Here is a 144,179-nt window from a genome sequence, read left to right as displayed (position 1 = left end):
CGTGAACTTGACATTTTTTGCATTTTCTGACAAAGTAGTAGGAATCCTTTTCCATAGATGGCCAATAGTATCCGTTGCGCAGGAGTTTCTTGGCTAGTGATGGACCACTTGAGTGAGTCCCGCAAATTCCTTCATGGACTTCTTCCAAAGCCTTTGTTATCTCACCTTGTTCCAGACATCGAAGGAGAGTACCATCAAGACTACGTCGATATAGGGTTTCGGCAATAATGGTATATCGAGCAGTTTGGTGAATGAAGGTTTTACGTTGGTTATTCGATTGGTTGGGAGGAAGGGTGTGATCGTGGAGATAGGTGTAGAATTCACCGTACCATGGGGATTCAGAACCGACAAGGCGACATATCATTTCAGACTCGGGGATATCATAAGCGGGAATCCAAAGCTGTTCTACCAAGAACTCGTAGCGTGTTGAATTTTGTGGAAGATCTAGGAGAGATGCGATGGTAGGCATAGCGTCAGCAGCTCGATTCTGATCTCTTGCTATCTGCTCAAAAGTGATAGTAGTAAATGATGTCTTTAGAGTGTCCACCATTTGCTTATATGGCATGAGTTTATCATCTTTGGTCTGATATTCATCTGTTGCTTGTCGAATGACTAGTTGGGAATCGCCATATACTTGCAGTTCTTGTAATTTCCATTGTACAGCTAACCTGAGTCCTGTGATCAAGGCCTCATAGTCTGCTATGTTGTTTGTGCATGGAAATGTGAGCCTGTAAGACTTCAGGATGCTATCACCTTGAGGTGTGATAAACAGAATGCCTGCCCTCGAGCCGTGCCTAGTGTATGAACCATCAAAATATAGTTTCCATGGTTGTGCTGTTGTGATCATGAATATCTCTTCATCTGGAAAATTGGAAATGAGAGGGTGATCGCCTATGAGTGGTGCATCAGCCAACTAATCTGCAATAACTTGACCTTTGATAGCTTTATGGTCCACGTACTCGATGTCAAATTCACTTAGAATCATCACCCATTTGGCCAAGCAACCTGTCAGAGCTGCTTTGCTGAGTAAGTACTTGAGTGGATCGATCTTTGCAATGAGTTGTATCTTGTGTGTTAACAGATAGTGCCTCAATTTAGTAGCTGCCAAGATTACTGCTAGGCAAGCTCGCTCAATAGGTGTGTAATTGAGTTCATAGCCCACCAGTGTACGAGAGATGTAGTAAACAGTACACTCTTTTCCTTCTGCATTATGTTGTGCCAGTAGTACACCCAATGCTGTACTTGTTGCTGAGATATAGAGTAACAACGGTCTACTTTGATCTGGTGGCATCAGCAATGGTGGATTCATGAGATAGTCTTTAAGCATTTGAAATGCTTGTTGGCATCGGGCATCCCACGAAAAGCAGATGTTCTTGTGTAGCAGGTGTGTGAATGGGTGACACTTATCAGCCAATTGTGCAATGAATCTTCGGATGGATTGAAGCCGCCCTTGTAATGTCCTTAGTTGACTGATATTCTTTGGAGGTGGCATGTCCATGATTGCTTTTACCTTTGCTGGGTCGACCTCAATACCTTTGCTTGAGACAATGTATCCTAGAAGCTTCCCGAAGGTCACTCCAAAGACACATTTCTTTGGGTTGAGTCGAACATGGTATTGTTCTAGTCTATCAAAAATTTTATCTAAGATGTGGAGATGCCCTTCTCTAGTGAGTGATTTTGCTAGTAAGTCATCAACATAATCTTCCATCATAGTATGCATCATGTCATGGAAGATGGTGGTCATTGCTCTTTGATAGGTCGCTCCTACATTCTTTAGACCGAAAGGCATTACATTCGAGCAATATGTGCCCCATGGACATGTGAAGGCTATCTTATGTTGATCTTCTGGTGCGATTTTTATCTGATTGTATCCTAAAAAGCCATCCATGAGTGAAAGCATGGCATGTCCTGCTGTCAAGTCTACTATGATGTCGATATTTGGTAGGGGGAAGTTATCCTTAGGACATGCCTTGTTTAGATCTCTGAAGTCAGTACAAATGCGGATGCCCCCTTTTGGTTTGCCGACAGGCACAATGTTGGAGATCCATTCTGCATAATCAATTGGCCTAATGAAACTAACATCTAGGAGTTTCTTGAGTTCTGTTTTCACTAGTATTGCAATCTGGGGATGCATCTTACGAATTTTCTGCTTGACAGGTTTGGCTCCTTCTGCTACGGTGAGGTGATGCATGACTAAATCAGGATCAAGCCCAGGCATGTCTGCATATGACCATGCAAAGTTGATCTGACGCTTTTGGAAGAACTCTATAAATTTAGGTTGTTCCTCTGGAGTGAGAAGAGATGTCAGATGTATGAGATGAGGATTGTTAGGAGTACCCACATTGTATTCTTTGGTTTCCTCGATGAGAATCATTGATCGTTCCTGTTGTGTACTAGCAGGGAGAATGTCAAACCCTTCATCCTCAGGTGCCTCAGAGAGGTTTTCACCATTGGATACGCTCTTTCTTTTTACTTTTGTCGGATCAAACAGTGCCACAGTGTGGTTTTCACTGGAAGATCCATGTTTTATTGTTATATTTTTGCAGCTGAAAGGTTTGGCATCTGCCCCGAAGTATGCTGCGCTATTAAGTTCAATGGCGAATCCAGCTTTTTGATCCCCGATTGGTAGGTTATCCCTTGTTTCCAAAAAGTCAATGATAGCCTCATCGTTTTGGAAGAAGTCAAGACATGGGAGATTTGGTTGGTTCCATTCGATGAGTTCAGGGTGAATAATGGGCATTACTTCATTGATTAGGTTAAGTGCGTTAGATGTATCAGTGAGGGTTAAGATGTTATGGTGAAGGTCGTTGATGGTACTCTCCCTGTCAGAATTAGGCATAGGATGAGACGTAGGGTCTGTGGAAGATGTTTCCAGTTCAGGAACCCAAGTGGTCTTTATCTGTGCTTCTCCGTAAACAGGGATGTCTTTGCGTGGTGGAGGTGGTGATGTGTCTTCCTCATCTGAAGTGTTAAGCTGTACAGAATCAAATTCCCACTCATGTGAGTCGGTCTCTGAGTCACTTTCCAGCATCTGATTGCTATACCATACTGGGATGTCTTTTGAGTTAAACACTGCAGGTGTGATTGGTTTATGTACCTTTGTAGTGATCGGTGCTACAGGAAGTTTGATGGGGATAAAAGAATCTGGTCCAGGAAGTATCGATAGTGTTAACTCAGTGGTTTCTGCTGGAACTGCTGGTGCCATAGATGCTGCTGCGGGTTCTGATACAATTGCTGCTATTCATGGTGTTGCTGATGGGATTATGGGTTCATTCGGTGGAATGAATGGCATTGGTGAGGGTTGCGTTGGGGTTGTGAGCCTCAATGGGGCAGTTGGGATGGTGCTTGAGGCTGCTTTAATGATAAAAGGTGTCCTCTTTGTCATAGGCTAACATAATGGTTTGCTGGGTTTTCCTTTGAATCTGAGTTTAGGAAAGATTTCTTTCTCAAAGCCTAGGCCTGTATTACCTTTGGGCTTTAATTATGGTAGCAGAGGTTCATGTTGTCTTTGTTTGCAACATCCCAAAGCACTTTGACCATCATACCCCATTCATTGCATAATGAGGAGACCTTTACCATACTGATCCGTAGGAAGTTTAACTGGCGGGATATCAGTGGTGATGGGATCTTTATAGATCCATTCCGCTAAGTCTTCATCTTGGGTTTCTTCTTCTTGACTCTTTCCAAGGATAAAAGGCATCAAAGCACATGCTGGTGTGATTAGTGGTGGCTAGAGTAACTACTGTGGCTTACCATGTGTTCTAGGAGAAGTGGGTATTTGTCCCACACAAAAGAGTTGATTCAAGTTGTATTCCCCAGGACCTTCCTCTGCTATTTTCATCTTAAGCTTTTCTTGCTTGGGTATAGTGGTGTTTGAACTGGCAAGAGAGGCTGGACTTATATATGATGTGGAGGAAATGGCTTCTCTATTATTAGGAACAGTAATCTCTGGTTGATGGTTAATATTATGGCAATATGCAAAAGGATTTGCATCGCCCAGGATTGTGATCTCTACACCATTATGTGGGAACTTGATACATTGATGGTAGGTAGATGGAACAACTTGCATGGCATGTATCCAAGGTCTTCCTAATAATAGATTGTATGGCAGAGGAAGGTCCAGAACCTAACAGATGATGTGCTTTACCACAGGGCCCACGCGGATTGGTAGTACCACAACTCCTTTGGATGAACGCTCTACATCGTCATAGGCTTTGATTGTGATCTTCTTACGAGGATCCACTAATTCTACTACATATCCCAATGTTGTGACCAACTGTAGTGTACAAATGTTCAAGCCTGCTCCATTATCTATCAAGACTCGCTTGATCCTGTGTTGGTTGATAAAGCCTTCAATGTGTAGTGAAGCGTTATGAGGTTGTTGGAAGGAAGAGTTGTCACTTTCAGAAAAGGTGAGACAAGGTGATGACTTTAGACTTCCAACCATGGCTTGAAATTGGTCTGTATTCAGATTTGCAGGGACTGACGCCTCTTGGAGTGCTTGATCCAAGATAGTTTTATGAGATGGCGATAGGCGCAAAAGCTCTAAAATGGATATAAGCATAGGGGTTTTGTCTAATTGTTCCACAAGATTGTACTGCTTTGGGATGGAGGTGGTGCCTTGTGGAGCTGCCTTTATGGTGACCTTTCCGCGACGCATAACAACATTGCAATTGGAGTTGGGATTTTTGAAGGTTATAGTTGCAACTTGTTCACTGGCATCATACAGATGATTTACAGTGTAATTATACGCAGCCTGTGTATAATCAGTGGTATCAGTGCCTTGCCTGGAAGTGGAAGGACCCCTTTGATCTTGTGATGGAAGTGGATTTTTGAACATCAAATGATCATTATTTGTTGTTTTTGGGTCATGTCCTTCAATTTCAATTTCTCCTCGATCAATAAGATCCTGAATAAGATCTTTCAATCGGTGACAATTACTTGTCTTGTGTCCTCTTCCTTGATGGAATTCACAGTGTTCAGTATCTCTCCACCATGCCAGTTTGACCTGAGGCTCATAGTTTGATAGTTTAGGTAGAGTGACCAAATTCTGAGAAATGAGTTGGCGCAATACTGTTTCAATGGGTTCCCCTAAGGGAGTGTATGTGCGTTTTTGTTTTTGCTGACGAGGTCTTGGTTCATCGTGAGATGTGATGCGACCTTGATTGGAAAGAACATTTGTTTTATTCTGTGGTGGAGGATTTTGTCCTGCAAATCGAACCACAGGTTGTGCATTTTGGATAGTCCGAGCATCCACAACCCCATCATTGACAATATTCTTGTTTTTGTTCCAGAAGCTTGGTTTATCACTATTGAAGCATGGGCGAGGACCATCTTTTGGTTCATTTAATATTTTGATGAGTCCTTTCTTGATGAGTGCCCGTTCACATTTTAAACCCTTGGTGATCATATCATTAAAGGAGTCTGTGTCTTTGACATCCAGGTGAAATTCCATTTCTTCGTTTAAGTTGGAAATGAATATTTCCACTAGTTCTCATTCAGGTAATTGAAGAGAACGTCTGCTAGACATTTGGCACCATTGTTGCAGGAATACTAAGAATAGTTCACCTGGTTTTTGTTTGGTGTTGCATAGATCAACCATGGTAATGTTGTGTTCAATGTTATGAGAGTAATGAGCGAGGAATTTCTGGATAAGTTGTTCAAATGTTCTAATGCCACCTGGTAAGCAGGAAAACCATGATGTGGTTGCTCCTCCCAAGCTCTGGGGAAAAAGGCGCATTAGGTAGGTGTCTTCATATGCCACTTCAAGACAAGCGGAATGAAATTCTCTGACATGATCGCGAGGATCCCCCTTTCCTCTATATTTTTCAAATTTGGGTGTTTCGAATCCTCGTGGAAAGGGTGGCATATAAAGATTCCTATCAAAAGGATAGGGACAGATGTCGTTGAGTGAGAATTGATTGGTCTTAACACCACTATGAAGCTATTGGGCAAGATTCTCGACTTGTTGCTGCAACATCTCCATTTCATTTGGAGGAGGAGGTGGTGGGTTACCTCGAGGAATGTTATATCTGATGGGATCTCTACCTCTTGCCTCTTCATGGCGACTTTGTCTTTTTGATGCTTGTCTTAATTGGGCAAGATCAAAGTCAGAGGGGAGTTTTGCTCCTTCTTGAGCAAGCTTTAAGAAGTGAGCATCCACATTGCTCCTAAGTATTTTGTCAAAAAGTCTATTAAAGAGAGGGTTATGCTAGGCCCTTTCTATTGTTGCAGGAGTAGGAGTACTTGGGTTTTCGTCATTCGCATTTCCTCCAAGTGCTTCTTGAAATTCATTGAGATTTTCCTCTTCTTCTTCTTCCATTTCTATTTCTCGTTGCCTCGACTGTGATCGGGTTTGAGCCATTTTATAAGTTTTTGTTGAAGTTGATTGAAGATGATGATGAGTTGTTGATGAAATGAAAGATTGATGGTTGGTGATTTGTGTTGCATGTAGATCTCTAACACTTTAAAGGTAGATGTAACCAGAATTCCTTCTTTGAATTGCTTGTTTGTTTTGATAAGGTTGGATGTGATAAGGTGTAGAGAAATCTGAGATGTGTTATAGATTTAACTACCTAGTAATGAGAGGATTCACTCATGAACTAGTTTTAACCTGCATAGATGTGTTTCTTAGGATGAGCTTATCCTAGATGTAGAAACAATCTAAAAAGTGATGTGTTGTGTTTGATTCAAGCAATATCTAAAAAGATAACCTTGGGACAAGAACCTCTTTAATGTTTTGAGAGTTGGAACGGATTGATGAGGATGAAGTGATGATGGATGAATAAGAGGATGGATGAAAAATGTTTTCGACTTCAATAAAAACTTTGTGTTACAAATGGGACAAACTCTATCTCTTCCCTTTCGGGTGTTGGTGGTATTTCTCAAGTTGTGTTGTATGTAATACAGACGTTTGGGAAGAAGTTGGGATTAATCTTACCTCCTTGGTTTTTGTGATAACTTAGAGCTCTATATTGCATAAAAGCTCTACAGTTCAAAGTCTCTGAATCAAATTCATTTGTTTTTCCTTGAAGGTAGAGACGCATGTGACGCAGAAAGACTCTATGTGAGACAAAGATTTGTCTATTTATATAGAAGAATTTCCTCCTTTTGATCAAAGCCTTTGAGCTCAATGGTCTTCTTTTCAAGTTGATATTCTGATAACGCTTCTTCTTTCGCAAGATGTGAAGAATGGTCATAAAATTTGACTCTATTGTTTGCACTTTGTTTTTGATGTGTTTGGTTGGATGAATACTTTGTTTTTGGAAAGTGATTTTCTGATTTTTCTTTGACAAGAAAACAAAGCAAGCACACAAACACAAGAATGTTGCCTCAAAGGCACAAATGAGTATGGGTCTAGATCAACCCAATCCTTGGACTTGTATATGACCCTTCCTTTAGATGTATTTTAAGGTGTATTTTAAAAGCCTGAAGTTGGCTCAATTTGTACTTGGTCTTTAAAATGAACACACTTCAAACACTTTTTATCCCTAAGGTCAGATGGCCAGTTGTGATAAATTTAGCCCACATCTTGATATTTCTTTGACTTTGGTACTATATACCTTATGAATCCCACCGCGGCAAGTAAGGATGTGATATACTAAGTCTTGCATGAGCATAACAAATAGATGATCCCTATGATGGGGGAGTCGCCACTTTTATCAAGCCACAAGTGACTTTTCAAAAAGCTATGTTTCTACTCAAGGAAATATGTATGGTGAGTATCTTGGGAGCAAAATCATCTATGCTCTTGCACTAAATTATATCGCAAATATCCTCAATCAATAGAACGGGTGGGCTCCTACTTAAAGGTGTTTAGTCATGTTCGATGTTTTTGGACATAAGTTCATTCTGCAGTGACTCACTTAAGAGCCTTGTAACTGGTGGCGGACCCATTTGTCCTTTCGGCCAATTACACTGTAGGAACAGCTATACCCAAGGCTATAGCTTTCGCTCTCACCTGATTTCTATAGCGGCTCGAAGGATTTACCGTGCGAGGTCGTTCCCAAGAGTATCGATCCCTTGGCAGACCTCTCTTAAAAAGATAAAATTTGAGTGTTACTAACACTTTTCTCTTGCACCTAGGACCATGAAAGCCAAGGGAGAGGATAGAGTGTGTTAGAGGTAGGACCACTCGACTGACTTTTTGCACAAGTGTGCCAAGTATGAAAGACACTTGTTCTTTTTAATCCATCATCGCAATGTGATCTAACTATTTGGAGATGTTGCTCCAACAACCATGGTGTTCTTTTTAACTTTCAAAGGCAATGTGTTTTGTAATCTAGAATTTGGAAATCCTGGTCAACTTAATGAAAAACACGTTTGCTTGAAGTAAAATTTGCTTGCAAAATCAAAACAAATGGATTGTGGATTTTATGTGCACCAAAATTTGAAGTGTGGATTGTAAATCTTTTAGTTTGATGCAAGGAAATCAAATTTGTTTGTTTATTTTAAGCACCAAAAAGATAAGTGATCCTAACTAGAAAGCATGAAATTTTGTTTGTTCAAGTTTTTAAAAGCACCAAAGGAAAATTTGTAATTTTTAATGGTGAGTTTTAACCTGCACAAACAAAAAAATCGTTAGTAAAATCTACATCCAAGGGGGGGCTTCCACAAGCCTAAAATTTCCACGTTTTTGGTTACAAGGCGATTTTTACGACATTCTGTTACAATAGCGCTAGTCTGTGTTTGAACAGAGGCGCTATTTAACACAAAAGCGCTGAAAGAATGGGAAAAACAGAGAGGCAAAAGCGCTGAAAGATTATCAATAGCACTAGAAGAACGACCAAAGTGCTAAAATAGTACCAAAAGCGCTGAAATTTGGACAATGGCGCTATTGTAAGAACAATAGCACTAAAAACATAAATGTCGGTAGCGCTAGAACGTGTTCAATAGCGCCAAAGTGCAACCTGTGTGACACTTTCAACAATCAAACATGTTAGTTTGCTAAAAAAAAAAAAAAAATTGGGTGTTTTGATTCACGTCGGATTCACCAAATGATGCCCTGCAAAATTGATAAGGTTAGTCAATGCTAAACAACACAAAAAAAGAAACTGTTAATGTTAGTCAATCAAAAACTAATCTAAAAAGGCATACCAAGAGAGACACTAAAAACATGTTAATATATCTAACTAAAGAAACAAAGATAATGAGACATCTCCAAATGCCTCTTAGCATGGTCTTAGCTCCTTCTCCCTTGTTCCTCTCCTCTCCAAGTTCCAAAATAGTGTAGCTCTCAGCAGCTTTTTGCACTATGGATGCTTATGGAGGATTGAGATTGTAGTATTGTGCTCCAAATGAAACATAAAAAGCTAAAATACTAGATGATATTAAAATGATTGATTTTAACCCAAATGACAAGATTTTAGTTATGCTATGCTAAATGCTCTCTTAAAATGCCTATAGGTTAAATGCATACAAGTTTTCAGGATCTGGATTATGAAGAAATGGGCTCTATTTATAGGAAAAATAGAGCAATGGATGGTTGAGATTGAATAATCTCAACAAGGGTCAGGATTGAATGATTTCAAATCCATGTGAGGGCTTTCAATCCAATCCCAGGATGACAAGTGTCAATGTGAGATAGGTTGAGAGGAGAGGGAATAAGCATTTAATGCTTGACATGACCTTGGGAGTTAAAGTCAAGGTTGGTTGAATGAATGAACTATTTATTTTAAGAATAAAACTTTTATCCAATGGATAAACTCTTGTGCAAATGTGAAATGGATGAATATGGTCAAAACAATAAATGTTTGGGGAGACAAGTTTGAAATAACCATAAATGGTTATGTAAGAGCCATAAATGGTCATGTAAGAGCCATTAGTGGTCTTGGAAGACTTTGGGGGTTAATTTGTTGAACACACAAAGCATTAAATGCTTTTCAAATACTTTGGAATCTTTGAGAAGTGACTCCATTTTGCTTAGGAATGTGACAATAATTAGGGGATGGATTAGGCTATTTAGGAAGGGGTTAGAAGAATCTAGAAGGGGATTAGATTTGCAAGTGGATTTGGTGGGTGAGGGAAAATAGGATTTTATTAAAATAAAAATTCATTTATTTCAATAAATGTGTGCAAGTTGCATTTGTAGGAAAATGCAAGTGGGGGGGGGATAATGATTTAAATAAATGCTTTGTTTTATTTAATTTATTTAAAAGAGGAATAGGGGGATTTAATTAAATAAATTGATTTTATTTATTTAATTGAATGGAATTTGATTTAATGAATTAATTAAAATAAATTGAATAATTTATTTAATTAATAGAAGAATGTTTGGAGATGAAGTAATTAAATATTAATTTAATTAACTGATGGCTAGTGGATTTTTAATCAAATAAATAGCGAATATTTATTTAATTAAGTTGAACAGATTTGTGTGACTACACCTCTCATTAGCATCACAACGGAGCCTATTTTCTTTTCTTCCTTTGGATCAGATAGTGGATGATGAATACTAAGAGGGGGGGTGAATTAGTATGCCAAAAATCTTTGCACTTAAACAAATTGCAGGACTAATAGTAAATCGGTAAAACAGTTTAGCAAACAAACCAGTTAGCGCACATGCAAACCAAATAACAAATAATGCATTCACCCACAGAAGAACAAACAGCATAACACAAGAGATTTTGACATGGAAACCCAAATGGGAAAAACCACAGTGAGATGGAACTCACAAGTAACTATTTGTAGAATAGGAACCAGACCAGTCAAGGTCAGACTAGTTAAGGTCATACAATGTTCTTTACTAGAATAGATCCTATTAGGAATCTCAATCTCTATAAGGAGATAAGTCTGATTAAAGACTACCTTGCTAGAGGATTTTAGATCCATAGATGTGAACCACCTTGTTAGAGGATTTACAAAAAAGCTTTTGGGCCTACCCGATTAAGGGCTACAGACTTGTCGAAGATGTGAGTAATCAACAAGTGAGTGATCTAGCAAATATCACAGATTGCTTGGTTAGATCCTTGATAGCTCGTTCCTAATGCATTTTGCATTACTTCAGTCTTCTATACATTCATACTCTCTCTGACTCCTCAACCACCTTAAACCCTAGCAACAACAACCTAAAACCCTAGACATGATGTCCTTATAAAGGAATCTGATTTCATGTCGGTCCAATAGGATTACAATATAATTTCCTAGGTTCAATGCATCTAGACGTATCTAGTAACATGACACAAAAAGCACCGTTAAAGAGTCGAGACCGTCAAACAATCGGTGGATGGTAACTCATCACAAAATGTCGGTTGGTAACTCATCACAGAGTATTACCGATTCATACAAAATACCGGTTCAAACAAAATGCCAGTTGCCGGTTTGACAAAATGAAGACTAGGAAATATGTATTCTTCCGCTTTGATCCTTCGTGCCGCTTGGGGTCAACATACCGCTTCAGATTGGTAATTACTTTCTACAAAACTTGAATAGTCTAAGGACTATAATGCATCATACCGGTTGGAACATGAACTAGTTGAGCTTTAATTAATACATACAAAAATGATCTCAATGCAGGTGTGTGTCCATCAATGACAATCACAACATAATCATAAAAAATGCCAACAATGTCCCCCTTTGGCATTGATGGCAACACTTAGAAAATTTTGACATCTAAGTGTTTTACAACAAAATATGCCAGAATCAAAATTACTCCCCCTAAGCATATACACTAGCCCTTTTGCAGAAAATACAATGTATACTACTTCTTAACAGAAATAACATGAAAGTATACATCAAAACATTCAAAATTTATACTTCTCCCCCTTTGCCAACAATGACAACAAAATATTACAGATTAACACCCGTGTCATTAGGATTAAAAGAATAAGAGTTTATGACAATAAGGAATAAAACTTGTCAAAAACAAATTTGAAGTCCTGCAAAAATTGTTTCATAGATAAGGACCAGGACTCAAGAAGGGAGGTTACCACTTCTTTCTCTGTCTGCATCTAGGAGACCTGTACTTCCATGGCATCTAGTGTGCTCATCTCCTGAGTCACTATTAAAGCATCCAGATTGAGATAACATTTCTGAAGTATTTGCAGATGTGGGAGTAGAACCAGTTGTAGTTCCTGCAAATCTCGAGTCCGGTTGCTTATTTCCAACTCTAATTTGGCAGACTGGATGTGAAACTGGTGAATGGTTTTCCCATAAGTTGTAAAAGAGTCATATGGCAGCTTGAAGGTGCTCATATATAACTGCAAATTAGATTGAAGCTTTTGCTTCTGTGCAAGCATATCGTCACAGAACAGATGAGGTTGGCAAATCTTGTTGAGTAGAAGATTCCCCTCATCTAGAGCATTCCTTATATCCTTCTGTGCTTTTTGCAACTCAGACCAGAGCTCATTAAACTTCTTCACCAGGGCAATGTTGAGAGCCTTTTGATGCTCTTTCTTGGCATTTGCCTATGCTACCTCCTCTAAGCTCTGCACTTGATCATCTACTATTTTGTATAGGAGCTTTAGTTGTGCCAATGATGAGTCGGTACTGGGGAGGTTTGTACTGGGTATCAAACCGGTAAGAGTGTCCACCGCAACTTGGATCACATCTTCCTCCTTCTTCCTCCTTAACACCTCAAGGCATTCTTGAGCAACCTTAATGCTCTGTAGCAGCTCCATTTCACTTGCAGACTGGAGGTCAATGGGACTGGTGAGGTTAGCCGGTTTGGCTTGACTGTTAGTTGCCTTAGGAGTCTCCATCTGTGTGCTCTTTGTCGCTTCAACTTCCTTGTTCTCCTCTGCCTTCTTCTTCTTCGCTTCTTTTCTCTTTTCCTCTTCATTATCCTTCTTCTCATCCTCTTCCTCTTTCTTCTTCCTTGCATCTACTTGTTTATTTTCTCTTCATCCTCTTCTTTTCTTTCCTCTCTTCTTCTTTTCTCTTTTCTTCCTGTTTCCGTTTCTCCTCATCTTCTTCCTTTTTCTTCTTCTCCTCTTCATCCTTCTTCTTCTCCGCTTGCTTCTTTGCTTCCTCCTTTTTGTCCTTAGTTTCCTTTTGCTTTACTTCATGTTCTGCCTGCTTCTCCTGTCCTGTAGCTTCCGATGGTGTACCCTAAGCAACATCCTCTCCATCCAGAACATCGACATCAATAGTGTCGATAGGTTCAACAACCGGATTTCCTTCATCATCAAACACTTCATCTGGTTTATTTAGTGTTGGTTCTTGTTCAGCCTTCCTATTGGCTTCATCCACTCGATGCATCTTCAAAGCTTCTAGAGAAAGGGTTTGTGTATTCTTGAGCACTTCTTGACCCTTCCCTTCCAATAACAAGAGTCTTCTTCTTCTCATGAAGAAGAGGCCTTTGTATTTATTCATTACTTCAAACAATTCTAAATTTGATACATCAAGAAAATGTTTAGCAAAAACTTTCTCTCTCATTTCCTATTCTTCTCTATGGCAATGCGCCATTTATTGTCTAGGGACTTATACAAAGAATCCGGTGTCTCAGATCTAACTTCTAAAGGCGACCGGTCATTAACACATAAATACTAAATGATTTCCTTTTCAACTACTTCCTTTTCATCATCATTAAAGTCATCAAAACAATCAATCAAATCATTCAACACTTTTCTCCTAATGTTTTTGATAGTTCTTTGACAATGTGTCAAAGGTTTGTAAGAGGAGATGTCAATATTTGCTGGTGCCGATGATGTCGGTTCATTCTTTGTCTTTTTCTTTGCTTGTCGTGTCTTCTTAGGTTTTTCCTCAGACACAGTTTCTTCTGAGTCTGGTGAGGCATTCTTTGTCTTCCTCTTTTTCTCGAAGACTTTAGCAGGTGCCGCTTTCGGTTTCTTTTTAGCTAGTGACCACTTGGTCACTTTAGGACTAGCTGTAGTAGCCAGTGCCGATGCTGACGACACTGCTTTTGCCTTCTTCACTGAAGGTTCTTTTCCTTTCTTTGATGAGGCTTCCTCAACCGATGTTATCCTTCCTAGGTAGGTGTCGGTTCTCCTTGCCTTTGGATCAAGCAATGAGGCAATAAGGGTAGCGGCATATCCTTCCAGCATATCATTCATTACCTCATAGCCCATAGGCTCCACTTCCTCTTGTTTGGGCTCAACAGCCTCCATTATGCATTGATCCACTTTAATGGTGAAGCAGATATCATCTTCATATTTCTTGACGATATCACCTAATATTCTCATCCTCTGACTCATTTTGCATCTAAACTCATCAAAGTACTTGTTCAAAACTTCAGGGTAACCGGTTCCAACTGCTTGAAGGCTTTCCTTGATTTGCTTGGTTACCGATTGGTCAGCAGACCACTGAACATCACCTACTCCTAGAAAGTAGCCTTGGAAGTAAAAGAACAACACAACCAATAGTTGTCCAAACTTGAACCTCAATGCATTATCCTGTTTGATCGATTTAAGATTCAACAGGAGTTGCCTTTGCATACCGGTGCACAGGTCAAATGATGCATCCTCCTTGATCATTTGGTAAGCGACATTTACCACTGCAGCAGATACAGAGTTAAGTCTGCTAGCAGAGAACGCCCGGTAGCCTATCACCATGCAAGAATACTTGACCAGATCGTCCTTGATTGAATTGATGGTCATACCTTGTGAGTCGCTCACTGAACCGGTGAGCTTGGACATTTCGGTCTTGCTTATTGTCCTTAGGGCTGGCACTTCCCCTGTATTGCAAAAACCGGTGATGGCATGAATTGCTTGCGGTGTAATATCATGCATTCTTTCCAAGTACATCTTGTCACCATGAACTCTGCTCAGAATGATCCTAATGTGATCATCTGTGAAATCCTCCAGGAAATAAACAACATTGTGGAGCTTCTTCTTCTCCAAAATACTATACTCCAGTTTGATCTTTTCATCTTGTCCACAAAATAAACCTAGCTGCAGGTGAATTGCTAGAGACCCCAGGTCTTCGATTTTACAATCTATGTAATATGAAATTCTCGCTTCTACTATCACACCAGCTGGAACTTGTGATAGGGCATTATATTTAGACTTGCGTTGAATAAAGCTTGTTGAATCGACAGATGCACTAGAGCTAGTATGGGATGCAAAAGCCATGATAGAAACTGAAAACTCAAAAAATACCTTTCAAAAATCATGAATTTAGGGCTTTCAAATTCTTCTCCACCTTACACTCCGACGGTTGCAGAATCACCGCTTTGCATTCTTCACTTGACCGTTTGCAATTTGAATTTGAATCTCCTTCAAGGTTCCTTAATTTCTCAGAAATGCGGCACAAATCACTTTTCTTCGCTCTGCACTTGAAAACCTTCTTTGCTCGAAAACTGATAGTGAGAAATGATTTGAAAATTCCTTTTAAACATATTCCTCACCTATCGTAATTAATGCTCCACCATTAGGGCGTAAACCCTAATTTGCCTTTTACCGTTTCCGGTCTTCTGCCAAATGATAGGTATCGCATACCGGTTAAGGTCTTTTATCGGTGTAAACTGGGGGTTTGAAACATTTCACCATTTGCTCCCCCTAAGCTTTTCTGAAGCTTAGTTTGTTGGTTCCGTGATTTACACACTAGGTGTAGAAACCGGTTCCTCTTGCAACACCACTGGTTTCTTCTTCCAGGTTTTGTTCATATCCGCTTGAACTGTGTCAACATCAATCTTTCCTTCTGGAGTGACTGGTATGTCATTCAATATGTTCTTTCTTGATCTATAGAATCTGGCAATGTGACCCAGTTTGTTGCAGTGATAGCAGACCAATCCAGGTGCTCTCTAGGGTCCATTGTTCATGTTTCCATTCTTCCTTCTACATGTTGCAGTAGTGTGACCATGACCATGACAAATCCAACAGTTTTCTCTCCATCCGGTTGCCACTTGATAGCCACCGCTTCTTGGCTGATGATTGAAGGCATTAAACCTGTTGTGATTCTGGTTCACAAAAGGTTCAAGACCAACTCCTTGGGTCCTCTAAGGATATCTTCCAGTGATATTCATAATAGACCTGCATTCAGATGCTCTATGCCCAAACTTGTTGCATGCATAACAGTTACCGTTAAATCTATAGGATCTAGGCTTATCATATAGGAAATAAGGAAAATTATTGTAAGCCTTACTCCTACACACATTGGCAGTATGTCCTTCTTTAAGACAGTTAAAGCAAACAGGTTTAAACTTTTGCTTACCTTTATCCTTTGATGCTAGTTGATTTGTTGATGTTCCAACATTTGTACCAGGGGTCTCACCTTCCTCATGACTGGAATAACCAAGTCCGTTAGTTTGGTAGATTCAAGCTTTTGCTATAGCTTGATAGTACTCTTGTTGAACTTAGCAAGTATTTCCTTTGACTCAGAGAGTTCTTTGGAAATAGCAGCATTTGTTTCCATCAGGTTTTCATTCTCAGAGATGGCAATGTTCAGTTCTCCTTGCATGTCTTCCTTTTCCACTTTTCTCGCATGGAGTTGAGCAGTTAGGGCACTGATCTCTTGCTTCAGCTTGGAGTTTTCATGATCTTTGTCTTTGACCAGATCTTCAGCTTTCCTCTGGTTCTCAGGCTCTTGGCACATTCGGATAGTCAGTCCTTCCAATTCTTTTCTCAGGTTGGAATTGGATTCATTCAACTTTTCTACTTCTTGAATCAGGGCTTCCATGTTCACTTCATCAAAGGAACTATTTTCAGATAGCTCCATCAACTTTTCTGCATGTTCTCTCCTTTTTGCTTGAGATGCCTTGTATTTGACCATAAGAACATCATAGACTTGCTTAGACTGAGTGAGCCGATGAGTAAGTTCCCTCAATGTGTATTCCCCCATATCTCTTTCCAAGTGGTTAAACTTATAGAAAGGTAGGCTCTGATACCAATTGATGAATACTAAGAGGGGGGGTGAATTAGTATGCCAAAAATCTTTGCACTTAAACACTTTGCAAGACTAACAGTAAACTGGTAAAGTAGTTTAGCAGACAAACCAGTTAGCACACATGTAAACCAAATAACAAATAATGCATTCACCCACAGAAGCACAAACACCATAACACAAGATATTTTGATGTGGAAACCCAAATGGGAAAAACCACGGTGAGATGGAACTCACAAGTAACTATCTACAGAATAAGAACCAAACCGGTTAAGGTCATACAATGTTTTTTACCAGAACAGGTCCTGTTAGGAATCTCAATCTCTGTTAGGAGATAAGTCCGATTAAAGACTACCTTGCTAGAGGATTTTAGATCCACAAATGTGAACCACCTTGTTAGAGGATTTACAAAAAGGTTTTTGGGCCTACTCGGTTAAGGGCTACAGACTTGTCGAAGATGTGAGTAATCAACAAGTGAGTGATCTAGCAAATAGAATAGATTGCTTGGTTAGATCCTTGATAGCTCGTTCCTAATGCATTTCAGCATTACTTCAGTCTTCTATACATTCATACTCTCTCTGACTCCTCAACCACCTTAAACCCTAGCAACAACATCAACCGCAACAACAACAACAACCTAAAACCCTAGACATGATGTCCTTATAAAGGAATCTGATTTCATGTCGGTCCAATAGGATTACAATACAATTTCCTAGGTTCAATGCATCTAGACGTATCTGGTAACACGACACAAAAAGCACCGTTAAAGTGTTAGCACCGTCAAACAATCGGTGGATGGTAACTCATCACAAAATGCCGGTTGGTAACTCATCACAGAGTATTACCGGTTCATACAAAATATCGGTTCAAGCAAAATGCCGGTTGCCGGTTTGACAAAATGAAGACTGGGAAATATGTGTTCTGCCGCTTTGATCCTTCGTGTCGCTTGGGGTCAACATACCACTTCAGATCGGTAATCTTTCTGCAAAACACCAATAGTCTAAGGACTATAATGCATCATACCGGTTGGAACATATACCGGTTGAGCTTTAATTAATACATACAAAAATGATCTCAATGCAAGTGTGTGTCCATCAATGACAATCACAACATAATCATCAAAAATGCCAACAGTGGATCCATTTGGTACTTCTTCCCATTCTTAGTGATAAGATAGTTGTTCTTTTCTCCATCATGAGTAGCTCTCACATCATATTGCCATGGATGGCTCAACAACAAATGACAAGCATCCATAGGCAATATGTCACATAGTAATATGTCCTTGAACTCACCAATTTTAAAATCCACCCATGCTTGTTCATCAACCAAGACTTGTTGACCCCGGTTGAGCCATGATACCTTGTAAGGAGTGAGATGAGGTAGTATTTTCAGTTTGAGTTTGTCCACCATTTCAACTGAGACAATATTCTCAATGGAACTTGAATCTACAATCACCTTACAAATCTTCCAATGTGACCTACAAGTGGTCCTAAACAAACTTTTCCTCTGTGGTGGCTCTTGAGCTTGGGGTATCTTGAGCATTGTTCTCCTCATCATAAAGTTTTCTCCATCTGTCACTGGCCTTGCCTTTCTGATTGAAAAAGTTACACTCTGAGTGTCCTCCAATTGCAACAATTGAGTTCTTCTTTCCCCCATGTATGAGCTTGTGGAGCTTGAGGCTTTCCACGGGCACTTACTCATGGTATGCCCAACTTGATTGCAATGATAACACCTATTGGTGAAGATTGTGTTTCCTCTTCCTAAGTTTCCAAACCTACCCCTAAAATTGCTCCTTCCTCTATAGGATCCTCTAAATTCTCCTCTCCGAGAGTCCCCACTGCCTTCTTGTCCTTGCTGCTCTTCATTTCTTGGTGATTGTTGTTCTCTACCAAAGCTTCCTCTTCCTCTTAAATTATTACCTCCCCTATGTTTTTGATTTTGTTCACTCCTCCTTTTGATCTTCTCTTATGCCCTTAGGGCCAACTGAAAACACTTATGGACAGTGTCTGGTGTGAGGATACTTATCTCATCTTGAATATTTTGTCTAAGGCCATTCATGTACCTGACCAACTTCTCAACTTCATTCTCATGCTTCCTAGCCCTCAAACTGAGTTTGTGGAATTCCTTAGTGTATGCATTGACATCTAACTCCCTTTGTTTCAGATTTTGCAGTCTCTTATGGATTTGAACTCCATAATCTCCTGGAAGGAATTGTGCCTTAAGTGTGATCTTCATACGCTCCCATGAAGTTATCTTCTTGTTGCCTTCTTGTATCCCTTCTTCTTGCATCATATTCCACCAAACCAATGTTGATCATCTCATTCTTGATTTGGTCACATTGACGCTTTTCTCTTCTTCTACCTCTTTGTGATCAAAGAGATTATTGAGAGTCTCTATCCAATCTAGCAACTCTTCTCCATTGAGGTTTCCTCCATAGGTGGGTAATCCATCCAAGTTGTCTTTAGAGATGGATTTGACTGCACCCAAGAATAGCTTTTGGTCTTGAGGCATGGCTACTGCTGCTAGTTCCTCTCCATCTTCCACTTATTCATCAGTCTCATCACCCCATTCTGTCTTAACCTTCCCCTTCTCCTTCTTAACCTCTCTGGTTCCTCTACTTCCTTCTACATCCTTCAACCCTTCTATCATCTCTGCCACCAACTATCGGATGGCTTCTGGAGTCATTACCTTTGGAGGCATTGAACTTGCTTCTGATTCTTCACAATCTGACATACACCAAATCTTTCAAAGAATGGCTCTGATACCACTCTGATGCAAAGAGTCTTGGAGCTTGGTTCAATACACCTTCTTGAGTGACTTGTCCTACTCAAGTCCTTCCAATGGCACTTAGTAAGGGTTATGCTAATGAGACCTCCAAGGTTTGAACCTCTTTGGCTTTCCTCCTAGGTATAGCCAATGGTTTTGGACAATCAACTCCACCACTTGAGGTTGCCACCTCAATTACACACACACTCCTCTCCTGGGCTCCAACCACTCCTACAAGGATCTTAACACACAACCACCCTCAATGGGTTCCCAATGCATCTATCAGGTCTCTTTGGATTATTTTGAGGCTTTAGGCTCACAAAACCCATCTCTTTATCTTCCTAACCTTTCTAAGTCTCTACTGGTTCCAAAATAGGCCTAATTGCATTAGCCCTCCCTTGGCGGTTTTAGGGTCTTAGTTTGTAAAAGTCCCAAACAAGGCTAGAAATAGATCATGGATTCGAGTACCATTTTGGAAGTTAAAGACAATTCTGGAAAAGTGCATCTGGGTTATCCGTACAAGTGGGGTTTCCAATATTACACTATTTTGAAGGGTTTAGGCCTCACCGGATGACTTGGCAAGATGAGACTAAAACTCTTCACCAGTCAAATCTCCTACTCCAAACAATGTGGGAATATTTAAGGCACTCAAAGGGCTTTCCATTCATATGGCACTTGGTCCTACACCAATCCCCATGTGCTCATAAATCACACTTTTCTTGCTGTCCTAACTCACCTACTCTAGCGGTGAGCCTAGGGCTTCATTGTTTCTCCTCCTCATGGACCTGCAAAACCACACACCCTATTCTAAAGCTATGTACAGACCCTAACCTATCATTCTTAGTGATTTCAACAGGTGCCATCAAAGAATGCCTAGGTTAGAGCCATTTTCTTGCTCTTAAACCCTACTTGCAAGGGTTTTGCTCCTAGTTGCAAAGAATGGGAGAAATCTCTACAACCTAGGACAATCAAACCTGCAAATCAACCTTAAAGAAGACAAATACAATGAACACTCATAATTGCAATGAATTTACATGATCTAGTTCGTACTGGACCGTACAAGCAATGAAAACAAGAGTAAAACTGTCAAAAACCGGTGGAAACAAGTTTGCTTCACAATCCAAAAACTTTCTCTTGCATTTCCAATCCTCCAACCCGTACAATGAAGAGAATTTTTTGGCTTTTATGCTCTTGTTCCAGTCGATTCAAACAACTTTTAACACCTATAACCAAAAATGCAACTTTTGCAAGAAATTGCAAAATGTTGCTCAGCAACTTTTTGCATCTTTTGGCTTCAAGATGCAACTTTGCATTCTAATGCATTTTTAGACTCCTGAAGGTCCTCAAACACCCTAGAAGACCTAAACACAACAGAATTGACCCTCAATGCATGAATACATTCATCTGGAGTACTTTACCTATGAACTACCTAAGCATTTCACTTCTCAAGCTATCAACATCCTGAACACAATTGACTCAAACCAAAACTTGGACAACTCAACCATGGCTCTATAGAGTCCTAAATGGTTGGTACATTATTACATCACTAAGATAACTCACAAACTTACAAGAAAACAAAAAATTCATATTTGGAGTGTTAGGTGCCCTGCACCACCTTGGCTGAAAATACTGTCAATCCACATGTATGCAAGCAACTACAATCATGTGGTGCTTGATTGAGATGATCACAAATACTGGTAAAGGTAATGCTAGGTTTAAGTTTAGGTTGGTGAGGTTGAGCATCAATCACATTAACCATGTTTTCAAGTTGCTAACATTGAAGTTCAAGATCAAAATGCGCTACATCTATGCAAATCTCTACAAGGTTAGCTGAATGGGATGGCAAGGGATCAATAAAGATATGCAATTTTTGGTTAGGAGGAGCTACAGATTTATTACCTTTATCATTGACACCAAACACTTCGATGACATTAGAATCAATGAGGTCTTGAATTTCATTTCTAAGATACAAAGATCACTCAGTGCAATGTTTAGGAGCATGATGATATGGCAAAAGGCTTTAGCATTTAAGGAAGGAGGTAAAAGATTTGATGTATTTATGGGATAGATAGGGGGGAGTTGGATTAGGTTACTATTAATTAGCTACACCATGACCAATTGGAGGGATTTAAAAAGTTGGAAAAAGTGTCGAGTCCTTGGTTTTAGAGGAGCAAGGGGCACACTAGAAGGTGTTACGACCGTAACCTAAGATTTGATATGATTTGAAAAATGATTAATCTTGATGAAATTCTTGTTTTGCTTCTTGAATGATTGAAAAACAACTTCAAATTTTCCAACTAGAGGCCTCATAATGGTTGACTAATAATTTGTAATCATGGAGAGTTGTGAATGTGTAAATGAAGAATATTTCATCAAGATAAACTTTTGATGAATGTGAAGCTACAAGTTCCCAATGAAAACTTGTTGTACACCAACATCCAAGAGGGGCTAAGAAATTTGAGAGAAAAAGGCTTGATAGTACCATATAAAATTAATCACTTTCTCCTTCACCCATTGTTTACAATGAACCAAATCATTCAAGGAGACTTGAGGTCCAATGTTGGCTTGAAAATGTTGGAGAAACTGATTAAAAAGTCGCAAGAAAGAATGAATTGAATTGCTAGGTCACAAGAAGAAACAATCTAAAACCAAGTCTATTAAGAACCCAGGAAAAAAATATGCTAGACGAGCATCCTCAAAGATAAAATCACCACAAAGCGCAGTAAAGGCACACACATGGCTATTGGGGTCTCCTTTTCCATTATACTTCTCAAAAAGGGGTGTCTCAATATGGGAGGGTATGGGAGTGTCTAGGACGGTATTTGAAAGCGGGCTATGAGTGCAATAAGAAGGGATATTAGGTTGAGATTCATTTTGGTTTAAATTGGCTAATTGTTGGAGGGATGCAACATTTTGCAAGACAATTTATGATAGAAACACTAGGTAAATTAGTGGAATGTGGTGCATTGGAACTAACTATAGGTTGATTTGTGTTATGGAATGTAAAAGGAGGTGATTGATTAACAAGGTGTTGTGAAACTAGTGGATGTGTGTTTTGAAAAGTAGATGGAATTGTAGATTTAAAATGGTACAATCTCTTTATTATTTCAATTGATTTATATTTAAAATGGTACAATCTCACATATTGACCAAATATAAGTTGATCCATTATCACCCACCCTATTATGAAGAACAATTAGCATTGTGATAAATGGTATGCATTTTAATAGGAATGGAAGTCCCATACACTATGTAGGAGAGCAAATAGGAATATAATTGCTCCTAGTTGTTTGCTTTATAGTTATTTTCCTTTTGTGGGGTTGATATAGGTATTTCAAAGGAACTCAAGAGAAAGCTCATATAGATCATGATATTTGTTTGGCATTATTAGTTATAATACTTATCTTTGTAAAAACATTTTTTTCTATTTATCTCTCTTATAGTGGTCTAGTTTTTGTATTGTAATAGGTGCACTGTAGGATGTTGATAGAGTTATTGTAGCTTTGAATGATTCTGCGTAAATATTTTGTTAAACAAAAGAATGACTCATGGATATCCTCAAAGCTTAAGGTACAAACTTAAAACATTTGATTCCTTTTCTAAACAAAAGCAAATTATTTTTTAAGCCATCAATGGTATAGATAGTAGGATGATTAGTAGTGAGGCATTTCAAACTAAATGTGCTACTTCGCATTTATATGGACAAAGCAACATGCAAGGGGTCTAAAGTATTATTTATAGCCTATATGGAAATTACACAAATAGTTATAGAAACATAATGTAACATAATACAATAAAAAGCTCAACATGCAAATAAAAGCTATGAATAGCTATATATTAATGATGTGATATGAAAATAATTGAATTTAAGAAAACAATTGTTAAAGGTTTCACCTTAATGATACTATTACGTACCTAGACTAAATATACAATCAACTCCTGAAAATCTTGGCACACTGTTACATGTTAATATTAATCTCCCATATAGCCACTAAGATGTCTACAACATTCTCATATGTATTAAAGCACCATTTTATTGTTAACATATCTATTCTTTTAGATACATTATATTTATGTTCAAAATGTAAACAAGGTAGTTTTTGTGTTCCTCTGTTTTACGACCATTTCTATTTTGTGTATGTTTGCAACAACATTGTAAAAGCATTATAAATATGAGGTTGCAGTTTTCTACTTTGAAAGGTAGTAAGTTTTAATATGCTCGAGATGAAGAATACATTATATTTATGTTCAAAATGTAAACAAGGTAGTTTTTGTGTTCCTATGTTTTACGACCATTTCTATTTTGTGTATGTTTGCAACAACATTGTAAAAGCATTATAAATATGAGGTTGCAGTTTTCTACTTTGAAAGGTAGTAAGTTTTAATATGCACTAGATGAAGAACAAAATTTAGTTGGCTTACATGCAAGAAGAACAATCAATTCAAGACAAAGGGAAACATGAAGACTCAAAATAACTATAAACACACATGGTCTCCAATACCCTGTCTCCAATACCCTGTCTGTATACCAAATTGTTCAAGAGTTATTACACCAATGATATAGAAATTGCCTAAAACACCATATAAGAGAATTCTTGTCACTAGCATGGGTCAAATTTTACATTCGGCAATAGAAATAAGAATACGAGTATTTCTTTAATGATTAAATGTGTTTAATAATAGAGGACAAGCTACAACTCAACATTCACTTGACTAACAATACATTGATGATAACTTTATACGTTTCTATTTGGACATTTTTTATGGGTTGAGAACATCAAATTACAATTTATACATTTGTGGTAGTTTTAGAGATTTCCCTTTGAACATTTTTTATGGATTAGTACAAAATATAAGCTACATAATATTGTTTCGTTGAAGAAGTTGAATGAAACGTAATGCCTGAATGCCTGTAAACATGGCTGAATATAGAAAGGAAAACTAACATTTTATCTTGGGCAGAAATAGTAACCAGATGGCTATAAATACAAAATCACGGCTGCTTACCTAAGTTAGTTATAGGAAATACTCTTTTTCAATGGAGTGAAGTGCCAGGTATGGCTGACTTACATCATAAAACTCTCTTTAAACAGATTATCTACATTTAATAAGACCCACTTCAGATATATCATATTAGGTGCCCTATTTTTCATCTCTATGTAGAAAATTCCTGCTTTTAGTTATGCTACTATCATTAAAAAACCAATTAAAACCTTGAGTTCAAGGTGAACTAAAAGACAATTTGGTTTGAATGTAAATAATTTTCAATGAAGATTGACTTGAAACTAAGTAGTTCGATCAGGTTGAATAATCATATATTTCAATCAAGATTTGATGATGAAAATGAGCCAAATGTGACAAGGTCAAGACAGGCTCTTGGGGGATAGCAACCATAATCGTATGACTAATTTTTTAAAGATAATCATACAATACCATTTGATCAAAATCATCACATAATTACATACAGTATCAATTTTACATTGTAGTAATACATCAAAGTCATCACATAAAAATATTAGTATTTTACCATTCTTAATATCAAACAGTTCCCTATCTGTGCACCACAATAATATACTACGTACTTGTAGTAGTTCAGAATGTTAAATGTTTACTCAGGATTTATTGCAGTTAAACTTAATTCATGTGGAGGATGACCTGAGCTCCATATTTGGGCTTAAGAGAGAATGAATGAACAGGTGCATGGATGTAATGAGGTGAAATCACAAAGGAAAAACGTTGCAGAATCATGGCCAATACTACTTTTGCCTCTAATAATGCAAAGTTTTGACCAATGCAAATCCGTGGACCTAAAGAAAATGGCATGAATGCCATTGGATGTTTTGCAGCTTTTGAAATTCCCTGGCTGAACCTTTCTGGATTGAACTCATGCACATCATTGCCCCACAACAATGGATCATGGTGCATAGCAAGGATTGGAATTTGAAGTTGAGTACCTGCAGGAATCGAGACTTTTCCAAGCTTCATTGGCTTTAATGGTTGGCGGTTCAATGCCACTATAGGTGGATACAGTCTCAATGATTCGTTGAATATCATTCCCATCTGCAATAACAAGGGTACAACATATTTTTATCTACAAACCAAAGTTTTGTATTAACTTCCAATGAATAGTTCAATATCTTGAAAACACGGACTATTTGCATAACTTCCTCTGCTATTTATCACCACTTTTCAACTAGTTTCTAACTTAACGTTATGGAAACAAAATGTCTTTTAGACAATTGTTGGAAAAATCGAAATCTGGGCAGGGTTAGTTGTATGTATTCTTACAATCTTTAGGCCATTTACAGCATCAGCATTGGGAAATTCATTTTTCCCACATACTTCTAACACCTCCCTGCGCGCTCGATCTTGCCAGTCTTGATGCATTCCCAACAAGACCATGGTCCATGTCAAGAGGATTGTTGTAGTTTCCTGTCCAGCTATATAGAAAGTTTGGCATTCAGCAATTACTTCATCTATAGTCATGTTCATATTATTCTGCAGCTTTCCTCCACCCTGCTTCTTGTTCGAATTCATCATTAGTCCAAGTAAATCTGTACCATAGTCACTTGAATTTTCAATGACAGCATTCTTCTCCCTGCCTTCAATCACCTGTCTTATACATCTTTTGATTTCTTTATCCAACCACCATCCAAGTCTATTCTCTTTTGTAGGAAGAAACCTGTTATCAGAAGTTATTCTTAGAATTCAATCTTCACTGCGATTATACAGGACAATCAAAAGTAGACAAATAATCTCCTTGAAAGTTTAAATTTACAAAGTTCCCTGGGATATCAACAGTCATAAAAACTTCTCCATGGTTATCAACGAATATCTCTGGCTTCCTTGCATCTTACATCATTAGAAAAGAGGGATTTGATTAGAGTTAATGATAAAAAATGGATAACATCAAATCATTTTGTGCCACGATTCTTAAATTTCTTTTAGGAAAAGAACTCCATCCATTTATGAAAATTGAAAAGAAAAGGAAGGGCAAGAACCACCTGGCACTGATTGCAATTATATATGTACCACCATCTCCTAAGGGCGCAACAAAAGCTCGTCTAAATTTGATATTCGCATATGCATGTTTGTATCTAAAGGGCATAACAGCCCTTTATAAAGACATTTCTTAGCTACCTATAAATTTATGGCTTTAATGAGTACATATTTATGCCAACAATCTTTTGTAAATATTAATATTGTTCAGAACCAAAACCCTTCACCCATGTATTCAAATTTAAACATTCTTCTCATACAGGGTGTTCAGACTCAAATGCCACTTTGCACCAAGTAAACTCCAATATGTTAAAGTCTATGCTCTAGGACTATGTCACTTACCCTTTCCAAAAATCTAATGAAAGATTGGAGTGGACTCAGGGAAATATCAAAGATCAAGGATCGTAGATATTGTTTGTCATAGGTCAAGGAGATGTAAGGGATCGAGGATCTGAAATACTGCTTGACACATGCCTAGTAAATTTTGAGGATCAGAGATTAGAGCTACTGCTGACATATGCTAGGGAAATGTTGGGCATTGGGGATTGGAGGTATCATGTAACTTGTGCCAAGCCAAAAGACTGGAGCAGACTCAAAGAATGTCGGGGATTGGTGATCAGGGATACTGCATGACCAGTGCCAAAATGGTAGAACCAAACGGGAAACTCTGAAAACAAGACCCAGTGAAGGATTTCGTCAGGGTTTCAGGATTAGGACCAGTGAGGGAAGAGGACTCAACTTGGTATTGAGGAAGCAGAAACCCTGAAACTCCAAATTTTGTAAGGTCTTTAGGGCCGACCTGATATGTAACGTGTAAAATTTAAATCTGGGCCTTCATACCAATGTAGGGTTAGGCCAACTTGTAAAATTCAAATTTAGGCCTCGGTGCCAACATAGGTTAAAATTAATTTGTTTTATCTTTTTGGTGGTGCAGCATACAAAACTTGGAAAACATTTCTTTTTGGGAACATCCATTATTACGCCATTTTTATCTTCTGGAGCACTTTGTGTTCGAGATTTCTTTTGTAGATGAGAACCCATAGGAGATTGTGATAAGTGGGGGAAAACCTATTGGTTATTCCAATTAGAGGATGAAAACCCTTTGGTTCTTGAGGGCATTCTCACTTAGGGAATGCATTCGAGCTTAATGGATTTGCAAGAAAGTTCAATTGTTCAGCATGTACATTGTGTGTTGCAGATTTGTATTTGTTGTTGTAGTTGTTATAATGATTGTCATAATAGTCCATCTTACTGTAGAAATCAGAATTATATCAATATATTGCTATGGAAAATTTTTGAGTCGTTTGTGCGATTTCTCTATGTTATTTTATTTGGTGTTGTTTGATGTAATTTGGTGACGTTCATCATTTGTGTTTCCAAATCGGTTATTGTCATTGAAAAATCTGAGTTGGGACATTGTAGTTGTATCAAAGCCACATTTTCTACCAGCCTATGGATGTGTGGTGATGCAGGTTCATGCAAAAAAGTGATATGGAAATTAGATACTTGTGAAGGGAAACAAGAAAAGAAGAAGCTATAGGTGATAGAATTGAGGAAGCCCACTTCCAGGAGGTCATTAGGACTAAAAAAAAGCTTGTTAGAGAATTTCAATCCACTCTGAGGGAGTCTATGGCAGAGATTGTGAGGACTTAGAAAGAAATGAATAAAAAACGAAACTCCAAATAATGCAGAAGGAAGTAATTCAATGAATGATAAGACTCCAATTACCTAGCTCAAAGACATTCGGAGCCAAATTTTGGAAATAGATGAGATAAAACCCTTGGAAGAAGAACAACCTATACACCGATGACAAGATGATGAAATGGCAAGGTATCATATTGAATATAAGCCTTAGATCCTGCCATCCACTGCGACATGTCTTTTGTTGAGTAATATGAGATGAAGACAAGAAATGGGCATAGGAGGAGAAGGTGCAAGGAGAAGCCCCATAGGGACATTCAGCAATGTTTGGGCAAGATCAATATACCCACATATGATGGAATAGGCAGTTATTCAGCCAAGGTGTGGTTGCAAAAGTTGGATACATATTTCTCCTTGAACCCCATGTTTGAAGAAGAAGCCATTAAGTTTGCCAATTTACACTAGAGGGTGTGGCTCACAAGTGGTGGTACCATGGCATGATGACCCAAGGACATGGATCAATCACTACCCTAGAGGAGTTCAGCCAAAGATTGATAGAGAGGGTTGACAAAAACAATGCGGAGATTCATTTTAGGGAGTTACCACAATTGAGGAATGAAGGTACAGTTGAGCACTATGCAGCAAAATTTTAGAGGTTATTAGTGATGGTTTCAGATGTGACCAAAAAGAGACTCAGTTCCTTTTGTAGAGGGTTTGTCTGAACCACTCGGGTTTTGGTAAGGGCATTTGATCTGCATTCCTTGCAAGAGGCCATTAGTAGAGCTATAAATTTGGAGGATTCAATGACCAAAAACAAATTCTACTCCAAGAATGCACCATCAATGTTGAATAAGAAACCTCCTCATAAGAGCTTCCCTCAACTCAAGGTGTGTTCTCAAAACAAACAGGGATGAGGAATCGAGTCTCTTGTAGAGATCCATGAACTCCCAAGCCGGCATAGATGCTTGGGTAAAGAACAAATGCATTACATTGAAGTGGTGTCAAATAAAGATTCAGATTCAAAGGATAAAATTGAGGTATTCGAAGATTTTGTGGATTATATTGTTTAAGGGGTAGAACACATCGTCACAAAGGAGAGTACACTTGCTGCCTTCTCAAGAGCCCTGAAATATCTTCCCTTCCAAGTTTGTGGAGTACTAGCATGTGATGTCCCCTTCTAGCTAGAGACATCACTCTAGCTTGTGATTAGCCTATCAGAGACCCTCGTAGGCTAGTAGGATTGGATAGAGGGTCACCTTGGCATGGAGATCTTCCGGGGGACAGAGCAGAGTACACTTCTGGGTTGCCAGAGTTTGTTTATGATGAGTTTTGCTTTGAGTTTGGCTTGGCTAGGCTATTTTTAGCAGTTGGAGATGGACCCCAACTATTTTTAGCAGACATCATGGTCATATGGGTGGTCAACTAGTGAGCTCCAATTTCAAACGGCATAGCTAAATTCAAAATATTCGTGGAGTTAGACAAGTTTGAATGACTTAGCATTTATTATTAAGTGATTTAATAATAAAGTTATAAAGTGACTTTATATTATAATCACTTAACTTGAGGGTCAACTCATCATTAGACGGGGCCATGTTTTTAATTAAATTATCTGAGCCAGACTATTGAAATATTAAAATTAAATGCCCATTTAATGATTAAAATCATTTTGACACCCAAAGTGAAATTAAATGAAATTGCAAGCAAAATTGTAATTAAGAGGATTAGGGTACGACTTGCAAAAAGGATATATAGCGTTGAGTTTGGAAAGAAGAGGATGGCTATTTTATTTTGACATTGTGAAATTGAAAGGGTTTTGCTCTGGAGACTAGGGTTTTCAGCCACCATTGGAGGACGTAGTTGCTTCAATGTTCACCATCTGAGCTGATGAAATATTCAGTGATATTTGGTTTCAGGAAGACTTCATTCAGAGGTCTTATTTGCATCTAATTGCGCAGAATTGAAGAATAAATTCACAAGAAATTATTGCAGATTTATTGAAGAAATTTTGGTGATTAACAAGTACGGTACGGATTGCTACAGTGCCGCCGTACGGACTGCTACAGTACCGCGTGAACAGTATTTTTTTTCAAAAAAATTAAAATTTGCAGTTTGCAGATTTTTCAACTACTGGGACAGCAAAAATCAGGTTTTTATCTTACATTGTAATGAATTTGTTTTCTAGGCATATTGGCCATAAAACAGAACAACATTCCCTTGATAGTCTCGTAAATTAATTCCAGTAGTAATATTATTGTTTCAATATTATTTTAAGCATAGGAGTTTATTTCAGTATTGTATCATTGCTCATTATTACCAAAAAAACACAAAAAATTCTATAAACATTCAAAAACCAAAACAAATTCAAATCTACTGCATTCAAAAGAAACAGTCAGCAGAGGAGAGCCAAGTTGGGTTCTTACATTGGTATCAGAGCTAAATCCTGCCATCCTGAGGGTTTAGCAATCACATGCAGCCGCCTGAGGTTGGTTCTCACAGATATTACACTCGCAGGTGAGCTTTGTTTGACAGGGAACAAGAATTTGACAGGCAGCTGGGCACCATGGGTGACAGGCAAGGGGGTAGCCCACCCAGAGGCGATAGGAATGAGGAGCAAGAAACAAGGGAATTTTTCAGAACAATGGCTACAGGACAGCAGCAGATGGCTCAAGCCTTGCAGGCACTCACCACCATGATTGAGCGCATGAACCCACAAGACAGACAGAATCAGGAGCAAGGGGATAACAGGAGTGCAGTGGGATCACCTAGAGCTCATAGGACTCATTCCAGGACAGCAGATAGGCCTACACGTCCTACCTTCATTAGAGATGAGCCTGAGGTAGCACCTACAGGAGAACCAGGAGAGGAGATGTTCGCAGATATCCTCATGGCTGCGAATGACGAATGGGATTTATTAACTCCACAGGTACGAGAGAGGATGACATTCGAGAGGTTTGTTAATCAGAGGAGAGAGCATTACAGGTCACTCAGACAGGATAGGAGGCCCAGAGGTCAAAATAGTGAGCTGAATAGGGTTACAGGCAAGCTTACTATGCCTACATTTGATGGGAGTGGTAAGATGACAGCTCAAGCTTGGATTCATAAGCTTGACACATTTTTGGCATTGAGGCCAATGACAGAGATTGAAGCTATCAAATACGCCACTTTGCATTTGGAGGGGGTAGCACATGATTGGTGGTACCATGGTATGGTAACACTTCAGCATAATCAGGTGACAGAGTACTAGGACTTCGTGGATAGGTTGGTTGAAAGATTTGACAAGAAAGATCCAGAGGTTTACTTCCGGGACTTAGCACAGCTGAAACAAACAGGCAACTTGGAGTATTTCATTGGTGAATTTCAGCGGTTGGCAGTCATGGTGCCAAACATTTCAGAGCATAGATTGATAGTTCTTTTCATTGAGGGCCTATCCGAACCACTGAGAGGTTGGATAAAGGCATTTGATCCTATTTCTTTACAGGAAGCTATGAAAAAGGCAAGAAGTATGGAACATGCAGTCCCAACAAACAAATTTCAGTCCAAAGGAGCATCTTCTAGTAAGGATAACAAACCATTTTATAAAAAACCAGAGAGGACTGATTTTAAAAATGATTCTAAAGATAAAACTCTAGCACCTTTTGACAGGGAAACATTAAATGATTTGAGGAAGAAAAAATTATGTTTCTACTGTAAGGGACCCTATGATGCAAACCATGATTGTCCTCTTAGACCAAAGGGCAAAGCTAACAGAGTTATGTGGGCATACTATGAGGAATCAGAATCAGATAACTCAGACCAGCAGTCTGATATAGAGGAAATAGATGGTGAAAAAGAGGAAGACAAGGCTGAAAACTTGTCTAAAATGGAGTCCAAGGATGGGGAAGGAGATGGGCAACTTAGGGAAGCTCGTCTCACAAGTATTAGGCAGGAAGGGTCATTCCGGATGAGAGGAGTGCTTGCTGGACAGCGAGTTATAACTTTGGTTGATACAGGTGCCACTCATAATTTCATTGATGCTAGGATGGTGGAGAAGCGTGGCATACAAACAGAGGAGTTTGGGGGAATTAGAGTGAGGGTAGTGATGGCTATGTCCTCAAATGTGATCGTAAGATCACTGAACTCCCATTGAAAGTTAATAATTAGGACTTTAAGGCAGATTTCTATGTTGTGCCTATGGGAGATACAGATATAGTCCTTGGGATGAGTTGGTTGCATGATATTGGGGAGTTCACTCTTAACCTCAAGGAGATGGATATGAGGTTTAAAGTGAATGGGAAGACACATATTCTTAAGGCAATCAGGGACAGTGATCTCAGGATGGTTTCTTTCCAAAGGATGGCTAGATTGATTCGACATGATCAGGTAGAGTGGGCAGCAGAGTGCATGTTGATGCCATCACAGGAGGGACAGCAGAAGATTGAATATCCTCTTGATATTCAGGAGCTTAGAGTTAAACACTCTAAGGTTTTCAGTGACATTCCACCAGGTAGACCACCAGACAGGGGTATTGAGCACATCATTGAGTTAGAGGAGGGGGCTAAACCCATCATGATTACACCTTACAAGCATCCGAAGAGGTTGAAGGATGAAATTGAGAAAACCGTAAAGGAGTTACTAGCTATGGGCCACATTAGACCAAGTAAGTCTCCTTTCGCTTCTTCAGTGGTCTTAGTGAAGAAGAAGGATGGGACATTGAGGATGTGCATTGATTACAGGGTGCTTAATAGGAAGACAATTAAAAACAGATACCCCATTCCTAGGATTGATGAGTTGATAGATGAGCTTCATGGAGCTTGCTTCTTCTCAAAGATAGATTTGAGATCAGGTTATCACCAGATCAGAGTTAGAGAGCAGGACATTGAGAAGACAGCCTTTAGATGTCATTGTGGCCATTTTGAGTTTGTAGTTATGCCATTTGGGCTAACTAATGCACCTGCTACTTTTCAGGCAACAATGAATCGGGTTTTCCATCCTCAGTTGAGCAAATTTGTACTTGTCTTCTTCGATGATATCTTGGTGTACAGTAGATCTTGGGAGGAGCACTTGGTTCACCTTGACACGGTGTTGGATATATTGGGCAGAGAGTCCTTGTATGCAAAGGAGTCGAAGTGTGATTTGGGCATGACAGAGTTGTTGTACTTGGGTCACATCATCAGTGCAGAGGGCGTACGCATGGATCCTGAAAAGATTCGTGCCATTGTGGAGTGGCCTTCACCGGTGAACCTTACACAGTTGAGGGGCTTTCTGGGATTATGTGGTTTCTACAGGAGGTTTGTGGATGGATATTCTAGGCATGCAGCACCCTTGACAGATTTGATGAGAAAGGGAGCTTTCTTGTGGACTCCTGAGGCACAGGAGTGTTTTGAGAAATTTAAGGAGTTGATGACTTCTTGTCCAGTGTTAGCATTACCAGATTTCAGCAAACCTTTTGAGCTACACTGTGATGCTTCCGGGGAGGGCATTAGAGTGGTGCTTATGCAAGAGAAGCACCCTATTGCTTATGAGAGCAGGAAATTGAGAGGGCCAGAGCGGAGCTTCAGCATATATGATAAGGAGATGTTAGCCATTATGCATGCTTTGGCTAAATTCAGGCAATATCTGGTAGGTAGCAAATTTTGTATCAAAACCGACCATAATAGCCTAAAATACTTTTTGGGGCAGCGAGATCTCAATGATAGGCAGCAGAAGTGGGTGAGCAAGTTACAGTCCTATGACTTTGACATTACATATTTTAAGGGGACACAAAATGTAGTTGCTGATGCCTTATCACGTAGGCCCCATTTGAGCTTATTGACAGACATATCGGAGGATTGGAGACACTTGATCCTTGCAGAGTATGCAAAGGATACTTGGGCAGCTAGATTCATAGATGGGACTATTCAAGACAGCAGATACACCCTTGTGAATGAGCTCATCATTTACAAAGGGCGAATATTTTTGGTTCCAGGATCAGCAGTGAGGAGGATGGTTCTCAAATCTTTTCATGATTCACCTATGGCAGGACATCCTGGTTACTACAAGACATACCGGCAGATTAGAGAGCGCTTCACATGGAAAGGGCTCAAAGCAGAGGTACTTCAGTATGTTAGGGAGTGTCCCACCTGCCAACAGAATAAGCAAGAACACTCCTATCCAGCCGGTTTACTTCAGCCACTTCCGATTCCTAATAGGAAGTGGGAGTGTTTGTCTATGGACTTCATCACAGGACTGCCTAGAGCCCAAGGCAGGGACTGCATATATGTGGTTGTGGATCGCCTTACGAAGTTTGCACACTTTTTTCCAATCACTGCTACATACACTGCTACACAGGTGGCAGAGTTGTTCTTCAAGGAGATATTCAGATTACATGGCTTACCTCGAAGCATTGTGAGTGACAGGGACAGCAGGTTTATGAGTCACTTTTGGCAGGAGCTATTTAGGTTGTGTGCGACAGAGCTCACTCCGAGTACTAGCTACCACCCTCAGACAGATGGTCAGACAGAGATAGTGAACAAATGGGTGGAGGGATATCTCAGAAATTATATAGCAGGGCAACAGAAGGCATGGGTAAAGTGGATTTATCTCTGTGAGTATTGCTACAATACCACTTATCACATGTCTATTCAGATGTCACCCTTTATGGCCCTGTATGGGTATGAGGCACCCAATTTTATGGATCTGCTTTTGAGTGACAGTAGAGTGCACAGTGCAGGTGATTTGTTACAGGAGAGTCAAGACATTGTTAAGACTCTCAAGGATAATATAACTAAGGCACAGAATTAGCAGAAGCAGTATGCAGATCAGAAGAGGACTGAGTGGACTTTTGAGGTTGGAGATATGGTGTATCTTATGTTGCAGCCTTACCGTCAATCCACTCTCAAGAAGAGTGGTGCCGAGAAACTTAAGCCACGATACTATGGTCCATTTAGGATTATTAGGAAAGTTGGAGAGGTGGCTTATGAGTTAGATTTACCAGCAGAGAGCAAGGTGCACAACGTTTTTCATGTGTCACGCCTCAAGAAGGCGCTAGGACATCATATTGTGCCTTCTACAGTACTACCACCCCTGGATGATGAGGGAAAACTTGTTTTGATATCGGAGGCTATCATTGATTTCAGAGAAAGGAACTTGAGGAGACGTACCATCCGGGAATATTTGGTGAAGTGGAAGGATTTGCCAGTAGAGGATGCTACTTGGGAGAGCGAGGAGATTTTGCAACATCCAGAGTTGAGATTGCTTGAGGACAAGCAATTTCAGGGAGGGCGGACTGTGATGTCCCCTTCTAGCTAGAGACATCACTCTAGCTTGTGATTAGCCTATCAGAGACCCTCGTAGGCTAGTAGGATTGGATAGAGGGTCACCTTGGCATGGAGATCTTCCGGGGGACAGAGCAGAGTACACTTCTGGGTTGCCAGAGTTTGTTTATGATGAGTTTTGCTTTGAGTTTGGCTTGGCCAGGCTATTTTTAGCAGTTGGAGATGGACCCCAGCTATTTTTAGCAGACATCATGGTCATATGGGTGGTCAACTAGTGAGCTCCAGTTTCAGACGGCATAGCTAAATTCAAAATATTCGTGGAGTTAGACAAGTTTGAATGACTTAGCATTTATTATTAAGTGATTTAATAATAAAGTTATAAAGTGACTTTATATTATAATCACTTAACTTGAGGGTCAACTCATCATTAGACGGGGCCATGTTTTTAATTAAATTATCTGAGCCAGACTATTGAAATATTAAAATTAAATGCCCATTTAATGATTAAAATCATTTTGACACCCAAAGTGAAATTAAATGAAATTGCAAGCAAAATTGTAATTAAGAGGATTAGGGTACGACTTGCAAAAAGGATATATAGCGTTGAGTTTGGAAAGAAGAGGATGGCTATTTTATTTTGACATTGTGAAATTGAAAGGGTTTTGCTCTGGAGACTAGGGTTTTCAGCCACCATTGGAGGACGTAGTTGCTTCAATGTTCACCATCTGAGCTGATGAAATATTCAGTGATATTTGGTTTCAAGAAGACTTCATTCAGAGGTCTTATTTGCATCTAATTGCGCAGAATTGAAGAATAAATTCACAAGAAATTATTGCAGATTTATTGAAGAAATTTTGGTGATTAACAAGTACGGTACGGATTGCTACAGTGCCGCCGTACGGACTGCTATAGTACCGCGTGAACAGTATTTTTTTTCAAAAAAATTAAAATTTGCAGTTTGCAGATTTTTCAACTACTGGGACAGCAAAAATCAGGTTTTTATCTTACATTGTAATGAATTTGTTTTCCAGGCATATTGGCCATAAAACAGAACAACATTCCCTTGATAGTCTCGTAAATTAATTCCAGCAGTAATATTATTGTTTCAGTATTATTTTAAGCATAGGAGTTTATTTCAGTATTGTATCATTGCTCATTATTACCAAAAAAACACAAAAAATTCTATAAACATTCAAAAACCAAAACAAATTCAAATCTACTGCATTCAAAAGAAACAGTCAGCAGAGGAGAGCCAAGTTGGGTTCTTACATAGCAAGATAAAGGTTGACCATTTTCATTGATGGTGGAGCTACTCACAACTTTATTGATGAAGGGCCGATGATGAAGAGAAGTTTATAGACGGAAGAATTTGAAGGTTTCAATGTCAAGGTGGTTGATTGATTAACCATTCCATGTACCAAGGTAATCATGCAACTCAATACAACCCTTGAAGACCATAAGGTATGTGATGACTTTTATGTGGTTGGTTTAGGAGATACTTATATGGTTTTGGAAGTATAACGATTGCATTCTCTAGGGGAGTGTTCGCATAGCTTAAGTTCATAGGAGATGGAAAGAATATTGTCACTAGAGGGATCTCAAATGTAGCTCCATGGGTGGTGAGAGTAAAAAGGATGGAGAGAATCTTCCGTAAAGGCCAAGTAGCATAGGCAGCAAGTTACTTGATTCTTTTCACAAAATCTCCATCATGCAAGAAAGGTACCCATCACATTGGTATTAAAAAAATTATGGATAAGAACAATATAGCTAAGTTGCTAGTTCAAGTACAGATGCAGGTACGGGAGTAAGTGCAAGTACATGTACTCAAAACTGGTATGGTGGTACAATTAGTTTTTTTTCTTTGGGTACAAGTATATATATAGTTAGGACCTGGGAGGCAACTGAGAGGGGGGTGGGTGAATCAGTTATTTATTAATTTCAACACAAATATAACTTAATCAAACTTGATGCATAATACCGATAACCCAAATTTAATGCCGGTTAACAGATTAATAGTTAATATCAATACCAGTGAAACTTAATGCATAAAATAGAAAGAGAAACAACATCCACAACACATAACACAGAGATTTGTACGTGGAAACCCTGTAAGTGGAAAAACCACGATGGGAAAACTTACCCACAATCAGATGATACTACTACAGATAGAATGTGTATACAAATGGGGTCTACACATATAGAAAGGCCAACCGCCTAGAGCTCACTGCTCAATCACAAAATAGGAGTCACACTTACTACAATTGGATGGTTAAATCCAATGATAATGTACTGCTCAAAGTAGCATCTCCAATGCTGGATTCAGTACCGGTTAAGCTCCGAAAATCACCTTCAAACCTTCCTTGAACCTTCTCTATGGTCTGCTCATATGATCTTCAATATTCGCACATACCATGTTACAAAACCATATACCATATACTGTTACATTCCTATTACATTATCTCACAAATGAGATCTTACATATATACCAAAACCTAAGACCAAATGTGTAGGTCGGCTTACTAAGAATATTACAATTAAATCAATTACAAATGAATCAAGATGCGATACATCATGTCGGCTCAATACATTTACAACAATATCCAATCAATAAATCATCTCCATAACGTGTCGTGTTGATCTGGAATAGATAATGCATGTCGGTCCATAACCTAGACCAATTTGCCGGTAACAACAAATATGTCAATTCGTTTAGACCAATAACCAAAACACCAAAACAAAGTATCCAAACCATGTCATCGACATAACCAAGTGATCTCCAGATGATAACAAGTCATCATCAGTGCTGGTGAACAATATAACCTGCCGGTGAACAATATACTGGTGACTGTGCATAAGTCGTTGAACATGCCGATGAACACAATGTGTCGGTTCAACATAACCATAGATCTCCAGAAGGATAAGTGTTGACATCAATGACAAAACTAATGCACCACATCCATAATACCAACAATCTCCCCCTTTGGCATTGATGGCAACACAAGATGGAAAAACATCTAAGTGTCAAAATCAGAATGCCAAAAACCAAAAACCAACAATCTCCAGAATAGATCAATACAGAGAGTATATATCTCTCCCCAATGAATAATCTCTCCCCCTAGGATAATGATTCCTAAATACAATTTTTTTCCATAGATATCTCGCCCCCTTTGACATCAAATGCCAAAGCAATACAAATACTAGAACATACAACCAACTCATATAGCCAATTACAGTAACCAATTGTTATAACCAACTACTCCCCCTGAGAAGTAGCTCTCCTCCATCAAAGCTGGAAAAAGGTTTCTCTGTTAATTTCTGTCGGTTTGATGCCAATCTTCAACTGTCTAAGTCTCTACTGGTGAGGGTATTACCCCAAGTTGCTCTCTGAGATATTCAAAAGTTTCCTTAGGCAAAGGCTTAGTAAAGATATTTGCAATCTACTCTTTAGTATTCACATAAACCAATCTCACTTCTTTTGCTTCAACATTCTCTTTTAAAAAATTATATTTGATAGAAACATGTTTAGTCTTAGAGTGAAATACCGGATTCTTTGATATATCAATTGCTGCTGAATTATCACAATAAATGATTATAGGTTCTTTGCATTTTACCTTTATGTCCTTCAACATTTTCTTAATCCATAATACCTTAGTACAATTAGTTGCTGCTGCAACATATTCTGATTCTGTTGTTAATAATGATGTACAACTCTGTTTCTTGCTCAACCATGAAATCAATCTACTACCAAGAAAGAATGCTCCTCCAGTGGTGCTCTTTTTGTCCTCTACATCTCTTGCCCAATTTGCATCGGTGTATGCACATAAATCAAAATTTTCATCTTTAGGATACCATAAACCAAGATTTGTTGTGCCTTATAGATACCGGAAAATCCTTTTCACTGCTGATTCATGATTTTCTTTAGGATTACTCTAAAATCTTGAAACAACACATATTGCATTCTTTATATCAGGTCTTATTTGTGTCAAATACAGTAAACCTCCAATCATAGACTTGTATCCTGTTAGATTAACAAGAGCTGAATCATCCTTCAACGTCAATTTATCAGTTCTAGTCATAGGAGTATTTACCGATTTAGAGTTTTCCATACCAAATTTCTTCAATAGTTCCTTCAAGTATTTTGTTTGACATATGAATATACCTTTATCAGTCTGTGAAATCTGCAATCCTAAAAAGACTTTTATCTCCCTAATCATAGACATTTCAAATTCTTCTTGCATCTTATTAGCAAAGTCTTTACACAATTCATCTTCTCCTCCAAAAATGATATCATCAACAAAAACTTCAATAACCAAGATGTCATCATTAGTTACTTTGAAATATAAGTTGTTGTCAGCATTACCTTTAGAGTAACCAAGCTTCAAAAGATATTTGTCCAATCTAGCATACCAAACTCTAGGAGCTTGCTTTAATCCATACAAAGCTTTCCTTAATCTACAAACCATATCTTTATCATTTGTCAATGAAAATCCATCAGGATGTTCAATGTAAACTTCCTCTTCAAGATCACTATTCAAAAATGCACATTTTACATCCATTTGATATACTTTATAGTTCTTATGTGCTGCAAATGCAAGAAATAATCTGACTGTCTCAATTCTAGCTACCGGTGCAAAGGTTTCATTGTAGTCAATTCCCTCTTTCTGTGAATATCCTTTACACACTAATCTTGCTTTGTTTTTTATTACCTTACCATCTTCATTAAGTTTGTTTCTAAATACCCATTTAGTTCCAATTACATTTTTGTCTTTAGGCCAGGGAACCAATGTCCATGTATTATTCTTTTCAATTTGTTCTAATTCATCTTCCATTGTTTTAATCCAATGTTTGTTTGCACATGCCTCAATAACAAATGTCGGTTCAATTTGAGAAATTAAACATACCTCTTCATTTGCCAGTCTTCCTCTTGTCATAACTCCTTGATACTTATTCCCAATTATTTGACTTTCAGAGTGATTCAGTGTTACATACCTGGGTTTATTCACTTGTTGTTGTTCTTCAGTCACTATGGAATTCTCTGATGATGTCAGTGTGAATGGATCCACATCTTGTACCGGTGCACTCTGTATTGGTTCATTTATGATCATCTCAATTGCCGGTTCAGAATCTACAGACCTTGAATTTCCTCTAAAGTGTTCATCTATCTTCACATTTGCACTCTCAATGATCTTCTGCAATCTTTTATTAAAACATCTATATGCCTTGCTCTTAGATGAATAACCAAGAAATATTCCTTCATCACTTCTAGGATCAAATTTACCAACATACTCATCTCTCCTAATAAAACATTTGCTTCCAAATATTCTGAAGTATTTAAGAGTAGGAGTATTACCAAACCATAGTTCATAAGGGGTCTTACCGGTTTCACCTTTGATGTGAACTCTATTGAAAGTGTAAACCGCTGTATTCACTGCTTCTCTCCAGTACACATGAGGTAGATTTGCTTCCAATATCATGCTTCTAGCTGCATCCAGAATAGTTATGTTCTTCCTTTCCACAATTCCATTCTGCTGAGGTGTCCGAGGTGCTGATAGTTGTCTTTGGATTCCATTCACTTAACAGAATGTATTAAACTCCTTAGATGTAAATTCTCCTCCTTGATCTGATCTTAAACATTTGATTTTCTTACCGGTTTCATTGTAATGTCCCCTTCTCATTGATGTTCTTTCAGTGGTCCATTAGCCTATTCCTGAGACCCGTAGGCTAGGTGGAATGAGTAATCAGGTTCTAGCATCGATGAAACAAGGACTTACTATTTTTAGTAAGTCAGGGAATGACCATTCTGGTGCCACTGTCCTACTGAGCACTCCTTGCTTTGCCTCTAGACGCGATGATCATATTTTTCTGAGCATTAATTCTTGACTTACTATTTTTAGTAAGTGGCTGGGTGGCACATTTCTATTTTTGGCAGTAGACAGGGGTCTGAATTCTGCAGCAGTCTGTGGTCGTCTGGGCTCAGTTTCATCTTGGTGGTGATAATAATCAGTGCGGGAGACATTTGCAACATAATTAAATATTATTTCCTTATCCTAAGGTTAATATTTAATTAATCTATTTATTGGCTACTGGTTTATTAAATTTGGGATTAATGCCTGTTTAATCCTAAGTTTGGGCGAAATTCAGTTGTTTTATGGAATGTGAAATATTTTAGAAGGGATATTATTTCACTTTGCATCGCTAACATGTGCCTAAGTGTTTAACGTGGGTCCTCCCCTTTCTTGGGCGTGACTTTTGACTTAGGAAGTTGGGCGCTACACTTGGGTCCACATGAAAGTGGAATGAAATTCAAATGCAAGCGTGGAATTTGGAGGGATGTCATTTGAATTTGAAGAATGAAGCTATAAATATGAGGCTTGGGTTCCCATTTGGATCATCTTGAAAATCTGTAATGTTATGCTGCCGGATTGGCGACAGAACTTGAGGCTTCAGAGTGCGTCTCCCTAGTGCTACCCAGTTTTGTACTTGAAATACAGTACCTAGCTGTGCCTTGTATTCTTCTATCATTTTCAGAGCTTTGCCATAGATATCTTGGTGTTGCAACGATTCTGGACTTGCTGGTTTTGCCTATGGCTGAAACACATTTTTGCTCACATCTCTCTGCTGGAGTGTCTGACAGTTATGGGTATTATTCCTATCTTCCTTCCCAGCACTGGCAAATAAGTTTGTAATTTTTTAGCACGCTTGTTTGAGTATTGATTTAATTATGCAAAATCGAAATTCCTAGTCTAGGCGTGGGTTTTTTGGGTTGCATTGGGATGCGTGCAAAATTAAAAAAGGGTTGTTTGGGGTGTGGCTGTGATTGGTTGTCATTGTATTGGATGTACGGTGGGATTGGGCTTGATTTGAATCAATTCGGGTAAAAATTGAGTGAGTTATGAGTATTTTCATGTTTTCATGGGCTGCTGAAACTGTACTTTCAGCCTACAGACCAGTGTAACAAAAAATTACAATATTGTGTAGAAATCTGCAGTTAATCTTCTCATCTCATCTCCATATTGTAAGGTTGTTTCAGTAGTACTGAGCATCCCATTCTATCTGCTTTTATTTGTAATTCCCACTGCATAAGTGGAAGAGGCTGGCTTGCCGCCTTCTCAGTTTTGTAATTCAGTTTTCTTTGATAAATAATCCTCCCACTGAAATATGCGGTAGAGTGATGGTTTAATGTAATGTCCTCCCACTGAATAAGTGGTCGAGTGATAAGTTCAATGTTTTTGGTCCTCCCGCTGAAATATGCGGTAGAGTGATTGTTAATGTAATGTCCTCTCGCTGAAATACGCAGTAGAGTGATTGAACTTCTGTTTCTTGTAATCTTTCCATTGGTTGGTTCACCGCCAAGAAGTTTAGTTTCTATCCTGCTGGATAAGCAGAAGGGGATGGCTTGCCACCCATGCAATTGTAATTTTTAGTTTGTTTATTGATGCTGACGATCCCCGGAACACCGTATGCTCTCACCCTCCCAGTCTGGGCTCTCGGTGAACAAAAGGTGGAAGGGTTCCCTTTCAGTTGTCTCGCTTATTACTCTAACCTTAATGGGTTAATTGTTGTGGATGAATTGCTATTGGCCTGAAAAAAAACAAAAAAAAAATTAGTGGGATATTACATTCATTCTCTACCATTGCCTTGAATAATTTGAATTTTCCAAAAGCTTCTGATTTCTCCCTGAGAAAAGTAACCCAACACATTCTAGAATAATCATCAATGATTAGCATAAAGTATCTATCTCCCTGTAGACTTCTTGTTCTTGCCGGACCACACAAGTCAGTATGAATTAAATCAAGAACATTATTGGATTTCTCAGACATACTCTTAAAATTTGTTCTAACTTGTTTTCCCATTTGACATTCCTTACATACGAAGTTATGAGGTTTTACAATTCTAAGTAAATCCCTTACTGCCTTAGTTGAACTGATCTTTACAATGCAATCAAAATTTACATGACAAAGTCTCTTATGCCATAACCAACTTTTATCAATACGTGCAATCAAGCATGTCTTTTCACTGTTATTCAAATGAAATATATTACCTCTAGTCTAATTACTGGTTGCAATCTCCAATCCAGTTCTATTCATGATTTTGCATTTACCATTTTTGAATTGTAACTGAAATTCCTTATCAACTAATTGACTAACACTCAAGAGATTATGCTTCAACCTTCAACATAGTAAACGTTGTCAGTATTGTGCTTACCATCAAAAGATATAGTGCCTTTTCCTTTGATCAAACAAGCTTTATCATCCCCAAATCTTACTATACCTCCATTATATTCCTGAAAAGATAAGAATTTACTTTTATCACCAGTCATATGATGTGAACATCCTGAATCTATAATCCATTCATCATTTTCTTCAATTTTAGTTGTCAAGGCCTACTCTACCAGTGGAACAGTAGGTGCCGGTTGATCTTCTTTTATTGCAACAAAAGCCCATCCATTGTCTATCGGTTCTTCATCAGAATCGTCAGTAACTCCTTCATCAACATAGTAACATGATTTATCTCTGTTCTTCTTAAATCTGCATCTCTGATATTCAGGGTTAGGCTTATATGTCCTTTTAGCTTCTTCTCTCAATCTTGCATGTCTATCAGGACATCTAGATGCCATATGACCAAATTTATTGTAGTTAAAACATTTAGATGGTGCTTTACCTTCATACTTACTTCCAATAGGACCTTTAGGCATTTTCCTTGCAAATAGTGCTTCAAGTTCTTCCAGTTCTTCATTTTCCTTCCTGATATCTTCAAGTTCTTTTGCATAAAGTGCTTTCCAATCAGATTTGTTAGATGATGATGATGCTCCAGATGATGATGCTTTGAAGGCTAAATCTGTCTTAATTGTAGCAACACGACCTAATTCCTCAAGCTCAAATGTTGAAAGTTTTCCAACCAAGGTATCTCTAGATACATATGTATTAGGCATTGTTCTCAACTCATTAATAGCAGTTACTTTCATTTTATATGCCGGTGGCAATACTCTTAAAACTTTAGAAACAATTTCATCTTCACTTAAGGATCCTCCACAACATTGTATTCCCAAAACAATTTCATTAACCCTTTCCATAAAAGCAGAAATTCTTTCATCTTCTTCTATTTTCAGATTTTCATACCTGACCCGGAAGCATTCCAGTTTTGCAATTTTGACAGTGGTATCTTCTTCATTCAATGTCTCCAATTCATCCCAAATAGCTTTAGCAGTAGATCGGTCTGATAATCTCATGATTTGTTGATTTGACAATGCGCTCAAAAGTGTTTCTCTTTCTTTGCAATCATTCTCTTGATCTTTACCCAATGTTGGTGGATTAGGTTGATTCGGTGTAGGACCAACATAGCCATTCTTTGTAACTTCTCATATGTCTCTTCCAATGCAATTTAGATGTGTCTCCATTCTGATCTTCCATATACCATAGTTAGTTCCATCAAGTTTCGGACTGTCCTTCCTGAAAAAGTTTGTTGCCATAGAATCTCCTCAAGCTATTAAACTTCTGCAAAAAGAGGACTTTGCTCTGATACCAATTGTTAGCACCCGGGAGGCAACTGAGAGTGGGGGGGTTGAATCAGTTGTCTATTAATTTCAACCCAAATATAACTTAATCAAACTTGATGCATAATACCAGTAAACCAAATTTAATGCTGGTTAACAGATTAACAATTAATATCAATACCGGTGAAACTTAATGCATAAAACAGAAAGAGAAACAACATCCACAACACATAACACAGAGATTTGTACATGGAAACCCTATAAGGGGAAAAACCACGGTGGGAAACTGTTGTGCATTGCACACGCTCCCTGTCGCCGATAGGGTCCCCCTTCCTTTTTTGGGCCTTTCCGTCTTCGCCCTGTTGAGTTCTGCGTAGTGTCTCGCGTCCTTTCAAGTGAGCCCGCGATCAGTCCATAAGATGATGATGTTGAGTGAAGGAGCCTGTGATTCCATGAAGTCAGTTGAGCCCTCGGGCACGAATTCCAAGAGATTGTCTAAGCTTGTAAAATCACCTTAAATAGGCGTGGGATGTTAGAGACTGGCGAAATCCGTCAAGTAAAGGATAATGTGTCTGAAGGTTGCATGAGGACCCAAAGACGCCGATTTTTGCGCTAAATAAGAGAGATTACACGATGTTTTTAGAGGTTTACGGGATTTGTATGTATGGTGATTTTCGCCAGCTGAAAGGTAAAAGAAGGGCGAAATCTTTAAAGTGCCTGAAGGTGCCAGAATCGACAAAATGCCCAAAAGGGCCGAATTTCGAACCTTCAAGCCAAAGTGTTAGAAAAAAAAAGTTGGCAAAATGCCCAAAAGGGCCGAATTTCAGACCTTCAAGCCAAAGTGTTAGAAAAAAGAAAGTTGGCAAAATGCCCAAAAGGGCCTAATTTTGGACCTTCAAGCCAAAGTGTTAGAAAGAAGAAAGTTGGCAAAATGCCCAAAAGGGCCAAATTTCGGACCTTCAAGCCAAAGTGTTAAAAAAAAAAAATCAAGCTTGACAAAGTTGTGAAAAGGTCCAAAATTCACAAAAGGCACTTAAAGTGCCGAAATTTCCAAAGCGCCTAAAATGCCGAAGTTAGCACAATGCCTTCAAAGTCCGAAGTTTGCAAAAACCTCATGAGTGCCGAAAATCACGAAAGAGGAGAATAGTGCGGAAGAGTTAAAAGTTAGAAAGCTTAAAAAGTTTGCAAAACCCCTTGAATCACCGAAGTTGGCAAAATGGCCCAAATAGCCGAAATTCGCCATACAAAGGAAAATTGTGATTTTCTAGAAACTTGCAATAGCTCTCAAAATGCCGAAGTTTCAAAAACCTCCGAAAACCGCATTGTGGAGGATAAGTGAAGGAAATAAAGTTCGAAAGGCAATCGAAAACCCCGAAATCGCACGATAAGGCAAAATCGTGATTTTAAGCTCTGCGTAAAACCACCCCCCCATTCTCCGAAAATCGTCAAAAAAGGGCATAAGTGTCACGATTTTAGAAGTTTGCAAGAGCACGCAAAATGCTGAAGTTCGTGTAGCAAGAAAATCACGATTCCTAAACATTGCAATCATTCCAAACTCCCTAAGTTTAAAGATTCACGCAGAGGTCAAAGTTTGTCAAAATTTCCAAACTCTCGAAGCTACCCAGGCAAAAATCACGCAAGAGGTTAATCGCCGAAGTCACCAAGGTAGTAAAATCACTATGCCCAAATTTTTCTAAACTGCAAGTTCTTTTCAAACCATAGGCGCGAAAATTTGAATTAGAAGTTAACCGTTAAAATTAAAAAAAAAATTGCAGAACTCTTCCATTCAAATTTGCAAGTTGTGCAAATTCGCGCCATTCATTTTTGCCAGGTAAGTCTGCTTCACCTCTCTTGAAATCATTCGAAATATTTATAAATTGGATAGATGTGTGTGCAAAATTAATTTAAACTGATTAAATCTGAACTCGCATCTTTTCCCGTTTATAAGGCGTCATGCAAAGCGGTTAAAATCAGAACTTACTCCTAAGAATCAGCTAGAAAATGCATTTTCAAACTTAGGAAAATTTCTCAAACTTTGTCCATTTTGAAATAATGCCTAAGTGTAAATCCGCAATCAAAAAGCTTCATAAATACTTATCTTTAAATCAATCAAGCTTTTAGCTAACAATATCATGTTGTTCTTTCAATTCGATTTTTGAATTGATCCTGGTATGCTGGTATATCCTTTATCTAACCCACTTTACTTCCTTTATATCGTCTCGTAATCCGCATCCGGCTGTGCAGGATAAATGCCTAAATCGGCGGTAGAATCATCAAAGATGCCTGCTACAGCCGAGACATCGCGAGCATCCAAATCAGATATCCCTCGCCGAATCAAAAGGATGAAGTATCAGTATCAAAGAGGGGGACTGAGAGAGTCAAAAGTTCAGAGTGTCTGGGACAATGTCACTGATACTGACCTAGGCCATATTGATATCCAAGATTTCAGGAACCGAGTCTTCTCCCCTAATGCCTACGGCGGGCCTCGACAGATGATGGAAAGTGGCATCTCCCAAGCGGCGGGATTTCCTCCAGCAGTGCAGAACTATGAGTTAGTAGTGGAGGTAGCCTAGCATTACCAGCCAAGTTCCAGATTAGTGCTCCTCGAGGACATGGTCCTCGCTAACTTCACCCCTGAAGCCATTGGCGACGCATTTGACATTCCCTTCCCAAACAACCCTATAGCAACAACTATGGACAAAGCACAAGGGGTGTATGATATGAATCCCGCCAAGTGCAGAACACTAATGGATGAAGAGTGGTACAAGGAGAGAAGACCTCCAAGCGTCAGGATTGGGAAAAAGACCCCTAGAAGCGACTTTCACAACGAGCATGGGGACATGGTCAAATTGCTCAGCAGGATTATGGGACTTCCCCAGTCCAATTACTTTGAAGAATGGATGTTTTACTTCACAGAGCAGGTCTTCGCTAGGAAATCCAAGTTTGACTGGGCCCAGATCATAAGCGACAACATCCACACTCAGCTGATAGAACTTGAGACAAAGAAGTACTTCACTATGACCTCCTATTTGGTCTACATGTTCGCCAGGAACCAGCCACTGCCAGGTTTAATAATGAAAGGTGAAATTGGGAATGGACCTGATCAGGTAAAAGTATATGATTGTTACCCACAGCTACATTATCAGGATATAGCTCAAAGAGAAAAGAACAGCCCGACCTATGCAATTGGTCAATATGAGCGCGTCAATGACGCCTTCACAATGCGCCTAGTCAGGCTAATGCAAGGAGGATTACACATAAGGCTCTCAAAGCAAGCTACTATTCTAGTACAGAGATACAGAGCTTGGTTCATCCAATTCCCAATAGCTACTTTGATGGCGCCCCTCTCCGACTTCCATGGTACCCAACCGACAAGATAGTTCTTATGGAGGTCGCAAGACAGTCACGTCCGGTAGGCAGCTTACTCAGGGACAGGAAGCAGGCTGGATTCGCATTCCCCATGATTATAGGCAACCAGGATGTCCATCTAAAGAGCCCATCCCAAGCGGAGGAATCCTTTGCAAAACTAGCCTCCTATGGCCTACAGGAGCATTTTCCAAGGAAATGCTTTGATCACGACAATCTGGCAAAGAGAGCCTATGGCAGACGATACAGAGAAAAACAATCAGTTGAAGATTATTGGAAAAACTGCTCTGATGACTATGAGGTCCGTAGGCGCGAATATTCAAGGCTGAGTGTTCAGCAGATGCGACTCTTCGAATACCGTCGGGTCCCAGATCAACTCACAGATTCAAGGAATTGTCTGCAAGTCCGGGAATTTGAAGCAGTAAGGCATCTTTTACCAGGCATTGATTGGTCGCAAGACCCGATCACTGATTTTGAGGCAGTCATGGTAGCCCCAAGAAGATATACAGACCAATGGTTGCATCAACAGATTGATCAACTAATTCATGAAGGAGTCCAGTTCACTTACCACTTAATGGGTAGCCTTGATTCTCAGTCCTCCGAAGATGAGGGAACTTCCAGTGCACCTAATGAAGAGATTGAAAAACTTGAGAAAAGGAAGAAGGCTAAGGCCAGCAGAGGAACTCGGACATCCAAAAGAACAAGAAGGGAAAAGATCCCTATTAGGAGACCAAAGGTCACTTCATCATCAAAGGACCCTAATTCGTCCGATGATGTAGTAGAACTAGATTATATACCTGCTCCGCCTTCCCAGAGTGATATTGACGCATTTGGGACTGATGATGCACCCGCACCCGACATGCTAGACGCTGAGCTAAGAGCCATTGAACAAGTTGAGCCGGGTAACCAAATTGAGGAAGGAGAGATTCCATCCATTCAGGGGATTGAATTGCATGAACCCACCCAACAGAGCCGCCATGAGTTGCTGCTCCATGGTACTACCAAGGATGACTCTACCGTTGAAGGAGAGCAAAGGGCAGAGGAGACCCGCGAGCTCGAAAAGACTGAAGAGCAACCATCACACGAAGGCACCAGATAGTTGTTCAATGAAGTGGGATAGAACTCTACTGCGAGCAAAGAACTTGACACCTCCTCCACTCCTCTGGTAACGGAACAGCTGTAAATTTGTGATGAGACGACAGAAAACATCAAAGAACAGAGTGCAAACTTAACCATAACATCGACCCAGACTGTACCTCAAGAATGGTTAATTGCCCGAGCTCAGCGCAAGGCCGCCACAAAGCCACCCATCGATTTGGAGGACATCTTCTCACATATAGATCAAGCTAAAGCCAAGGGGAAGAAAAAGCCCAAGGCATATTCTAGAATAACCAAAGATGAACAAAGGAACCGTACTCTTCACATCGCCACCCCGCCTGTAGACAAGCCAGCAGATCAGATTACACTGGCAAATTACAGCATCATGACTGTCCCCATCGGACGAGCCACTAAGGAACAAGAAAAGGAGGAATTCAAAGATTCAGTGCAGAACATACTCAGGCAACTTGAAGAAATAACAGCTGAAAAGAACATGTATTGAGATCGTGCTGAGCAGGCTAAGGGATATATCGATCAACTCCTGAGACCATTACACAATGCTTCCGAATCCCACATTCCCCCGATGGCATTGGCACAGAGGACCACAACAGAATTTGAACGAGTACGGGATACTGCAATGGCTGTCAAAGAATGGATACAAGGCATCAAAGGGAGGGGAGAACGAATCCTCGAAAAAGTAAAAGAAATGGCCCACCATCGAGAGACCACCCTGGTCAAACTATTGGAGGTAAAAAGGGAATCCCTCAGAATGCATGAAGTGGCTGCCACAACTCTTCCCCTCGTAAGAGCTCTCTTTTGGACCCAGGCATAGATCCCCACACTCTCCGACATCCTATACCCCCATGATATCGACATTTTCAAAGAATGGTACTGGACTATCACCATGAAGAATGACACGAGAAATCATTGATAAAGAACACGATGCATGCGAGACAATTCTGAAAGGCATGCAAGAACTCGGCAAGACAATCCTCCGATCAATGGTCTTGGGATGGCAAAATGACCTGTCCGATGAAGTGATACAGTCGGACTGGGAGGAAAGACTAGGGACGGATAGGATCACCTATTCCACTAGGGACCTGAGTTTTGCTGGTCAATTCCATTCAGACATGTTATGCTTCAAGCGTAATCATTCCAGCTGGAAGGACGGTTTGAAGCACGTAGACCAATACCTTGAAGGCATGCAGTATAAAATTTGTCATCCTCCTATGCCTCCATTCAGCTTGCTATTCCAACTGTGCATCAGGTTCCAGCAGTATGTTCGTGAGGAACGTGCAGCAGGTCGGGACCTTTGGCGAGAATATTTGCACGGCGAGGATGAATTCTTGGAAAAGGGATGTGAAGCTGAAAAGGAAAAAGTGCTCTCTTAAAGTGCTTTTTTTTTTCCTTTTAATTTTCAAAAAGTGCACTTTTTGGCCAAAGGGTCATATTTGACTTCCAAGTCAACTTAATGTAAACTTTATGTGTGTGCACCCTTTTGGATTATTTTGGATAAGTTTTAATTACCTTTTTGGGTAGTTATTGCTCCCTTCGGGGTAGTTGTTGATATTTAACCTTCATTTATGGGTATGGGTACTCTTTTGTAAAGGATGAATATGGGCCGCTTGTTTAGATTAAATCTTGGCCATTCATCCATTTTTGAAGCCTATTTAAGGGGACTGGTTTCCCTCATTTTGTAAGAAGTTCATGGATTGTTGCTGAAGCTCTGGCAAAATTTACAAGATTTAATGCAAAGTTAAGACTGTTTCAAGTTTCCCTGTGAGTGCATGGTCTCCTTCTTCATTAATTTAGAATTTTCAGTTATGTTTCCTTCCTTTATATAGCATTTTCTAAGTAAACATCTGATAGAATCCTCGTTGTTCATACCATTAGGGAATGGCTGATTGTCTTTCCTTCTGCATGGTTAATCTGAACCCTTCATATGCTTAGTTCGGTTATTGAATGCTCACTGAATGAATGTTAAAGTTCTAATGTTGTATTGAAAACTCAATTTTCCCTTGAAGATCGCATTAGATTGATGCAAGTATTGTGCTTAAATGGCTAGTAATGATTAATCTAGTTATTTGGAGGTGTCTGTCTGTTTACTGAATATGCTATCTTAGTTAAATAACTTACATTTTTTGTACCTCTCTCTCCCTATCTCTCCTTTTTCCCCTTTTTTTACCAAAAGAATCCGCAATCCTGCTGAAAACAGTATCAACCCAACTTAAACCATTCGATAAACAAGGCTATTAAAGTTCTAGGGAACTCATCCAACAATTGCCTATTTCACCGTAAGTCCCCTTGTGTTTCCAACAAAACACATCAAACCACTGAGTAATCTTGCAGTCTAGACCTGACAAACGAAACCTTGAGGTTGTCCCCTTTGATCAAATGTACGAAATAGCATTAGGGATTTCCTTATCTCAAGAGAGGATAGGACACTCAGCGAGTACATTCTATTCTGTGTTGGCCATATGGACTTTGCAGCAATGCGATTTCGGACACGTCAACAGAAACCTTACCCACAATCAAATGATACTACTACAAATGGTATGTGTATACAAATGGAGTATGCACATGCAGAAAGGCCAACCACCTAGAGCTCACTGCTCAATCACAAACTAGGAGTCACTGTAATGTCCCCTTCTCATTGATGACCTTCCAGTGGTCCATTAGCCTATTCCTAAGACCCGTAGGCTAGGTGGAATGAAGAATGAGGGTCCAGCATTGATGAAACGAGGACTTACTATTTTTAGTAAGTCAGGGAATGGCTATTTTGATGATACTATCCTACTGAGCTCTCCATGCTCTGTCTCTGGGCGCGAAGATCATGCGTTTCGGAGCATTAGTTCTTGACTTACTATTTTTAGTAAGTGGCAGTGTGGCATAATTCTATTTTTAGCAGTGGACAGGGTCCTGATTCTACAGCAATTCGGTGGTCTTCCTGGCTCAGTTTCATCTTGGTTTCGACAGTAATCAATACGGGAGTCATATGTGACACAATTAAATATTATTTCCTTATCCTAAGGTTTAATATTTAATTAATTAGATTAATTGCTACTGATTATTGAATTTGGGATTAATGTCTATATTCTCCTAAGTATTTGGCAAATTTCATGTTTAATAAAGAGAGGTCGAAATTATTGAGAGAGATATTATTTGATGACTTATCTCTAATGTTGCTAAGTGAATTTCGTGGGCCCATGCCTTTTGGCGTGAGGGTTGAATTGAGAGTATGGCGCCACTCTTGGGGTCCACGTGAGGTGGAATGAAATGCAAATGAGAGAAGTTGAGTTTGAGGGAATTTGCATTTGGTTTTGATGGTGTGAAGTTATAAATAAGAGACTTGGGCTCCCATTTGCTTCATCTTGAAAAATTGTAATGTTATGCTGTCGGTTTGGCGACAGAACTTGAGGCTTTAGAGTGCGTCTCCCTAGTGCTTCCCGGGTTTCGTACTTGAAACATTGTACCTAGTTGCGTGCTGTATTCTACTACATTCTCAGAGCTGCCTTAGACATTTTTTGGTGTTGAAGTGATTCTGGAGATTTGCTGGTTTGCCTGTGGCTGAAGTATCTTTTCGATCATACCTCTCTACTGAAGCGACTGATGGTTATGGGTATCATCTCTCCCTTCCTTCCCAGCACTGGCGATAAACTTTGTGAGTTTATAGCTTGTTTGTTTGAGTTTTGAATTTTCTATGTTAAATAGAAATTCCTAGGTATAGCGTGGTTTTCTATTTTGCATTGGGATGTGTGCAAAATTAATATGGGGTTATTTGGATTGTGGTTTTAGTTGTTTGTTGTTGCATGGGATATATTGTGGGTTTGGGACTGGTTTGAAGTGATTTGGATGTATATTTAGGGAGTTATGAGCATTTTAGCATTTCCATAGGCTGTTGATTTGTAATTTCAGCATGCAGATTGGTTGTAGCAGAAATTCATGTTCTTATTGTGATAATCTGCATTACTCTCCTTCTCTTATCTCTATTTTTGTAAGGTTAAGTAGTACTACTACTAACTAGTTCTGCTTTGTAACTCTCATCCCACTGAAAAAGTGGAAGAGGTTGGCTTGCCGCCTACTATCAAGCAACTTTGTAATTTCAATCCTCCCACTGCATAAGCGGTCGAGTTGAGGTTGTTATGTAATTGCAGTCCTCCCGCTGAAATATTGTGGTTGAGTGATTCCTATTTTGTGTATCTCACTTGGTTGGTTCACCACCAAGTTTCCTTGTTTTCCCACTGGATAAGCGAACGGGGTCGGCTTGCCGCCCAAGCATTGCATTGTGTTTCCGTTTCTTAAGCTAATGATCCCCTCAACACCGTATGCTCTCACCTTCTCACATTGGGCACTTGGTGATTAGAAAGTGGAAGGGTTACTTTCCCAGCATGTTTCAGTTTATGATTTCTAACCTTAACGGGTTAATTTCTTGTTGATGTTTATTGTTGGCCTTAAAAATTTAAAAAAAAAAAAAACTGGCATTTTACGGTGGTATCAGAGCTGGTTTTCCTGCCATCCTGTGAGAGTCAGTGGGTTCAGAAGTCTCCATGAGTGACAAAGACGTCAGATACTACAAGAGAGAGTAAAAGAGACAGCAGTTTCAGATTCTGATAGTGCCGGAAGAGGACACTTTCTCAAAAGTACAGAGAAACAGAGGGAAGGATCTAGATACTTCAGATTCAGTGGATTCAATGGCAGATAAGACTACAGAACCAAATGAGGCACCTGATAAGAAGGCAGAGAGATAATTCAATGCCATGATGAACATGATGTCTCTGCTGCTGGCCAAGCTCAACCAGAACGTTGTTGGGGTCCCTAATCAGCCCAACAATGGACTGAAAGCCAGCACTTCTAACGTTCCTGTAGGCAATAGAAACGGGAGTAACAATGGAGGTTCAACCCCAAGGCCTTTACAACCTGTATTTCTGCCAAGAGAAGTACAACAAGCTGAAACAGAGATACCCACAGCTGATGAAATAAGAAACAGCTACATGGAGTATGCTTCTCTTCCTGGTGAGATCCGAGATACCCTAACTCTGGATCAGTTTATGAATCAAAAAATGAAGAGAGGAAGGAGGAATGACTATAGGTCTGCTGCCCCAAGAGATTATCAGCAAGCTCTTGGAAGAGTGACCTTAGTACACTTTGATGGGAGTGCTAAGAGTACAGCTAGAGCATGGGTACAGAAGTTGGACAATTACTTGTCCTTGAGGCCTATGCCGGAGGAGGATGCCATCAAGTTTGCTACCTTGCACTTGGATGGAGTCGCCCACGAATGGTGGTACCATGGCTTGGTCACCCTTGGTCATAACTTAATCACCACCTATGCTGATTTCACCAACAAGTTGATTGAGAGATTCGACACCAGGGATCTAGAGGTGAAATTTAGAGAACTTGCACAACTTGGGCTGCAAGGTTCATTGGACACTTACGTGACTGAATTCCAAAACCTGTCAGTCATGGTGAGTAGCATCTTGGAGAAAAGGTTGGTTGTCCTTTTCACTGAAGGACTTGAGGAACCTTTGAGAGGATGGGTCAAAGCTTTTGATCCGCCCACCCTAGTAGAAGCTATTAAAAAATCTAGAAGTATGGAGTTGGCTGCCCTAAAGAGTAAAATTCAGTCCAAGCCTTTCCCTTTCAGAAAGGATAAGAAGAAGTTCATGAATCAGACCAAGAGGTTCCCTCCTCGTATGGATGATGAGCTCCGAAGGAAGAATCTTTGTTACTCTTGCAGAGAACCTTGGGCCCCCGGACATAAGTGTCATGGAAAGGGGAATTTGCATCAAATGGAGTGCTATTCTGCAGATGGATCAGATTCTGAAATTTCAGAACAACAAACTGAAGTTGAGGACAGTGAGTATGAAGAGGCTCCTGAAGGGCCTGAATTTGGGTCAAAAGATAGAGGAGTGGTTGCTCAACTCTTGAGCATTCACAAAAATGAATCCTTTAGAGTTTGGGGTGTGATTGGAGAGCGTCGTGTCATTGCTCTTATTGACACAGGTGCAACACACAATTTCATTGATGAAAGGATTGTTGCAAAAAGGGGACTAGTGGTAGAGGAAGTTGAGGGCTTCAAAGTCATGGTAGCAGATGGCTCCACTATATCTTGTAACAGAATGATTTCCAACATGTCTCTGAAGTTGGGAAATCATGAAATCATAGATGATTTCTTTGTGGTGAGCATTGGTGGGACTGATGATGCAATCCTCAGGATTCAATGGCTGAGATCTCTTGGTGAGATCACACTAAACCTACAAACCATGGAGCTGAAATTCATATCTAAAGGGAAGAAGGTAGTATTGAGAGGAATGTCGCATGGTGGACTCAAAGTGGTATCCTTGAAGAGAATGGAAAGGTTGATCCACCATAATCTGGTGGAGTGGGCAGCAGAGTGTTTGATAATGCCCTCAAATCCATTGGTAGACAAGGGCAACTATTCCTCAGATATTCAGGCAATGATCACGGATAGAAGTAAGATCATGGTCATGCCCTCAGAACTACAAAAAGAGAATAGGAACTATCCTAAAGACATTCAAGCTTTGATAACCAAGAGAAGCAAGGTGTTTGAAAACCCACCTCTTGGCAGACCCCCTGAGAGAGGTGCCAAACACATTATTGAGCTTGAAGAAGGAGCTAAGCCAGTCATGACTACTCCTTACCGATATCCTAAGAAGCAGAAAGATGAGATTGAGAAAGCAATTCAGGAATTGCTTGACATGAGTTACATATGGCCTAGCAAAAGCCCCTTTGCTTCGGCTGTTGTTTTGGTGAGAAAGAAGGATGGGACCATGCACATGTGTGTGGATTACAGAGCCCTGAATCAGAAAACCATCAAGAATCGGTATCCTATTCCGCGGATTGATGAGCTCATTGACAAGCTACATGGGGCAGTGTTCTTTTCCAAGATTGACCTCAAGTCGGGGTATCATCAAATTAGAATGAGAGCATCAGATGTGGAGAAGATCGCTTTCAGATGCCACTTTGGGCATTTTGAGTTCCTAGTCATGCCCCTTTGGCTTGACTAATGCACCCGTTACATTTCAATCCTGCATGAACAGAATCTTCCAAGAACAGCTAAGGAAGTTTGTTTTGATATTCTTTGATGACATACTCATATTCAGCAAATCTTGGAAAGAACATTTGCAGCAGTTGGATGAAGTGTTAAGCATATTGGAGTCTGAATCCCTGTTTGCCAAGGAGTCCAAATGTGAGTTTGGGATGGAAGAGTTGCTCTACCTTGGTCACATCATCAGTGCATGAGGTGTGAAGGTGGATCCTGAAAAGATTAGAGCCATCATTTATTGGCCTACTCCCGAGAACATAACACATTTGAGGGGATTTTTGGGATTGTGTGGATTTTATCGGAGGTTTGTAAAGGGATATTCTCAGTTGGCTGCCCCCCTCACAGATCTTACAAAGAAAGGAGCTTTTAAATGGTCCGAAAAGGCACAAACAATATTTGAGCAGTTTAAAAGGATCATGAGTTCCTGCCTTGTTTTAGCATTGCCTGATTTCACTGAGCCATTTGAGCTACAGTGTGATGCATCTGGAGAAGGTGTTGGTGCGGTCCTCATGCAGGATAAGCATCCTATAGTCTTTGAGAGCAGGAAATTGAGAGGTCCTGAGAGACTGTATTCAATTTATGACAAGGAAATGCTTGCCATAATGCATGCCCTTGCGAAGTTCAGGCAATATCTGGTGGGGAGTAAATTCATTGTTAAGACTGATCACAACAGTCTCAAACACTTCATGCATCAAAAAGATTTGAATGAGAGACATCAGAAATGGGTGAGTAAGCTGCAGGCTTACGACTTCAATATTGAGTATGTTAAGGGTAAAAACAATGTTGTGGCAGATGCCTTATCCAAACGACCCCATTTAAGCTCACTTTGTGAGCTTACTGCTGATTGGAGAGAGTTGTTGCTTGCTGATTATGCCAAAAATCAGTTTGCAACCAGCCTTATAGAAGGTACTTTTCATGATGAAAGGTACAAATTGGTTGAAGGATTGATACTGTACAAGGGAAGAATCTTCATAGTGGCTGAATCTAAGTTAAAAGAGAAGATTTTGAAGACTTTCCATGACATCCCCCTTGCTGGTCACCAAGGTTATTTCAAAACATACAGGCAAATCCAAGAGAGATCTCTTGGAAGGGACTTAAAAGTGATGTCTTGAAGTATATTAAAAAGTGTCATACATGAGCACACTCTACCAACTGGTTTGTTACAACCCTTGCCTATTCCCGGTCAAAAATGGGAAAGTATTTCCATGGATTTCATCACGAGGTTGCCTCGGGCTCAAGGGAAGGATAGTATCTATGTGGTGGTGGACAAACTTACAAAGTTTTTTCATTTCTTCGCCATCACCAACTCTTTTACAATAGCCAAGTTGCTGAAGTGTTCTTCCGGGAGGTGTTCAGATTACATGGGTTACTGAAGAACATTGTGAGTGATAGGGACAGCAAGTTCCTAAGTGCTTTTTGGCAAGAGATTTTTAGATTGTGTGGTACTGTGCTCACTCCAAGCACCAATTATCACCCTCAAACTGATGAGCAGACCAAGATAGTGAATAAGTGGTTGGAAGGTTATCTTAGAAACTATGTCTCGAAGCAGTAGAATACATGGGTGAGATGGCTTCACCTAGGGGAATATTGTTACAATTCCTCCTATCACATGTCCATCCGGATGTCACCATTCATGGCACTATATGGTTATGAAGCTCCTAGCTTCAAGGACTTGGTATTTGGTGATAGCAGAACCCCTCAGGCAAAGGATATGATGCAGCAAAGTCAAGATATTCTGAGGATTCTGAGGGACAATCTCCAGCATTCACAAAATCAGCAGAAGTTGTATGCTGATCAGCAGCGAATTGAGCGCACCTTTGAGGTGGGCAACATGGTTTATTTGAGGCTCCGGCCCTACAAACAGTCTACTCTCAAGAAGAGTGGGGTTGAGAAATTGAAGCCACGATTCTATGGGCCTTTCAGAGTCGGCAAAAGGATGGAAGAAGTGGCGTATGAGTTGGAATTGCCAGCAAGCAGCAGGATCCATAATGTGTTTCATGTGTCTCGCCTTAAGAAGGCTCTGGGACATAATGTTGTTGCTTCAGCTGAGTTACCTCCGCTTGATGAGGAGGGAGAGTTGGTTTTGGTTCCTGAAGCTATCCTTGAATTTAGGGAACGATCTTTTAGGAGAAGAGTGATCAGGGAATACTTGATCAAATGGAAGAATCTACCAGCAGAGGATGCTACATGGGAAAATGAGGAGATTTTACTGCATCTAGCCTTACAGTTGCTTGAGGACAAGCAATTTTGGGGAGGGCGGACTATAATGTCCCCTTCTCATTGACTACCTTCCAGTGGTCCATTAGCCTATTCCTGAGACTCGTAGGCTAGGTGGAATGAAGATCGAGGGTCCACCATTGATGAAACAAGGACTTAATATTTTTAGTAAGTCAGGGAATGGCTATTTTGGTGATACTGTCCTAATGAGCTCTCCATGCTCTGTCTCTGGGCGCGAAGATCATGCTTTTTTGAGCATTAGTTCTTGACTTACTATTTTAGTAAGTGGCAGTGTGGCATAATTCTATTTTTGGCAGTGGACAGGGTCCTGATTCTGCAGCAATTCGGTGGTCTTCCTGGCTCAGTTTCATCTTGGTTTTGACAGTAATCAGTACGGGAGTCATATGTGACACAATTAAATATTATTTCCTTATCCTAAGGTTTAATATTTAATTAATCTGATTAATTGCTACTGATTATTGAATTTGGTATTAATGTCTATATTCTCCTAAGTATTTGGCAAATTTCATGTTTAATAAAGAGATGTCGAAATTATTGAGAGAGATATTATTTTATGACTTATCTCTAATGTTGCTAAGTGAATTTCGTGGGCCCATGCCTTTTGGCGTGAGGGTTGAATTGAGAGTATGGCGCCACTCTTGGGGTCCACGTGGGGTGGAATGAAATGCAAATGCGATAAGTTGAGTTTGAGGGAATTTGCATTTGGTTTTGATGGTGTGAAGTTATAAATAAGAGACTTGGGCTCCCATTTGCTTCATCTTGAAAAATTGTAATGTTATGCTACCGGTTTGGCGACAGAACTTGAGGCTTTAGAATGCGTCTCCCTAGTGCTTCCGGGTTTCGTATTTGAAACATAGTACCTAGTTGCGTGCTGTATTCTACTACATTCTCAGAGCTGCCTTAGACATTTTTTGATGTTGAAGTGATTATGGAGGCTTGCTGGTTTGCCTGTGGCTGAAGTACCTTTTCGATCATACCTCTCTGCTGAAGCCACTGACGGTTATGTGTATCATCTCTCCCTTCCTTCCCAGCACTGGCGATAAACTTTGTGAGTTTATAGCTTGTTTGTTTGAGTTTTGAATTTTCTATGTTAAATAGAAATTCCTAGGTATAGCATGGTTTTCTATTTTGCATTGGGATGCATGCAAAAATTAATATGGGGTTGTTTGGATTGTGGTTTTAGTCAGTTGTTGTTGCACGGGATATATTGTGGGTTTGGGACTGGTTTGAAGTGATTTGGATGTATATTGAGGGAGTTATGAGCATTTTATTATTTCCATAGGCTGCTGATTTGTAATTCCAGCTTGCAGATTTGTTGTAGCAGAAATTCATGTTCTTATTGTGATAATCTGCATTACTCTCCTTCTCTTATCTCTATTTTTGTAAGGTTAAGTAGTAGTACTACTAACCAGTTCTGCTTTGTAACTCTCATCCCACTGAAAAAGTGGAAGAGGTTGGCTTGCCGCCTACTATCAAGCAACTTTGTAATTTCAATCCTCCCACTGCATAAGTGGTCGAGTGATAGTTATGTGTAATGGTCCTCCCGCTACATAAGCGGTCGAATTGAGGTTGTTATGTAATTGCAGTCCTCCCGCTGAAATATAGCGGTTGAGTGATTCTTATTTTGTGTATCTCACTTGGCTGGTTCACCGCCAAGTTTCCTTGTTTTCCCGCTGGATAAGCGGAAGGGGCTGGCTTGCCGCCCAAGCATTGCATTGTATTTCAATTTCTTAAGCTAATGATCCCCTCAACACTATATGCTCTCACCTTCCCATATTGGGCACTTGGTGATCAAAAAGTGGAAGGGTTACTTTCCCGGCATGTTTCAGTTTATGATTTCTAACCTTAACGGGTTAATTTCTTGTTGATGTTTATTGTTGGCCTTAAAAATAAAAATAAAAATAACTGGGATATTACAGTCACACTGACTACAATTGGATGGTTAAATCCAATGATAATGTACTGCTCAAAGTAGCATCTCCAATGCTGGATTCAGTACCGGTTAAGCTCTAAAAATCACCTTCAAACCTTCCTTGAACCTTCTCTATGGTCTGCTCATATGATCTTCAATATTCGCACATACCATGTTACAAAACCATATACCATATACCGTTACATTCCTATTACATTATCTCACAAATGAGATCTTACATATATACCAAAATCTAAGACCAAATGTGTAGGTCGGCTTACTAAGAATATTACAATTAAATCAATTACAAATGAATCAAGATGCGATGCATCATGTCGGCTCAATACATTTACAACAATATCCAATCAATAAATCATCTCCATAACGTGTCGTGCTGATCTGGAATAGATAATGCATGTTGGTCCATAACCTAGACCAATTTGCCGGTAACAGCAAATATGTCAACCCGTTTAGACCAATAACCAAAACACAAAAACAAAGTATCCAAACCATGTCTTCGACATTACCAAGTGATCTCTAGATGATAACAAGTCATCATCAGTGTTGGTGAACAATATAACCTGCCGGTGAACAATATACCGGTGACTATGCATAAGTCACTGAACATGCCGATGAACACAATGTGCCGGTTCAACATAACCATAGATCTCCAGAAGGATAAGTGATGACATCAATGACAAAACTAATGCAACACATCCATAATACCAACATATATATGTGTGTGTGTGTGTTCAAAATTATAAATTATAAGAACAACAATGCGCATAATTGCCAATAAATAGAATATTTAAATATAAATACTGAAGTCTCAAAACGTCATTATACAATGAAAATTTAAAATTACAATCAATATCTAATAGTCTTCATAAGCTTCATAGTCTTCGTCATCAAAAGCATCACGGTCAACATTCAGTTCAATTTCATTTGAACCACTATCAACTGGATTGCTACTCTTGCTAGTTGTGTCAAGTGCAGAAGCTACCTCATCTATGTTGGCAACATTATTTGTCATTGATGTCAATGCTCATAATTGCCAATAAATATAATATTTAAATATAAATACTCAAAGTCTCAAAATGTCATTATACAATGAAAATTCAAAATTACAATCAATATCTAATAGTCTTCATAGTCTTCTTCATCAAAAGCATCAAGATCAACATTCAGTTCAATTTCATTTGAACCACTATCAACTGGATTGCCACTCCTGCTAGTTGTGTCAAGTGCATAAGCTACGTCATCTATGTTGGCAACATTATTTGTCATTGATGTCAATTGTAATTGCCAATAAATAGAATATTTAAATATAAATACTCAAGTCTCAAAATGTCATTATACAATGAAAATTCAAAATTACAATCAATATCTAATAGTCTTCATAGTCTTCTTCATCAAAAGCATCAATGTCAACATTCAGTTCAATTTCATTTGAACCACTATCAACTGGATTGCCACTCTTGCTAGTTGTCTCAAGTGCAGAAGCTACCTCATCTATGTTGGCAACATTATTTTCTCATTATATCAAATTGTTTTAGCAATGTAGTCATAGAAGGTACATACGTCAGTTTGTGGACGATTTGTGTTGATCTGCAGGTCTGATATAAAGCAATTGTATTATTCAGTCATTCAAAATCTTACCAGGCTTGCTTGATATCATTCTGGTCTGCATAGTGTGTGACAGCAGTGTGAAAATGGTTCAGAATGACTTCTGAAGATCATTCTCTGATTTGTTTTGTGCCACAACTCCTTTTGATGGAAGTATTATCAGATTTGTAATGTTTGTTGAAACAACGTCTAAAGAAATTCTTTAATATCGCAAGCATATCATTACCTTATGAAATGGTAAAAGACGTCAAACTTATAAGTTAAATTTGGTTGCAGTTAAAGGTTGTAGTTAGATTCAGTTGAAACTTCTTTTATGATCTGCATATGTATTTTGTGAAAGGCTTGAATGTGGGGTCATTGCTTACATCGAACTAAAGAGTGTTTTGTTACCTTAAAGAACAATTAGTGGTAGTTACAACTTCCTGTTGTGACCTTTTTCACATGCCGCCCCATTGCAAACAGGGACCCCCTCTTTCCTTCTTTTTGTGTTTTCCTAGTTTAGGTTTTTCGGAAGTCAGGTGGCAAGTTTTGAGCTTCCAGTGCTCGAGTCTCATTTTTGATATGATCATGCCCAGAGGTCTTCAACGTGCAAGAAATGTTAAAATTTTGAGTTTTGAAGTCAATAGGATCAAAGTGTTTAAAAGGTTTTAAAATGTCAGGGTGGTCCTAAATTTTTCTAAGTGTTGAGGTTGCAACTAGCCTTTAAAATGTGAGCGTAATGTGTTTAAAACGTTGCAAATTGGTGTGAATTTTGTGCTAGAGTCAGAAAGTCCCTATAGGAGTCGTTTTCCCACTCCTAGGAGGTAAGTTAGGTCAAAGATGCACAAAGTCCCAATGGACTCTTGTTTTCCACCCCTCAAATCTAATTAAAATGTTAGAAGTCCTAATGGAAATAGAATTTCCACTACGCAAAATGATTAAATTTAATAATTTTGGGGTTTTATAGTGTGAAAATCATCATAGTCCCGATGGAAGACATTTTTCCCCCATGAAATTAAAGCGTAAAATGAAAAATCTCAATGGGAAGCATTTTTCCATTCAGCAATAAAGGTGAAAAAGGACTTTGTCCTGATGGAGCATGATTTTCCACTCCATTTTTTAGCAAAAAGAGTTGATTTAATGATAAAAATGGTCTTAGTCCCGATAAGGTGCGTTTTTTCCCTCATGGATTGAATTTGCAAGTGTTTTTTTGGAAAATCTCGATACATCAGGAATCTCCACTGAGGTTGTCCCGATGGAGGTCGTTTTTCCACCAGGTTTACAAGAGTGAGAATGCATAAGGAAAGTGTATCCTTATGACCCATGTTTTTCCACCAGGAGGTAAAATGACTAAGTTGAGTGCAAATGAGTGAAACAAAGTGAAATGTGGACAAGATAATGTATCCTAATGGAGGTCAATTCTCCACTGGGGACACAATGATGGAAAATGACTAAGTTTACATGTCCAAATGGAGTTCGAATTCCTCTTGGAGAGTGTTATGATGGATTTTGATGAGATTTAAATGGGAATTGAGTCTCGATGAAGGGTGAATTTGCACCAAGGCATATTTTTACATGAAATGGTCAAATTTATTTGTCTAGATGGACATCAATTTTCCCCTGGAGTGGATTTGTGAGGCAAAATGAGTTAAGTGATGAAAATAACTTGTCCAGATGAGGGTCGATTTTCCCCTCAAGGTTATACTTGGCAAGTTGGGGCAAATTTAAGTGAAAAATATGTGTCCCAATGAGGTTCGAATTTCCCCAAGTGGCTGGAGATTAAATTCAAGTGAAATTTTAAAGGTAAATGTGTCCCAATTGGCATCGATTTTCCTTTACCACAAATATTTAATGATCAAGCAAGGTAAAATGTGCCAAATGTTGAAATTCCAATGCATATCGATTTTCCACTTGGCTGGTAAAGGCAAATTTTTATCCCACATTGGTTGTGTGGTGACTTTACAAGGTGAAAACATGAATAAAACACTCAGTCCAGCACCTTATATTATATTATATTGTGACTGATTTGACAATTAGAGAGCTGGAAGAAGACAATGGGAGGTTCGCTACAGCTAGAAGAAGGGCGATTTTGTCCAAAACCCCTTGTGGTGCCACTGTTGGGAGATAGTTTAAGCATTTAGAGGTAGTGCCATTGCTGGTAGAAGGCATTTTTCCCAGCTGTGACAACATTCCCAGCCACCATTGATTTGCATTGTATTGTTCCCAGCCCTTGTTTGTGTTGATGTGTGTTTTATGCACATAACATTCAGAATAAAATACCAAATCACTTTACCCTCTCTTGAACAAAATCACCTCAGATGCTAAGGATAAGATGAACTAAAATGATTCCAAGGTTTCTACATTGAGGTCTTAACGAGTGGATAACTCAAAGGTCGATGTGAATTGTTGTTTTCACTTGGAGACTATAATGCCCCCTTCTTAGTGAGGTGTATTCAGTGATCCATTGGCCTATTCCGGAGACTCGTAGGCTATTTGGAGAGGAGAATTAGGGTTTCCAATTTTTGTGGAGTTCTACACAAGCTTTTTAGGGTTTGTCAGGAGCGAATTCTTCAGTTTTGCTTATGATTTCCTTCTAGGTTTCCATGAACTCCAGGGTGGCATAACATGCATTTGATTCTTTGGTGAAGTCAGAACTTACTATTTTTAGTAAGTTAGGGTTTGGTTGTTTGGATGATGCAGTTCTACTGAGCCTTCCAAGCTCTTTCTTTGCGTGCGAAGATCATGTTTTTCGGAGCAGTATTTCTTGACTTACTATTTTTAGTAAGTGGCTATGTTGAGCATTTCTATTTTTAGCAATCTCGGACAAGGTCCTGATTCGGCACAGTTCAGTGGTCTTCATCGCACAGCTTCATCCTTGATTTTGATGATAATCAGTAATGGAGTTATAAGTGAACTAAATATTATTTCCTTATCCTAAGGTTTAATATTTAATTATTTTATTACTGATTAATGTTATTTGGGGTGACTTAGGAAAAGACATATTTATATCTAATATCAATGTTATTATTTCCTAAGTTAGGCGTTGAAATTTGAAGAATGCATTAAGTTATTGTTAAGGACTTAAGCAAGTTCGAACTTGTCTAATTATTGGTTAAATTACAACTTGGGTGCCCACCTTGGGAAATGAAATGAAATGTAATTTGGACGCCATGTGATAGTGAAATGAAATGCAATGAGATTTGGGCGAATTTGGGAGGAATTACATTTGAATTTCAGAGGGGAAAATCTATAAATACAGGTGCTTGGTCTTTCATTGGATCATCTTGAAGAAATTACACCGTTATGTTGTCAATTTGGCGAATGAAATCTGAGCTTTGAAGTGAGCCTTCCTAGCTAAGTGCAGTTTTGTACTTCCAAGACAGTACCTAGCTATTTTCCATGATCTTTCAGTGATGTTAGGGAGTTTGTTGGAGTGTGGGATTGCTGGTTTTGCTGTAGTTCGAGTTTTGGTGTGTTTCCAGGCTGCTGGGAATGTCATGGCTGAAGCATAATTTCGTTCATAAGTCTCTGTGTGATCTCCCGTTGCTTCTGGGTATCGGCTCCTTGGTTTTCTATGTCCTAGGCAATGTTATTTGTAAGTTTCCAGCTCTAATCTTTGAGTTTTCGATTTTATTAAGCAAATCGAACTTCCTAGCCTAGGCGTCATTCTTAGTGTGCACATTTGGAAGCAAGTTGTGGTGGTTGGTATATAAAGAGGTCATTTTGCTGATTGTACTTGGTCGTTTATGATATATTAGCCGTTTGGGAGTTTTTTGGGGATGTCGGTGTGAGTTGTGAGTTTTATAAATTTTAGTGTGTCTTGGTGTTGTTGGTTGTGCATTTCCAGCTTGTTGTCATAAATTATAGATTTCTAGAAGTTAGTGTTTCGGTGTGCATTTCGAAGTGTGAGTAGATTAGTTGTTTTGGGTGAGTTTGGAGAGAGATATGAGCATTTCATAGTTTCTTGAAGCTACTGGTCTGCGTGTTATTGATCCTAGAATTTCATAATTACATGTTGAAGGACCTTTGGGAGTTAGTAATTGTTTGGAGATATTTATCAGCATTGGACAACATTACTTCTCTATTCTATCTCTCTATTTCTATATTGTAAGGTTAAGTAGTAGTATTGCTAACCATTTTTGGATTGTAAGCTTTCCCACTGAAAAGTGGAAGAGGCTGGCTTGCCGCCTATATTTTGATATTTGTTGCTCAGTCCTCCTGCTGCATAAGCAGTTGAGTGATATCTGTTTGTAATAGTCCTCCCGTTGCATAAGCAGTTGAGTGATATTTGATGTAATGATCCTCCCGCTGCATAAGCAGTTGAGTTGAGCTTGTTTGGTGTGTTCAATCCTCCCACTGAAATATTGTAGTAGAGTGATTCATGGTTTGGAGTATTGTTCACTTGGTTGGTTTATCGCCAATTCTCTTGCTTACCCGTTGGTTAAGCGGAAGGAGCTGGCTTGCTGCCCATTTTTGTATTCAGCACTTCAGCAGATTATCACTAACGACCCCCTGCTACCGTATGCTCTCACCCTACCAGTTTGGGCTCTCGATGATCAAAAAGTGGAAGCATTACTTTCAGCAGTATTGTGATTATATTTCTCTAACCTTAACGGGTTATTGTGTTTGTTCTATAAATCTTATCGCAAAAACCAAAAAAAAAGTTAAGGGGAATATTATAGAGACTTACACAATTGTTCGAATTAACTTCATTTATCATGATATGGAATGGGTGTGCTGATAACTTAGGATATGGCAATGTAGTTCTAGACTCAAGTCTTACTAAAAATGGCAAAAGGGAATAGGGTTCAGGAAATCTATTCTAAGCCTAGAAATGTAGGAAATGAAGAACAAATTTAGTGGAATCAAACTAGGCAAGGTCTCACCATCAAATCAAACAGATTTTGACACGAGCTTAGTGCAATCATCTAAATTATACTTCATAGATTTTCAAACTATTACTATCATGCATTGAGACCATCCAAGTTGATGCATAACAATGGATATGTAATAATCGAATTTAAGTTTGCATATATTTTCAGTTGACCACGCAAGGTGCACTTACAATCAGTAAGAGGCTAGTGGTATGGATTCATAGATTCCACACAAATATATTCAACAATTCTTTCATTCAATCTAACAAACATAAAAGCAAATTCTAATCTAACTTGGAGGAATTGAGAACCTTGAATGCAAAAAACAACACTTGAAAGACAAAATCACCATCAAGTCGAACAATGATTTATATTCAAAAGCTGCAGCATATACCAACAATTCTGCAAAACTCTCTTTTACAAATGAGAGGCAATGGGGTATATATAGAGTCTCATACAAAATGGATGGCCAAGATTAAAACAAAATCAAGGGCCAAGATCATGCCAACAAAAACTTGGAATTGCCCTAATTAGGGTTTACATCAAAAATGGTGCCACCAACATATGGCCCAATAGAAAGACACCTAGCCATCAAATAGGGAATCTTCTAGAAGATTCCTCCCTACATCTCTCTTTTTCCTATCATACTCCAAGAATCTAGCCAATACAGAATCTAACTCCTCCATGGAAATGCTGGGTAAGGTATCCTGCTGTAAATCAATCACGTCCAACGCATCTAAGCAAGCATCCAAAGTGTTCTCCCAATTTGGCATAAGCTTCTGCAAATTATGAACTTGAATCAACTAAGAGACCAAATCATCTATCTGACTCTTCTTCAAAGAGTCCAACTGATTGAAATACATGAACTTCATTTTGTCTCTTAATTCTGCTAAGTGTAAACCACTGGCCTCACTAACATCAACCCCCAATAACTCCTCAATTAAGGCAAGGATATTCAACTAAATATCATGAATAGATCCTTCCATCTCTGCACAACTCAATTGTGCGCTCCCATAAGTTGATTTCTTCATGGCTAATGAACAATACCAGCCATGGAAATCGTATCTATCTCCATTGTGCACAACATTCTCCTTGACCAATGTGGACTTAGGAATCTTCTTCAAAGCTCTGAGGCATGGAATAGTCTTCTCCTGAATAGGTCAGAATTCTTCCCAGACTCCCTCCAAATAATGTATTCTGAATATGAGCCCGGTTGTCCTGTCAAATCCCTGGACAAACTGAGTAAGGAAATCATCCGCCTGTCTCTTTGTATTTTCAATCCATTTTTCCACCTCCGAGAGTGTATCTCTCGCTGCCTCATAATGTGAATGTAGTCCACGATCAATTGCAATAGGGGAAATAAGGGTGGGATTCTCACGCCTTATCCCTGCAATGTACTCTCTAAGTCCGATATTCTCTTCTTCGTACTTCTCTCTTTTCTCTATCTCTCTATCCAATCTTGATTGCCTTGTGGTTATCACCAACCTCTTGAAATTCCTGCTCTCTTGTAGTACGGCCAAGGGCAACTGAAGTAATCTGAAAATCCATAGGAGTAGCAATGTTCACTGTCACACCTCCAATAGAAACAACCACCTGCGCAATCTGCATTCCTATCTCATCTCTAGCTATGTGTGACAAAATCTCATCTCTCTTAGGTTCTCTCTCCTTATTGCTCCTAGCTAAGTAGTCATCAATGTCATTGTTGTCATTTTATGACACCCTTGGTCCATCAGTGAGAACCAATCAGAGATATGTTCCATGGACCAGCGTGGCCCCACTTGATCAAGGAGAGAAGAATCATGAAGTGTGAAGTGTTTCCTTGTCTAGAGGAGGTTCCTCCCTTAGCCTTTTCTTTTTCCCCGGAACTCCGGAACCCCGAGGTTCCGAAAATCTTTTCTCTTTGCCCTTGTCTCTTTCCTTCTTCCTTTTCCGCAACTCCGAAACCTCGAGGTTCCGAAGATCTTTTCTCTTTGCCCTTGTCTCTTTCCTTCTTCCTTTTCCAGAACTCCAGAACCTCGAGGTTTCGAAGTTCTTTCCCTTAGCCGCTTTCTTTCCTTCTCCGAAACCCCAAGGTTCCGAAGTTCCTAGCCTTCCTTTCCTTCACCTCTTCTCTTAAGTTTCTCCTTTGCCCAGAACTCCGAACCCCCAAGGTTCCGAAGTTCCCCTGCTCTCTTTAGCCCTTTCCCTTTCTTCTTCGGAACTCCGGAACCCCAAGGTTCTGAAGTTCCCCTGCTCTCTTTAGCCCTTTCTCTTTCTTCTTCGGAACTTCGGAACCCCAAGGTTCCGAAGTTCCCTTCCCTTGCCTTTCCTGGAACCCCGGAACCCTGAGGTTCCGAGGTTCCCTCCTCCCCCTTCTTCCTTCTTCTCCCCAGAACTCCAAAACCCCGAGGTTCCACAGTTCCTTCCCCTTTTGCCTTCTCTCTCTAGTTCCTCTGGAACTCCGAAACCCTGAGGTTCCGACGGCCTTTTCCTTCTCTTCCCCGAGGTTCCGAAGTTCTTCCCTTGTCTTCCTCACTTCGGGAGTCCGGGCTTCCTTCCAACTGGCGACACTTCCGGATGGTGTGCTCGGCACTCAAGGCTTTTAATGCTCCGACAATTTTGGTGACTTGTGCGCTTTCTTTTGTGGAGCCACAAGGGTGCATTAAGTGTTTTTGGCATGATTTCCATCAAGGAAGGTACGGGGCCATGCTTGGTGACTTATGTCATGACTGACTTTGGAAGGTTAGTCAATCCACCTTCCTCAAAATTGCCTTTGGTGGTATGGCTAGGTTGCTTGCATGTACAAGCCAAGTGCATGCACTTCCAGACTGACATGCAGGGGTCATGATCACCCTTGTAACCATTTTTCTATATAAAGGTTGTTAAGCCTCATTGTAAAAGGTTCTCTCCCTATTGCCTTGAGCTTTCCTATGCTCTTTCCCTTCTCTTGAAGACTTGTAATCATTTTTTTGCATTTCTGCAACTGTAAGATTGGCCTTTGGCCTTTGAATGAATTGAAATTACATTCTTGTCTTCTTTCAACTTATGCATGTTGTGTATGTTTCCTTACCTTCATCATAAGTGTATGTTTTGTAGCTCTTCTCTCCATATATGTTGTGTTAACTTGTTTCCTAAGTGTGACTTGTGGGAATCCTTCTCCATTCTAACCTCCATACATGCATTTGGGTCACTCATGCAACTGAAGTTGTGCATCTCTTGGGTATTTCAATTGATTCCTTGTGCCATTTCGGTAGGGAGAGGAACAATCTCTTCTTGGTGCATCACCTCCTTTATTTCAAGTATTCTCTCTTCCCTTTACTTCTGCAAGTTGTTAGGATAGGCTTAAGAGTAAGTTTTGAAGTGTTGAGTTGGTTCAACACCTACACCTAGATTGAGAAGGAAGTCGGCCTTCTTTGGAGATTCAACCCCCTTGCGCAAGGTCCCACACTTTGGGGTTGTTTCCATGTTTCACAAGGTTGCTGAGTTGATAGCTCAACAAGGGTGCGAGCTTTTGTGATAACAATCATCAATAGGTTGTGCCTCTATCATCTTCTTACTTTTCTCCATACTCTTCATCAGCCAATCAGGAATAGCGGCCATCTCCATACCATTATCAAGACACATCTCTCGATCAAGCCCTCTCAATGCCGAGATAAAATCATCATCATCATCAGGATTATCCCTGGTCAAATCGTATACATTCTTTCCCAAACTAACCTCCAAAAGGATAGTAGGGGATTCCGACTGGTCATCGTCCTCATTAGGTGGAGCAGATGTCGATGTGGCATGTAAATCTCGAATATTCTCTGGTAGTATCACTGTGTTGGAACATTGCTCAGTCTCCTTGTTTTGTCTGGCACTTCAACTTCCTTGATTGATGAGAAACTAAGGGGTGGTGAAGGAATGATAGCCGAAGGAATGATAGTCTTTTGCGTCTTGTTAACCTCCTCAATCTTCTTCCCTCTAGCCTTGACTTCTCCTAGCGTGTTCTTCCTTCTCTTGGGAGCTTGACTCTCCTCATCCGCATGAATCTTGATATCACTAATAGTCCTCTAATCATCTTCAGAAGTTCAGAAGAGGATTCCTCCGGTTTCAATCTTTCATAAGTGAAGTTAACACCCATATCAACTAATGTGTTCATTTGTTTTGGAAATATATTTGAGGCTGAGTAAAATTCAGGAAGACCTTAAAGAAATACAAGATCAGATCCAGAAGGATGGTTTCAGTACTGTGTCTATTGCTGATGAAAATGAGACTCAAAAAATACCATGATATTATTGCTGTTGGATTTTGCCAAGATCAAGAAGTCATTGAAATGTACAAGATAGAGACATAATATGGGACAAGAATAAACTGTATTCTCATTAATAGAAAATGATCAATAATCAACTGGATTAGGTAGTTGTTGTTCAATAGTTGTTGTTACATACAATGTAGATGAGCCTGCTTATATAGGCAAGGCTAGGGATATGTATGAGCACACAAACATGACATGTGGCTCAATAAGAAACAAGGGTAGGTAGGAAATAGGTGTGGGTAGGTAGGAGAAATAATACAATATTCCACATGAGGTGGATCACCCACTGAATGTGGAATTATCACTCCACAATAAGTGGATATGATAGTGTAATAACAAGATCAACACCATAAGAGGTGGAATTTCTCCTACACACACTATCCCAATGTGGCACAAACACCCAAGTGTCTCATATCCAAACTACTATGAAATGCATTATCCTAAGTAAACTTAAGTAAGTGTAATAATATCCATGATGAATAATTATTTACACCAACACCCCCCCTTAAGTGCAACTTAGGGGAATGCACTTAAGTCTACAATGCAACTAAGCAATGCAAGATGGGTCCCGGCTACGAGGCCATGTTAGGTACCCATGCACAAATGCAAATGCATGCAAACCAATGCAATGAAATCTCTCACAAAGTGGGGAAAGAGAGAAAAACCCAATGGGAAAAAACCCTCCCCCAAAAGAGAGATGAAAGCTATACAAGAAAACTCTCAAAGAAGTATGTGAGGAACAAAACCCCATGTGAGGAAATAGTCCCCCCCATATGAGAGAAGAAGAGAAGTCAAACTGTGATCATCCCTCAATGAAGAATCTGCACCAATGATAGAAGCTCGATGTATGAAGAAACTGCTCCACGAACGTCGAACAACATTCCTCCCCTTAGGAAGAAACAAAACCAAAGGTGTATCCATGAAGTCTCCCCAATCATGAAGGGAAGATGTATGAAGAAAACTCATGATGAAAGGAATCTCTGAAAACTGCTCAAGTGTCCCCATGTCAATGCTGAAAGATACCCCTTCCAAAGATGGTAAACTGTGCCATACTGCTGAAAAAGGAACTCCAACATCTAGTAGAGATGGATGTAGAACAATATCCAAAGACTCATGTGTCTCCTCAAAGCATAAAGAGACCTCCTCCAACTGCTGTACATAAGTATCCACAATCATGTCAACCTCGAAAGAATGATCATGTAGAGAATGAACAAGAGGGTCAGAGTGTGCCCTCGCAACAATCGAAGAAGGATCATCTTCATCAAAGAGAAGATGTATGTCATCAATGATGTCTCCCAAATCTGCAATGTATGATTCCACAAACAAACCTGCAATATCTGTCATGTAATCATCCCATGAATCTGAAGCTGGAAGACAATGTATATCCTGCTGCACTGAATCACATGAAGGCAAAACTGTCGCACTATCTGTATCATCAGGTACAATAGGTGATGTGATATCAATATGAGAAGATGGAATACAAGACTCAAGAACTGGGTTACATGTGAGAATCCCCATGTTCAAGTGTCCAAAGTTCTCCTCAAAATCTGAATCATCACAATAAGTGTGATCATCATGTGTAGAATCATCAAATGTGAAATCATCATCATCAACAAAATCTGAAAAGGAGTATAACCGAGATGCATGATCAACCACCCCAGTTGCAATGATAGCTCTAGTCTCCATGTCTCTAATAAAAACTGAGTCAGGTGTGAACTCCACAACTCTCTTAGTTGCGCCATGTGTGATTTGATAGATAGAAAGGAGATTGTTTGTCAAGTGGGGTACACACAACACATCATTGAAGGAGTTATCCCCAATGTCAATAGATCCTTTCCCAATCACATCCATGTATGTATGATTGCCCATCAAAATCTGTGGCATGGTGCAAGGCTCAAATGTAGAGAACATAGACTGTGAAGATGCCATATGATGAGAAGCCCCTGAATCTAGAAGCCATCTCTCTGAAGTAGGATTTGTTGTAGCACATAGAGCGTGTCCTTTTCTTGTTCCAAAAGAGTGAGTCTTTCCACTTGTTGAAGCCATGAATGCTTGCCCTTTTCCTTTTGAATGTGAGGAAGTGGAAGTTGATGAATCATCCTTCTTGTAGACTTTAGGCAAATCAATGTTATGCTTTTTGATGATATGTGTGAGCTCATCAATCTTCTTAGTATGGCAACGATGTTCCTCATGACCAATCTTTTTACAATAAGCACAAGTAGGTCTCTCTCTCTTTGGTGAATTATCTTTCTTGGAAGAAGATGAATCTCCTTGTTGTGGAGAAGATGATGCTTTATCCTTAGGCTTTGATTGCCATTTCTTCTTGTTTGAGTTGTCCTTTCCTTGATTTCCTTTGTTTCCTTGATTTGCCACTAATGCTTGAGACTTAGAAGAAGCCTTAAGAATGCCCATGCTTATCAACTTAGTTTGTTCCATCATCAACATTTCATTGAAAGCATCAAATGTAGGCATTTTGTAGCTTGAACCCATTGTCATCCTATGAGTTTGGAAACTAGAAACAAATGCTGCATATTCTTGTGGAAGCTTGCCTATCAAGTTGAATATCAATTGAGTATCCTTCTTATCAATGCCACAATCTTTGAGTTGTGCCCTCAACTCATTTGCCTTAGTGACATAATCTTGTATAGTATCAAAGTTCTTGGGATCTAACATGGTGAGATCACTATCAATTTGATATCCCCTAATCTCATCAACTTGACCATACAAGTCTTGAAACTTTTGCCAAGCATCCTTGATTAGAGTGCATTTCTCAATATGAAATATGAGATCCTTTGATACATACTTTCTTAAGGTACCAATTGCCATGATATTTTTAGTGAGCCAATCTAAGTGACCAACTGGATCAGCCTTAGGATCAGCTGGAGCAACAATAGTTCCATCAATGTAATGAGTGAGTCCTTTTTCCATAAGTTTACTCCATGCATCAATTTTCCAAGTAGCATAGTTATGTGGAGTTAAGAGAGGAAACTTAGAAGAACTCATAGCAGCAAAAAAGGAAAGACACAAGAGCACAAAAGCACAAGAGACACCCCCCAAATTCAATCAATCAAAGTACCCCCCCAAAAGTGATGATTTTGGCACTTTATACTTAGTGCGATTACAATGAGCCACTTGCAAAACAAGGCAAAGTGGACTTATGATGCAAATTTTACAACTTCTCAAATGAGATACAAGAGACTTCAATCAATAATGCAATGAATCTAACTGAGATTCAAGCAAATATACAAGTACCAAGAGAGCCAAAAATGGCCTAAATCTGAAAGTACAATTTCCACTTACAATGACATCAATCTGATAGCATCATGTGAAAGTAGACGAAAAAATACGCACTTTCAAAAAAAACGGCACCTGAAAAGGAGGTCGGATGACCCCAAACGAAGCCTCTGAAGTTGCAAAAACTGGGATTACTCAGGGACAGTCACCAAAAACTGAATTTTCTGAAAAATCCGTGCATCAAAATTAAAAAATTCTTTCACCACTGCGGAGAGCACGAAATTCTAGCCCATTTCAAAAAAAATTGCACCCAAAAAGGAGCAAAAATGAGCAAGTTATGGCCATTTGAAGTTGAACTGCAAAATCAAAAATGCAAATGAGAGGGGGTCAAAAAATTTCCAAACCCTGCTGATGTGGCGCTGACGTCAGCAAAACACTGGGTTAAATTTGACGGCCGTATGACCGTCGCCAAAACTTCGCTGCCTGGCTGACTGAGCGTCCGTACCGTACGGACAGACTGCGTGGACAGCTGACTGGATATTCCGTACTGTACGGATGATGATGTGGCAGAGGTGACTCGGCTCCTGATGCTGCAGTCCGTACTGATGACGTGGCGTACGGAAGCCTGCGTGTCTGTACGGGTGAGTTGACTGTCTGTACGGTTTGTCCACGTGGCGGTGTGTTGGCACCTGCACGGACGGGCTCTGCGTGGCGTGGAGCGCCGGCGGCGGAGGATGTGAGGTGGCGGAGAACCTGCAGGCGGCGCCGTGGACGAGGCGCCGGAGCTTGGGCGCCAAGGGAGGACGCGGGGGTTCTTGGAGACGGCGCAGCGGCGGACGGGGGCTTCGGCGCTCGGACAGACGGCGGAGCACGGGCAGGAGAGGACGCGGCGGTAGCGGAAGTCGGCGCTGCTGCCGGAGCCAGAGGGAGTTTGAGGAAGCGGGGAGCGGTGCCGACAGACGGCGCTGGGTACTCTGCGGGAGGACAGCACGGGCGGCCCTGTCAGCGGCAGGTACGTGCTCTGCGGAATACCTGCAACACCAGGTACGTACGGAGCACGGGGGTACGGGGGTCTGCGGACCCCCAAACCAAAAAATCTCTTTTTTTTTTTCTTTTCCGATTTTTTGCTTTTCAATTTTTTTTCAATTTTTTTTTTATTTTTCAATTTTTAAAACATTTTTCAGAAATAAAAGATAAAAATTTTTTTTTTTTTTTTCGAAAAAATAGAGGGATATTCGAAAAATCCGTACGATAAGCAAAATTGGGGAAAAAATTTTTCCTCACCAAAATAGGCCAACTTTATAACCAAAATTCATGGAAACGGCCTTCCGGACGCAATGGCGAGGTCGGATCTGGTCTAGGACGCCTCCAAATGACGATGCTCCTCAGATCTACCTCTTGACGTCACAATAATGCCTCTTCAAGACGAATCAATGAAGCTCCAATAGCTCTGATACCATGTTGGATTTTGCCAAGATCAAGAAGTCATTGAAATGTACAAGATAGAGACATAATATGGGACAAGAATAAACTGTATTCTCATTAATAGAAAATGATCAATAATCAACTGGATTAGGTAGTTGTTGTTCAATAGTTGTTGTTACATACAATGTAGATGAGCCTGCTTATATAGGCAAGGCTAGGGATATGTATGAGCACACAAACATGACATGTGGCTCAATAAGAAACAAGGGTAGGTAGGAAATAGGTGTGGGTAGGTAGGAGAAATAATACAATATTCCACATGAGGTGGATCACCCACTGAATGTGGAATTATCACTCCACAATAAGTGGATATGATAGTGTAATAACAAGATCAACACCATAAGAGGTGGAATTTCTCCTACACACACTATCCCAATGTGGCACAAACACCCAAGTGTCTCATATCCAAACTACTATGAAATGCATTATCCTAAGTAAACTTAAGTAAGTGTAATAATATCCATGATGAATAATTATTTACACCAACAATTGCCAAAGAGGAAGCGTTCTAGAAGCAGAGATCGAGATGCATCTGGCTTAAGGAAGGAGATAGGAATACAAGATTCTTCCATATGTCGACTATCAAGCATAAAGCAGTTAATAGGGTGAACAAGCTAGTTGTGGAGAATGGGGGGCTGGTTAAGGAGGATGAAATAAGGAAGGAAGCTAAGAGGTATTTCTCGGACCTCCTCAAGAGGGATCACAGTCTGGATGCTGAAGCCCAATCCTCTTTTCTTCAGAACATTCCTTGTCTCATTCCTGCTCAAAAGAATGCCTCCCTCTCCTCCATTCCCTCTAACTTAGAAATCAAAAATGTTGTTTTCTCCTTTGATGGTAACAAAGCGCCTGCTCCAGACGGCTTCCCAATGTTCTTTTTTCAAGATTTTTGGGAGATTGTTGGAATTGATGTTTCCAATGGGGTTAAGGAGTTTTTTGGGGCTAGAAAACTCTTGAAAGAAATCAATGGAACTTTTATTGCTCTCATCCCCAAGATTCAAGGTGTTGATTCTTTGGACAAATTCAGACCTATTAGCCTCTGCAATTCTTTTTACAAGATTATCTCCAAGGTCCTTACCTCTAGAATTCTGACTGTCCTTCTTGCATTAATTAAACACCAGCACAATGGGTTTGTTCCTGGAAGACAAATTCTTGACTCCATTATTACGGTCCATGAGAACATTCACTCTCTTGTTAGAGCAAAGAAGCAGGGTCTCATCCTAAAGCTAGATATCTCCAAAGCCTATGACAGGGTTGACTGGTCTTTTCTTCAGAAAATCCTCACTTCTTTTGGGTTCTCCTCTAGAGTTGTCGACCTTTTCTCCCAACTTACCACCTCTGCTACTTTTGTTGTTCTTGTCAATGGTTCTCCTTCTACTTTTTTCCAAGCTTCTAGAGGTCGTAGGCAAGGAGATCCTATTTCCCCCATCCTCTTCATTATTATGGCCGAATGCTTTGGAAGGACCATGGAAAAAATGGTGTTGCAAGGCTCCTTTAAGGGCCTCCAACCATCCTCTGCTGACCTTATCTGCTCCCACCAGCAGTTTGTTGATGACACTATTATTATGGGGGAATCAAGTATTTCAAAAGCTAAAGTTTTGAAGAGCACCCTGTGTAAATTTGCCTCTGCTTCGGGTCAGCTTATCAACTGGGCTAAAAGTGAAGTCTTTTCATTAATACTCCAGAGAGAAGACAACAGAGGATTAGCAGAATCTTGGAGTGTAGGACTGCTGACCTTCCTGCCACCTACCTTGGTCTCCCCATGGGAATTGCCCCTCCTGATCCCTTCTGGAGTTCTCTAGTGGACAAATTTCATAAAAAACTTGCTGGTTGGAAAGGGGCCCTCTTAAGTCAAGCTGGCAAGCTCCAACTCCTTAAGGCTACTCTTCAAAGTATTCCAATTTATGCTCTTAGTCTTTTCAGAATTCCAGTTAAGTACGCTGAAGCAATTGAAAAAATTCAAAGAAGATTCCTATGGTCTGGGGTTGAGGATAAGCAAAGAATGTCCTGGTGGCCTGGGACCAGGTCTGTAGGCCGAAAAGCAAAGGAGGTCTGGGCCTCAGGAGGATTCGTACTTTAAATGAAGCTCTCTTGTCCAAACAAGTCTGGAGAATGTTTCATTTTGATTCTGAATGGTGCAAAATTTGGCGAAGTAAGTACTCTCTTCTGTCCTCCTCTCTCTCCTCTTTTCTCAATTTGGATCTCAGTATTAATGGATCCCACATTTGGAATCATGCCTCTAAATGTAAAGAAAGTATAGCTAAAGGAGTGATATGGAAACTTGGAAATGGTAGGAAAGTAAAATTCTGGGAGGATCCTTGGCTTTTTGATAAACCTTTAATGGACTTCAACGAATGGGCCCCCCATGCTCCCTCCTGTATTAGATCTTTTGGCTCCTTAGTTGCTGAGTACTGGGATGGTAATGAATGGCAGAACATTGAAAGTATCCACCCTAGCCTTTCTAAGCTCAAGATCCATCTGTCTGCGGTACAGCCGAATAATGAAGAGGACTCCCTTATTTGGAAACATAATCCCAAAGGAACTTTATCTGTGTCTTTTATGTATTGTGTCCTTCCCCCCCCCCCTTCCTATTAACCCTTATTGGTCTAAAGCCTGGATTAAGGGTCTTACCCCCAAAATCAATTTTTTCTTCTAGACTATCCTCCAAAATAAGATCCTGACCCTTGACAACCTCAAAGGTAGAGGTTTTGCCCTCCCTAATAGATGTGTGTTGTGCCTTCAAGAGGAAGAGTGTGTGGACCATCTTGCTCTCCACTGTTCCTTCTCAGCCTCTGTTTGGGAAAGCTTCCTCAAGAGCTTCAGTATCGCTCGAGTGTTTCCTAATAACATTAGAGATATGTTCTCCTCCTGGAATATTCAATGGGCTAACCCTTTTTTGAGATGTTTGTGGCAGCTTTCTCTTCCTCACATCTTGTGGGGTCTATGGAAAGAAAGAAATAACCGAATCTTCAGGGATGTCTCCCTCAATCAAGATATTGTATTTCGGAAAATTCAATGGTCTATTCAGGAAAATATAGGAATCATCGAGGGTCCTTGTTACTCGAACAATCCACTGGAATCAAATATCTTAAGGGTATGGAATATGAAGATCACTGATGGTCCTAATCTCAACCAAGATAAAAGGCTTGAAGCTAAGTGGAAAACCCCTCCTCAAGGTTGGCTCAAAGTTAATTTTGACGGTGCTGCCAAAGGTAACCCAGGTCCTTTAGGTTGTGGAGCTATTCTTAGAGATCATAGAGGAATTTGCAAGGAAATGATTGCTGTCCCTATTGGAACCCAAACCAATCATAAAGCTGAAGCAATGGCAGCTCTTCAAGGCATCATCCTAGCCAAAAAATGGAAATGCCCCTATCTATGGATAGAAGGGGATTCAAATAATATAATAAAGTGCCTTAATGGGACTTCAAAACCTTCTTGGTCGATTTACAACATAATTACCTCTGCTATTGACATTATTAGCACCTTTAAAAAATGCCATATCTCCCACATCTACCGGGAGGCCAACGGCTTTGCTGACCGGGTTGCCAATGCGGCGGTTAAAAGTGAGGCAATTACCACGTGGACGGGTGAAAGAGGACTCCCCGAAGATGTCAGACAAATCATTAGCAATGAGCGATATAAAAGCACTCCAAAGACTCTTGATGGACAGGATAATTATGAAAAGTACTGATGTGAGTACTTCGAGTTATTTTAATAATGAGAAAATCACTCATTATAACATCAATGCCATAAACTCTCACAATTTCTGGGTAATTGTTATAGCTCCAAAAAGCTCTCAGTTTAATCAGCTCTGTAAGTTTCAAAATTTGGTCGTGAGTAGCAACAACATGGGCGGAAATAGGAGGCGATATGAACCAAGTAGTTGTAAAGAATGGAAACAGAAGGAAGAGGTTTGGGGTATTCTGCAACAAGGTGGTCTCTCGAACTTCATGGAGAGACTCCACGGCCGAGATGGTATGGTAACTAGTCTTTTCTGCAAGAACTGGAAGAAGGGCATGTTAAAAATGGGCGATCAAATGGTTGAAATCGACGAAGATTTAATTACTCAAGCTACAAGCCTCACCAGGGAAGGTTGCAACTTCTACAGAGATAGGAAGATCAACAGGGAAGCTATTGAAAGGTACCCGGTAACTGAGAAAGAGAAAAAACGATTGGTAAAGTTGAGCAAAACCTACTACCCGCCTAGGGCTTTTGCCAAACCCTGGCGGGAGATTCTTTTGTTTTAATGCGATATATCACTCTAGATGGTAGGTTTACGAAAGTTTATGGGTATCACTTTGTTCTGTTAAATCACTTTAGGCACAATGATAAGGTTAATTTCCCTTATTTCCTGCTTTGTTCGATGAATGCATCCCTTAAGGCTTACAAAGAGAATCCTCTGGGTGATACTGCTATGCACCAAGGTCTAATGGTCCTAATTTATGACCATTTAAAGGCCACTCAAATTGCTCGTATGCAGCCCTCTGTGGATTCTGAGGAAGAGATGTCTGATTCTGCCTTTTCTGAGGAGGAGGAATCCAATAGTGACTTCATCTGATACAGAGGATAGTTTTGATGACTCGGAGTATGAAAGCGGGAAGAAGAGGAAATATAGAAAAACAAGACCCTCTTCATCCAAGGGCAAAAAGCCTCAAAGCAAACCCCTGATTAGCATCTCTTCGGAAGGGGAGGATTCGAATGATTCTGAGAAGGAGAACCCTAAAGGGCTGCTGAAGAAGAAAACAAAAATCCATACCCAAACCCGGAAAAAGCACAAGAAAAAAGAGGAGACTGGCAAGGAACCGGAAGCTGACAAGCAAGCAAGGACCCTAGAAGCTGAGCACAGTCTGGAAAAGGAGACTATGGAAGAGACTCTCAGGGCTGCCGACACAATTTCTGCCCTCCACATCCCCAAAGAAGAACAGGTTACTCCTGGAAAAGCTGCTCCCTCATCTGGCCCTCCTTCCGAAGGTTTGCATGGTTTCATGGAAACTATGGAGTGGCTCATTAATGATTACAAGAAAGTTGTGGATGAATACAAGAAGCTCTATAATAGAGTCTTGATTCTGGAAACCATTAATATTGGGGAGGGAAATACAATGGCCGACTATATTGAGGACCTGAAAAACACCATCGCCAAAGCTGAAGACATCAAAGATGCTTTCAACCCCGGGTTTGAGAAGATTGAAAAGGAGATGCTGGACAGAAAAAGCCTTGCGGACACTAGCGAAAAAACCCTCTCGGACACTGTCACCAAAGTTGATAAAATTGAGGAGTGCTTGAAGAACATCGCTGAACAGAGCCTAAGTATTTTGAAGATCTCGGCCAACAACACCCACACCCTCATCCGCAAGATGGATGACGAAAAGGAAATCCAGGACTTAGAACTGGAAGCTAAAGGAATAGGGGAAGCTCAAGGTCCCAGAACCCGCACCAAAGGCAAGAGGAAGGAAAAGAAACCGAACAAGGATCTGGAAGACCTGAAAGTTGTCGGGGCCACCTATGATGAGCTGGTGACAAAGGTGGAGGATCTGCCAAAGAAAATCGTTGTGTAGCGCATTCCCTATTTCTTTGCTGTTTTTTTTGTTAAGCTGTTCTTTCTGTTCGCTGGTCTTTTGGCCAGTCTTTTTGTCTGCAGACTCTTTTGTTCTGTTCTTCTCGGTGGTTTTTCTCTATCTATGATGTAAAGGTTTCGGGTCCTGAAAACCTATTTTTTAATTAATCAGAACTAATGTGTTCATCTGAATAACCACCCATGCTTGGGAGAAACTCAAGACCTCTCTCATCAATACATTCAAATCTATTTCTTCTGGTTCTGACCAATTAGGCAATAGAATCGCCTTCTTCATTTCATTTTCATATTATGGATGCGTATGATCCATGTCATCTAACACCTCGTTAGGAATGAGGAAAATTCCACACTTCCTCATGAAATCCACTGACATTTTGGACCACATTCTTCTCTTTGCTTCCTGCTTGTCCATCAGGTTGGCCCAATAATCTTCTATGCCTACCTTGTGGATGAACTTTTCTCCCTTGATCCTTCCAACTTTCTTATCTGGATCAAACCTTTCTCTTCTCTTGTATGTTGAAAATCGATAGAATGCAAGCTCCTCACTTGATGTGTTGGCTGCTAAGGCGGATTGGCAAACCTCCAATGTCTTCCCAACTAAAATAGGAAATGGCATGCCTGTTCTATGTTTTTTCTTCTGGATAGAATCAAACTCCAGAAGCTGTCTCACCACTTCCAACAAGATCACTCTGTTAGAAGGATACCTAGGAAGCCTGTAGGGTTCGGATTGAAATTCATGAATCATAAGGTATGTGAAAGTGGGAAACTGTATATACCACGATCCATATTTCTCTATCAGCTCTGTTGCCTCCTTGGACAACCTCCTGTGGACTCCACCCTGCAACATTCGCGTTATGTACATTGTGAATACATCATTCACTCTCTTATAATCTTCAAATCAATACATGTTCAATTGTGGATAGCACTCATAACTTCTGAATTGTCCTTGTCCATTCCCGACTTCACCTTTGCATATCAATCCCTTGTATGTAACAAATCGTGCAACCAGGTACACCAAATAGGAAGTCATGGCAAATGACCTGGATCGCTCCACATTCCTCAGCTGAAAATCCAGATTGTCACTTATGATTCTAGACCAATTTATCAATGTTCCTTTTAGTCAATCTTGGATGAAATAGAACATCCATCCATCGTATATTGCACCCTACGTCATCCCCATCACTCGGTTCAACAAGAATACTAAATCACTATATTCCTCTTTAAAGTCTGTGCACATGAGTGTCTTGGGAGCCTTGGAATGATGAGTCCTAGGCTCAATCATCCATTTCTTGTTTACTACGGTTTTGCACGCATCCATCTTCTTCTTATATCGGTCTTCATATTCATCCTTAGTTATATCTTTCATGTCCGCTCCACGTGGAATTCCAAACACCTCAGCAATCGCATCCTCAACAAGGTAGGCAATGATGGCACCCTTAGGAGTCTTGATCATTCAGGAGCGAGGATCATAACATCGTGCATGCTTCGGGATAAGCTCACTACACTGTATGGATTGCGGAAATCCAGCGACCTGATAAATGCCACTCTTCATAATGTTCACATAAGCTGGGGAAGGAATCTGGCTCCCAATTCTGAACATCCGCTGTCGCATCCGGTTCATGTTCAGGAAATGCATGTTCGTGTCTATAACCTCCTTCCATCTGGATGACATCTTGGATTCTGGATAGAATCCAGTCTCAACTATCTTTTGTTGTTCTCTCCTTTCCTTGAGTCCGAACTTTGACATCATACCTATATGAAGCTAGAAGTTAGAACTTCGGAAAATATTCCTGACAAAAATTCTGATTTCCTAATGATTTAGACAAATTTGGGTATGGAAATCAAGAAAATAATCCACATTCTCAATAGATTTCTATGACAAGGTTGGGGTATAAAACCCTCATGAAATTCATTAAAAATCAATAATTTTCAGAACAAAGTCTGAAGTCACCTCCTTATACCTAGAAAATTTATTCAAATTAAAGTGCAAAGGAGTATACCGGATCAAACAATGACTAAGGAAAGGTGTGAAAGGTTGTGTTTTCACACAAAACTATGTCTGAAGACACCTTCTGAGGTCAACAATGGCTGCCAGCAAATATGAAGACAACCAGCAACTTCACAAATTAATCTCTAAAAACATGTTGCAATTACCCAAATGTGCACAAACTTTGATGAAAATCGACTTCAATGGTGAAAACAATCAATCCCAGGAATGTAAGTATGGCTGGTAAAAAAACAAAATCTGAGGACAAGTCTGAAAATGAATTGTTTCAGACTTACCAGCACCTTGCAAAGTAGTAAAAATCCCTAAAAAATGATCAAAAAATACCTTCCAAACAAGATCACCAAAATGACAAGTTGCTGGAAATGGAGTTTTCTGAGGATAGCCTCCCTACAATGAAGTTTCAGACCTGCAACAACTCAGAAAAGATCTAAAAATTGACAGAAAATGCCCCCAATCAGCCTTCAGATAAAATTGCCTAGGCTGGAATTGAGCTGGAAATAAAATGTATGTCTGAAAATCGATTTTCCAGCCAGCAATGGAGGTAAGAAATCTCAATAATGGTGGATGTATCAGGTCTGAAAACAATTACCAGCAACTCCCAACAATGGCGCCACCACCCAAGGAGGAATAAATCACCAAAAAAGGAGGTAAAACCTCCCCAAAATAAAAATCACCTCCCTCCAAAAATGACACCACCCTAGCAAAAATCGCCAAATCTGAAAACTGATGTCAAATGGTCTTCAATGGCCGCCAAAACAAATCGCCCAGCTAGGAAATGGAGGAAAATGCACAAGGAAATCAACTTCAAGTCTCAATGGTGTCAACTAGACACTCAACCAAATTGGCCAGCTAGAGAAAATTTGCCCAAATCAACAACACACTTGGAAAATATAACAATATAATAATGTCGGCCTCCTTTTAAACTTCTTTTCACCTTGAACTTTCACCGCATAAGCAATGTGGGATAAAAAAACTTGTACTTATACTTGCCTGGCAAAAAACCGATTTGCTTCTTGAAGATAAAATCATTAAATGCTCATTGCAAATCATTTATTAATTGTTTTTTTATTTTTAAATAATCGTTGCACTTTTTTAAAAAAACAATTAAATGTGGGTCACTTTATTGAAAGATTTTAAAATTTAGGTAAAAAATGACCAATAGGGGAAAATCGATTTTAATTGGGATAAAAATCCCAACACAATCATTAAACATCCCCTTTGGGGGAAAATCGCCCCAAGTAGGGATAAAAATCCCTATCAAAAATTCATCAACTTGCACAAAAATGGGTCTAGGGGAAAATTGATTTGGGTCTGGAATCAAAATTCCAACTTAAACTTCATCACTTAGCACAAAAATCCTCCTAGGGGAAAATCAACCCCTGTCTGGACATTCATCCGGACACAAAATCATCAAAATCATTCTTAGTGGAAATTCGCCTAGGGTCTAGAATGAATATCCGCATAAAAATCCACAAAATCTCGTCACAAAAGTCCTGGTGGAAAATCGATCCATGTCAGGAATCATCATAAAAGTCATCTGTAACCTTATCCACACTCCCACTGGAAAAACGAAGGTAGTCAGGAAAATTCCCAACTCTTGGTCAAATTCTCTGTCATCTGGTGGAAAATCGATCCTAGTATGGATTCCGAATGGGGAAAAATAAGGCATGTCTAGATTCCAAGGAAAATCCATGTCCAGTCTGGATTTTGAGTGGGGAAAATCATGGGTAGTCAGGAATATGAGGGGAAAAGCACCTCTAGTGTGGAATTTTGACCTCTTAACCATTAGAATATAGATTTTCATCCGAAAAATGATGATTTTTCCACTCAAAATCACTAGAAAACTTCAAAACTCAATAAAACTCATCTGGACTTAGGCAAATTTGCCAAAATTTGAGCGAAACACATGGAAACCTATCAAGATAAAGTGCAAAAGCAACTTGAATAACTTCCTAGGAGCGAGAAAACAACTCCAAATGGTTCTAAAATACCTTAGCACTCAGAAAATCACCGACAGGGACGTTCAAAAACACGTTAACACTCAAAAGGCCTACACTTAGACAAAATTAGGATCATTTAAAATCTCAACTTTACGTGCTTGATCCTATAACTTCAAAAACCCTAAACGACAATAGGCATGATCAAAACTCCGAGACTCGGGCACGAGAGACTCAAAATTGCCCACTATGCTGCCCAAACCCTAAACTAACCAACGCAGAAATCAGGAAAAGAGGGGGTCCCCGTTTGCTATGGAGCGATGTGTGAAAAGGTCACAACAGTTTGCTATTCCAAATCAGTGTCCCAGCCATTGTTTGTGCCCAAACGTGTTCATTTCCAGCTAATTGGGGTAAAATCACACCAAGTATATGTGGCGCCATGATTATTGAATGATCTCAGCCATTAAGTTTGCAGTTGCAGAGGTGTTTCAGACCTCCAAACTCAAAAAATCAGACCTGGAACTACATTTTTTACATCAAAACTCTCCATTTTCTAAGTTTGCCAAGGTATCTTCAGACTTACATATTGTGATCAGACTTGTTCTAAGTCTCAAAATCAGTTTTTTAGAAGGCAATATGCCTTATTTGATCAAAATTCACACATTTTTCAGAATTCATATTATACATTGTTTAAATTTCTGATTTTTGAGCTCACAAATTTAAAAAAATTTTAAAAATCATAACTTAGAAAATTCCGAAAATGAAATATTAGAGCTATTTTGCCATGATATTAACTTCCAACTTCGTACAGGTGCCATGTCTAAGGCGGGGATATCAGCAAGGAAGACTCAATTGAAGACTGTTTACCTTCTCGGGTGAATAACTTAAAGTACACAAATAAAGCACGTAATGCAGAATAATAATGCCATAGATATTAGATGTAATATATCAGATGTTATTCCATTCATAAGTCGTTCGTTTTCACAAGTTACATTCGGAAGTATATAAAGATACCGAGGGGGTGCGAACGCCAACCGTCGCACCGCAACTACCACTCCTCGGTTGCCAACTAACCAACACAATTACAACTTAATTAACTAGTTTTATTTTCGTGTACAATATTGCCGCCAACATCATCCCCCCCAAAAGAAAAGAAGTCGTCTCCGGACGACTTAATACAAAATAGAAATGACATTAAACAGAACTGCTGACGCCAGTCGAGCCTAGAACCCACACACCTAGTGCGTCCTCGCCTGAAAACCCTTGGCTGCTACCATCTGATGCTCAAGTGCCTCTTTGACATCACAATTCTCCTATGCCTAAACCAAACTTGTCTGCAAAACATGCTTTTCAGTCTCAACCTCCACCAACTGCTACTCAAATGATACTGTCTCCCTAGCCAATTTGTCCTCGATAGCCACCGATGTTGCCCTCTCGACATCCAACTCCTGGGTACGCTGAGCTAAGTCTCACACTAGTACTGCCTCCAACCTGGTGGTCAGCTCCTCCCGAGCCCTCTCTGCATCCACCAAGGCAACCTCACGTCCAGCCGAGACATACTCCAAGTTCCTCAAAGCGTACCATTCCTACCTGGAGGTGGCCACAACCCTTTGGCACAAAGGCTAGGAGACACCTCAAATCCTCCATCACACTCCCCAAAGGCTGCTAACTAAACTAAATAACTCTCTGCTGTCATACAATTGCACGGACCTACAATGCCTTCCCTCAAACTCTGTTTGTTCGCAACCTCCAAATCTGTCTCCCTCTATGGCTTATGGCTTATGGCTTCCCCGTCAATGCTTAGCTGCAGGCTTCTTTCTCATAGTACGGACAACCACAACACTTACCATGACATCTCCAATGCCCTCCGTCCAACTCCAACAAGTGTACTGTAGCTCAAAAATAAACTGGGGTCTGGGGCAGCACCCCAGCGGGGTCGAGGGGTAGCACCCCCGCGGGGTCTGGGGTAGTGCCCCAGCAGGGTCAAGGGGCAACACCCCTCATGGGGTCCGGGGGCAGCACATCATTTCTGTGATATTTTATGATGTCAAAACTGTTGGCATATGGACACTCCAATGAGACATTGTGTGTGATTGAAGGTTTTGTCATTGATGGGAACCTTGCAATCCTATGGCACCGGCAAAACATCATATCGACAAAGCATTATTCAAGCAAGACAGTGCATCAGCATCAACAAGATCATTCTACACCGGCACCGGCACAGAAGAAAAGATGTATACCAGCACAGAGGCCAACAGGATTTTTGATATGTAATATTTTGATTATTATTGCAAGCCGACTTGGCAAATTGTAAAATGACTCTTGTATATAAAAGAGATCATTGTAGACATTTAAAAAAAAAAAAGGAAGCGAACAAAAAAGGGAAAATTATTAGGTAGACCTAATGTGCGAATTATAGGTCAAGGGTATATGTAAAGATCAGAGTTAGAACCGGTACTGAATCTGGCATTGGAGATGCTATTATAAAGCAGTACAAATCATTGGATTAGTATAATCTTCATTGTAAGTCAGTGTGACTTCTCATTGAGCAATGAGCTCTAGGCAATTGGCCTTCCTGCATGTGCAGGCCCCTATTGTAAGTAATATTCTCTTATTGGCCAGTAAGTGAATATTGTGGGTCACAAATCCCACCAAGGTTTTTCCCACACCGGGTTTCCTCGTTAAACATCTTGTGTTATGGTGTTCTTTTCATGTGGATGTTTTTTATTCTATTTATTACATTAATTCTTGCATACCAGTACACTGCTACTTTATGTTCTGCATGTTTTAACTTAAGAAAATTTGAATACCGGTTAGGTACTGATTCACCCCCCCCTCTCAGTACCTGTGGGAACCCTAACAAAAACCCTTCTTCTACACTCCAATATTTTCAGTGTCCAGGCTCCAGATGTCATTGAATAATTTTTCAATCTGGTCGTCGTCATTTTTTTTTTGTTTCACCGTAATGTCCTCGATGGCACCCTAGCTATACAACCTCCCCGTACGGTCAACAACCTCCTTACCGTACGGACACACCTCCAGCGTACGGACACTTCCTGTGCGGTCAATATCCCTCCTCCGTACGGCTGTGTTTGTTTGTGCGGTGTACTTGGCGTGCGGGTGTGTGCAATCTCCTTCCTCCACGTTGTTTCCTTCTTTTACTTATTTTCCTCTGTTTGCCTCTTTGATTGTGCGGGTTAAAATATCCACCTCACGGTGACCCCGCGGTGGACACACGGTGCCACCACACGGTGGACCCGTGGTGCCACCGCACGGTGACCTTGTGTCGCGGTGCCACCGCACGGTGACCACGCGGTGGACCCACGGTGCCACCGCACGGTGGATGCATGGCCCCACCGTACGGTGCACTTTGCCTTTTTTTAATTTTTTTTTTTGGCTGTACGGCCATACGGTTTTTTTTTTTTTTTAATATCTAATTGTCGAGAGTCTTCGGCTCGGGTCCCATGCCTCTGGGATCGCCCTTCATCCTTCTCGGTTTTCCTCGCCCGAGAGTCTACTATGGTCCTGTGCCTCTTGAGTCGCCTACCCGGCCTCTCGAGTCCCCTTCCATCCTCTCGGGTCCCCCTCCAGGCTCTCAGGTGTCCGTCCGGCCTCTCGAGTCCCCTGCATGCTTCGCATGGTAGGGTCTCAATTTGGGCCCATTGGTGGCCAATCTATTTTCAATGGCCATCCGAAGACCTGGAACCACAAATTCTATAGGGACCACGGTCTCCTTCCCGTACATAAGAAGAAGAAGAAGAATAAAGATTTTGAAAGCTGCGGCCTTCCACACAGGGTTCTAATCGTTGCCGACACAATTGATCTTCGGATTATCTACGTCACCGAGGTTTGGGGCATCTCCCTTCCAATATTCTATGTATTCTGGCAAGTACACCTCCTCTGTTACTTGCTCTGGTTCCTCTACTTCGAGCTTGTAGCTCTGGAACATTTCATAATCCTCCATCTGCTAGTGGAAGAGCCCGTTCAATGACCCTGTCTCATCCTCGGAGCATTCTCCTAGTTTGAGAATCCCTTCGTCGTTGGGCTCCCTATAGCCCCGTCCTTCATCCCTCGGGTAGCCTTTTCCTTCACCCTCCGATTCCGAAGATGATGTCAGTTCCTCGCCAACAACCTGGGTCCTCAGATCAATGGTGTACTTCCGCCCCCCTTTCTCCATAGAAAGGGTGTTCTTTTTCCAGTTGTGTTTCACCTTTGCTGTAACCAGCCACCCTCTGCCTAAGATAGCGTCGTACCCCTTGTTCTTGAGTGGGATTACCACAAAATCTAGTATGAAAGGTTGTGTGCCGATGGTGACCGGCTGGGCCATCAGGGTGCCAAGTGGCTTGATGTCGTGCTGGTCTGCACCTACCAAGTTGAACGTGGGTGGCCATAGTGTTGGCTTCCCCAGCTTCTTCCACGTATCCTCTGGCAGTACATTCACCCCCAAACCTCCGTCCACAATGGTGTCTTTGAGTATAGCCCCGAGAATTCCCATCTCTACTACAGCAGGATGCCGACCACTATTTAAGGCCAACAACATTGGGTCAGCCGAGGGGCTGACCGGAACTTCCGCCTGTGTGGCACGCAAAGGTGCCTGCGCAGTGGTTTGTATGGAAAAAATGGCGGTTCTTAACTGTGGCATTGTTTCTAGAAGGTCCTTTACCCTTATAGGTACTTCCGTCTACAGTACTTGCCCAATGATGTTATTTTCTGCTTCCGTACAGGATGATGTACTCGCCACCTCGTTGTCCCATCGTTCGGTCATCTCACATTCAATATTGGCCTTTGCCTCCCATAATCTCTCCTTCTCCATACGGGGGTCGGGATAAGTGGCTTTTTTGGTCTGGGCGCGGGTGATCGCCAGTACTTCTTTCTCACCAGTCTTCTCAGCCTTCTCAATGTTGAGGAGATTAACCCCTACCTGTGGGCAATTTGCGTCCTCATGGTCGCCTGGCCCACACCATCGGCAGAGGTGCTAAGGGGTGGCTTCCTTCGTGCAATCACGGGCGAAGTGCCCCCACTGATTACAGGCCCTACATTGGATAATTGGCCGGCCCTTGGCGTCATACTGGATACGGCTTCCGTTATTGTTACTGTTGCTATTCCTTCCGCCACCGCGTCTGTTGTTCCGGTAACCTCCAGATGATGCCATTGTGTTGGTTTGCGAAGTTCCAACGGCCGGCTGCTCTTGCGTGAAGAGAACTTGTTGGCTCCTGGTTTTCATATTTTAGGGACATTCCTTTGTCAAATGTCCCGCAATCTGACAAATGTCGTAGAAAGCCTTCTTGGGGCAGGACCCCTTGGTGTGTCCGTCACTCCTGCAGTCGGTACACCACACATCGTTTTCTTCAGTCTTACTTGTACTCCCCTTCATGGCTTTGAATTCTTTCAGCATTCGTTCCATGTCCTTTTGGAGAGCGTGCACCTTTTTACTCGATTCGCCACTGCTGCTGCTTTCCCCGTCAGAGTCTTCATCATTGTCAGATGAATATTTATTACTTTTCTTCTTCTTTGACGTTCTGTATTCGCTCTCTAGGTCCATCGCCCTATTATAGGCATCGTCATATGACGTCGGGGGTACAATTTTCATCTTTTTTCGTAGGGAGGATTTCAATCCTTCAACGAACCATCGTTTCTTCAATCCCTCTGCTGGTTGGCTTTCCATTTTACCTAGCAATTCCTTCAGCCTCCTGCTGTATGCCCGTACTGTCTCCTTGGTACCTTGTTTGGTACTGTATATCTCTGTTACAATTTCATTGTCATCACGGAGCAACCGAAACTCCTCCGCGAATTCCTTCTGTAGGTTGGCCCACGTGGCCACTTTTTGCTTGTCCACATCGGAGTACCAATCTATGGCAACTCCACGTAACGTGGCTGGGAACTGCGTTACCCACTCATTTTGGTCAGTAACACCGTTCGCTGACCATATGGTTTCGCACGTTCGACAATGGCGGACGGGATCTTTCTTCCCCTCGCCATTGAACTTCGGCAACTTCTGTTTACTGGCCATCCCACCGCTCGGTCTCGCTCCTTTGGTGCCTTGTGTGCTTGTACCTAGTGGTCCTCCGCCTCCGCCTCCTGCACCTGACCCTCCACTCGTGGGTCCTCCGGAGAAGGTTGTTGACTCCGAACCGAACAAATTGCCTCTCGTACGGTACCCTTGTGCTCCCTCGACACCGTCGGCCGTACCGTCACCTTCGGTCGTCTCCCTCCGGTTGTCCTCTGAAATGGACAAATTCTTTAGTAGGTCTCTGGTAGCGTCGATCAAGTTTAGATTTCACCTTGTTTGTTCCACCAACTCTTCGTGACTTCTTACCCTACGGTGATGGTATTTAGGCGAACTGTAGAGGTCGCCTTCGGCACCCTCCGTGACTCCTAGGTTCCCTTCGGGCAACCCTACGACAGTGTAGAGAGTGTACTTCTCTCCATCTATCTCTGCCTCCACAACCTCCGTGACACCTCCTAGGTTCCCTTCGAGAAACCCCTCGGCCGGTCGTCCCTCGGCAAGCTGTCTTAGCCTACGCCTTCGTTCTACTTGCTGCTCTAGAATCAAGGCCCTCTGCACGGCCTCCCACTCGTCCGTTTCTGCTTTTTTTGTTCTATCTTTATTTAATATATTGGGCATAAATCACTTCCGTACATAGCAAGCACATGCCATGTACACAAAAAAAAAAAAAAAATTATTATTTTTCCTTTCGGCCACAATTTATCTCAACATTGTGTCGGGATTATTACAGGGTTCAATTTCCCCTTCGCCTCTTGCCATCACGCTCTGCGTCCCACGATGGTTGTTCCGTTTGCACGTCGTCGGCCTTTGGGTTCATCTCACCGATGGGTAGGCCCATCGTGTCTGTGCACCATCCGCGTTTTCCGTTCCCGAGTACGTCTAGGCAACGGCGCCAAATGTTTACCCTCTCAAGTGAATAACTTAAAGTACACAGATAAAGCACGTAATGCAGAATAATAATGCCATAGATATCAAATGCAATATATCAGATATTGTTCTATTCATAAGTCGTTCGTTTTCACAAGTTACATTCGGAAGTATATAAAGATACCGAGGGGGTGTGAGCGCCAATTGTCGCACCGCAACTGCCACCCCTCGGTTGCCAACTAACCAACACAATTACAACTTAATTAACTAGTTTTATTTCTATGTACAATATTGCCGCCAACAAAGACTGTGCAAGAAGGTTACTACTCGAAGTTGCAGCTATCATCCCGATGGAAGAAGATTGGAGACACCAACGTGGAATACCTAGACATGAAGAGGATGAGGCGGAGAATGTTTGGAACAAAGAATCATCTTCCATCCACCTTGGCGGCTAATATCATGAAGAGTGGAACCTACCACAGCTGGTTTTCCACCATCCATTCGATGCAATGAGCTCGTAATTGAGTGTGTGAAGCATTATGATCCACAAACCAAAATGATCAAATCACCTAAGTAATTAGTGCTTGCATACTTAGCCAAGGAGTCAATTGGGGAGGCATTTTGAATCCCTAGATATACAAACATGCATGAGAGAACCAAGGAAGAGGCCCAGGCTAAATTTGAGTGGAGATCGAAGTCATGTTTGACAGTTATCAACAATGAGTGGATCCTTGAGACAAGGCATCACCACTCTAGGTTACCCAAGAGACTCTTATGCTCAGACTTCAAGAAGGAGTACAACGATTTGATATTTTTACTCAGCCAAGTCATGGGAGCACCTCAAGGGGAGCTATTTGAGACATGGATGTATTATTTTATTGAAGAGATAGCGGGAGGAACAATTATGATCAATTGGGCGAAAATTATAAGTGATAACCTTGACATCCAGTTGAGAGGTTTGGAAAAAACGAAGACATTCAACATAACTTCCTACCTTGTCTACATGCTTGCTAGACATATTGTGTACAAAGGATTGATATGCAAGGGTGAAGTTGGGAACGGGCCTGGACAATATAGAGTGTATGAGTGCTATCTGCAATTCCACCTACATGAAATTGAACATTATAGAAGGGTGAATGATGCTTTCACCATGTACATCACAAGGTTGTTGCAAGGTGGAATACATAAACGATTGTCTAAAGAGGCAATGACACTAATTGATAATTATGGATCGTGGTATATCTAGTTTCCTACCTTCACATACCTAACAATTCAAGGATTCACTTCTGAACCATACAAGCTTCCTAGGTATCTAACAGATAAGATGGTATTACTTGAGGTAGTGAGACAACTTTTAGAGTATGATTTCATCCAAAAGGCGAAGCACAGCCAAGGAATAACTTTTCCTATCACGTTTGCAAGATGGAGGAGGTATGCCACACTGCAACAGCAACAGAGACAGTTAACAAAGAATTGGAATTCTTTCATCTTGGAATCTATAGAGGTAGGGATCGATTTGATCCATTTCAGAGAATTATAACAATTAAGGGAGGGAAGTTTATACGCAGAATTGACATCGAGGATTATTGGCTAATCTCATGGATGAGTTCGCAATTAGAAGGAAGATGTGGTCTCGGATGTCAATGGACTTCATGAGGAAGTGTAACTTCTTCTCCTTTCCAAATCAGGTGCAAGATGATGGGAAACACATCCATCCGCAGTATGCAAAGGAGAAAGACAAGCCTATCTTGTTGCTTAGCTGGACACAACCTGAGTTGGTAGATTTGAATATTTTGATGAGAGATGTGAATAATGACTCCAGAGAATGGGTAGACAAATACATTACTGAGTTGAGAAAACTAAAGGTCGCCCTAACCTATGAGAAGATGAGAAGTGAGGAGTCCTCTCTCAATGATGATGAAAGGACAATAAGCAATGTTATAACATACAATGATGAGGAGAGCCAGGCTCCTAAAAGATGGAAAGGTATGCCTGGAGGATCACAAGCAAAAGGCAAGAAGATTGTTATCCAGGAGTCAAGGCAAAAGAAACACAAGTCTAAAAAACCTCAATCTACCATGAGTTCATCATCCGTGAAGGAGAATGATATGACAAAGAAGGACAATGAGTCTGAACAGGGTTTCGACATGGAAATCCTATCGGTTATACTCCTTTTTAGATTTTGTTGATGATGATGATTTCACATTTGATGATTCTACACATGATGATCACAGTTCTTGTGATGGTTCAGTTTTTGAGGAGAACTTTGGGCACTTGAACATGGGGATTCTCACATGTAACCCCGTTCTTGAGTCTTGTATTTCATCTCCTCATATTGATATCACATCACCTATTGCACCTGATGATGCAGATAGTGCGACAGTTTTGCCTTCATGTGATTTAGTGCAACAGGATATTCATTGTCTTCCAGCTTCAGATTCATGGGATGATTACTTGATAGATATTGCAAGTTTGTTTGTGGAATCCTACATTGCAGATTTGGGAGACATCATTGATGACATTCATCTTCTCTTTGATGAAGATGATCCTTCTTCGATTGTTGTGAGGGAACACTCTGACCCTCTTGATCATTCTCTACATGATCATTCTTTCGAGGTTGACATGATTATGGATACTTATGTACAGCAGTTGGAGGAGGTCTCTTTATTTTTTGAGGAGACATGTGAGTCTTTGGGACATGTTCTACATCCATCTCCACTAGATTTTGGAGTGCCTTTTTCAGCAGTGTGGCACAGTTTACCACCTTTGGAAGGGGTATCTTTTAGCATCGACATGGGGACACTTGAGCAGTTTTCAGAGATTCCATTCATCATGAGTTTTCTTCATACATCTTCCCTTCATGATTGGGGAGACTTCATGGATACACCTTTGGTTTTGTTTCTTCCTAAGGGGAGGAATGTTGTTCGACGTTCGTGGAGCAGTTTCTTCATACATCGAGCTTCTATCATTGGTGCAGATTCTCCATTGAGAGGGGGTCACAGTTTGACTTCTCTTCTTCTCTCATATGGGGGGGACTTTTTCCTCACATGGGGTATTGTTCTTCACATTCTTCTATGAGAGTTCTCTTGTATGTTTTTCATCTCTCTTTTGGGGGAGGGTTTTTTCCCATTGGGTTTTTCTCTCTTTCCCCACTTTGTGAGAGATTTCATTACATTGGTTTGCATGCATTTGCATTTGTTCATGGGTACCTAACATGGCCTCGTAGCCGGGACCCATCTTGCATTGCTTAGTTGCATTGTAGACTTAAGTGCATTCCCCTAAGTTGCACTTAAGGGGGGGTGTTGGTGTAAATAATTATTCATCTTGGATATTATTACACTTTACTTAAGTTTACTTAGGATAATGCATTTCATAGTAGTTTGGGTATGAGACACTTGGGTGTTTGTGCCACATTGGGATAGTGTGTGTAGGAGAAATTCCACCTTTTATGGTGTTGATCTTGTTGTTACACTCCACATTCAGTGGGTGATCCACCTCACTTTACTTAAGTTTACTTAGGATAATGCATTTCATAGTAGTTTGGGTATGAGACACTTGGGTGTTTGTGCCACATTGGGATAGTGTGTGTAGGAGAAATTCCACCTTTTATGGTGTTGATCTTGTTGTTACACTCCACATTCAGTGGGTGATCCACCTCATGTGGACTATTATATTATTTCTCCTACCTACCCACACCTATTTCCTACCTACCCTTGTTTCTTATTGAGCCACGTGTCATGTTTGTGTGCTCACATATCCCTAGCCTTGCCTATATAAGCAAGATCATCTACATCTACATTGTATGTAACTATTGAATCATTATTATTCATCATTTTCTATTGATGAGAATACAGTTTATTCTTGTCCTATATTGTGTCTCTATTTTGTACATTTCATTGTGCTCTTGATCTTGGCAAAATCTCACACTCATGGATCCCCCTTTGATCATGAGGTGATGAGAAATACATATCCGGAGGTTGGAAAAAGGATAGAGGATGTTTCAAGACAAGTGGATGATTTGCTAGCTCAGTTTGTCCAAGCATTTGATAAGACAATGATGCTCATATTCAGGATGCAGTACTTGGAAGGAGTTTGGGAAAAGTTCCAACCGGTGCAAGAAATGACTATTCCTCGCCTCGAAGTGTTGAAGCAAATTCCTATGCCTACATTGATTCAGGAGGGAGTTGTTCAAGAAGGCAATGTTTATGATTTCCATGTTTGGTATTGTTCTTTGGCCATGAGGAAGTCAAGTGTATGATCACGCAAAGCAAGAGTGCATGGAGATGGAAGGGTCGATTCAAGAGATACAATCCAAGATCCTTACATCTATTGAAGAATTATTGGGACACGATGTCTATGCTTCCAGTAGTTTGAATCTAAAAGAGTTGAAAGAAAAGATGAAGTTTACTTACTTCAAATAGTTGGAGTCTATTAGGAAGAATCAACTAGATGACTTGGTTTCTCTCGTGATTCACATCAACAACTTGCAGAAGTTGATGCCAGATTGGGAAAGCATTTTCGATGCTTGCTCAGATGCCTTGGATGTGATCGATTTGTAGCAGGAAGGTCTACCTAGTGTTACGATGGAGGAACTCAACTCAATCTTAGCCAGATTCGTTGAGTATGCAGCTAGAGAGAGGGATGCAGGTCAGAATCTTCTAGAAGATTCCCTACTTGATGAGTAGGCGTCATCCCATTGGACCTCCTTTTTTTATTCCACTTTTTGATGTAAACCTTAATTAGGGCAATGTTGGCATGATCTTGGCCTTTGATTCTAAATGAATCTCAGCCATTCATTTCAGTTGGAGACTCTATATAAACCCAATTTCCTCCCAAATGTAAGAGAGATTTTTGAGAATTATCGCCTATATGCTGCTAGATTGAATCTAATTGTTGAAATTTGGTGATTTTATTGAGATTTTGAAGCATTGTGTGGTTCTCATTGCCTCCAAATTTAGATTAGAATTTGCTTTCAAGTATGTTTAGATTGAATGAAAGACTTGTTGAATGCATTTGTATGAAATTCGTTTATCCATACCACTAGCTTCTTGCTGGTTGTAAGTTTGCCTTGTGTGGTCAACTATAATTAAAGTTTGAACTTAACTTCAATTTGTGCTTGCTCATTGATATGCAACCAATTGATGGTGTTAATGTTGTTTAGTATGAATTTGAACATCTATAAATTTACCTCAGATGATTGCACTAAACTTGTGTTGAGTTGTTCTTTGATGACAAAGCCTAGCCTAGTTGAATTTGATTGAATCATTCACTACCTCTTGCATTCTAGGTTTAAGATAGGATTAGAGTAGAGTTTCTAAACCCTCACCCTTTTGCATCTTTTTTTAAATCTTTGTTAGAATTAGATTGAGAGCTGGAATTGCAAAATCTTAAGTCATTTGAAATCATTGGCAAGACTATTCCCATTCATGATAACCTTTAATCATTGAGAGCAATAGTGTAAGTCCCCAAGTGAAAACAGCAATTCACATCAAACCATTGAGTTACCCACATGTCAAGAACTGACCGTAGAAACCTTGGAATCATCTTAGTTGATCAGATATTTAGCATCTAAGGTGATTTTGTTCAAGAGGGGGTAAATTACTTTGGTATTTTATTTTGTGTTCGAAGTGCCTAAAAAACGCATCAACACTTCCTCACAACTAATCATACTGAATTGATAGTTTGAGAGGTTTATTTATATGCTTGTTGTGTGGCATGAAGTAAGGTTTTTTTTTTTTGTGAGACTGTTCTGAAGCATCGAACTTGGTAACATCACAATGAACTTTAAGTTTTGATTGAAAAGTCTATCATAGATATTATTTGCAGCAGTGTCTGAATGGAAGTATGAGAGTAGTCATAATTTCTATAATCAGAACTCTGAAGAGGTACTACAATAATAACAGCCTGCTACGTGTTTGGTAAGAGTATTTTGAATTGGTAAATCTGAAGTTGATAAGAGTATATTGAATAGACAAATCTGAAGATTGGCAAGTTTATTCAATAACAATTGTTTCAAAGATTGATCTGTAGAAAAGTCTGTTTTAACAGTAAAACTTCAGATTATTGATAAGTTCATACAAACAGATTTCTTCTGAAGATTGCTGATCTTTTGTTTTGAAAAGATTCATATGCAGATCTCTAATACTATGATCAAGAGTTGTTTTCAAGATTCAGAAGTCCCTTGCAGATTTTAAATGTTTTTACTTTCAAAAGTTGTACAAATATGTATAAATTAATCTGCATATCTCTCATATTGTAAAAGTGTTGGGTTGGTGCTCAGATTGTAAAGGTCGGTGCTCTTAAGCAAAAGGGGTTTAGTGATTCCTTAGGGTTGGTGCCCTAAAAACATTGTACTCATTCCAATTGTGAGGCTGGATTAGGATATTAGATCCTAACAAAGTTTCTCACCATGGTTTTCCCACTCTGGGTTTCCACGTAACTTCTTGTGTTTTGATTCCTTGTGTGGTGTTTGTGGTGCTTCTTTTTAGACTTGGTTTTGGAGTCGGTTTCATTCTTTTTGAATTCAGATTAAAAGTTTCAATAAGTTCATAAAAGAATTCAAAAATTAAGAATGATTGAAATACTGGTTTACTACTGATTCACCCCCCCCTCCGCCTCAGTAGTAAAGTTGTGTTCTACAATCTATAGAGAATTCAGCAAGTTCTGCAACTCTAGCATCTGATTCAGCAAACTTGGGCGTTAAAACTCAATTCTTCACACCCTCACTATATGCAGGTTTCTTGTGATAAGAGACGAAGGTTGAAGTGTATATAGATCAAATGCTTTGCTTTTTTTGCACCCAAATGGTTGTGCTTGACCAAGCGGATGAAGGAATATGTACTCCAATTCTACTCAGCTGAAGAAGAACTTGCAACCTATTGAGTTTGCATACAACATTTAATATTTAATTTTATATATTCAAAACATAAATTTTAAAATTATATTATTATAAAATGTAATATATAGCTAATAGCATAATAGCATTGAATGAAAACGAGAAAAAATATAAAATAAAAAGATACATAATTGGAAGAGAATTTTAATTGCAAGAGGTTGCAAGTAAATGGAGCCTTGACCATGCATATATCACCACTCATCAGCACTTTCCCTAAATTGTCAGAAACATCATGACTTTTTGAAGATATGAAGTGGCTAATCTCGCTTAAGACAATAATTTGGATATCTTCATCTGAAAATATCTTTCCAAATGCAGCCTTAAAGTCAACAACAACGCCCTCCTCAGTGATGAAGGTACCTAGATTTGCTATAATACTTTGGTGACAAAACAAATGCTAAGAGACGTAAGGGGGTCGCCATCGTGTTCTAACAATCAATGATCATCTTTTGCACAATTTTGAAAAATGTTTTTGTTGGATCATGTTTCTTGGCTTCTATTATTGCCCTTATTTTCTCTACCATAGAGTCCATGTCATCATAAATTTCCCCCAAACATGGGTGATCAGTATCAGCAAACCTAATCATGCTCATGATGGGCTATATGAAATTCAAAACCTATTCCACATGAGCCCACCACTCATTGTCTAGGATTAATGCTTTTACTTTTTGTTCACATTCTTTATCTAACTACCTCCATACACTTCACAAGTTGTTGATGACCATAAAACTTAAGGCCTCTCACAGCTTCACACTTCATCTTAATGCAATTTTGTGAGATGAATATCAAGTTTCGGTAACCTAGCATGGTATAAAAAATACATGTCACATATCAACAATAAAAATTAAAATTAAAAAATATATTTAAAAATAAAATTTAAATTACCTTCAACAAGTCCAAGGAGGTCCTAAAGATGCCTTGTGACATGAGATTATTAGTTACAAACATTTTGATCTCCTTATCCTCTGTGTAGATTTGTTTGACCCACTCTATTTTGTGTCAATCTTTTGAAATATCAAATTGAGTGGACTGCACATGGTGTCAAAAAAATGTGATTATATGTACCCTCCACTATAAACCCAACAATCCTAAAAAATTTAGTGTTGTTTGTTATGACTTGGACAACATTTTCAGACCCCATTGTTTCAATGGATTCTATGAGGATATTGACAATGAAAGTTGCATCTTTTACATGCCTCTCACAATACATTGTCTTCCAAAACTTCGCCCCTTTAGGGGACACTGCTATAACATTGACCTATGGTCTATTTTCACAATCTTTCCATCCATCAGAAATGATCGACACACTTGTTTTGGGCCATGTATCCTTAATTACTCTCAATTATGTCCAACAGTCTGAAAGTTTCTCCTTCACCAATTAGGTTGTTTACACCTTTTCATACTCAAGACTAACATAATTAGGAGGTGTATTGCAAAGGGTCGTCACCATAAACCACCAATAAGCTGATCTAATAATGTTGAAAGGAAGCCCATTGCCACAAATGCAAGAAGCAACACTCTGATCTACAAACTCCCTTGCTTCATTTTTGAAGGCCTTCTCCAATGAACATCTTTTTTGCGAAACCAAAACATTTTCTTCTTAAGAAGATGGTGGTATTGGCATGAAAGGATGTGGGCCAGCCAGTTGTGAGAAAACACTAGGAGGATTTTGCAAGTGCCTCTTGGCAAGAGGATGTGCAAGAGTCTTTGATCTATTACTTGTCATGTAAACGTCCTCTTGTTCTTTAATATAAGCCAATATTTGTTCCTTTGGAAACCCTTTTAAATTTGGCCTAGGACAAGTTTTATTCTTTGTAAAGGAATGGCATAAAAGTGAGTTTTGAGTCGAAAATATGAGCTCTTATACTCTTTTTCACATTGGCTACAACAACAAAGAAAACCCCCACCACCAAGTTGTTGAATCATTGTTGTGTGTCACTAAAGAAGCGATGCTGCATAAAAATTAAAAGAAATATTTGCATTTCAGGCAACCAAACGATAACTTCCAACCATTATGTATGAGCCTAAAATAAAAAACATTACAAATTAACAACACTACAATTGATTTTTTTTTTTTAAATTGGCACTATAAGCCCTTATTATGCATAAAAAGTTCAAAAATTATTTCTAAAAAATTGCAATTTTTTTAAAACAACTTGAAAAAATTATTGAAAACTAGAAGAAAAAAAAAATTTACTCACCTATGATGGCTAAATCTTCCTTGTGCAGTGATTCCTAACCTTTGGTGTAGGTCTTACTCCCCCATATCCCTCACCTTCGAAAAAAAATGAAGCAACTTTCAAAACCCGACAATGGTAGCTTGGAGGGAAAAAATGCTCTTCTTCGTGTTTTGTGTTTGTCAAATGAGTTGCAAACAAAAAAAAAATTGATATGGAATTCATAAGATATAGCTCTAGGCCATTTGCATCTTTAGTAGTTCTTGTCAAGAAGAAGGATGGCATTATGCAAATGTGTATTGATTACAATGATTTAAACAAAAAGCCCATCAAGAATAGATATCCTATTCCAAGGATAGATGAGCTCATAAATATATTGCATGGAGTTGTGTACTTCTCCAAAATTGATTTGAAGTCAAGATACCATCAAATCCTCATGAGAGATAAAGATGTTGAGAAGATAGTTTTCAAATGTCATTATGGACACTTCAAATTTTTGGTCATAACTTTCAGTCCCATTAATGATCCAACTACTTTCCAATCATGCATGAACCAAGTATTTATTAAACAACTCAAAAAATTTGTGCTAGTATTCTTTGATGATATCTTGATATATAGTAAAACTCAGCGTAATGTCCCCGATTTATGTGGCTAGGTTGGCCAATAAATATTAAATAAATAATAGATTAAAATTATAAATAAATATTATTAATTTTAATTAAATCGCCTCTAGAGGCCGACTCCTTACATTGTTATCATTTTCGATAATTTGCCTTGAAGGCCAACCTATTCCTTGTGTTGGTTTGTTTACCTTTGGTGGCTGACCTAGTTGGAGGCAAGTATTTATAGGGGTTTTGTTGGTTGCTTTAAGCATCGAAGAAGTCTTAATCAATATGTGCATTAAACGAATGCACCTACCTTCTCAGGCACAAATCTAAGAGATTTGTAGTAAAGGGACGAAAACCCCACTACCTTATTGTTCAAGGGCCATTTGAGATGTCAACCTCAGGGACCCTGCAAGGAGTTTGATACCAATCAGGAGGTAACACTAGCTTGCAGGAGATATATACTATGGAGAAGGAAGGAAGATATTGTTGTAGCTATTGAAGGGAAGAATACAAGTGACAGCCAAGCTATTGACATGGGGGGCTAAGTGTATCAGATCCACTCACACAACCTTTGTGGCAGTTGCAATGCTAGGTCGGTGCCACTTTAAGGCACCAATATTGCCATTTACCTGAACCAATTAGATGGAACCATGAATAGGGGCTACAAACTACGTATGTCAATCAGCATCAACGAGAGAATCATCTAATTCTGAGTAGACAGCCTAAGGATACTATCTATTGGAGTTCAAAATCAACCAATTACTGATAGGGACTATAAAAGTATGAGTTCAAGACCTGAATGTGTTTGATTAGACCTATATGAGTGGGTCTCATACAATTTTTGGTTGTTTAATATAATAGATTGTCTAATTAATAATGTTGATAATTTGAGTACACTTATCCACTAAAGATTTATATCTTGAAGGTGTAAATCGATACACTTATGTGGAAAGAAAATTTATATCTTTTACTATTCTAATGTGTTTTGCTAAGTTCTAAGCAATAGAAGAATTTGCAAATAAATCTGGCATTTCATATATTTGTATTTGAGTTTTGTGCACATATCTTTTGGAAATCTGATGGATATTCACTTAGGAGGAGCATCTGAAACATCTAAATAGGGTTTTGGATATTTTGGAGCAGCAGCATTTCTTTGCAAAATTGTCCAAATGTGAGTTCAATTTGGTGGATATTTTTATTTGGGACATGTCAAAGTGCCAAGGGTATTTAGGTGGAACAACAAAAGATCTAAGAAATTATAGATTGGCCACGTCCCATTAAGTAATGTCCACTTCTCAGCTCTAGACTGTTAGATGGATCTTTAGCTTATTCTAAAAACCAGTAGGCTAATCAGAGACTAAATTAGGGTTTCCATCTCCCAGATGGATTTCAGAGGGATGTTTGCAGGAGTTTGGAAGTTTACCTCCTGGGTTTTTCTGGGTTTCTTGGGAGCTTCAGAGTGGTATGACATGTATTTCCATCAGAGGAGATTTCTTTCCAAGTGGATTTTAGAGGGGTGTTTGCAGGAGTTTGGAAATTTGCCTTCTGGGTTTTTCTAGGTTTCTCGAGAGCTTCGGAGTGGTATGACATGCATATCCATCAGAGGAGATTTCTGAACTTACTATTATTAGTAAATTTTGATAGCTACTCGGATTGTGCTTAAAAGGTGTTTGGAGTCACTATTTTTAGCAATATGTTACTTTTAGTAAGTACTATTTTTAGCAGTACAATACAACACTTGGTTTCTATTTCTGGCAGTTCGGTTTGAGGAGTGGCTCATTCGGTTCTCTTAGAGTCCATTTTTGGAAGGTAATATCTGAAGTGATTTTATAATTCCAAGTTGCTTTTTGACCCCCACGCCTAGGCTCAATGACTTTAAGTTGTTTTTAAAAGATGTTCTCATGTGGTCCTCCTAGTTGGGAATTATTAATAATTTTTATTAAGTTACCGGTGCACGTGAAAAGGGAAATAAAATAAAGTTAAAACTTTTAATCCCACATGGCTTATAAAATAAAGTTAAAACTTTTAATCCCACATGGCTTATAGAATAAAGTTAAAACTTTTAATCCCACATGACTTATAAAATAAAGTTAAAACTTTTAATCCCACATGGCTTGGAGAAGAGGGTCAATTCCTTGAGAAAAGTTATAAAAGCAAGTTTGAGAGGCTCATTTGGTATGTTGAATATTGAGATAACGAAGTGCTGCTGAAATGTTTTCAGAGTCTTCACTTCAAGGTTGCGTGCCTTCCTAGCTTGTTGCAGTTTCGAGTTTGAAAGACAACTCCTAGCTGATTGGAGCAACTTCATTCAGAGGTTGCCATTGGATTCAATAGAGAAGTTCTTGGTAATTTCAGTTGTGGAAACCCTTTGTTGATTTCACGTTTTTACTCACCCTGGTTGGAGGATTGAATTGATTTTTGTGGGTACGGATTCATTCTTCTCCTATGCCCTAGGCATCCATTTGCTCCAGTTTGTGTGATTTAAGGAGTGTGATTTTTAATGCTGATCAGACCAGCTTGTTGTTCATACCACGTTTATGGGGCTGCATTGGAGTGTGTGCCATCTATTTGAGTTGTTCTTTGACGAGGCTTGCTATCCTTACCTGGTTGTCCAGCCTCTGTGCTTCATTTGCTTCAATTTTGGGCTCATTCGGAGGAGATTCGAGAGAGATATGAGCATAACAATGATTTCCTGGGTAGCTGTTCAAAAAAATAAGAATATTGCTCTCACAAATCAGAGTTGTGTTGATGTGTCTTTTGTACACGACCAAACACGGAATAAAATACCTAAAGGTACCTTATCCTCTCTTGAACAAAGTTTCCCGACTGCTGAAGATCTCGCCGAAGGATCACTCGGAGTAACTCCAAGGTTCTGATATGTAGGTTCTCTACGTGTGGATAAGCTCTTGCGGTATGATGTGATTTTGCTGGAATCACAAGAGGACTTACATTCAATGACCTGAGCATCTGATTTACTTTGGATATCACTGGAACGTGGGTCTTTACCGATCCTTGGTTTTTAAAAAAGGGAAAAGGATAAAGGTTGGAGAGGAATCTAATTCTAACACTAAGAATGTAAGAGCAATGAATGACCTTTGATGAAACTTTAACTAAGTCTTGCTTTGACATGCTATGGTCATCTCCACAAGGCTAGTGCAATCTTCTAAGGATAGCTTTATGATGTTCAGATCACCGCTACAAGCATAGACACCATCGAGTTGATGCATATCAATGAAGAAGCGATAATTGAAGTTAAGCTTAAGTTGAATGATTCTAGTTGACTACGCAAGGCAAGTCTGCAACCAACAAACCGCTAGTAGTATGGCTATACGAATTTCACCGTTGATCATACAAATTTCTTCCATTCACCTAATAACATGAAATCAAATTTGAGAAGTATAGAGACCATGCAAATTGTTGAATCGACCCATAGAATTCACCATTTCTTCAATGAAGTTTACAAGTCTTTTGCAACAATATCTTGGCAACAATCTTTGCCTTCTCTTTCTACTATACTCTAACTATTTCCTACTCTTTGACTATTCACTATTAACTCACTATTAACTATTAACTCTTACAAATGAGGAGCCAGGGCTTTATATAGAGAACCCTTTACAAACAAATAGCTCTGATTGACTTAGAACCAATGGCTAGGATTACAAGATACAAACCCTAATTAGTGTTTGTTACAACAAACTTCCTTAGCCAATTAGAAAATTACATTTCAGGAGTGAGAACCAATAAGAAGCAGGGGTAGGTACATCGAAGTTTGTGCCGCCTCCGGTAAATTAGGTACATTGAATCTGGTCATGCTGAGGTGGACCAATCCGACTGGAAGAATGATGACTGGGATGCCACCTTGTCTAACGCTTGTGACTTGGTTGATCCTCTTCAGTCTTTTGACATGATGAATGATGTACTTCCTTTGTTTGACCAGGCTTCCCTATTGTGAAGTCTTTCTTCTCCGGTAGCACACCTCCACCTGGAAGTGCTGGCAAAGCCCTTTCTTTGTCATCTTGTGAAAGAATGAAGTCTTGAGGTTAACTCGAACTCCTTGAACACCCCTAGTCTTCCAATGCTTCAAAGCACCTTGAGTCTTCCCTTTTGCCTGTGGAACGTCCTTGATGATGATGAACTGGAAGTGGTCGTCCATGCCCTAGCCTAGTCTTCTTCCATCTGCAAAATAAACCAAGGATGATTAAGAACACATAATAAATTCATTCAACATAGCATTTTCTACCTTAAAACATCAACAAGAGTTATCAAAATGAAGTTCGCTTGAGATCCTTCCCAAGGACAGGCCCCATAAAATTTCGCTCTAGACCCTAGCCAAGGACAAGACCTATAAGGGATTTCGCCCTGGACCCTTTGGAAGGGCTAGGAGCGAAATTTGCATTCCAAGACAATTATATCACTCCTTTACTCCAAAATTCCTCTCAAGGCAAGCATATGCTTAGTTTTCTCTTCTCCAAAGCCTAGGGATCCATGTCTTGACCTTGGTTATGGGCAAGTTAGGTGAAATTAAGAATTTCGCTATGGACCCTTTGGAAGGGTCAGGAGCGAAATTCAAGCTTTAGACTTATTTCTTGACTTCCTTCACTTCAATTCACCTAACAAGGCAAGAATACCTCACTCCACCTTCAACCATGCCATAGGAATCAATGTTTTGGCTTCACTCAAGGAGAAAATGGTTGATTTGGAGAATTTCGCTCTAGACCCTTTGGAAGGGTCAGGAGCAAATTTCTCTCTTTGCTTGTTTTCCCTCACTCAACTACATTTCTTCCACTTTGTTATTACTTGATTCTCCATCTGAATCCTTCTCTCGACTGACAACACTTACTTGGCCTCAAAAATGGCTAATAAGGAGAATTTCGCTAAAAACATGGCCAAGGACAGGACCTATAAGGGATTTCACCCTGGACCCTCTGGAAGGGTCAGAGCGAAATCCTTGTCCAAGCTTAGAATCTTCATCTTTGATGGCCAAAACCCATTTCAGGACAATCCTAGGGGCATCTCCCAACTTCTCTCACCTTGGCCTAGGCTTGTCTTGACACAAACTTTGGAGGATGGAATATGTTTTAGGATTTTCGCTTTGGACCCTTTGGAAGGGTCAGGAGCGAAATCCTTGTTTTTGCTTAATTCCTTCACATTTGTTGATTTTTAGCGACCCAAAGTTATGCCCAAAGATATCTCCAATCCTAATTCATCTTAGTCCACACTTGACTTGGCACAAAATTGAGAGAAAAGAGTGGTTTTGTGAAATTTCGCTCTGGACCCTTTGGAAGGGTCAGGAGCAAAATTTCAACTCTAGGCTTGATTCTTCATCTTTTCAACTCCAATATTCTTTCCAAGGTAAAAATACACCACTCTTCGCCCAAGGAACAAGGTTTGGGACCTAAACATGGAAGCAAAAGAGGTTTATCAAGAATTTCGCTCTGGACCCTTTGGAAGGGTCAGGAGCGAAATTCTTGTTCTAGGCAAAATCTTCATCTTTCAATGTGTCCACCTACCTCTCAAGGCAAGAACATACCAATCTACCCTCCAACATGCCTTGGACTCCAACACCTAGCCAAAACAAGGAAGCAAATGAGAGTTATAAGGATTTTCGCTCTTAACCCTTTGGAAGGGTTAGGAGTGAAATTCCTACTTTGGGTGGATTCTGACTACACCGTCACCTCATCCCAATTTTCAAAGGCAAGAACACATCAAAGTCTTTCCAACCATGCCACAAAACTCAAGAATTTGACCATCTCCAAGAAGAAAATATGAGTTTCCAAGAATTTCGCTCTGGACCCTTTGGAAGGGTCAAGAGCGAAATTCTAGTTTGAGGACAAAATCCTTCACATTTTTACATCCCATCACTTCAAAAGGCAAAGACATGTTAATCCACTTCCAAATATGTCCAAGGAACTAGAATGTTGGTCCAAACAAGGAAGAAAATGAGATTTATGGGGAATTTCACTCTGGACCCTTTGGAAGGGTGAGGAGCGAAATTTCTATTCTTGGACAAAACCTTCACTTTTCAATACTTTCAATCACTTCCTTAGGAAAGAACATGACCAATTTACCCCCACCATGTCCAAGGAACAAGGATGTTAGCCCAAACAAGGGAGAAAATAGTGTCTACGGATAATTTCGCTCTAGACCCTTTGGAAGGGTCAAGAGCGAAATTCACATTTAGGCTCAAATCTTGACTTCATTTCTCACATTTCTTCATCCAAACAAGTGTTTTGCCCTCAATAATGCCTGGGAATGAGTTAGTTCTAAGTTTGGGTCAAAGTAGAATGTCTTATGAAGAATTTCACTCTAGAACCTTTGGAAGAGTCAGGAGCGAAATTGAAATTCGCTTTGGACCCTTTGGAAGGTCCAGGAGCGAAATTTGACATTTTGGTCTCTCCGTCAGGATTCATCTATGGAATATAAAATTTAAGTATAAGAGATATTTTCTTATACTTTAAGTTATATTCCATATATACTGTGAGGATGTTTGAGAGTGGTTTCAAACCTCCAGGAGTTATAATGCAAAATCTAGTTTTTGGAAGGATTCTTCAATTTTCCAGACTTAGTCAAATTTCAGGATCAGGATGACATTCCAGACTTCATCACTCACCAACTTGACCTAACTCAGACCTTCAAAGAGGATATTCACTCACCAAGCTTCATTGACCCCCACAAACTCAAACAAGACACAATTAGCAACAAGAGAAAAACTAGGCCTAAGGGAGACTTTCAAAGAAACCCTAACCTGGAGCACATGTTGACTCCCCCTGGCTCAAGTAGAGCCTGCCATCCTAGTGATCCCCCTGGCAACACTCAAAATGCAAAGGCTAACAGAAAAAACCCTAAAAGACCTAGAAACAAATCCCAGAAAGCAAAAAAGGTAGGGGTCCCCATTTGCAATGGGGCGATGTGTGAATACGTCACAACAAGTTGGTAAATGCTGTCCAAGTTCTTTGTTTTCACTATATTTCATTTGGCATTGAGTCTGGATTAGACATTCTATGGATTAGCAATGATATTGTAATAATATCTCTAAGTTTTCATAGTTAGCTTATTGTATCAGCTGATTTAGTAGTGCTAAACAGCTTGCTTATTTCAGTTTTGAAAGCTAACTCTTTCCCACTGAACAAGTGGAAGTGGCTGGTTATACAAGTTTTTGCTACAATAAGATTCTAGTTATTTCATTTTGTATCCCCCACTGAAAAGGTGGAAGTGGCTGGTTACACCGCCAAGTTTTGCTTTCAATAAGCCTATAGTCAATCTTTGTAATCCCCACTGAATAAGTGGAAGTGGCTGGTCTTACCGCCAAAATGTAGTGTTCTTTCAATGTTTTATCTTATCCTCCCACTGCACAAGTGGTCGAGATGGTAAACTTTGCTTATTGCTAACACTAATGGGCGCTCGTAATGTGTTCAAAAACAGAAAAAACTAAGTGGGTTATTTCACATTAATCTGACACAGTTGAAAAGATTCTTGGGATTATGTTGTTACTACAGGAGGTTTGTAAAAGGTTTCTCTTAGGGGGTTGTTCCTTTGACTAATTTGATAAAGAAGTGAGCTTTTGCATGGACTAAAGATGCTCAAATAACTTCTGACAATCTTAAGAAGGTAATGAGCTTGTGTCATGTACTTGCTAATCTTGAATTTTCATTGTTTTTTGTTGTTGAATGTAATGCATTTGGAGATGGTATTGGTGTTGTCCTAACTCAAAGGGGGCATCCAATTGCATTTGAAAGTAAAAAACTAAATAAACTAGAAAGAGGTTATTCTATCTATGATAAGTAAATGTTGGCAATTATGCATGCATTGGAAAGGTTTAGATAATACTTGTTTTGTGGAACATTTGTGGTGAAGACTGATCATAATGGTCTTAAATTCTTTTTGAACCAAAAATATTTGAATTATCGCCAGAAAATGTGAGTGAGCAAGTTGCAAGCTTATGACTTTGACATTGAATACATAAAAGATAAGAAAAAACACGGTGGCTATTGTACTTTCTAGGAGGCTTACTCTATGCTCACATTCCACTATTTCTACTGATTTGAATGTCTCCATTATTGTTGGGCATGCTAAGAATAAATTTGCTACTGATATCTTTGATGAGGTCGTTAAAGATGATAGGTATGTTGTGATGGAGGGGTTAATCCTCTACAAAAATAGAGTCTTTTTGGTGCCTAAGTCTAAGATCAAGGAAAGGATTTTGAAAGCCTTTCATGGCACTCCACTAGTAGGACATCAAGGGTATTATAAGACGTTTAAGAACATTCATGAGAGGTTCATGTGGAAGGGATTGAAGGAGGATGTTCATAACATATCAAAGAATGCATGACTTGCCAACAAAACAAGGGAAAACAAACTTTTATTATGGGCCTACTTCAACCACTTCCAATTCTTGAGCAAAAATGGGAGAGCTTATCCATGGACTTCATTATAGTTTTCCGAAGGTGTAAGGTAGAGATTGTATTTATATTGTGGTTGATAGATTGAATAAGTGTTTACATTTTGTTGCTATTGCTTCAAATTTCAAGGCATCTCAAGTAGCAGATATATTCTTCAAGTAGATTTAGATTGCATGGCTTGCCCAAGAACATTGTCAATGACATGGATAGCAAATTTCTCAATTCTTTTTGGAATGAATTTTTTCAATTGATACAAAACTTACATTGAGTACTAGCTACCATCCACAAACTAATGGTCAAATAGATATAGTGAATAAGTGGATTGAAGGGTACTTGAAAAATTATGTTTGAAATCAGCAAACTACATGGAATAAATCATTCAATTGGGTGAATATTGCTACAATACTTCACATCACATGTCCATTGGAATGTCACCTTTTAAAGCTCTATTTGTGTAATTTCCCCACTTTAGCAGTTGACCAAGTGTATGTGCGTTAGCCTAGCTCTACATGGTCCCAAGGGCTAACGAAGGGTTTAAGGGGATCCTGGAGTGTTTTGGCATAGTCATTTCCAGTTTGGGCTAAAATAGAGTTGATTTACTTAGTTTCAGGCATACTTATTATTTTTAGTAAGTCGGCAAGACACAACAAAGGCTACCTTTTGTGATTGGATTCGATACTCCTTGACGAGAGCTTTTCGACGAGCTATCACTTGCACTATTCGGAGCCCGATTGCTAATATATTTTAATGCCTGAAGTGTTATTAAAGTAACATTTAATTTAATTGTAAAATATTAAAGTGTTACTTTAATATTTATTTTATGGGGATGCGTGCAAATCAAAGGGGCACCCAAGGGAGACATAAGTGAATATTTTAATATGTTTTATATTGTACATCTTTTATCAAGTGAGTTGGGTTGACCCTTGGAGAAAGAATAAAAGGAAGCTTTTGTGGCTTCATTCAGCATGTTGAATATGAGAAGAAATTGATGTGTGAGTTGCAGATCCGTTCTTGGCATTAGAGGACGTCTATCCTCTCTTGTGACATTCTAGACGTCATTCCCTTGAGGTTTGGCCTTTGGAATCCATTGCTATCAACTTCATTAACAGGCAGATTGGGTGCATCTCCAGCTACAGGCAGATTTGGTGTTTTGCTCATACCTTCTTCACTTCTTGACCAATGCTTATGCCATTCTGAAGGGATGATTTTATAAAGATATTGGACTGATTGAAGATTAATTAATACTGTAGCAGCACTGTAGTGCAGCACTATTCACGTTATTGTAGCACGGCTTTATTCATGTTACTGTAGCAGCAAGATGGGAAGTCATTGTTGGAACATTATGTCAAAAATGCTGGAGTATTTAGTGAGTTGAAAAATCTGCTATGTATTTGACTTTATTAATTTTGGAAATAATATCATATCAGCAGTAGTTCAATCTTCATGTTGCATATTATCGTAATTTCCTTCTAGTTCATGTTATGTGATTTTAAAACATATGCGAAGACTTAAAAACAAACAAACAAACATTTCATTTCCGAAGCCATAAGAGGTTTAAACATTAAACGGAGAAATAAGGAGTTGGATGCAAACTGTTTGACTAAATTCCTATCAGCAGTTGGTCTAGTTTTTGGGCATTCTAGAGTGTCCATTACAGTGGTATCAGAGCTTGTTTTTCCTGCCATCCTATGAGGGTTTCATGCATCCAGCACATCAGTATTACTTGAGGAGAAACAAATCAATCCCAAACTTACAGAATTCACCAGAGGTTGAAGAGGAGGGTGACACTTTTTCCGCACCAGCCATGGGTGACAGAGATGGGGAAAGGGGAGAACCTAGCACTAGGGAGATGCTCAGTGATCTTGCTAGGGGTCAGAGGGAGCTCCAGGCTACATTGCAGCAGATGGCTATAGCCATTACACAACATTTGATGAGAGCAGATCAAGGCAATAATGGCAACCAAGGTAATAATACCAATCAGGGTAATAATGCTAACCAGGGAGGTGGACAGGGTAATGGAGGCAATGGAGACGCATCGGTTAACAGGGGAACTAGGACATATGCTAGAGCAAGTTCTTCTACTACGAGACCACTCATGCCACAGTTTCCTCCGAGACAGAATGACCAGAATAATGCCGGTCCTACACAGCAAGAAATTCAAGATATGATTATGGATGATTGGAGGGACTCTAGCCCTAAGTTACAAGCTGAGATGACATTCAGGGAATACATGGATGTTAGACTCAAGAATATGCCCATGAGAGGAAACCGACAACAGAATTATGAGATGAGGAAGAAGTTGGGAAAGTTGTCTATTCCATACTATGATGGTACAGGGAAGGCTTTAGCACGGACATGGGTCCAGAAATTAGATACTTATTTCCAGCTTAATCACATGCTTGAGGAGGATGCGACTAAGTATGCTGCATTGCACTTGGATGGGAGTGCACACGAGTGGTGGCACCATGGTATGGTCACATTGGGCCATAACTAGATAGACACATACGCAGAGTTCACTGAGAGGTTGATTGACAGGTTTGATATGAAGGATCCAGAACTCCATTTCAAGGAGTTAGCCCAATTGAGACAGTGGGGTCCTATCGACAGTTACATCTCAGATTTCCAGAGTCTATCAGTGTTGGTTACAGACATTTCGGAGAGGAGGTTGATTGTACTGTTTGTGGATGGATTGTCAGAGCCTCTTCGTGGTTGGGTGAAGGGACATGATCCCCCCACATTGCAGGATGCCATTCGGAAGGCGAGAGATCTTGCACCTTCCGCTTCTAGGAGTAAGTTCACTCCTAAGGATCCAAACTTCAAGAAGGATAAGGATAAGAAACCTCTACATAAGGATTCTCAGCCTCAGAAAAAAGAATCAAAGAGGTTAGACAATGAGACAATGAACGAGTTGAGGCGGAAAAAACTAAGTTTTCAGTGTAGGGAACCATGGGATTTATCTCACAAGTGTCCTCTGAAGCTAGGGCCAACCAGATGGAGTACTTCTCTGCTGAGGAGTCACAGTCAGAGGATGAGGAGCAGCAGTTAAAGTCTGATGGTAAGAGCAGTGCCACTGAGGAGGGTTCAGGGAATGAGAAGTCCCTAGCTAGATTGACAGGTGCTCAAAAGGCAATTACTTTTAAGGTGCGTGGCACCATACAGGGACAGAAGGTGGTTGCTTTGTTGGACACTGGGGCCACACATAATTTCATAGATTCACAGTTAGTGGCTAGGAGAGGGTGGCAAACTGAAGAACATTCAAGATTCCGAGTCATGGTAGCTAGTGGTCACAAGCTACTATGCACACAGAAGATTACAAATCTTCACATCAAATTGGGAGATGGTTATGAGCTCCAGGATGAGTTCTATGTTGTGGATATGGGTGATTATGACGTTATCTTAGGGATGACTTGGATGACATCGTTGAGAGAGTTTACTCTCAACATGGAGAGAGTAGAGATGAGGTTCCAGCATGAGGGCAAGACCGTGGTACCCAGAGGATTATCAGATGGAAGTTGTCGGGTAGTTTCTTTGAGGAGAATGAAGAGGTTGTTCAGACATGATGATGTTGAGTGGGCAACGGAGTGCTTGATTATGCCAGCATCACCAAAGCCACAGGTTTAGAGTCATCCGCCTGATATGCAGGACATCCTTGATAGACATGCCAAGGTATTTGGCAGTATTCCACATGGCGTTCCTCTAGATAGGGGGATAGAGCACGTCATTGAGTTAGAAGAGGGGGCTAAGCCCATTATGATCACGCCCTATCGTCATCCAAACAAACACAAGGATGAGATAGAGAAATCCATCAAGGAGTTGTTGGAGATGGGGCACATTAGGCCAAGCAAAAGCCCTTTTGCTTCAGCAATTGTTTTGGTTAAGAAGAAAGATGGAACAATGTGCATGTGCATTGACTAGAGGGCCTTGAACAAGAAAACCATTAAGAACAGGTACCCCATTCCGAGGATAGATGAGCTGATAGATGAGCTACATGGGGCATGCTTCTTCACAAAGATAGATTTGAGATCAGGGTATCATCAGATCAGTATGAGGGCAAAGGACATTGAGAAGACAGCTTTTCGGTGTCACTATGGTCATTTCGAGTTTCTGGTTATGCCATTTGGGCTAACCAATGCTCCTGCTACTTTTCAGAGTTGCATGAACCAGGTGTTCAGGGGGCAATTGAGGAGATTCGTTTTGATTTTCTTTGATGATATTTTGGTCTTTAGCAAGACATGGGAGGAGCATTTGCAACATCTTGAGGAGTTGCTATCTATTTTGGAGAGAGAGTCATTGTATGCCAAGGAGTCTAAGTGTGAGTTCGGGATGATAGAGATTTTGTACCTTGGTCATATTATCAGTGCAACGGGAGTTCGGGTGGATCCTGAAAAGATTAGAGCTATTGTTGATTGGCCCACACCTACGAACCTTACTCAGCTTAAGGGGTTCTTTGGCTTATGTGGTTTTTATAGGAGGTTTGTTAAGGGGTTTTCTCAAACAGTTGTTCCCTTGACAGATCTTACTAAGAAGGGGGCCTTCATGTGGACAGGGGCAGCACAGAGGTGTTTTGAGCATTTCAGGCAGGTGATGTCTTCATGTCCAGTTCTAGCTCTACCAGACTCATGAAGCCTTGTGAGATTCATTGTGATGCATCGGGTGATGGGGTTGGAGCAGCATTGATGCAGGAGAAGCACCCCATCGCTTTTGAGAGTAGGAAGCTCTAAGGTGTGGAGAGGAGCTATTCTATTTATGATCGTGAGATGTTGGCCATCATGCATGCCTTGGCCAAATTTCGATCCTACTTGGTTGGAGGGAAGTTTGTGATCAAGACGAACCACAACAGCATAAAGTATTTCATGAGCCAACGAGACTTGAATGACAAGCAGCAGAAGTGGGTCACTAAATTGCAGGCTTATGACTTTGACATTGAGTTTGTCAAAGGGAAGAAGAATGTAGTAGCTGATGCCTTATCCAGGAGACCTCACATTTGTGCTCTTGCAAAGATTATAGGAGATTGGAGGGATAAGATTATAGAAGAATATGTCGGAGATACTTGGTCTTTTGGTTTGATTTCAGGTACTATACAGGATGATCGCTATGAGGTGATAGATGGATTGATCAGACTTCGGGACAGGGTTGATTTGATTCCGTCATCACAGTTGAGAGAGGTGATAGGCGATACTGAGGGCATTTCATGATGTGCCTACAGCTGGGCATCCAGGGGTCTTCAAGACCTATAGGCAGATCTGAGAGCGGTTCTCATGGAGAGGGCTCAAGGATGATGTTTAGAGGTATGTCAGGGAGTGCAGTTTGTCAGTGGAATAAGGGAGAGCACACGTTTCCTGCAGGTTTACTACAGCCCTTGCCCATTCCGGATAGGAAATGGGAAAGCATTTCTATGGACTTCATCACTGGTTTACCATGAGTGCAGGGAAGAGATTGCATTTATGTGGTGGTAGACAAATTGACGAAGTTTGCTCACTTCTTTTCTATTCCTTCTACTTACACAGCAACTCAGGTGGCAGATTTGTTCTTTAGAGAGATTTTTAGGTTGCATGGGCTACCGAGATTTATTGTTAGTGACAGGGATAGCAAGTTCATGAGCGCCTTTTGGCAGGAGTTGTTCAGGCTGTGCGGTACAAATCTTACACCTAGTACGAGCTACCATCCTCAAACAGATGGACAGACGGAGATAGTAAATAAATGGGTGGAAGGTTATTTACGGAACTATGTGATTGCGCAGCAAAGAGCTTGGGTCAGGTGGTTACACATGGGGGAGTATTGTTACAATACCACATATCACATGACCATCAGGATGACTCCATTTATGGCATTGTATGGGTATGAAGCACCAAGCTTCATGGATTTGGCTTTGGGGGATAGCAGAGTGCCCAAAGCCAAGGATCTGTTGCAAGATGGTTAGGATATCCTGAGAGCGCTCAAGGAGAATATACAACAGGCTCAAAATCAGCAGAAGTTGTATGCTGACCAACATAGGGTAGAGCGCAGTTTCGAGGTGGGGGACATGGTGTATTTGAGGCTACAGCCATATAGGTAGTCATCGCTCAAGAGGAACAGAGCAGAGAAGCTGAAGCCTAGATTTTATGGTCCCTACAGGGTGATTCGAAAAGTGGGCGAAGTTGCCTATGAGCTTAAGCTTCTAGAGGGGAGTCGAGTACACAATGTATTTCATGTGTCTAGGCTTAAGAAAGCCATTGGTCAGAGTGTAGTACCTTCTGCAGATTTACCCCCTTTGGATGAGGAGGGGAAGCTTGTGTTAGTACCTGAGGCTATTCTAGACACCAGAGAGAGGAAACTCAGAAACAGGATAGTGAAGGAGTATTTGGTCAAATGGAGAGACCTGCCGGAGGAAGATGCTACATGGGAGAATGAGCAGGTGATATAGCAGGCTGGACTGAGATTGCTTGAGGATAAGCAATTTCAAGGGGGGCGGACTGTAATGTCCCCACTTTAGCAGTTGACCAAGTGTATGTGCGTTATCCTAGCTCTACATGGTCCCGAGAGCTAACAAAGGGCTTAAGGGGATCCTAGAGTGTTTTGGCCTAGTCATTTCCAGTTTGGGCTAAAACGGAGTTGATTTACTTAGTTTCAGGCATACTTACTATTTTTAGTAAGTCAACAGGACACAACGGATGCTAGATTTGGTGATTGGATTCGATACTCCTCGACGAGAGCTTTCCAACGAGCTATCACTCGCGCTATTTGGAGCCCGATTGCTAATATATTTTAATGCCTGAAGTGTTATTAAAGTAACATTTAATTTAATTGTAAAATATTAAAGTGTTACTTTAATATTTATTTTATGGGGATGTGTGCAAATCAAAGGGGCACCCAAGGGAGACATAAGTGAATATTTTAATATTTTTTATATTGCACATCTTTTATCCCACATTGCTCAAGTGAGTTGGGTCAACCCTTGGAGAAAGAATTAAAGGAAGCTTTTGTGGCTTCATTCAGCATGTTGAATATGAGAAGAAATTGATGTGTGAGTTGCAGATCCGTTCTTGGCATTAGAGGATGTCTATCCTCTCTTGTGACATTCTAGACGTCATTCCCTTGGGGTTTGGCCTTTGGAATCCATTGCTATCAACTTCATTAACAGGCAGATTGGGTACATCTCCAACTACAGGCAGATTTGGTGTTTTGCTCATACCTTCTTCACTTCTTGACCAATGCTAATGCCATTCTGAAGGGATGATTTTATAAAGATATTGGACTGATTGAAGACTAATCAATACTGTAGTAGCACTGTAGCGCAGCACTATTCACGTTACTGTAGCACGGCACTATTCATGTTACTGTAGCAGCAAGATGGGAAGTCATTGTTGGAACATTATGTCAAAAATGCTGGAGTATTTAGTGAGTTGAAAAATCTGCTATGTATTTGACTTTATTAATTCTGGAAATAATATCATATCAGCAGTAGTTCAATCTTCATGTTGCATATTATTGTAATTTCCTTCTAGTTCATGTTACGTGATTTTAAACCTATGCAAAGACTTAAAAACAAACAAACATTTCATTTCTGAAGCCATAAGAGGTTTAAACATTAAACGGAGAAATAAGGAGTTGGATGCAAACTGTTTGACTAAATTCCTATCAGCAGTTGGTCTAGTTTTTGGGCATTCTAGGGTGTCCATTACAATTTGGTTATGATGCACTTTCTTTCGCTAACTTATTGCTTTCAGATAGTAGAGTACCTGTAGTAGGTAACCTGATTAATCAAAGTTAAGAGATATTGAGGACACTAAAAGATAATTTACAGTGATCACAAAATCAGAAAAAGACTTATGCAGATCCAAAAAGGACAAAGAGATCTTTGGACGTGGGAGACTTGGTATTCTTGAGATTGCAGCCATATATGCCGACTTTTGTCAAAAAGAGTGGAGTTGAAAAGCTCAAGTCTTAATTCTATGGATCTTATAGGATTGCGAAGAGGATAACTGAAGTGGCCTATGAGTTGAAGCTTCCACAGTGATGGTATGATGAAAGAATAAGTATCTGGTAGAATACTAAGAGGGGGGGTGAATCAGTATATTGAAAAACTGATACAAAGTTCCCAAACTCAAACTCAGTCAAACAAAGTAAACATATCTCTGTCAAGATCAATATTCATAGGAATACTTGACATAAATCGGTTTTAACTGTTATGACAACTTTAACAGTAAACACCTTCAATCTTGTAAACATCAACAATGCTTAATCATAGCTCAACATATTCATCTCTCAATGCTTCTACTTAACATGCATTATCAAAAATTAACCAAATCAACAAATAAGATCATAGCCACAAAAGCATTCACCATTTGACACAAATGTTTATACGTGGAAAACCCAAATAGGTAAAAACCACGGTGAGATGGGACTCACAAGGATAGCTATCTAAACTCTTTTAAAGTTCGCCCTGTTAGGAGCCAAAGCCTGTTAGAGCTTTACAATAAGTCCTGTTAAGAACTAATTCCGGTTAGGAATCACCCGGTTAAGGGATTTACAAATATGCCTTGTCACAAGCACAATACCCTGTTAGGAGTAACCTCGCTGGAGGATTTAAGAATCCAAGCTAATGGACCACCTTGTTAGAGGATTTAATGAGTAACCAAGCTTGTTAGAGCTTACCCAGTTAAGGGATTTTACTTCTGCTATAATTGTTAGAAAACAACAGGTTTTCTTGATCTATCTAAGTAGCAATATATTTGTCTGATCAGATCCTTCTAAGCTTCAATCTGCCTTCACTCAAAGTGCAGATCCATTCACTGGTTGGGCAACTACACACTCAACAGGTTTTCTACCAACCTTGCCAGCAACCTTTACAAACAACTTCATCGACCTTAAATACAAATCAATTAGGTCGGTAACACAACAAAAACCTAATTCTCATCATTGAGATTACAAACAAGTCGGTTCAATCTTGACCGTTAGAAATCATGACAATCTCTTCACATTCTTCAAGACAATTCCAACCGCTCCATGATCACTACTCCATTGGACTTTGTAACTCATCACACGTTGTACATTAAATGCAATCCACTTTGCTCCTTCCCTAGACAATAAGCAAACACACCAAACCAATTTGAATTTATCATCATTCAATGATCACACGTGTCTCCATCATTACCGCTCATCAGATACTAAACCAACAAACTTGATCGGTTAGGGTTTAACAATTGATAGGGTTTTACCGGTTACAATGCATAGAAAGGTTTAACCCTTTACACCGGTTCACCGGTTCAACTCACAAACTTTACATACCGGTTTACAACATCTTCCACAAATCTCTTCTTACCGATTACTAGCCAATATCAAAAACAACAATATCAGCAATAACATGAATACCATTTATTGGATCAATTGACATCAATGACAACATATCATTAATGCAATCTCTATGCAAAATGCCAACACACAGAATAACAAGATTCATGATGTGTTCCATGCGTCTTTTTTGAAGAAAGTTCTTGGTCAACATATTAATAATTATGCCCTTAGACGAGTTTCCACCCTTAGATGATGAGGATAAGTTGATTATGATCGCGAAGGAGGTGATGGATACTCGAGCCAAAAACTTGAGAAATGGGATGATTGGAATATCTAATTAAATGGATAAACATATCAGACACAGAAGCCACATGGAAAGGATCTAAAATATTTGAGAATCCCAATTCGCATTAGTTGAGGACAAGCAATTATGGGGAGGGAGGACTTGTCATGTCCCCTTTTCAAAAATCTGAAGAAAGACTAGAGTGAACTCAAGGAAATGTCGAGGATCGGAGATCGGAGATATTGTTTGATATGTGCCAAGGAGATGTCAAGGATTAGAGATTAGAGATACTATTTGATACATGCCTAAGAAATGTTGGGGTTCAGGAAATGGGATCAGAGCTACTATTTGACATATGCCAGGAAATATTGAGAATCAAGGACCGGAGATACTACGTAACCTGTGCCAAGCTGAAAGACTAGAGTAGACTTAGAGAAGCATCAAGGATTGACAATTAGAGATATCATGTGACTGATGCCAAAATGGTGGAACGGAACGAGAAACTCCAAAACTCCTAACATGAGACTTAGACAAGGATTTCGTAAAAGTTTTGGGATCAAGGCCAACCAAAGAAGAGGACTCAACTTGATATGGGAGAAGTAGAAACCCCAAAACTTCGAATTCTATAAGGCCATTAGGGCCGACCTGATATGTAATGTGTAAAATTCAAATTCGGGCCTTGGTGCCAATGTAGAGTTAGGCTGACTTTAAAATTCAAATTTGGGCCTTGATGTCAACATAGGGTTAGGCCAATATGTTTTGTATTTTGGGTGTATAGCATATAAAACTTGGAAAACATTTGATTTTGGGATCATCCATCATTATGCGATTTTTATCTTTTTGAGCACTTTGGGTTTGAGATTTCTTGTATTGACAAAAACACGTAGGAGATTGTGATTAGTGAACAAAATTCCAATGGTTGTTGGAACCAAAGTAAAAACACCCTTTGGTTCTTGAGGGCATTCTCACTCAAGGAATGCATTGGAGCTTCATGAATTTGTAGGAAACTTCAATTGTTCAACATGTGCATCGTTTGTTGCAAATTTGTATTTGTTGTTGTAACCGTTGTAATGATTGTCATAACAGTCCAACTAGCTGTAGAAATCAGAATTATATCAATATAAGGCAATGGGAAATTGCTGTCATTTGTGCAAGTTATCTAAGTTATTTATTTGGTGTTGTTTGATGTAATTTGGCAAATTTTATCATTTGTGTTTCCAAATCAATTATTATCATTGAAAATCAGTTGGGACACTACAGATTACACTATTCCATTGTCAACTCTGTTGTGTTAAAATACTATGCTCTAGTTCCACTTTATCAATACCCTATCTAGATGTCATCAAGTTGCCAATGCCTCAAGTAGATACTAGCTATAGCACAAGTAGTCATCAGAAATTAATCCAAATCAAATTTTGAATTCCCCTAAAAAAAGTTACACCTTGTGTAGTCAATGTACAAAGGGTATTGTTATGTCCAATAATATTGGTTATTTGACTATATATTAATTTTTCATATTAAGTGTTAATCAGCCTTGAGTAGTTATAAGCATCGGTTGGTTGACCGTTGAGTTCCTCTTGGCAACCATCGGGTCCTTTAAATAGATTGTGTATCATCAAGGAAAGCAGTATGATCTAGTTGAATCAACTCCAATCCTTGGCTGACCATCTCTAGTTTTCTTCTGTAATAATTTCATGGGCGAACAAAGATATATTTTACTCTCGTATATGGTATGCATTGTCATCTCTATTATTAATTCATGTATTTATTTTATTAGATAGAGCAGTAAACACCTTGCACATATTCTCTTATAACAATGGCTTGGAAAGATAGACACTTGAAACCAAAATTAAATAGAAATATCTGAATATAATAAGAAATTTAAATAGTAAGAACCATTCATAGCATAGTATGATGGTTAAATCGTGGCATTATTGTTGTAGACACCAAGGTTCAAACATCCGTTGGGCCATTGTGATCATGGGTATTGTGCCCTCGTTGATCCAATGTGCTCAAAGGCTCGAACCTTAGTGTTAAAGTTGAGGGTCTTCATGCCCTTGTCTTCGTGTTCCAAGCCTTTGTTGGGCAGTGTGCTCACAAGCTCTGTGCCTCTACTGGGCTATTGTGTTCTTGGGTTTGGACTATTCATGTTAATGTAGTGCGTTCATGGTGGGGATGAGATCCCCTATTTGTGGCCTTGTCCGGCTCACGCCAAGCTAAACATTCCCGAGGTACTAATAAAAAAAATACTACATAGTACCATAAAGAATTAAAAAATTGCAAAATGGCGTCTTAGCTGTTATTCATACAAAGTTACTACATAAATGATAAAAATAGACTAGATTGCGAATGAGCTTGTTACTCATTAAAAAGAATGAGATTGGAAGTTACAATTGATTGCTTACGGAGTTTTCTGCTCTCATAAACAGGACTAAATTTCCAGAAGCAATAAACTATCTCAAAGTGGTGGTCATCTGTATTTGCAGAGCAATAAAATGAATAAGGCCACAAGTCATCTGGCAACTCAATTAGAAAATAATCAGTACAACAAGAATTTAGCTCAAATACAACAACAAAATGATCCTACTACAGGACAGTCATCTTCAAATAACAATAAAATATAGACAATTTGGCATTACAGAGTTGCATGACTATATACCTGCATGGCAATCAATCCTTCCACAAGGACCTTCCTCCTATAGTCAACGCTGTATGATCATGACCATCCCATTTATACGATTAAAGATCTCTCATGCAACTCCATCCATTCATCAATCTTTATAAGCTCCAGACATCAGACAATAGTGACTTAAGTGTCTTACCAAGAAGAAGCGAGAATTTTACTGTTCCTAACCCTGAATACAGGAGTTGAAACTCCCTCCTTACCCAAAAATATGGAAAACCAATGTGCGACTCTACTGTTTGGACCAGTTTTGGCTGCATGAATACTTGCAGGGATCTGAAGCGGCATAGCACATTAAAGGAATAAGTGACTCATACAGATGTCTACATACTACTTTCACCAGCTAGGTCTCTGACCAAATGGACTCCAACTAGGTGTCTTTGTGATATGCACAGACTTCCTACAAAGCCTTTACATCACACTGAGGTATTTCTCCGTTTGATTATTGGATGCATACAATAATTAATAATATATATTAGCAAACGTTCCGCAATGAATTTAAAAATATACTGCATATTTTAGCAATAAAACAAGTAAAGGAACATCAAGCTACAAAAAAGGAAACAATGGTTCGACAAGTCGTTCAAAAAGAATATGGTTCCAAGCCTTTCAATTTGGAAGGAAAAGGGTAGAATGCATTAATCTTTCTAATTCTGAATCCTGTGTGCTTGCCTGTAGATTAAGGTGTGTATTTCATGCAATATAAATTTATCTGACTCAAATGTTCTTGCATGCAGATTGATATGGAAAGCCATATCACAGACAGACACCATGTGGGCAACATTTAAAGCTAAAGAAATATCAGAAAAAAATAATCATTTGATGCTTCAATCTGGAACAGGTAGATTGATCTTGGAATTATATGAAATAAAATATGATTAGCGTTAGTGGTCATGGTAAAATAACAATGTTTTGGCAGGACTCAAAAAATAGCTGCCCTGTTCTATCATCAATTCAGTAATGACTAAATAATTCAATAAGGTCTGCAGCAAAATGTTTTAATAACAGTCACAAATCACATGCACAAACCCATGAGAAAGATAGATGGAAGATTTGAAGTGATTGACTTTGCAAAAACAATCTTATCAAGCAAATAGCAGAGCCTTTTTTGGGGAAAAAGGTTCAAATTATAATATGGTGGAAAAGCACTACTAATGCCCTAACCTTGTCCTAGAAACAATCCAAAGTTGCTGTTTTTGATGATTAGAACTCGATGAATTATTGAGTATTCCAGAAAATGACTCAAAAGATGAACAGCAAAGCTACAACCTCAGACAAAGGTTAAATATCAATAATTATATCAATTACTGCAATACTTATATTGAAAGAGATCATGACTAGTACTGTTTATTATGATTAACCTTTCTAAAAATTAAGATACCTTAGTTGTGATGTACAAAATTATCTAGAGATAAATATCAAGTACTCAACATTTTTACAAAACGTAAAAAGAAAAAAGATTCTAAAAAACCATTATCTAGCCCCTTCCTTCGAGCGATGAAAACCTTTAGCAGCCCGATCTATTGCTCCCTCTGCCACTGCATCCTAGTGTAGGTCTTGGGTTCACCAATTCAGGGTGGGAGGACAAGTCTGGGCCTGTAAATATGAGAATCCCATTCAGCTCTTATAACAATTTCTTCTTGAGAATTTGAGGTTGCATGGTTTGCTTTTTTAGCACAGGCTGCTCATCACATCGCTAGTGGAGGTGTTCTTAAATCCTCCTCTCAGCATTGTCTGTAGTAAGTGAATTGTCTGTAACTGCCACACTTCTTCAGTGATACTTGAAGTTTTCAATTAGATATAGTAAACACTCTTTCCGTTGCTAGTTGAATTCTTGGACTGAAAGCGATTAGCCTTATGGGCAATGTGCCAAGAGATTGATTAGCATATCCTTGTCAAGAAGTTTCTGCAGCAAGAGGTGATACCATCTTCAGTTTTCTTACCCACAAGATTTATACTATGATTGCTTTGACAAGGAATGCGTCTATTTTGGGACTAACTTCCTCTTTCTTAGTATCAACAACGGCTTCTGACTAGTTTTTACTTAAATTTAAAGATTTAAGTTGAAGAGACTTCAACTCTATTGGAATTACTAGGCCAGGAAGAGAGAGAAGAGCCATCTTGGGGGGAAACCCACTAAGTTTGGAAGTAGAAGCAGTAGAGTTATAGAGGCTTGGAAATAATCGGATGTGAATGTGATTAAAAGAAAATTCAAAATATGAATAAAAATAAAAGGATAAGTTGTGCATGTGGTGAGTATAGGAAAGGGAGTAATTGGGATGGACATTGGGTGCCCAATTTCTGTTACTGACTTGGATAAAAACAATGTTCATATATTCCCTTGAAAGTTGTGTGTGTAACTGTGTGTAGATTCCCGAAGGAATTGAGCATATTGGGATTTTGAGGTCTCATGAGACAATTGCGCTTGATTTGCTTTCTGAAATGAAGTAGTGTGGTCACCAGGTGAGAAAATGTCTACTACACTTTTTGCTTCTTTCTCCGCTAGAGGATGTTGAGGACAGGTCAGAGGAGATTGGTAGTGGGCAGTGCAGTTCTAGGAGGCTTAGAGGGGCCAGCTTTGATGGGTGATATCAAGATCCATAACAAGGAATAGTTAGTCTTAATGGAGAAGTGCAAGACCTATGATATTGTAAATGGACCTCTATATGGTTATGATTTACCAGTCTCACAGAATTGTGAGACACTAGAAGTTGCAAGTGCTTTCACCCTACCTCATCATGTGGGTAGTGTTCTGAGGTATGGTGTTAAGCACCATGAAATAATTCATGGTGTTAATTTGAAGCCATGTGAAAGTGTTGTGGCTCTAAAGTCGCAAAACTGGAATCTATAGTAGTGGCAACAAGGGATTGGGTGGTGGCATCGGACGTCGATGGTGGTTCTGGCAGCTCCGCACATGGTGTGGAAGGTTAGGAAGTTTCACGGTCTTCCTAGCCCTTAATTTATATTTTGTCTGCACTTTGCTTTGCATGCTTTTTTCAGTTTACTTTTTTTGGTTTCGTTCTTTATGTTTTCATCTCTAGCAGTCACCTATGGCTGAGTGTTTTTTGTACCTCATTTTAGTCTGCTCGATCAGTGTGACTATTATGGTATTGTATTAAGTTTTTTTAAAGTTTATGGGCGAGGACTCCAATAGAACTCTCTCTAATATTATTCAAATTTAACATTCAGGAACTTTCTTGAAGCCTTTGCAATAAAAAATATAACCCTTGCGAAAACCATATGAAAAAAAAAATCTCTGCTTACAGCAATTTGTGTAACTTTTCTGAGAAATTAAGTATAATGGAAAAAATGCAACGAAAACAACCACAAGTTTTAGCATCCTGAGAAAATATTGCTAGCAAATACCTTGCAACAGTTTCTAAAACAATCTTTACGGTCAAAATAAGGCTAAAACATGTTACCTGGAACCTGGGATAGAAACTCTCTGAATTCTTTCAAACATCCAGAGGATTTGTTGGGCTTGTAAACGGAAAATGTGGTTTCCCTCTGCATAACTGCTTCCAAATGCTGTACGTGAGATTATGTCTGATGTGAGAACAGAAAACTCTTTGAGAACGTCAATTTCATTGGCACCTGAAGATATTAAATTTCTCCATTCTCTGCACATATTGGTGCCAGACTCTGCAATTGAGGGAATCATGCCCTTACAGAGTAGATGTATTATATGAGTTAAGAAAATCCTTGGCAGAAGAAAATCAGAGTACAAAACTACCACATGTCTACAAGAGTAAGTATAAAAGTGAAAGCACTCAGACGTTTAGAGGTACGACTGGCAATCTTAATATAAACTATAAAGATTGAGTACAGGGAAAAAGGTCCGGATTTAACTGTGTAGTTGTTTTTTTTTTTTTTTTAATTTATTAATTCATATGGGTTCATTTAGAATTTATTAGATTTAAGTGCATACCAACACTACCTCATTTAGTTCATTTAAGTGGATCATTTATCATCATGAGATGAATTTGTGGAAATCACTACTCAAAAAATATAGATCAATGAATTTGATTAAGACTAACAATAACATAATTGAATTCTGATATTAATGACACAATTTGAGAATTCTTCCAACTTATGAACCTTAAAATATGTCAAAAATTCCTCTTACTTATGAAACTAAAAGTATGCTCAATTGGGTGTGAAAATACCAGTGTATGAGAAGTACTTAGCTCTGTGATTGAGTATTGTTCAATTAATGTAGATCTTGTCTTTATTAAACTGAGGATTGTGGAATTATAAGTTTACCTTCAAGACCTCCATGTGGAAAGCGGGGTTAAGGATTCTTCTATGCTTTGCCCATTCCTCCCCTTCTAAACCTGCAAGTCCGTGGGCTCCCGATTGTGCAAATTTAATTTTCTCATAGTGCCCAAACTTGTTGGATAATACCTCCTTCACAAGCTCGGGATGAGGAAGAAAAAGTCTGGGTTTAGTCCCAAACCAGTAAACATAATCCCGACCTGTATTACAGATAAATGCACGCCTAATGAGTTGGGTGATGAAGATCCTCCTCTTCTTAACTACCACTCCAATGATAGGTTAATTTTTTTTAAAAGAAATACAAGCCATTCAAAAAACCAATTGAAACATGTTCAAGCAAAAAAAATCCCGAAAACAATGATATACAGAACTTCCTTCAAATATTATTTTAAATTCAGGATATTTTTGTGTTTCCCCCTTTTACTATGATTGCACCCAGGGACACTGCCCAGTGATAAAATTCATGGACACCAAAATCAATGGGAACCACGAAGCCGAAGAACTCAAAGATTAAAAGTTTTCTATGGAGAGAATATGTCAACCGTAAATTTTCCCCCATTGATAAAAGGCGGGAAGAACTCGAGGAGTTATATTGTGTCCTGACAGTGGCGACTTAGAGCTCTCCTCTCTAGCCATTTTAACAATATCAGGGGCATTTCCATAGAATAGCTTATAGGGAGGACCTCCAATCCCTTGGGCTTCAAAGTACTTTTTAATCTGCAGTGGTGTCCACCATATATCTCTTGCAACCTTTAAGAGAAGTAATCCTAAACCAGCTGAAACTAGAGCTACAGACCAAAAAACCCATTCCATTGCCTTAACTAGATGATCTTTTCTTCCAAGCCCAGCACTAAGAGTTCCTCCTTCACTTGAATTTATTTCTCGATGCCACAATTCCCAATTCTTAAGAGATGGATGGAATACAATATTATAAACCACAAACAAAAGCTATCGTCATGATGATATTTTATCATACAGATAAATCAAGTAGGCTTGGCTGGTCGCAAACGGAAGCTATGATATTGACGATAGTATTTAGATGTGTACATTCTTCAATAGTATTTGTTTCAGTCATTTCTAGTGTTGTCGGACAATATGAATTTCTTATTATCTGTCATGAGGATCATTGAATTTATCGTCTGTCAAGAGAATCAGTGAATTTATCGTACGAAATCGGAAAAACCCCAAGTCAATTGTTATCCAAATACTAGTAACACTTTTGGAAGCACGCCTGGGGTTGAAAATTACACTTTTGGACGTAATTTGACTTCAGTGTACTGGTTAATTATAAAATGATAAGCTAATTCTTGGGAAAGTTCTATGTAGTATAGAGGATGTATCATGTATGTTACATAAACAAAAATCTTTTCTAGAAAAACTCCCCACGAAATCGTCATGTCTCACGCCAGCAAAGTCGGATGGCGTTTCCATGGTGCAGTAGTTTCTGTCGGACTATATTCTTATCAAGAAGAGCTGAGCATTTGCTGTCTTAAAAGCATTTGATAGAGCGGAGCATACAAACTTGGTCAGAGACGCGTGTGGACCCCCTGCCCTTCCCCGCCTTCCACACCCAATTTTTACTCACATAAATTTTGACCTTTTCAGTGGTTTACTATAAAAGGACTGAGTTAAATATCTTACCATCCATAGAAATTCATGAGAATTGTATTTTCTCTCCACCGACTTTCTTCGTGGAAGGCATTGGTTCAATGCTAAAATTCATGTTGTAGTGTAATGAATTGATTTTTCTTTAATAAGGAAAAAAGAGTATATTTTGCATATAATTGTTCAATGTATATTGGTAGGTCATTTAAAAAATGATGTTGTGTGTGCATCCAAAATCTCAATCAAGAAGTGATAGCTTCAAATCAATTATGCATCTTGTTAGAAGGATTCAAACATGGCTAAAACAAAACTTTGAATCGAAAAAATAACTAAGTTCCATTACAAATAAGATTAGGTTCCATTACGAACAAATATATAATTGTATGAGCGAAAATTTTTATTCCGAAGGAAAAATTATTTAAATGTATTGGCAATTTTTATCCACCGCTTGAAAATTATTTAAATGTATTGGCGATTTTTATCCACCGCTTGAAAAAAATTTAATTTGTTTTGGCAAATATTTTGTTATTTATGGTACAATATATAATTCATTGGTGATTTCATAAATTCATTGCCATTAATAGACAAGGCACATCACATCACATTAGTACATCACATCACATAATACATTGAGTCCGGACTCTGCACGACGTATCAATAAGCACGGCCTCTTTGACACATAAAGGGTGACACGTACCTAAAATCTATCAATGATTTTAAACCGTTCGATGATCATATATCAATGGCTGAAGTTTTATTTCAGCCCAATTTTCTGAAGAGAACATAGCTCACCAAAAAGTGCCCGGAATGGAATTGGATTCAATAGACACGTATCAAATGTCACGAATCATGATCGATAATTTCGTTCATTTAATATATATATTTTCACTTACGACAATCCACTCTGTCCCCACGACTTCCAATGTGATACTTGCCAATTTGGTACTGATTCATAGCTGTTTCCAATTTTGCACACTCGTGCATTTATGGGAAAGATTTGCAAAGATACGAAAGATTTAAAAAAATTTATAACAGTTAATACTGTTAAAGAAGTAATTATTACAATCAAGAGCTTCAACAATTTATATACAATCTCTACTTCTTTCATCTTCAATTAGCCTTTGCCATTTAGTAGATAAATCATCAGAGCTCACGGTATTTTAGGTTTATAGGCTCACTGCTCAGGTTGTTTAATTTGTTAATCTATTTTCTCAAGATGGACACTCACATCCGCTTGAGAAGCATTTCTGCAGAGGACCAGAGGGCCTTTCTAGGCTCCGTTAGAGACCCAACCCTCCAATCAGTCTGCAAGGAGGTTGGGTCGTTCACCAATGAAGCTGTGCGGATGGTGCTGGGCAGAGAATTTCTACGAAACGAAAATAGGTACCGTGTTAACACAGACCTTACATCCCGCTTCTTAGCGTCTCTTCTAGACTTGGGAGGAGACAAGGTGGATATGCTGATGCTGTTGAGGAAGGTTTTTAAGGAAGACTTCCTCGGAGACGATATTACTCTTGTTGTTCTTGCAGAAGTAGGGGTGGGGATCCCTTGGGCAAGTGATTTATCCAAGCTTCTCCTCCTTGACCAAACACTGCCAGTGGCCAGGCAACCATTTCTCCTAAACCTGAATGCAGAGCAGCTGACGCGTCACAGAAAATGGGCGCGGATTGGCAGGGACTTCCTCCGGAAATGGTTCCTCCTGGACAAATTTCCAAACTACATGTGGCTTGAAAAATTCTCTCAGCTTATGTTGTCTGAAGAATTCTACATGGAAGGAGGGCCAGATTCTTAGGGAAAAATTGTAAACAATTCCACTACCTATAGTTTTTTTTTCCTATGTCCTTGAACCCTGACAGGCTGAGTGCTAGTGGCTCACTCATTTTGGCTTTTAAGTTTTGGGGGGACTCAAGTCTCTGACGAAAAAATTGTAAATTTCAAAAGCATAAATATTAATGATAATTTTTCAAATTCCAGTTTGTTTCACTTTGCCTCTTACAGTCTTATGGATATAAAAATGCTTTCTATAATTCTATTTCATTTTTATTAATTAATTTATTTCAAATGCTTTTTGTATATGAGCTACGTTATTTCAATTATTTGTTAAACAATGGAAATAAATTTAATACCGTGATCTTTTTATGTAATGCTATAAAAAAAAAAATTCAATTCGTTCAATTAATTATTTGTACATTGATTATGGTTGATTATAATTTTATAAATATATACTATTACTATATAGTCATTCAAAATACAAAATTTCAAAAGTTGCAAGATACAAAAGTTTATCGGTCAAGGTTTTTTCATTCAATTAATTGAAACGTTTCAAGATACAAAATTTGTCCACAGCTTATAGCAAGCAGACAAAAAAACTAGTTCATTGTCGATAGGCCGCTCACTCAGTCTCACTATCCCCTGGGTCGCTTCCTCCCAGTCCCTTCCCTCCTCAGAGGTCTATGCTTTGGCTTTCCCTTTTGCCGCTTCAGCTTTCATTTTTGGAATGCAATTTAGGAAACTGAAGTCGGGGTCACCCTCCAAGCTTGCCAGCAGCTGTATGGCCCTTCCTTCTTCAGCCCTATCTCTCAATGCCCTACCAACCTCCATCCTTGCCACCACATGCAAAGCATTCAGGACTTCATCCACCTTCGTTAATTTAACAAAGAGTTTCATCACTTCCCACCCCACTAGGGCTCATTCACGGCACTGGTATTTGATTTCATCCTCTGGGCCACGAATAAAAGGAAGCAATTCCTCCTGGTCGTCCCCTTCCATAATTCGAATGCCAACTCCCGGCACCACCCACTCCAAGATTGAGTCCAGGTTAATCAAAAACTCCCCATCAATCAATTTGACCAATGTGAGTTTTACCTTTTCCACCTCCGGTTCAAATTCACAGGCCCACGCCATAATCAAAGAGTAAACCTCCATGTTAGTTCGATACAGGTGACTGATATGTGCCACCTCCTCCGCAAGCATCAATCGAGCTGTCGCCCACAACTTCTCCTCCTTAAACCTGAATAGTCCTTGCATTCATTTATCAGATACTTTGCCCAAAAAGGGCACCAACGTCTTGTCTGTTTGAAGTGTGAAATTGGCCTCCATTGTCTTACAGAAGGTACGATTCTATGAACTACAGATTTGTTCTGCACTTGCAGCTGCTTCAAAGCAAAAAGTGGTACACAGACGAAAAGGTAAAAAAATCTTTCTCCATCTTAACTCTTATAGGTCAGGTAATGAATGTGCACAATAAGACATTAATGCCATGAGATCAGGAAAAAGATTTCCTGCCATCCTCCCCTTCCTCCTTTCGTGCGGCATGTCGTAGACAACTCCTTGTGCAACAATTAATCGCCACCTTGGCATTTGTACTTTCCAAATTTGCTCGCCTTAACAAGTTGAGGACTGCAATTGCACATTTTTTTAAATTAATAGACTAAATTTATGTTGAAATTTTATATATATTTTTTAACTATTTTTGAAAATTATATATCGTAAACATATTTTCAAAGAATTTTGTTAAACGTTAAATTAATATTTTAGATTTAATATTGAATGTTTTCTTTTTAATATTAAACTTTTACCTTTCAAATTGCATATCAAAATTTATATTTTTATTTAGTTATTTGTTTTATTCTAGAAACTAAGTTTCATGTTTAATACTATTTTTTAATTTAAAATTTTTACAAATAATATTAACATTATATTTAATAGTTATCTCAAACTATTGCACATCTTTATTTACAAATAATATTTATTATTAACATTATATTTAATAGTTATCTCAAACTATTGCCCAATGCTCGAAATTGAACATTTTAAATTTAATTAAATAGAATTAAGTGAAAGTCTATACTTATAGTCTATGACTCTATAGACTATAAATCTCTTTTTCGGGTGGAATTTTAAAATGATTTAGTAGACTTTAAAAACAGAACCGAAAAGTAACACGAATATGGTGACGTGCCAGAAAAAATGGCAGAAGTCGTGGGACCCACTTCATCTAAAAATAGGTACCATTGACCGTTGGATGAACAAAGATCAACAGCTAGGGTGGATTTCGGCCCGAATGTGGGAAGTGAACACCTTTCTGAGAACTTTGCTCAGAATTGGACATTTTAAATTTAATTAAATATAATTAAGTCAAAAAATCTCTTTTTGGGGCATAATTTTAAAATGATTAAATAGACTAAAAATCAAACCAGAAAAGTGACACGAGTATGGTGGCATGCCATTAAAATGGCAGAAGTTTTGGGACCCACTACATCTTAAAACAGGTACCATCGACCGTTGGATGAACAAAGATCAACGGCTGGGGTGGATTTCGGCCCGAATGTGGGAAGTGAACACATTTGGGAGAACTTCGCCCGGAATTGGACATTTTAAATGTAATTAAATATAATTAAGTCTATAAAACTTTTTTTCGGGCAGAGGTTTAAAATGATTAAATAGACTAAAAATCAAACCCAAAAAGTGACATGATTATGGTGACATGCCAAAAAAATGGCAGAAGTCGTGGGACCCACTACATCTTAAAACAGGTACCATCGACCGTTGGATGAACAAAGATCAACGACTTAGGGTGAAATTCGGCCCGAATGTGGGAAGTGAACACATTTGGGAGAACTTCGACCGGAATTGAAACGTTTTAAATTTAATTAAATATAAGTAAGTCTATAAAGCACTTTTTTGGACGGAAGTTTAAAATTATTAAACAAACTTAAAAAACAAACCCGTAAAGTCACAAAAGGTACCTTGGTCCCTCGTTCGTTGGATGAGCAAAGATCAACGACTTAGGGTGGATTTCGGCCCGAATGTGGGAAGTGAACACATTTGGGAGAACTTCACTCGGAATTGAACGTATTACGGATTACATTTAATGTCCTTAGAATTTATACTGAAGTAGTGAATGTTTTGTCCTTCGGCATCGAATACTTATTAATAATAATTAATAAAATTACAACATGATTCTTAATGTCCTCAAAATTTATACTAAAGTAATGAATGTTTTGTCCTTCGGCATCGAATAGTTATTAATAGTAATTAATAAAATTACAACATGATTCTTGATATTTTGCCATTTAGGTTTTACTTTTCTACTTTTTAGAGTTTTCAAAATAAGAGACTCGTAAATCATAATCGTCTTTCATTTCTTGGACAAACCTGTAAATCGAGGGAGATTCAGAAATAGCTACTAGATTGAGGAATGCAAGTTGCAACAGAGACTGTCTGCACCAATCTAGTGAAATAGAAATTCCAATTTCTGGGTAAAATCTAGAACACCTACATCCCGCCTTTTTTGCTTTTGGTAATCCCGTGGTCCAATTTGAGGGTTAGCATTTTCAGGTTTTTATCTAGCATTATTTTGAATTATTAACAATAATAGTGATGGGGAAAATGGAAGCAGTAGTTCTACAAGAAGCCAAGTGAAAAACAAAATGTACCTAACCGAACTGGTTAAAACACCAGGTTTCACTGATGAATACCATGATATCTATGGCCCTGCTATCCATGGTGAAAAGTGTATCATAGATATTAGATATACATTGTCTAGTAAGGCGACAGATGCATCCAAGGCAAAATTTACTGTTTTCAACCCAATGTTACAACAAAAAAATAAATAAAATCGCATCGTGGGATGTTGGATTGGGAAGCATGGTGTTACCTGAAGTATTCCCTTGCCCTGATTTTGTCATGGTCTACGCCGAAAATTATGATGAAGATAAAAAAGCAATTGTCAATAAAAATACAAAAGAGGAAATTCTATCCATAAACGAGGGAGAATTTGCTCGTTTGTTGAACCTAGGATTTGAAGCCCAAAACTCAAACGTCCAAATTGACCTAGGAAAGCTGGCAGAGAATTATGAGAGTCTCGATCCAAGTCGTAGAGATTCATTTATCAAAGCTCTAATAAAGATTGGTACTGGTATTGTGTTGGATCAGAATCATAAGCCTCCTTATGATTCTAAAATTTTTGTTCCATGGGTTGGGGATAATATTTCCTTGCTGTCGTTTTGCCTAGGATTGGAAAATGATAGGGAAGTGGGTGCAAGCCTTTTTGAACTAATTTATAATATCCATTGTGCAGGTCAGCAAGTAAGATATAATTTTATTGAGCACATTGTAAAATCCATGCAAAAACAGTTACTAATGATCAAAAAAGGTTCCTGTAAGACATTTAGGTTCTCATCCTACTTGTGCTATCTCCTTCTATCCAAGTATCATGCAATATTTGAGACCAACAAGCTTCAAATTGTGAGCTATAAGATTGATGAGAAGACTGGGAAGAGAACAGAGTGTCCAATATATGATTGGACCCCAAAGATAAGGATGCATGATAACAGAAAGAACTACAACCATTTTGTATACTTCTTTTTGGCACCAATGTATAATGAAATTACAAGCACTCCAATGCCTAGGTTGCCTATGTCTTGTAGAGATTGCATTCAACTCGGAAGTCAAATACAATTGGCTGACTGGTTCTTCATGGAAGAATTCACTGTGTTAAGGTTTTATGGATCGGCAGTAAAACCATACAGACTTCCAATACATGTGACAAAGAGGGTATTTGCATTAGAGTATGTACAACAATTGGAGAGCATAGATAGACACTTCCATGGTCAGCAAAAGAAGAGCATATTTCCTTCCTTGCCTTTCTCATGTGGAGGGTTCACATTTGAGAGAAAAGCATTCATTGTGGCACATGATTTCTTGACAGTTTTTAACTTTGGTGATGAGGATCTCTGGTAGTATAATCCAATCGGTGTAGTTCAAGCAAGGCTTAAGAAAAATGGGAACTCTTCAGCGTTATGTCAACATGAAAGTAAGCCATTGCTAGAAAAGCTTAGAAACAAGGACTCCTAAGATGAGGTTAAAAAAGAGATGGAGAAAATTGCAGCTGACAATAACATTTCAACAGAAGAAATTTCATCACAAATTATGGCATTGCAAATGCACATAGAGAGGACAACAGAGGAGGGCCAAGGCATCCAAAATAGGAGGTCCTACAATTTCTACCTAAAATCTGCTAATCCATCTAAAAAAACTATTCCCAAATCAATTCTGCACGAATGTAAAGAGAATTATTTCACTCAAACCAAAATAAATGATTTTTGGACTATGAGGAGGAATTTCGGTGAACCAAAGACAAGTGCAGAATTTGAGAGCATCGACAAGGATGCAGAGTTTAGCAAATTGTGGGATATGGAGCATGGCGGGACTGAAGGTGATGATGATGAGCATGAGGTTGTCATTGAGCCCCCTCCAACAACTACTACAGTCCCTAAAATATTAGGTGGATTTAGTGAGTCCATGAAAGAAAAATATAGCAAAGGGGCAAACCTTGTGGAAAAAATGGGTTTTGAAGGTGGTGGTCTAGGTCCCAGAGGAGAGGGCATTTAGTATCCACTTTAGGTACAACTTCCATCACAGTCAAAATCAAAAGGTCCTTATAAACTAGTCATTGGACTTGATTCTTCAGATCCATCAGGGATAGGTACTACTCATTACGCTCAGGGTCCACCTACATTTGTTTCAGGTTCAAATCCACAACCACCACCACATCATGGTATTCCCATTGGTGGTGAATCAAGTGCCACTACCACCGGTGGGGAATCTGGGGATAGTATTCCTATTAATGTTCAGTCAAGTGTCGCTGTGATTGGTGGGGTTGGCATGGGTACTACTACTGATACTAGTTGTCTTGGTGTTGGACAAGGGCAACAACAAAAAATCTCTCGCAAGAGGCTACTAGAGGTAGATACTCAATCTCATACTATTGAGAATCCTATATCAAGTGCCACTGACACTGCAAATCAATCATTTGCAGCTTCAAATCACACACCTCAAAAGACTATGAAAATTACACATGAAAGTGTCAGTGGGAGTGGGACAGTATCAGGAACTGTTGTTGGTAATCCTCGTCAAGCATTAGTTAAAACCACAGGAATAAGTGGAACTGGAGCCTATGGTATTCCTATGTCACCTTTCAAACATTCAATTGCTTCAGCAAGCCCAGATTTTCAATTTCGTGATTACTATGAAAAATATGAACACACAACAAAAGAAAATAAAGAAAAAAAGAAAGCATTTCATAGGAATTCTGTGTCTGAAGTTGTAAAAGCCTGCAAGGAACGTGGTATTTCCAACATATGACCCACAAAAAGATATGATGGAGTTCATGGTTGTTATGCCCCCGGACACATCTAAAGATAAAAATCCACCACACAGTCAGATAGATCCCTCTCAATTTCAAGTTAGCACCCTCCAAATGGATTTTTCCAAAGTAAATAATGTGGACAAAATTAGTGTGTCAAAAAGGACTAAAGAAGTGGTCTACACTTCACTGCTAAAGGTGGAGAGAGAAAAAAATAAACTGGAGAAACAAATAGAAAAGTTACAGTCAAACCTAGAAAATGAAAAATCAAAGAGGAAAGCAGGAGATAGCAAGTGCAATGATTTATAGAAAAGGATTAAAAATGCAGGCTCTGCAGTAGAAATTGCAGAGCAGGAGAAGAAGGATGCAGAATTGAAGGACCCGATTGAAAAACTGGCTAAAAGCAGTAAAAAAATTGTTGAGGAAAAAGCCAGTTTTTAAAAATTATACAAAAGTTATGAGTCTGCTGCCGCAGAAATGAGAAAGTTACAGGACCTATTGGATCATGGGAAGGAAAAAGAAAAACATTTGCAAGAGGAAGTAGAGGAATAAAGAAAAAAATGTGCACAAATGAAAGAAGACTTGCACAATGCAAATGATAAAATAAAAACTTTGGAGGATAGATTGAAAGACAATATGAAAAACACAACGAAGTATATACAAGAAAACATTTGGCGGCGAATAATGCAAAGTAGTGAGAAGTTGTGTGAATGGTTTCAATTGACTAAAAGTATGAGACAATTTTTTATAAAAATCAAAGGGCACTATGAGAAGAGCACACATGTTTATTCAAAAGAGGAAATGACAAAAAATATTCTGAAAGTAGTTTACAGTTCCAGTGACAGCTACTTGGCATCCAAGGGAATTAAGAGCCGCATTGATGCCATAGTTAAGACATCATCTATCATTCAAAAATGTCAGAAGCTAAGGGAAACATCAGAAGTTATGGACAGTTGGGGAAAAAAGATAGTGAAGTTGCAAGAAATGAAAAATAATTTGATTAAACTTGGTTTGCCTAAACCTGTTGACACATCAAATAAATTCATTGGAGAAGAAGCTTACAAAAAAATCATGGAGATAAAAATGAAGTCTGATTTAGACTTGCTTCCAAAGGACACAACTCCCAAAAGCTTTCTAGAATTCATCCAACCATTTACAACTCTAAATACGGTATTGGATGAAACAGTGATGTCAAGTAAATCTTATAAATATGGAATGTTGATGAAGTTGGAGTTGACTTTCCATAGTTTATAGAATATTGACCTTCCAGCAGACGAAGAGTGGAGCACCCTACAAAAACTGGCACAGAATTCTTAAGAATCATAGTATGTATTGCACAATTTTCTTCATTTATCCTTAATTTCAAGGTTTTATGTTTTTTTCTATTTGCTATTTTGCTAATCCAGCCTATGAATCTATGATGCACTGGCTAATGCTATTTTGCTAATCCAGCCTATGAATCTATAATGCACAGTGCAAAACTTTAGCCAGTAAATTTGTATTCTCAAATTCTCCCTTGCTTTAACATTTATGCATTTCTCTATTTCTGATTAGTAGGTTTTAGGCACTGCTATTATCTATGTTTAATTTGCCATGGCATGAATTAATATTTAATTTTGAACTCTGTTTTTTGAACAGGAGACATCAAACATGTAGCAGATGTTAAATTGCTAATACGTCTTGTGATGGCCATATAAATATGTGTTGAGTTTGTGATTTTGGTGTTCACTGTTCACATGTTGCAAACTTGCAATTCAACCTGAAGCTATTGTTGCTCCCTTGTTTCTATAAAAGGGAATTCAGGGTCATTTGCAATTTTGCAAAGGGTTCTACTTCTGAAACTTTGTATTCACTTTTGCATGGACATTGGAGAATCACACAGGAGTTGTTGTTGCTCTCTTGTTTTTATAAAAGGGAATTCAAGGTCATTTGCAAAGGGTTCTGAAACTTTGTATTCACTTATTGCAATTGGTATGAAATTGGAGAATCAGACAGATTGAAATTTGGTGTATTACTATTGAATGAATTGTATCATATGGCTATATTTTGAAAGAATTAATGAAAATCTAAGTTCTCGACATGTGTATTACTATTGAATGAATTGTATCATATGGTTCTGAAATGTATCACACAGATTTGAGACTCAAACATGTATAAATAAACAATAAACATCTCAGTATCAATAAACACATTATGGTTTTTTTTTATTATGCTATTTTAAATCTGGAAATAGAAAGTTGAAAAATATAATTACAAATCAATATTAAATTCTAATTGCAAAAATTAATATGCTTTTGTAATATGAATGATGAGATACTGTAATAAGATTAATAAATACCAATCTCTTACTGTTACAGTTGCCATTCATCCTCATCAAATTCAGTGCTTTCTTGATTCTCGTCTGTGGTTTCTTCACTCTGAGTCTGAGTCTGCATATCTTTGTCGAACTACATCTCAATGCTACTAGTAGCTCCAGTAGTCCCACTCGCACTTTGGTTTGAAGTGTTGCCCAAACCTCTTCTTTCACATTTGGACCTCCAGATTTGAGTGCCCTATCGTAACGAAAAGTGTGGACATCATACCTAGATGTATAGAGCCTCAAGCAATTTTCCAAATTTTTGTCTAGTTTGTTTCTTAGCTTTGATTTTAGGAACCCCAAAGCACTGAAAACTCTCTCATCTTCCACCGAACCCAATATCATGGTAAGACACAAATCAGCAAGCTTCACATATTCTAGCATTGAATCACGCAAGGTTTTGTTCTCAGCTATATATTTCCAAACCCTTGTTACCGATCCCTCTTCGTAGGGGTTATCCATTTTGGCATATTGTTCTTTCATAGTGTATGCAAAATGAGCTGATTGCTCTCGAAGATGAGTTTCGTCTAATATTCCATTTATAGTTACTCCATTAAATTCTCTAGAAATGCAAAATTGTTTTACCAAAGTCAGTAGCTTACTTCGAAAATCAAATCCATTGTTGAGGCTCTAATAATGAGGAAACACAATAGACATGGCTTCGAGTAGGTTGTCAGGAGGGAATCTACTTCTAATTTGTGAGGAAAGATCATATGCAATTTTCTTCACAAAAGTAGTTACAGTCTCAACAATCTTGTCGAAATCTTCCTTTGTAACTCTTGCTAATTTCTTCTTGGGGTGCTTTCCTGGTTCATCGGGGTCGATCATGGCATAGAAGTGCATTGGTATCTCAACTCCCCGTACATTGGCACATACCTCCCCGTCTGCATCGATTTGTAAAAAGTTATCAGGATTGTTCAAATCTGTGAGTGTCCGCCACTTAACAAATTTTTCATTAGATAGTGTTGGTTGATTTCGATAGAGATTGTCGAGGGTCAGGCATGTCATCTTATGCAGCGTAGCATATTCTACAATATACAGAGCTCTTTTTTGGGTAGCCTTCATAATATTCCTCATTTCCTCTAGCATGGGCAGAAGAGCTGCTAAAGTTAAGAGTGTCTCTAAATTACTTAACCTGCCAAGAAGTTCTGGAAATTTTGGTTGATCTGATTCGTCGCGAGTTGTGTGAAATAGTCCAATCAAGGATGGATATTCTAAAAACACTCGATGCACTGGACCATCCAAAGAGATCCATCTGGTATCATTATCCTTGAGAAGCTTGTTCCCATCAGTTAATCCATCAGCAAAGTTTTGAAATTCCATAAATCGCTTGGGACTTCGACAGAATTGTGAGTAGAGCTCTCTGATTAAAATTTCAATTTTTTTAACCGAAGCAAAGTTGCTCACAATTCCAAAAGCTAGATTCATTCTGTGAGCCATGCAATGAATTGCAGTAATATATTGTGCAAATGAAGTTTCAATCTTTGTACAAAGTCCGTTCTTGTGACCTTGCATTACTGAAGCTCCATCTGCTCCAACACAAACCAATTTTTTGGCTACCGTCATGTCATCCATACCTCCATATTCAATTAAACTTCTCTTTACTAGTTGAAATAAATTTTAAATTGTCGCACTCTCCTTCATTTAAGCAACAGATAGTAGATGAGTTTGGCAGGTATGATTCTCTACATTATAAACATGCATGCATACCCATGAAGTATTGTCTACTGCAGTAACTTCGTCTAAAGAAAATGCAATGAAGTTTGACTCTCTTATTTTTTCCTATACATCTTCTTTTTCAACCTCGACAAGACAACTTGCCCATTCCCATCCATTGTTTACTGACCAGTGTCTATTAGGATAGTTAGGAACTTTCAAAAAGTGTAATAAACCACTAATTGATGGGAAATCTATCATAGCACGCCCTCTGCTCAAAATATGAAAAACAACGCTTAACTAAATAGCTTTTCCCAGTTGTTCTATTTGCATTGCTTTTCCAAAAACAGCTTCAATAGAACCTTTAACTTCAGCAGGCTTCGTCTATAATTTCTCATGAAAATAATACTCTTTGGCATTCCTCACATGCTTACATTCATCCTTTGTTTTCCATCTTATCACTAATTTTTCAACCCCGTCTATCATTTGTTTTTCATAAACTTTACCCATATTCTTTTCTATGGTGTCAAATTTTAGTTGTAACCTAATTTCCTTGTTATGTTAATCTTACACCTGCATTCTATTGGAGGCTCGCCTTCAATTGGATTCTCGACTGGTTCAATGAATGGATACTTTGATGCCCAATTAATTTGAAAATTCCTCACTGACATATCCCACTCCCGATCCTTTTTTTATTGTGGTTCACCCTTTTTTGATATGGCTACTCTTTTCCCCTTCCGTGCATTATCATCAATGGCATTATCACCCAAGTCGATTATATCATTTCGGCTAACTTGGGTATCTACCAGATAATCTTCTTCAAGATCATCCTGATCTGAGATATCAGGTTCGCCATCGTCTTCAACATGTGGTGCAGGTGGCAAATTTTGTACTTGTACTTGTGATGATGTACCTTCTTGATTTTCACATCCAATGCCAAAGTACGAAGACAATGTTCTACTTTTTGTTGGCCTCTCCTAGCCTTCCCCACTTTTAGGTTTCCTACCCCTCTTCCTGTTAGACATCTCCAATGAAATAAAGGCTGCCAAAAAATATCAATTTGCTGAAGAAGCAATAATAGGCTATAGTGTATAATATACCACTTCAAAAATATGATCACTCACCTTTAGGCTTTAGGTCACTAGTAGTCATCAATACAGTCAATGACTCAACAACAATGATTTTCCTTGGTCTGAAACTTCGCTATTGATCAGAATTCAGAGCCTAGAACCCACCAGATTGTGTTGAGATATTAAGATAGATCTGATCTTTGCATGTATTTATACCAACCCTTATATGGTGAATTCCGCGGGAATTTTATATGGTATACAAATATTTGGCAAATCACGCGTAACTATAACACAACTTAGGTAATTTTTGAGGCGATTATAGGTCGTCCAAATACGACTTATGTAATTTTCAAGGTGATTATAGGTCGTCCAAATAACAGCTGAATACAATATAGTTGGCGAAAGTTGGGGTGAATGGAGACACGTGTCGGCAAGATGTCAAGCGAATTGGGTCCCCCTAGCTAACAAATCTTCACATGCCTATAGGCGAATTAAGGTCATCTATTAAGGCAACCTCGGAGAATGTAGGCAAAACAATTAAATTTACCGTGTGTCCATCATATATTGTATTGGTGAAATCAGCACATAGAAACATTTATTTGCATAAAACATATGGCATTCGGGTCGTGACTATGACAGAAATTGATAATGTTCTGGTGACATGGCGACCCCCAAACGGTACAAAATATTCGCCATTTTTGACATGGCCAACGTGAAAAATTTGCCATTGGCGAATATTCGCCACTAAAGTAAACTCTAGAGAGTAAATGAGAGAAATAGAGAGTAGAGAGAAGTAGAGAGATCTAAAAGGAGGGAGTGATAGCAAGAAAGGGAGAGAGGGAAAAATAGGGATAAAGAGAAGGAGAGAGGATGTAAAGGAGAGAGAAAAAAAAATTTAATTTGGAAAAGAGAGAGGGGGGGGAGGGGAGGTGGAGCAGAGAGATAGAGGGAGTGGGAGGAAAGAAGAGAAATAGAGAGGAGAGATAAGTAGAGAGATATAAAAGGAGGGAGTGATAGCAAGAGAAAGAGAGAGGGAGAAATAGGGATAAATAGAGGGAGAGATAGAGAAATAAATCTAACTTGGAAGAGAGAGAGAAGGGGGGGGAGGGGACATGGAGACATACAAAGATAAAGATATTGGAAGTGAGATATATATATATATATATATATATATATAGAGAGAGAGAGAGAGAGAGATAAGGAGTGTGTATGAAATTTGAGACATATTGAGATAGAGGTGGGGATGAGTAACAAGGAGTGTGTGAGTGAGAAAAAGAGAGATAGACAAATGATGGAGAATTAAAGAGATATAGAGAGAGGAAGTGACAAAGATAGATGGAGAGAGAGGGAGGGAGAGATAGAGATAGAAACAATGAGTGATAGAGACGGAGATGGAGAGGAAGAGGGAGAGGGGAAGGTGGAGAGATAAATTAAATGTATTATATAAATAAAAATACAAATTCAAAATATAACTATTCTACAATAAATTAAAATTTTAATAAAGGGAGAGAGCAAGAGAGTTCGCAGAGGAAGTATGGCAACATTTCAAGCATGGGATCATCAATGAAGATCTTGCAATCTTCAGAAGTTATGTGGAATCTGAGGAGTGGTGGATGTCAGAGGTGTCCACAAAGAAGCTAAATGATCTGGTAGATTACGCGATGGTCATACTCCAAATTATGAAGAGTTAAAGATTTTACTCAGACTAGTAGTGATGTAGTTTTATAAAGTTTTTTTTCTTAGAAGTAGGTTGTGTAATTTTCGGGGTGTATGTGGGGATTGGGGCTGCTTTGATGGCCAGGGAAATAGGCAAATTTTGTAATGACCGTATATTGTAATGTTTGATTTAGAAATTGAGGGAGCTATCCCCATTAAAGATAGCACTTACTATTAAAAAATAATAATAATAATAATTATTATTATTATAAATTAAATTTATTCTAATAACTTTAAATTATTATTGGTAATTTCATAAAAAGACAAATACTTAAAAATAAATTTCAAACTTGCATCTAAACTAAAAATTAAAAAATTAAAATAAATGCAAAGTCAAAATATATGAAAATTTAAATATTAATAAAAATAATAATTTAAAATTATTATAATAAATAATTAATATTTTAAATTGAAAAGTAATTAAATAAAATATAAAACTTTTTTTTTTTTAATTTATTAGAATTGAAATATTAATAAAATGTGTACCTAAAAATATAATTAATAGATTAAAAATGACATTAACATTAGTTGAATCACAATCCAAATCATAACCCTGAGATTTATTATATCTTGAATTATGTATTA

General features: G+C 39.3%; 1 protein-coding gene across 1 annotated transcript; it reads right to left on the bottom strand.

Moving 5' to 3' along the window:
• Window positions 1–24,991: 24,991 nt before the first annotated feature.
• On the bottom strand, window positions 24,992–128,189 carry LOC131038729 (cytochrome P450 734A1). Its single transcript, XM_057971255.2, has 5 exons — window positions 127,585–128,189; window positions 127,031–127,242; window positions 126,190–126,431; window positions 25,834–26,227; window positions 24,992–25,605 (listed from the first exon to the last, which is right to left on the bottom strand). The coding sequence occupies exons 1-5, from the start codon at window positions 127,853–127,855 to the stop codon at window positions 25,180–25,182; spliced, it is 1,545 nt and encodes a 514-aa protein (XP_057827238.2). The 5' UTR covers window positions 127,856–128,189; the 3' UTR covers window positions 24,992–25,179.
• Window positions 128,190–144,179: the final 15,990 nt, after the last annotated feature.

This window comes from Cryptomeria japonica, chromosome 3 (assembly GCF_030272615.1).
Source record: "Cryptomeria japonica chromosome 3, Sugi_1.0, whole genome shotgun sequence".
Lineage (NCBI taxonomy): Eukaryota > Viridiplantae > Streptophyta > Pinopsida > Cupressales > Cupressaceae > Cryptomeria > Cryptomeria japonica.
Note: the sequence above shows the minus strand (reverse complement) of the source record. Positions and strands in the feature narration are given on the sequence as shown.

Bases quoted from the DNA above. Each gene is read 5' to 3' on its own strand.
- LOC131038729 (XM_057971255.2), bottom strand. From the start codon at position 127,855: ATGGAATGGGTTTTTTGGTCTGTAGCTCTAGTTTCAGCTGGTTTAGGA. The intron at 127,243-127,584 runs GTTGACATATTC...TCTGTAATACAG, and splicing joins TCAATGGGGGAAAATTTACG to GTCGGGATTATGTTTACTGG. The intron at 126,432-127,030 runs GTAAACTTATAA...CTACTCTGTAAG, and splicing joins TCCACATGGAGGTCTTGAAG to GGCATGATTCCCTCAATTGC.